This window comes from Clarias gariepinus, chromosome 25, assembly GCF_024256425.1.
Source record: "Clarias gariepinus isolate MV-2021 ecotype Netherlands chromosome 25, CGAR_prim_01v2, whole genome shotgun sequence".
In the NCBI taxonomy this organism is placed as follows: Eukaryota; Metazoa; Chordata; class Actinopteri; order Siluriformes; family Clariidae; genus Clarias; species Clarias gariepinus.
Window position 1 is genome coordinate 24,784,044 of NC_071124.1, and position 118,914 is coordinate 24,902,957.

At 40.9% G+C, this 118,914-nt stretch overlaps 6 protein-coding genes across 12 annotated transcripts in view; 3 read left to right on the top strand and 3 right to left on the bottom strand.

The window, feature by feature from the left end:
- elovl1a (ELOVL fatty acid elongase 1a) overlaps positions 1 to 1,100 on the top strand; it is a 9,569-nt gene extending 8,469 nt beyond the window's left edge. For both annotated transcript variants that reach the window (XM_053487016.1, XM_053487017.1), the window contains exon 8: positions 372 to 1,100. In XM_053487016.1, the coding sequence (XP_053342991.1) occupies positions 372 to 683 (312 nt within the window). In that variant the 3' untranslated portion in view covers positions 684 to 1,100. The remainder of the gene's footprint in view (positions 1 to 371) is intronic.
- Positions 1,101 to 6,079: 4,979 nt separating this feature from the next.
- cdc20 (cell division cycle 20 homolog) lies at positions 6,080 to 10,257 on the bottom strand. 2 transcript variants are annotated; one of them, XM_053487015.1, is made up of 11 exons: positions 10,118 to 10,257; positions 9,365 to 9,583; positions 9,137 to 9,282; positions 8,950 to 9,046; positions 8,730 to 8,855; positions 8,444 to 8,640; positions 8,250 to 8,344; positions 7,935 to 8,160; positions 6,768 to 6,893; positions 6,426 to 6,543; positions 6,080 to 6,333 (listed from the first exon to the last, which is right to left on the bottom strand). In XM_053487015.1, exons 2-11 carry the CDS (start codon positions 9,552 to 9,554, stop codon positions 6,170 to 6,172), a joined length of 1,485 nt encoding a protein of 494 aa, XP_053342990.1. In that variant the 5' UTR covers positions 9,555 to 9,583; positions 10,118 to 10,257; the 3' UTR covers positions 6,080 to 6,169. The 2 variants fall into 2 exon arrangements, with proteins under 2 accessions (XP_053342990.1, XP_053342989.1); XM_053487014.1 differs by having other exon boundaries at positions 8,950 to 9,049.
- A 764-nt stretch (positions 10,258 to 11,021) lies between these two features.
- cc2d1b (coiled-coil and C2 domain containing 1B) lies at positions 11,022 to 26,782 on the top strand. Of its 4 annotated transcripts, none has more exons than XM_053486220.1 (25): positions 11,022 to 11,049; positions 11,308 to 11,424; positions 12,335 to 12,463; positions 12,656 to 12,797; positions 14,779 to 14,885; positions 15,017 to 15,121; positions 15,484 to 15,651; positions 15,756 to 15,959; positions 16,307 to 16,495; positions 17,825 to 17,903; positions 18,204 to 18,263; positions 18,875 to 19,029; positions 19,105 to 19,177; positions 19,273 to 19,421; positions 20,533 to 20,668; positions 20,758 to 20,930; positions 21,462 to 21,587; positions 21,683 to 21,741; positions 21,838 to 21,954; positions 22,829 to 22,902; positions 23,095 to 23,153; positions 23,422 to 23,473; positions 24,233 to 24,332; positions 24,464 to 24,554; positions 25,463 to 25,624. In XM_053486220.1, the coding sequence occupies exons 3-25, from the start codon at positions 12,398 to 12,400 to the stop codon at positions 25,607 to 25,609; spliced, it is 2,631 nt and encodes an 876-aa protein (XP_053342195.1). In that variant the 5' UTR covers positions 11,022 to 11,049; positions 11,308 to 11,424; positions 12,335 to 12,397; the 3' UTR covers positions 25,610 to 25,624. The 4 variants fall into 4 exon arrangements, with proteins under 4 accessions (XP_053342195.1, XP_053342196.1, XP_053342198.1 ...); XM_053486221.1 differs by having other exon boundaries at positions 12,338 to 12,463; XM_053486223.1 differs by adding an exon at positions 25,742 to 26,782 and having other exon boundaries at positions 11,024 to 11,424; positions 15,017 to 15,130; positions 25,463 to 25,585.
- A 3,683-nt stretch (positions 26,783 to 30,465) lies between these two features.
- On the bottom strand, positions 30,466 to 52,642 carry zfyve9a (zinc finger, FYVE domain containing 9a). 2 transcript variants are annotated; one of them, XM_053486219.1, is made up of 19 exons: positions 52,489 to 52,642; positions 49,278 to 49,372; positions 48,771 to 48,878; positions 46,277 to 47,733; positions 43,525 to 43,624; positions 42,224 to 42,400; positions 41,817 to 41,983; positions 41,607 to 41,703; positions 39,903 to 40,025; positions 39,537 to 39,692; positions 38,988 to 39,212; positions 38,641 to 38,723; positions 38,426 to 38,530; positions 38,070 to 38,220; positions 37,840 to 37,920; positions 35,895 to 36,057; positions 34,916 to 35,021; positions 34,526 to 34,696; positions 30,466 to 33,655 (listed from the first exon to the last, which is right to left on the bottom strand). In XM_053486219.1, the coding sequence occupies exons 3-19, from the start codon at positions 48,838 to 48,840 to the stop codon at positions 33,494 to 33,496; spliced, it is 3,594 nt and encodes a 1,197-aa protein (XP_053342194.1). In that variant the 5' UTR covers positions 48,841 to 48,878; positions 49,278 to 49,372; positions 52,489 to 52,642; the 3' UTR covers positions 30,466 to 33,493. The 2 variants fall into 2 exon arrangements, with proteins under 2 accessions (XP_053342194.1, XP_053342193.1); XM_053486218.1 differs by having other exon boundaries at positions 41,586 to 41,703.
- A 2,089-nt stretch (positions 52,643 to 54,731) lies between these two features.
- thpo (thrombopoietin) lies at positions 54,732 to 63,747 on the bottom strand. Its single transcript, XM_053487035.1, has 5 exons — positions 63,610 to 63,747; positions 59,672 to 59,802; positions 57,968 to 58,051; positions 57,676 to 57,840; positions 54,732 to 55,169 (listed from the first exon to the last, which is right to left on the bottom strand). Exons 1-5 carry the CDS (start codon positions 63,671 to 63,673, stop codon positions 55,020 to 55,022), a joined length of 594 nt encoding a protein of 197 aa, XP_053343010.1. The 5' UTR covers positions 63,674 to 63,747; the 3' UTR covers positions 54,732 to 55,019.
- A 23,911-nt stretch (positions 63,748 to 87,658) lies between these two features.
- clcn2a (chloride channel, voltage-sensitive 2a) lies at positions 87,659 to 113,751 on the top strand. Its single transcript, XM_053486630.1, has 23 exons — positions 87,659 to 87,791; positions 92,135 to 92,266; positions 96,462 to 96,590; positions 96,796 to 96,929; positions 98,227 to 98,304; positions 100,339 to 100,362; positions 102,153 to 102,231; positions 102,619 to 102,744; positions 103,236 to 103,320; positions 103,422 to 103,523; positions 103,687 to 103,771; positions 104,666 to 104,821; positions 105,612 to 105,681; positions 107,567 to 107,677; positions 108,631 to 108,841; positions 109,214 to 109,347; positions 109,687 to 109,868; positions 109,981 to 110,089; positions 110,203 to 110,249; positions 110,782 to 110,820; positions 111,418 to 111,522; positions 112,068 to 112,154; positions 112,864 to 113,751. The coding sequence occupies exons 1-23, from the start codon at positions 87,659 to 87,661 to the stop codon at positions 113,272 to 113,274; spliced, it is 2,769 nt and encodes a 922-aa protein (XP_053342605.1). The 3' UTR covers positions 113,275 to 113,751.
- The last annotated feature ends 5,163 nt before the right edge of the window (positions 113,752 to 118,914 follow it).

The following is a 118,914-nucleotide window of genomic DNA, read 5'->3' on the forward strand; positions in this document are numbered from 1 at the left end:
AGACACTACAACATAAAAGAGCATGACGTTGTATTTAGATTTACATATTATTGTATTTCTTTTTATCTAAATATAAATGTTTATGCATATTTACAAAAAAATCACTTGGGTGAGACACTTTAGCACCGATACCATGTTTTCGCTGCAAGCATCACGAATTGTGATTTATTTTTAAGTGCTTTTATCCATGGCAACATTTTACTGTTAAACATCTGAGAACCAAACTGTTCACCTTTTAACAGCTCAAAGCCAATGTTTCCTCACAACAGAGTATATATATATATATAATTTTTTTTTTTTTTTTTTTTTTTTTTTTCGAAAGCGTGCTCTTATAGAAAACCTTTATTTTATTTTTTCCTGTTTTTCCACAGATACAGTTCATCGTGGTTTCCGTCCACATCTCTCAGTATTATTTCATGGAAAACTGTGAATACCAGGTGCCCATTTTCATCCACCTCATCTGGATGTACGGCATGTTCTTCTTCGTCCTCTTCTCCAACTTCTGGATCCAGGCTTACATCAGGGGCAAGCGGCTGCCGGCCGTCAACGAAGACAAACCCAAGCAGAACGGCCACGCTAACGGCACCGAGGAGACCACGATACCCAACGGCACGCGCCTAGAGAACAGCGCTGTGCACTACACCAACGGGTTCGCTGTGAACGGGAAAGTAAAGGAGGTATAAAGGAAGCGTGGGTGCAGCTAGCAGCAGCGGAGCTAGCTAGCACCAAGGACTCTGCGAGACGAGCAGGATGATGATCAAAGTTCCTGGGTTTGAGGATGTTGGTTGGTTTGTTTTTGTTTGTTTTTTCGTGAGATCACACGGGAGATGACGAAGCACGTGTCTGTTCACCTGCTTCGTGTGTGTGTGTGTTTCTTGTGCATATTTATTTGTCCACGGTGGATGAAGATGTCCAGCTTCACAGACGTCACATTGACTTTTGTGTTTTCAGCACGTATGATTCTCCCGTTTCTCGACACCATGCATCTGAATCGGGTACGACTACTGTAAATAAATATTTGTGCAAAGTTAAACGGTATGGATGGAATGACTTTTTCTATGATGTGTATAACTTAAAAAATAAACCACTTTTATATTAAATGTTGCATATTCGTGTGAAGCCTGCCGACTGGGAATGTTGGACTGTTACTGCTCGTAATGTGATGTTATTTTTAGAGAGAAAAATCTAATATAAACTAAAAGCACCGAGATTTTGTCAAAGGTTTAGCGAAAGCACGGTCAGATCTGACCTGCAACATGATTGACAGCTGAGTGTCGTCTTCTACTTCTTTGGTCTGATTGGTTGGATTCTGCTGGTCCACATCACAATATCATCATCACAACTCCTCAGGTCATGTATTAGATGTTTAACCATTTTGACTTGAGATTTTAAAGTTCTCAGCTCATCTTCCCGGGGTTTCACGATGACGTGTGGAAAAGCCACAAGAGTTTGTTCCAGTTGTCATTTACTGTTTGTTAGAGCAGCTGTAAACACTCATCACCTCACCAGCATCAGTAGCCAGTTGGGTGAGATTTCCAGATGAAGATCTCGTCATGGGTGAAACATTAACCAGAAATCGGCTCCATGTAATCCGGTGCAAACACAAGAGAGGAGACGTGAACTGGCGGAACAGATTATAACAAACTAATAAGTTGTAAACTTCAGTCCTGAAGGTGTCAATAACATCCGGTAGCTCGGATCCAGTTGACCTCTGATTGTTAAAGTGCCGACACTCGAGACTCCTTCCACTAACTCAAATCTACTAGTGTGTGTTTACATGGTTCTAACCCTTAGACCATCACCAACATCTGAAGATGTTCCGCATGTCACCAGATCATCGACTGTCTTACGTAAACAAATGATGTCATGTGGGTTTTCTAATACTCTGTTGGTTACAGGTGTGTATCCAGATGTTATGTTTACTGAAAGTGTTATGTGTTTGTTTCCGTAGAGGTAAATGTTTACCTGCAGCTGAAGTATTAAATGAGATATTGTGTGTTTTGGACTGGGATTACGCCTCAGAGGCGAGTGAGAGCGAGTCAGAGTCGGACTCGGGTGAGGATGGCGGGAGCAGAATCTAAAGTGAAAGTGTGACATCAACATCAATACACAAGCTGTCGTGATTTAGATAAAAATAGCCGATGTTTGGATTCTGTACTTTTTAAAACACAAGACAGTCTAAGGGTTAATGTGTGTGTGTGTGTGTGTGTGTGGGTGTGTGTGTCCCAGTGCGGTTCTCTCCACATGTGGTGGTTCTGATGCAACAGTGTGTAACTCCATCTTTTTGACCCACAGCCGCACCGCGATGCTGTGATCGCTCTGCAGTGCCGGAGGGTGTTACATAAATGCAGCATGTTTCAGGCTTCTCTCCCTGCTGAAGTGTCAGGTGTGTGTGATCAGGTGTGTGAGATCAGGTGTGTGAGATCAGGAGCAGACTCGGACAAATCTGTTACTCGTGTTAGCTTGTCTGCGGACGTGGCCGAACATTCTGTCATCTTTGTCCCCTAGACATGTGAACTCCTGCTGAACCTGGTATGGTCTGGGTAATAAATCTCTATCGCCACCAACTGGACAGGTGTGTGAATGACATAAAGCCGCTATAGCTCACACTCGGTGTTCTAATCTCTCAGGATTACAGACGCCTTCAGATTTAAACATAAACTCAGTGAATGACGGCGAAGCTTCAGTTAACACAAACTTTTAAACTCATCCTCATTTAGGAAATAATTAGGAACGATCGGGGGATGAACCTCATCACCACGAGTATATAAATGCAGTATTGGTGCTGATTACATTTTTTAAGTTATCCTGTACATATAATACAAAATATGTGTGCTAAAGGAAGCTACTTCTGAAGTTCATATGCAACATGGAAGTGACTGATCTCACTTCCCTAAAAATCCAGAGTTGCTAATTTTAACCATTTTGTAGAAATGATTTTATATGTTCCGCAAAAATGGCCATTTTTCAGTGTTGTACTGTCTCGCTTCAAACAATCTTCTTCTTCTTTGTCCTTGGGCTGTTCCCTTTCAGGGGTCGCCACAGTGAATCATCTGCCTCCATCTAACCCTATCCTCTGCATCCTCTTCTCTCACACCAACTAACTTCATGTCCTCTCTCACTGCATCCATAAATCTCCTCTTTGGTCTTCCTCTAGACCTCCTGCCTGGCAGTTCCAACCTCAGCATCCTTCTACCGATATATTCACCATCTCTCCTCTGAACATGTCCAAACCACCTCAATCTGGCCTCTCTGACTTTATCTCCAAAACATCTAATGTGGGTTGTCCCTCTGATGAACTCATTCTTCATGATTCTTGTCTCGCTTCAAACAATAATCATTTAAAATGCAAATCATTCATATTTCTTTATGATTGATTATATGAAAATTGTTGCTTAACTTTGTTTTTGGTAAAAGCTAAAAATCTGTAGTGTCTGTAACCATGTCCCATTCATGTTGCAATATCTTAACAATTTAGCATTTTATAATAATACACTTTATCAGGTTGATGTCTTTTCATGTAAAAATCTAAAATGTCCAAGTTTCATCTGAATGACGATTAAGATCATTTGAAAATTTTGAATTAAAAAAGGTTACAGTTTTACAGACATAAAGGGGCATAAAACTTAAGCAAATGTGTTGCATATTTCCAAAAACTGAAGCATTGATGGGAAAATAAGAAGCGTGAGGTATTATAAAAAATGGTGTTGTATGATCCAGTCTGAAGATTGACTTTTTCCTCCATCCGTTAGCTGATGGTCTTCTCTTGAATGAAACTAATAATAAAGTGAATTAGCCTCTTGCAGTTCCATACACAGAAATGTTAGTCTTGATTTTCTTAATTCATTAAACTGTAAAGAGGAAATCTGAATTTCAGACACACAGCGGACCTCGTGAGCGTTCATGAATTTGCGCGACACGTCTCCGCTAATCTAGTTTAAGCTCTGGCGCTTATCTTTCCTCTGAACAGTTAATCTTGTTTTCATTGTTGACAAAAGCGACGTGTCTTATCTTGCTTTCCTCACTAAAGGACTAAATGCTCCTGTCGTCCTTAGTTTATTTTCAAGGAGAAACTTTGAGGCTGTTGCCTCTTCATGGTCACATCACATAGCACACATGGAAATTTAGCCATCTTATTATCATTAACTGAGACTCTGGACCGTGTGGGTCCCTTCCTTCAGGACTTTTAGAAGGCTCTTTTCCTAAAATATTAACAGTCCTGTTTCTAATTTCTTCCACTTTTTCATTCATTATGCCATGAATGAGTGATGCAAGTGATGCAATTTTGGTCCTACTTTTACAGTAGGAGTAGGACTAAGAGCAATTTCCTGAGAATCTTAAAATAGGAAATCACTCCTACCTCCACCAAAATATAGGAGCGCTCCGGAGGTGCCTTACCTCTGAGGTTAGGAGTAGCGAGGAAATGGCGTTCAGGCAGTGATGTGACACGGAGCTCATAAGAGATATGCTTCGATAAAAATGAAATACTTTTTGGGACGGATTGCGTCCAACTGGTCCATCGAAGAACAATTTGTAAGTTCTACAGAAACTAACCTTGTTGCTACTTTACATTATTACTTTACAGCGAAGATGCAACTTTGATACAGTAATGATTCGGGTTTGTTGGCAACAATAAGTCAAACTTTGCTCTTACAGCATCACAGTGTGAAATCATCCATGGCGCACACTTTCAAATGAGCATCGTGTGTTATGAATGCAACATGATCATCGATTAAGTTTATATATTTCTTCCCCGTTTTTCACACGCCAGCAAACTGACAGGTGGCACCGATGCTTTTACAAACTGCCTCCACTTACGTTTTTATCTTCAGAGGGAAAAGTGGGGCAGAATCCTCCTTAAATTAATTCTTCACAAGCTGAACTCTCTCATCCTCTCTACAGTTTCACGTTCTTTTTGATGACAGTCCTACACAGCTCTATTATAGGGGCTTTAAACAGTTATGATTAAGGCCGCCTGATGATCACGTCATGCAGCAAGTCACACGTCTATAAGTTTTGTCTAATCCAGGGGTCGGCAATCCGCGGCTCCGGAGCTGCACGTGTCTCCCTGTGGCTTTAGGAAATATCTATATTTTAAGAGTATTTAATTTATAAGCATTTTACTTTTTTCATGTAATTCAAAAATTTGAAGATTATGGTGATCTTGTAACATTAAAATAAAATATTTAATTTTTCAGTTTCCATAAATGGTCTTTTATTCAGGTTGACGGCTGACTGCACGCTCCAGTACACACCATTAAAGGATGGCGAAACAAAAGTAGACGGCATTTTTGGTTTTCTGCAGGTGGATAATTTAAGTTCAGCTTTTTATTTCATAAATAAAATAACTTTTTTTACTTAAAGTAACTTTTAACCCAGCAACTTTTGTTTCCAATTCCAAAACATGTTTAAAACTTTTTCATGCAGAAATAAAATTCTGTACAAGTTCATTAATTTTATAAATGGAACACTAGTTTATACACATACTGTAGCATGCAGGTAAAATATGCATTGTTTTAGAGGTTAAAGGTTTTGTGGCTTCTGCTGTCTTTTTTTGTGGGAAATGTTTCTTTGAGTGTTTAAGGTCGACCCCTGGTCCAAGCTTTCACTCAACTGCAGCTGATTTCACTTTTCCACTATTTAAAGCTATAAAAGTAGGAAGCGTCCTAAAAACTTGGTTCTACTCTGAGCTAGGAATATTTTCAGTCCTAAATGAACTTTGAGGCCGTTTCCTACAGATTATTGAAATACTTTGCTTATAAAAGGCTCAGGACTTAAGTCCAGGCTGAACAGTCGCCTCCTCACAACAAAATGGAAACTAAATGTTTAACCTCTAACCCAAGAGTGGCATCTTTACACTGCAAAAATGCAAATAAAATTTTTACTGAACTCATTTTTCAAAACTGTCCATTCATTAATTTAGGCAAAGAGTCTATTTATTCATAAACCCAAGGCAGTAATAACTTTAAAGCATTTCCATAAAATTATGAACATTAAATATTGCAACATATGTATTAAATTATTAAAAACAAATTCCCTTTTACAAAATGATACATTTGGAAACCCATTTCACAAAGAATGGGGAAAAAATGAAAACTTTATTTCAAAAAAATTTACAAGAACTCATTTGTACATAAACTTAGTGGTAAATATGATTTAAAAACGCTGATTATCGGATGTGCTGCTGAATGATGCTGCTGGACACAGGCTTGGCTTTCTTGGTGGGATCCTTCTCGAAACACTTCCACAGGCGGATGGTTTCATCAGAGCTGATGGACCCCAGGACGGAGCCGTCTGGACTGAGGGCCATGTTTAGGATGCGGCCTTCATGACCTGGGAAGACAAAGGAAGAACTGTTAAAGGTGTATTCTTACATAAACCAGAGGCAAGTAGCAACCCTAATCTTTCGAAACAACAGCGCGGACCTTCTAGCTCGGCCACTTTAGTGAGTGAGGGATATTTCCAGATGAAGATCTTGTCGTGGGCGAAACCATGACCAGAGACGAGCTCCTTATAGTTCGGCGCAAACACGAGAGAAGAGACCTGAAATGACAGAACAGATTATTAGCAACTTTCTCTCCATTGTACACTGAGCATGTTGCTATGGAAACAATAAAGTTCAAGCAAGTGCATCAGTATAAACCTGTGCACCGTCACAGCTTTATTAGTTTAAAAAGAATTCTAACCAATCAGAAGCCAGAACTCACTCCTGAAGCCAGTCAGAAGCCAGAACTCACTCCATACATCTAGAAATTAGTTTTATTAACCTGAGACTGTGAGTCAAAAGAGCTGACACAAGAGCCGCTGTTGACGTTCCAGATGCGAATGTGGCGGTCGCTGGTTCCTCCTCCTGATGCCAGGATGCTCGACTGCCACGGGCACCAGGCCAGCGCCTGCAAATGGGACGGGACAGAAAGTTAACAAATTATCTGCATGCACAGCACCATCCACATGTCAAATCCACATTTTAAGGGCAACCATTATGCCAAGTTTACTTTATTGCTGGTTTCCAGCATGTTGATATGAATATATCCAAAGTATTTAATTTTTCTTCCTTTGCATAAACATGTTCAGACTTTCCATTTGAAGATTAATAAAAAAAAAAATAAATGAATAAAAAAAAAAGGTAAAGACCGCTGGGCTTTTGAGGAACTAAGATAGGGGCTCAGGAGTGGATTTATCCAGAAATGTTTAGAGCCTTTCTACTTTTAAACTTTTAGCAAGTTGGTTCGTGACACTGAGGCCAGCATTGACAAAAATAACTTTACACGGTGAAGCTGAAGTCGATCACGTAATTTTGAAAGAAAGACTTATGCAAAACTTGGCAATTTTTTTTTTTTTTTACAGAGAATTATTAAAAAGTGACAGTAACTACTCTGAAGTTTGATGGGGAACATTTTATTTACAGATTTACTTTTGTGGATAAAACTACTTTAATTCACAATGCCATTCTTAATTCTTAACTCATTTAACAACTTAATCAAAATAAAACCAGTATGGAGCCAAATCTTGAGCAAGCTAGTTAGACCAACACATTATACATCATGCATGAAAGACAAGATCCCTTTTTTTTTTTTTTTTTTTTTTAAACACGTTTCAATTTTTTTTTCCAGCAAAGGAAAGGTAAACTTCACCGCATGTACGTCAGCTTAAACTTACCAACTCATTAGACTGTTAGCATGCCAGCCAAGTAGCTTGCTTATACAACTAGCCTAAAACACTTTAGCTTCATTTTAGCTCTTAATCAGATCGAGGAGATTAAACTCCATATATGGTCATTTTTTAAACTTTATGTCTCTGAATAGATCGCTATTAAAATCTCACTGAAATTCCACTTTAGACTGAATATTGTGGCATTTGCCTTCTGTTTTACTTCTTTAACACAAGAGCACAACACATCCCCTTAAAGTGTCCCTACTGTAGGCCACACCCACCTTCACGGCTCCCTGGTGTTCGTTGAACGAGTGCAGGGTTGTTTGCACTCCGCCCTGCGTGCTTGGCCAGATGTTCACCAGGTTGTCGTTTCCACCGCTGGCTAAATAACGACCGTCAGGAGACCAGGTGAGACCGCACACCTCCTGCGTGTGACCTCGGAGGGTGCACAGGTGATGATCGGCCACACGGACATCATGCTGGTGGATCAAACCGGATCTGGAGCCACTGGGGTGGACATTAGAGGACGTGTGAATGAAACGTGAGCGCTCGTATTTAACAGTTGAACATGAGCCCCTGATCTGGTCGGATCCTACCTGGACAGGACGTGATCATTCCAGGCCAGACAGCTGACTCGGGCGCGATGGCCCTCCATACTGCGCAGACGCTTCTGAGCCTGGACATCCCACAGCTATGGGGGAGAAGGAGGAAGTTAACACCTTCGTCCCATACAATAAAGTATTCATGCAGGACGTAGACCTCGGAATTTTATGCAAACTAAACTCATTACCTCCACTTTGCAGTCGCTCAAGCCAATGGCCAAGAAGTTTCCGTCTTTGCTCCAGGAGACGGAGGAGATGTAGCCGTTCTCCTCCTCCATCTTTTTTAGCATCACGATCTGCCCCACCGCAGCGTCCCACAGGTACACGTACTCCGAAAGAGCCACGGCCAGAACGTTCAGTCTGCCCCAGTCCATTAGATTCAGATCTGAGCAAACAAATCCAATTAACATCAGCCATCTAGACTGAAACATCTTATGGACAGAACCAGACCCAGCGCTGGAGTTAACTACTTACAGAAGTCGTTCCTGAGCTCGGGGGCGTCTAGGATCCTCTCTGGGACTGAAGCGATGTAGCGGCTCTTCTTTACAGAGACGGGTGTTTGAACCTGGCTGTACAGGACCTTCAGGTTGTTCTGATAACCTGTGAGCACAAAGACCGTATCTCAAATCCTGCTCGGTTAAAACATCCCTTTTGTATTTTTTTTGTGTGCGTGATTGACACTAATCACACCGACCTTCGGGCGCATTAATAGGCTTGCCTCCTAGGTGCAGGATTTTGGCCTCTTCCAAGTCAAATCCATTCAGGGTCACAGACCAGGCCTTCTGAGACGTCTGCTAAGATGTTTTAAAATGAGTCAGTTCACATCCATACTTCAGGAGTAGATATTTGGGAAGGGGGGCAAACAAAAACACTAGACTCACTGTGGACGAAGACGCTGCCTCCTCAACCGGCTCGTTTTCCTTTGCGATGAGGAAACTCGCCACGTCCATCTGTTTGCTGTTTCTGACAGGGATGTACCGGTCTCCTCCAATTTTAGAGGGTGTGTTTTGGGTCTTCCCCTTCTTCCCTGCTTAGACAATGACATTTATTTAGTTTTTAGAATCCCCGAGAAGAGATAAGGAACCAGAGAACCTGAATCAAGCTCGTACCTGGGGTTTTGCTCGGCGTCTTCGACGTGCTCAGAGACAGATTTCCAGCCTTGCTGGGCGACAGGACGCTGGTGTTGGCCGAGGTGGACGTGCTGGCTTTCCTCTGCCACCTGGCCATCGGGGCGTTGGTGATGGGCATGTCCAGCTTCAACACACTCTGGATGTCGTTATCGAAACCGAAGTGAGCCATGATGATGAGTAAAGGCCAAGCCTGAGGCACTGAAGGAGGAAAAGAAACACTTGTTTATACCAGTTTCACTTATTTATGATGATTGTGGGGGGGAAAATAATTACAGTGTGTAGAAAAATTGTGCACCAACTGCTTGAACAGAGAGCTGGTATGTGTGAAGAGTGTGTGACGTCATCATTGTCAGAATTAAAAGTAAACACTTAAAGAAATAAGCATATGAGGATTTAAGATCCAGTGTGTTTACACAAAAAAAAAACTAACAAAACAATTTGTTTTCTATTTGTAACAGAAAACAACAATTTCTATGACATGGCTCGCGCGCAGCAAGTAAACACCAAGGTGTAATTATTGAGAGTTTTTCCTTTGGTGTTAGTAAATTCTTACAAATCGTAATTAAAATCGCTTAGCGTCGTATCCGCTAACAAAAAAATATTATTTTAAGTGACAAAAATTTGAAAGAAATATACATTTAGTTTGATTTAACAGCACGTGAGAGAGCTCGCGACACCAGAAGGGACGGATAACTTAAAGCAATACAGGAACATTTTAGGCATAAAACTCACCCGATACTCCACAAAACCTTCACAGCAATCCAATAAAAAGCAACTTAGGATAAAACTTTTTTAAAAACAGATTAAAACAGATCGCTTATCCTGTGCGGTTTGGGTTCGTTTAGAGCTCGAGCGCGAGGTGCGACTGAAAAGTCCAGTAGCCTGAGAGAGCCGTTTAAATGACTGAACGCGCGCTTCTGATTGGCCCGTTTAAATCGTAACGTACTTGTTACCAAGGCAGCCGCATTCACTGTCTCGATTCTGATAGGCTGAAATCGTTTTATGGGGCGTGGCCTAAGGGATGGGCGCTCATTCGTTCCTGAAGCATACAGTATTTAAAGATAATTACAATAATTTTACATTAATGCGTTTTATAAGTTTAAGTTTTTTTAAATAAACTTATTCACTAAAATATGTAATGTAATCTATTATTTATTAATTCTAACGGTATTCATTTTGGATAAAGTTAATATTCAGCAGGATATTTTTGTTTTACATTAATTAAAGATAGAATTCACATTTATTTCTTATTATTTACTTATTTGCTATGTATTTTATAATCGTTTACATAACAGTTGTTTAATGTTCTGTAGATTCATTGTATTGATGGACTGACGCGCGGGTGGTTATGGGAAATGTATTTTCACACGGTTGTTATACAGCGTTAAATATTGTTAAACCCGGGTGTGTTCGTATATAACATTTACTACAACAAAATAGCAGAACAGAAAAACGACTTTTTTCGGTTTGTGTTAGAATTTAGCCGGGTAGTTTAAAGTGAGTAAATTGTAAAATAAAATAAAAACTATTGTGACAACTTCACTTCCGGGATGAGTGTGACGTTCACAGTCGTAGCCAATAGGAATGAGTATCTATGTGTCTCCAAGAAGCAGGAAGTGGTAATGTTTGTGTTGGGAGGAGTGTGACCAGAAACCTGACCAGAAGTAGGAACGAAACTAACCTAATTACTGCTTTGTGTTTATTTCACATTCTTAACGTATTTAATCCAGTTTTACTTACAGACGCGGAAAATAAACTCTGCTGAATTTTTAGAGTCTTGTTATTTAGTTTTTCCTGCTTTAATTCCTGTACAACACGTTTTTTTCCCCCGTGTGCCCTGTTGTCATGTGAATTAGTTTACCTCAGAAGCTCGTGTTTTTTCTCCTGACAGAAATAAAGTCATATTTTAATCGTGTTTACAGAGCGACGCTCATGTTTATCTGGATAATGGTGCGCTTTAAGCTCGCTGGCTGATTAAATCTCTGCCTTTATTCGCTTTACCTGCTGGACTCGACCTGAAGTCATCATCCGCCTCACAGGTGAGAAGCGTTTGCGCAGATTATTAACTGAAACAATCAGTTCAGATTAAACACAAGTCAGGCGGATTCTCAGGTTTATAGTTAATACTTAATCGACGTGTTTTTTAAATAATAGATTAGGCATAGTAAATAAAAAAAGATCAATATCCATTTAATGCTAATAATTTTTTAGTGTATGCGCAAAAGGCGCGCAGCCTTGACGCCCACATGTCTGTCTCTTAAAGAAGCTCAGTGTTCATGTCACAGTTTATTTCTCTGTCAATTTGCACCTTAAGGATGCGGGTTTGAGTCCCACCTTGGGGTCTGTGTGTGACCACAGTGTTGCCCGTAGTGTGTGTGTGTGTGTGTGTGTGTCCTGTGATGGCTTGGCACCCTGTCCAGTGTGTCCCCCGCCTCGAACCCTAAGTCTCCTGAGACAGGCCCTGATGCTCCTGTAGAGGAAAAGTGCAATAGAGTGAGAGAGTGAGTGAGAGTGAAACACACAGACGATACAGACGGAAATAATGGACGTTGGTTCTGTAGAATAAGGAAACATTTCACCTCGTTTGAATAGAGCTAACAGTGTGAGAGATCAGTCGGCCTCAGCTGTGTGGAAACGCCACCTAATTTATTCTCAGATACATAAAGCACATCCTAATTTATGCTGGTGTTACAACAGCGAGTCAGTAAATTAATATCTCTATCTATCTATTGTGTCTATAAATACTCATATTCACTTTAATAATTCACATTTAACATCCGATCTTTCTCTGAGAACACGAGAATTATTATTGGCATGTTCATCAGTAAATAGTTTGTGTAAGTGTAGTCGTCTCCGCGGCGTTACAGACCTGGGTGTGTGTAGTTTAAATGTAATTAAGTGTAAGATGATTAAGAATAATGTCACATCAGGGTTCTTGTGGTCTTTCAGCAGATCTTTGTCCTGTTCGACTGCGGAGTCCCCCGAGTCGGGTGGATCTGAGGGAGATTTAAGATGTTTGCCAGGAAAAATAAACGTCCAGCGCCTCCCAAAGGCCAAGGAGCTGCTGCAGCCAAACAGGTGAGTGTGATCAGGTTTCATTTTCATTCTCAGAGATATTGTTTGGATGCGGTTCGTTCTCCTTTTCATCTGGATTTTATACTGCGAAGGTACATTCTCTCACACACAGGTCGGGTTACTCTTGTAAAACGGATGCAGGTGTGTGTGTGTGTGTGTGTGTGTGTAAGTAAATCCCTGTCTCTCTTGTTGTAGATGGGTTTATTTCTGGACTTTAACCCCGAGGACATGATGGAAGTGAGTGGAAATGTGGACGATCCGGATCTGGAGGCTGAATTCGCTGCCATGGTGGGGAAGAAAACGAGCGCTGCTGCTAAAGCGAAAAAAAACGCTAAAGGTAGGAGAAGGATGTTGGAGGTCAGAAACACATTAAACACACCTGAGGGAATTCACTTTAGTAAAACATGAACTGGTGTTTTCGTGTGTTATTTTTGTGATTTAACTAATTTTAAATTAAACTAAATTTCTCATGTCAGTATCAGAGCAGGGGGCGTGGCCTAAGTGAAGTTTCGTTCTAATGAAGGAGTGTGGCCTTTGTCAGTTTTAACCAAAGAGGCGTGACCTCAGTGTCAGTTATAGTAAAGTGGGCGGGGTCTAAGTGACAGTTAAACCTGGTGAAGGTGGTGTCTGTCCTAAAAGAGGAGGTGTGGCCTAAGTCTCATTTATGGCAAAGTGGGTGTGGTCTAAGTGATAGTTAGACCTAGACTCCGTCCACACGAAGCCGGTGCGTTCCCTATCCGATCATTTTTTTGCGTGAACACGGGTCGTCCCAAGAAATATCTGCGTACACACGAAACCACTAAAACCGTTTTGTATATATACACACTATACACGGAGAAGAAGACTTTGAGCATGCGCATAACCTTCGCGCTGTATACGAACCAAGATGGTGTTGTCCATTATCGCTTGTTGCTCATAACAGTTGCATAGAAACAATAGATTTTGCTGTAATAAAGCTAGTAGGCTTTGTAGCAACACGAACACAATCATGTAGTCCGCCATTATTGTTGTTGCTGTTACGTGTGACGCAGCCGACACGTGATGTGATGACATCATCGTTTCACAAAATATACGGATTGGCCGTACACACGAAGACGCCAGGGTGTCGTTTTTAGATTTATCCCCTTTGGGACCCGGTTTAAAAAAATAGCGCTTTCAGTCTCCTAAAACGCCGGATCCGTGTGGACAAAACGCCAATACGATAAAAAATTTATACGTATACAGCGAAACGCGTCTCCGTGTGGACAGGCCCCTAGTAAAGGTGGTGTCTGTCCTAAAAAAGTAGGTGTGGCCTAGGTTGCATTAATAGTAAAGTGGGTGTGGTTTAAGTGACGGTTAAACATAGTCAAGGAGGTGTCTGTCCTAAAAGAGAAGGTGTGGCCTAAGCAGTGGCGGTTTTAGGCATGGGCGAACGCCTGGGGTGGGGGGATAATAATCTGTGCCGCTAAGCAGTTTTCCATTATCTATGATAGCTGTGCCGCCCCTGCTGCTAAAGGAGCTGCACAGAAGCTGAGCGCGAGCGGAGAGGGAAGGGAGCGGGGGGGTCGTGAGTGACAGCGTTGGGGGAAATCTGTTGATTGTCGAATCGTCGATTACAAAGTAAACACAGCAATGAAGAGAAAAAGTCCAAAGCTGTCAGGTGCCCAATTTAGGAAAAAATAAAAGAAGATGAGGAGAAACGGGTAAAAGATAAAGATATACAACAATGTTCTCTCTGTATGATTAAGGAATTCATGTCATTATGTTAATTAATGGTATAACGTTAACTCTTAGTTATTTTAGTTTCAGTTTGTGTTTTCTGTTCTGCAGTGAAATACATAATAAAATTTTCTTTCATGTGATTTATTCTATATTTATTCTATATTTTATTTGCATATTATTCTTGATAATTTAAAATATTTTAACTAATATTGGTACTAATTTGTACAGAGTATTAATTTAAGTTATGACTAGTTTATTTATTTTTTGCAAAAATTAGTCTGTTACGGAACGACATGTAGTATTACTACAATAGAACGTGTGGTGTGTACAAAATGTGAAGTTTTGTCATGTTTTTTTTTTTTTTTTTGGGGGGGGATTCAACTCAGTGTAGAACCACCACTGGGCCTCAGTCTCATTGATAGTGAAGTGTGCGCTCTCTAAGTGACAGTAAGACCTAGTAAAGGAGGTGTTGGTCCCAAAAGAGGAGACGTGGCTTAATTCTCATTTCTAATAAAGTGGGCGTGGTCTAAGCGAAGTTTCTACTAAGAAGCTGTAGTCTTAGTGGCTTTAAGTCACCTTAAAGAGGTGTGGCTTAAATATCTGCTGCTTTTTTTCAGCTCCGTTACCGATGGAGGATATCGCGAGGATGACTGAGGCGTGCATGAAGGACCTCGACGACGATGACGATGATGACACTGACCTGGAGGGTGATGAAGATCTCCTGGTATTTTCATTGTTTTTCTTGCTAGGTTTTGCTTTGGAGTTGTGTGTGTGTGTGTGTGTGTGTGTGCGCGCGTGTGTGCACATGTGCGTGGTGTGCACGTATAAGCAGTGTGTATGCTTTGTCTGTTGTAGGCGGAGCTACAGGAAGTGGTGGGTGAAGAGGAAACTGATTCTGGGGCAGAAACTGCCACCTCGCCTGGTACTGAGGAAACCGGGACAGTGGAGCTGGAACCACAGGTACCACAGGTACCAAAACAGTCCTTCTGAAAACCTGCGGAATGACACACACAGAATAACCCACATGCATTGTGGGTTAGAGTTACATTTTTTGTTTTAAAATAATATATTTGTATTAAATATGCAGATGGAAAAGATAAAGTAGCTTGTAAATATTTATTTTATTCTTAAATTTTTTTTTACTTAAGTTGCGTTTATAAAAGTATTATAACAGTATTATAATATAAACATGTATTATTAATTGCTACAATGTTACTGCTAATAACACTTCACTAGAATCACTCTGAGGTCAAACACAAAATTCAAGGCAATGAACCAATGTCGTGTAAACACTGATGTCACTGTTGTTGCCCCGCCCACAGGAAATGAAGGCACCATCTACTCCCTCCACCACTGCACCAGCAACAGTAGCAGCAGTTGGTCTGGAACACACACTTCAGGAGAGGATCGTCATGTACAACACAGCTCTAAAGAATGCTAAAGCTGCGGGAGAGTCGGCGAAAGTTCGCCGCTTCGACAGGGGGCTCAAGGTGCTGAAAATCTGCCATCTGAGTATCATCACTTTTTGTGTTATTTTGTTTACTATTATTAATAATATTAATAATGATAAGAATGTTTTTTTTTCTTCCCCCAGACACTCCAGAGCATGCTCGCAACCATGCGTAAGGGAGGAAAGATAAACGAAGCAGAGATCCCGCCTCCGGTAGCGTCTGGTAGCCGTAACGATGCTGTTCCTCCCTCAACTCCTCCTGCAGCTGCACCGTCTCCATCTGAGTCGGACAGCGCCGTGGAGACCTCACCCGTGTCCCCAGAGACCGCCTCTGTACCCACGCTGCCGGTCTGGATGAGCACTTATCTGAAATGTTCTCGAATTTTTAATGCTGCACGCTTAAGCTCATGATTAACTTGATTTATTGTGAAGATGAGATTTTAACATAAAAAATTGTACATTAGGAAAAAAGCTGAGCATCAGGTTAAAGACGTGTTATTGCAAAGTAAAATATAAGGGGAAATTACTTCCCACATAGGACATAAGGACATTCAGAACTGGTTAACCAGGAAAATGGGCGTGGCCTATTGGGTTGGGAGAAACGTAAATAAATCAGTGATTTACATAAAATTTTATCTAAATAAAAACAGATTTGTGAAAAAATCACGTTGTTATTGTTTCTGCCCTGCCCACAGAAAGTGAAAGTGTCCCCACCAGAGACCTCGTCTATTTCCATGAAGACATCCACGCCACCTGCCAGCAGCGACAGTCCGGCTTGTAAGGAGACGCTGTTGGAGAGACAGAAGGAGTACAGGATCGCCGCTCTGAGGGCGAAACAAGCCGGAGACCTGGAGCAGGCCAAAACACACATGAGGAGCAGCAAGGTGAGTGGAGTGTCTGCGCCCGTCTGTCTGCGCCCGTCTGTCTGCGCCCGTCTGTCCGCGCCCGTCTGTCTCTACCCATCTCTCTGCCTGACCGTTCCTCTGTTCTCTAACTACACCCTGTTTGTGTTTCTGTATCTGTCTCCCTCTGTCTTTTTTCTGCTCTGTCTCTCTGTACCTGTCTGTCTCTCTGCCTGTGTCTTTATTCTTATACAGGTTACACACTCGACTTCCTGTCTGTCTAGTGTCTATCTACTTGATTTTTATTGATCTCTCCGTCTCTTTAACTGTCTCCCTGTTTGCCTATACATCTCTCACGCTTACTTTGTTTCTCACTTCTCATCGTCTGTCTGTCTGCATGTCTACTCAGTCTGTCCAACTCTGTCTCTCTGTTTGATTGACTTCCTAGTTCTTTATTCTCATACTTTAAGTATATTTTATATATTTGTCTCTTTTTTCTCTGTTTAGCACATTTCCCCCTCTTTCTCTCCCTCTCTCTTTCTCTCCCTCTCTCTCTCTTTCTCTCTCCCTCTCCCTCTCTCTTTCTTTCCCTCTCTTTCTCTCCCTCTCTCTTTCTTTTTCTCTCTCTCTCTCCCTCTCCCTCTCTCTCCCTCTCTCTTTCTTTCCCTCTCTCTCTCTTTCTCTCTCTCTCTCTCTCTCTTTTTCTCTCTCTCTCCCTCTCCCCCTCTCTCTCTCTCTTTCTCTTTCTCCCTCTCACTCTTTCTCCCTCTCCCTCTCTCTCTCTCTTTCTCTCCCTCTCCCTCTCTCTCTCTCTTTCTCTCCCTCTCCCTCTCTCTCTCTCTTTCTCTCCCGCTCCCTCTCTCTCTCTTTCTCTCCCTCTCTCTCTCTCTCTCTCTCTCACTATATATACTCTATATAAACCTGACCCTGTTGTGGCCTTGTGGTTTCCCAGCACTCTTCTTTTTGTGCAGATCAAGATGTGTCTAATTCTGCACTTTAAAGGCACATGTTTCTAGATGTGGATGTGAAGTCGTGTGTATTATTGTCAAGTGTTTATTAAAAAACAAAAACAATATTTCTCAGTCTTTGACATAGCAAGATGTTGAAGATAGAAAATAAAATCTGCACAGAATTTAGAAATGATACGGAGTCTCCTTCCTCCAGCAATTGTGATGCTAATATTATAGCTCACCTGCACTTCTGTCCCAGTAGTAAAAGTTTGTGCACCCCCAGCTTTAATCTTCTGTCTGTCAGACATGCTGCTTTCTGCTCGTCTCAGCACGAACACACTAACCGCTCTTCAGTCAGGAATGAGAGTCACAAGGGGAAGTTACCGAGCGTTGCTCCTCTCTCTCTTTCTCTCTGCTGCAGAGTTTTGATGCTGCTCTCGCGGCGCTGGAGAAAGGAGAGAGCGTGGACTTTCATCAACTTCCTCCTTCCCTGTCTGGAGGTGAGTCGAATCCATTCCCTAAATCATCTGCATATAAATGGTTTATGGTTCAACTTCCTGTTTTGGTCAGAGGTAAAAGGTCAGTTGTGAGTTGTTGAGCTAGAGAAAGTGCCAGAATAATGCAAAACTTCTAGCTATGAGATTTGTTAAATTGGTAGCTTCATAGCTAAAGAATAATAATACAGAATTATCTGTACATAATTAAGTGAAATTTGTTTAGTTTATTAATAATGTCTATATGTATATTTATTTTTTTTCTTCTCTTCTTCTTCTTTTTCTCTTTCTTTTCTTTTACCACAGAGACGGAAACTGCTCCAAAGCCGACTGTAAAGATTTCCCAGTCGACCCCGAACATGCAGGGTCAGCACTGTTCAATATACTTTCATAAAAAAAATATTAGCCAGCATGCTAGCGCAGGTTAACTAGCATGTGGTTGAGGAGAAAACTGTTTCCTTACGCCATGACAGTGTGACCTAGCATGTGACCTCAACGTTTGTTGAGGAACTTAATTAAAAAATAATGTCGGACATTTTTTACAGCCATTATAACTTGGTAAGTTTTACAGAAAACACTGACTGGAAATGTTTGCTATAAATTTAAGAACCTGAAGTAGCGCTGTAGCTAGCTTACGATTGAAAAAAAATGTTTGTGGAATAACTGAAAAGTGTAATTAGCATGCTAACATGGAAAAGTGTTTGGCTAAGACTAGCATGAAGTCATTACTAGATAATATTTATTGAGAAAACTGACAATGTTAGTTTATAGTTATTTTTACTGTGTGTGTGTGTGTGTGTGTGTGTGTGTGCGCGCGTGTGTCTGAATAATTACATTATGTGTATACGTATTAATAGTGTAATAAATATGTTTATAGTGCAAAGAGACATGGTTTTGCAGTGCATTATGGGTAATACACACGACTCTTACACCTCAGAAAACAGTTTTATCTCGCTTTTGTTATTTTATCCGCGCAGCGCCCGAGGCCGCGGTGAGTCCGTCCGGCCCGGTTCCGCCCAAAACCGTTTTAGAAGCTCTGGAGCAGAGGATGGCCAAATACAAAGAGACATGCGATCAGGCTAAAGCCAACGGCGACGACCGCAAAGCGCGCATGTATGATCGCATCGTCAAGGTAACCGATCACATGACCCATTCATCAGTAAACACAGTGTGTAGCGGGTTTATTAAACTTTCCTGCCGTCCGCAGCAATATCAAAGTGCCATCCGGTCACACAAAGCAGGACGAGCTGTTAACTACGAAGAGCTGCCAGTACCGCCAGGTCTGTCTCACACACACATACACACACACACACACACACACACACACACCCGCACACGTTTCTGTTAATGCTTATTTGTTTGTTACTGCGATCAGGATTTCCACCAATCCCAGGACAGGAGGCGGTTAAACCCGAGGAAGGATTGGCTGCTGCTTTGGAGTCGGCCAATAAGCTCACCTCTAACGAGGCAGAGGGTGGAGATAAAGATGAGGAGGGGGAAGAACCAGAGAAAAAAATCAAACAGGTGTGCGTCTTTAATTTAAAAGCATTCTTTATAAGGAAGGAAAAAAATGTATTTGCAAGAAACGATGAGTGGGCCCAAGCACCTTGCGCCATTGCCCTCAACCTTTCCAGGCACACCTAATAGACAGTGGACACAGTGGGCACACGCATTTAAAGGGGACATACCAATACCGTTATGACATAATGACAGCAGAAGGTTAGGGCCGATATCGTCACGACTTAGATATCAAAATTCCCTCCATTATTTTGCATCCTCAGTGTTTTGAGATCACGTTCCACTGGGTGCGTTTTGCAAACAACCGGGTTTGTACCGGGTTTCGCATGTATACGTGCATGTGTGTATGAGCTCTGCAGCAAAATCTCGTGTGAGCACTTTCAGACATCAGCACTATCATAGCAATGGTGATGACGTAATAGCCATTATGTCATAGTGCTTGGGCCCTAACCATGGAGATGGTTAACCAAGTAGAAAAACAAGACAGGATGTGATAGAAGGATGGAAAGATAAACATGGTTGGTTCAGGCATGGAGAAAGGGAGAAAAATTAAACAGATGGACAAATAAGTGGAGAAAAAGATGAATACTTGGGTTAAAAAGTTGGATAGATGGGTGAATGCTTTAAGGGAAAGACAGATTCATACTTAAGTGTAGATAGATGATGGGATGAATGTAGGAGGAATGCATGCATGAATACGAAATTGTTTGGAAGAAAAGGTGCATGAATGGATGAATTCTTATAGAAAAAACAGATGGAGAGATTGTTGTATAGATAAATGTATGTATGTTTATGTAAAGATGGATAGAAGAAATGGATGGATGCATAGACAGCAGGAAGAGAAAGCTGCTGAGACATTGATGGATGTCCAAATTAGAAATAACGAAATAAAAACTTGGAGAAAGGTGGACAGATAGTGGATGCTTAACTATCCAGAAAGATAGAGCTGGGTTTAAGAAGACACAAATATAAAAAGATGGATGGACAAGTGGAAGATACAAATGCATAATAAACTTGGATGGATAGATAAAGTCACATATGTGATTATGTGATATAGACAACACATTCCTTTATGTAATGAGCGTATAAAAGCGATGATGTTCTCTCTGATGTTCAGCCCAAAGCTCCAGCAGCCGCAGTGGAGAAACAGAAGAAGCCGACCATCGCAGTTCCTCCGATGGTCCAGCATCCTAAAAGATCTCCTTCACCATCGCCTGACAGAAGCACCAAGAAAGAGAACATGTCTTCCACAGGTCAGTAGGTCTCCTTCACTATGTTCTTCATCCTCAGCAGTACAGGAGCCGTAACTCTGCTCTCCTTCTCTGCCGTTTCTCTTCCTCAGTGACGGAGCAGGTGGAGATGTTGGAGGCTCGGAGGAAGCAGTACATGAAGGCGGCGCTGCAGGCCAAGCAGAAGAACGATCTGGAGCAGGCCAAGGGTTACTTACGTACGGCCAAGAGCTTAGAGCCTCTGATCAGTGCAGCACGCAGCGGCAAACCACTCAACCTCAGCAAGGTGAGAGAGCAACAACCCGCAGATACAGCAGTGTGTAGGAGTGTGTCTCATGGAGGTACGGAGGGATGATTAGATAGGATGATGGAGGGATAAAATGTGGATTGCTAGGTAGATGAATGGATGTATGAAAAGTTTGATAAAATTTCATGGATGGATAAATAAAACAGAGATAGATACAGTAGGTGGGTGGATTAAATGAACAGTATAATATATGGAAAAATAGATAAATGGATGGATATTTTAACAGGTGGAGGATTGATGGCTAGACGAATGGATAAAGAGACAGAGGTATAAATGATTAGATAAACAAATGGATAGATTGTTGGATTAGATGGATAGTCTTGGATCTGTGGACAATTTGGACATAAGTAGATGAATAGATAGAAAGATGAAGAGTTGGATGGACAGATGGTTTAATTGTGATCATAACATGGAGAAAGGGCGAGTGATTAACAAATACGAATGTGGTAGTAATAATAATAATAATACAGAGGGTGTGTGTGTGTGTGTGTGTGTGTGTGTGTGTGTCAGATCCCATCTCCCCTGGTGGATGAGGACGAGGACTTCATCATGGTAAATCGCAGCGAGTTGGAGCTGTCTGAGAAAGACGAGGAGGTCTACGCTCAGCTCAACACCATGCTGAAGGAGCAGTACGAGGTGACATCATCGTGCTGTGACATCATCATTGAGGTCATTACAGGTCAAATCTGGGTCTGGAATCTGATGCCACATGTTTATTCTTTCTGTTTTAGAAATGTATGAACTACTCCAAGCAGTTTAGTCACATGGGGAACGTCTCTGAAACAACCAAGTAAGAACACACACACACACACACACACACACACACACACACACACACACACCACAATGAGAGGGTTCAGCTCTGATTTTGTGCTTCTGCTCCTAGGTTTGAGAACATGGCGGCGAGATGTAAGAAGAGTATGGAGATCCTGAAGCTGGCTCAGACCCGAGGACTCGAGCCTCCGAAGCACCACTTTGAGAAGAGAACGTATAACACCGTCAGGTCTGTACGCACATGGCCACGTCAGCTTCTCATATCCTCACACACACTGTTTTACAGACAGGTGGTTTTTTTTTTTTTTGTTTTTTTTTTACTAAAAGTCACCTTTTCTGGAAAATATTTGTGATGAGGAAAATTGTGTTTGGATCGCTCTGCTTTTTTATTTTTTATTTTGTCATGTTACCTTATAATCTAAAAATAATCTTACAATTAAATTATTATACATCTCAAAACAAAAAAAAAAAGTTTGCAATTAGTAGTAAATGTAAAAGTAGTAGTTAATATAAATCATATAATTTTTTTGTCTTTTTTATTTGCTTTTATATAGTCATATTTTTTATTTCTGCATTATATATGATATTTGTTTGAAAAAAAAACATTCACAGTTAAAAATGAGAAATCACTTTTTCACTTCACTCACTCACCCGCCGTCTTTTTCACTGAAAAAATAATCGATCAAATAAATAAATAAATAAATGTTTCCAATCCATCTGCAGATAAATCTAAAAATATTTTATAAAAACAAGCAAATACATTTATAAATTGCATATAAATAGAAATCAATACATTTTACACATTTCAAAAAATGGAAAACTTACATTTACAAATTTTTTGACTAGAGAATATGGCTTGAGATCGCATTAACTGTCATAATTTAGTTTCTATTTATTTCTCTATGTTTATAAAACTCTGAGAGTCTTTCTTTTTTTTAAAGAATATCTTATAAATGGATTTAAAAATTAAAAATGTTAATCTGGTTGAGATTAAGGCTGTGGTGTTACATTAGGAAGAAGTTAAAGGGTCTGAATACAACATGAATAAATCTAATGTAAAAGTGTGTGTGTGCGTGTGTGTGTGTGTGTGTGTGTTTTTGAAGGATATTTCCCGAGCTCAGCAGCACTGACATGGTGGTGATGATCGTTAAAGGAATGAACCTTCCCGCTCCTCACGGTGCGTCTGATCCGTGTGTGTTTACGTCTTTAAACTGACGGAGTTGAAGGAGGAAGTTGTGCAGTAATAAAGTCATGTGATGGATAACGAACTCTCACGTCACCCAGTGTGACTCTTAAAGCTCTGTCTGTCCAAAAGCGTGACTGTAATGTCCTTTTAATTCCCTTGTTTTTTTCATTTTGTGTCCACAAGGCGTCGCATCGAATGACCTGGACGCGTACGTGAAGTTTGAGTTCCCCTACCCCAGCTCAGTGAGTGTCCCTGAACCACGCTCGCTGTGGCTGCATCACACTCTGACCTCATTAGCCTTATAGCAACAAATAACATTAATAATATAATAACATGGCCACAAAACAAGTAGTTTTATCTTTTTTTAATAAACAAGAAATATCCTTTTTTTCTCCACACTATAGATCTTAAACTTGCTTTACATCATACGGATTAATCTTTACAGTCACTGATCTTTCTAGCAGTTTATTATCGAACACACTTTAATCCATGTTATGTGGTCTGTTCCAGGATCAGCCTCAGAAACACAAAACTGCAGTGATTAAAAACACCAACAGCCCTGGTGAGTGTCTCCGAGTTCATCACCTTATACAGAAAACTAAAATGAGTTATATTACAAACTTTAATTTAATTCGATTCTCTTCCTTCTGTTTATAAACTTCTTAAATTCTCTACAATAGATTTTATGGTAAATCTTAAACTGACTCAATTTGGATTTATTAATTAACATTGTTGGGTGTAATGTGTTACAAAGTAACTTTTTTGATGTAACGAGTAATTTAACGCATTAGGTCGCCATTTAACTTCTCAGGTATTTATTAATATTTTAAAAAATTTAATCCGTTCTTCAGACAATTTATGTAATCCATGAGCCAGACAGCAGTCAATCTGTAATGTGTGTGTGTGTTAGAGAGAAAGTCGTCCTACAAGCCCCGCCCCTGATAACCCGCCCTCCTCTGTTATTCCAGCTGTCAGTAGTTAACAGATTATGGGCCGAAGTGATGATGGTAGAATAATTATAAAGGTCTTGACTAAAACAACATGCATGAGGAATCACAAAGGAGTTTTCATTTGCTGCCATGGAAAAGTACTCGAACTAGTTACTTTGATCAGAAAGTAACGCTGTAATGTATCTAATTTTAATGACAGTGTAACTTTGTAATGTAATTAGTTACTTTAAAAAGTAACGTCTCCCAACACTGTTAGTTAAATAGTTAAATCATCCTTCTTCATTTTCAGTTGCACACACATGACTCATGATGTCACTCTCTGCTTGTTAATGTGAATTATTTGACCTCGCTTCTCATCTTTGACGCTGTAGAGTACAACCAGAGCTTTACCATAAACATTAACCGCAACCACCGCGGCTTCAGGAGAGTGGTTCAGTCCAAAGGCATCAAACTGGAAGTGTTTCATAAAGGGTGAGACGCCGAGACACTGAAACACATAAAGCTCCAGCTGTCTGCTGAATGTAGATTTATTCAAATAAAATACATGTTGTCTGTCTGTGTGTCTGTGTGTCTGTGTGTGTGTGTGTGTGTGTGTGAAACAGTGGTTTCTTGAGGAGTGATAAACCTGTAGGCACTGCACACGTTAAACTGGAAAAACTGGAGACAGAGAGCGAAGTGCGCGAGATAGTGGAGGTGAGCTATGACTGATTCACTCACTGATTCACTCATAGACTGATTCATTGACTCATTGATTCATTCACTCAGATTCACTGACGGACTACAAGACTGATTCACTTAATAATCTTAAAATTAGACCTATTACCAGGTAACGGATTCACTGACTCTGACTCACTCATTTACTGACTGACTCACACTTTTACTGACTGATTCACTGACTCACTCTTTTACTGACTGATTCACTGACTCACTCTTTTACTGACTGATTCACTGACTCACTCATTTACTGACTGATTCACTGACTCACTTTTACTGACTGATTCACTGACTCTTACTCACTCCTTTATTGACTGATTTACTGACTGACTCACACTTCTACTGACTGATTTACTGACTCACAATTTTACTGACTGGTTTACTGACACTCTGACTCATTCTTTTTCCCGACTGATTCACTGACTTACACTTTTACTGACTGATTCACTGACACTCTGACTCACACTTTTACTGACTGATTCACTGACTCACTCATTTACTGACTGACTCACTCATTTACTGACTGATTCACTGACTCACTTATTTACTGACTGATTCACTGACTCACACTTTTACTGACTGATTCACTGACTTACTTTTTTACTGACTGATTCACTGACACTCTAACTCACTCATTTACTGACTGATTCACTGACTCAATGATTACATCACTGACTGTCTGACCCACTTAACCTATGAACTTAATTGATTCAGTTTAATTGATTGATTGATACCTATCACTCACTAACTCCATAACAGACTCACTGACCCATCCACTGACTCATCAACTCATTAAGTGACTTACTGATTGATTCACTAAATACCCACAGCGTTGATGTTCTCTCTCTCTCTCTCTTTGTGTGTGTGTGTGTGTGTGCGCAATTTAGGTGATGGATGGCCGGAAGCCCACAGGAGGTCGTTTAGAGGTCAGAGTTCGTCTCCGAGAGCCCTTAAGCGGGCAGGACGCGCAGACGGTCACTGAGCGCTGGCTGGTGCTCGACCAATCACACGTCAGTGTCACACACCTCTCGTAACACACTCTGTACTTATCATACATACTGTAAATAAACCGTTGATGATACATTTGGATAACGAACGATGCCGGCGGTTAGAGATCAGAGTGAAGGTGTTGTTGAGGTCGTGTTCTCTGTCTCTTCTCTCCTCAGTAGGTCTGATCTTCACACTGACTGATGCACCGTGACCTCACACTCCGACACGCTGCTGTTACAGAGTTTGGGAGAAAACGTCACACTTTCACACCAGAACCACACTGGTGGACCACACAGTCCACCATCCGGAGGAAAAACACACACACACACACCTGTTACACAAAGGGATTAAATGAATGAATGAAGTCACATGCTGTAAATTGTGTCGCACTTCTGCATCGATACCAAAGCGACGCGTGGAGCTGGAGCGCGCGGCGGTGCGCGCGGCGGTGCGCGCGGCTCTGCGAGTTCGCGGTTCTTTATCCTGCTGTTTAATAGCACAAAGTCTGCTGTAACTCTGACGCTCAAATGACTCGCCTATGCAAAAACGCTTTTCTGTCCGCTGCTGGTTTTATAAACTCGTTTGTACGTCCTAACGCCGATTTGCTGCACGGAAAGACACGGGTTCAACCGCACGCCAAAGCCGTAATCCGCGTTCACGCAAACACAAATGATTACAACACACACACACACACACACACACAAAGCTTGAAAGCACTGCTGCATTCGCATTTAATACTGCGCAATCTCTTCTTCCTGAACCGGTTCCTAAACACCCACGTCCACTTCCACTGGTCCACACCCTCAGAGCTCTTCATCCTCAGACGACCTCCGGTTAGTGGAGGTCAACCAGACACAGTGGATCAAAAAGTCCTCGAGCAGAAATATCGCTCACTGAATTTTCTGTCCTAGATTGTCTTAGAGCGCCACCCGCAGGACTGGAGCACCTGTACGTGACGGCTACATAAACTCGTAAAGGTTCTTTCTTTTTCCTGCAAAAACACTCCCAGGTGTCGTCTTCTCACGAAGTACGCTGAAGTGTTAAGTTGTGTAAGTTTAAGTTTGTTACTGTGTGTGTTTTCACACTTTAGCAGAGTTTAAACCTTTTGATTTAATCATCGTTTTTTATCAAAAACTTTAAGCAATAAATTGTTTGCTAATGTGAGCGGGCGGTTCTGTAATTCAATTAGAAAGTAATTGTCGTTGTTGTTGGCCGTCAGATCTTTTTTTTATAATATTAAAAGTGTTTTTTTTTCTCGTTTAAAAAAAAATCTCCGTAATGACACAATTTTTATTATTTTTTTTCTAACGTAGGTAAGGTGCAGATTTCAAGCTGTAAAATTTGATGAAATTGAATGAGGGTGTGTTATAAACATCAGGATGACCCACACACACACACACACACACACACACTTCTCAGCTGCTCTTCTTGCACTTTGATGTCACGTTGGGGTCCTGTCGCTCTTCCGGCTGTTAGCCAAGTTTACACACACTGCTCTGCAGGAGACTTTTATTGTTGTCGTCGTCATTATTATTATTATTATTATAGTTATTATCAGTGTGAGTTTTTTCATTTTAGATAATTTATTATATCGACTAAGTCTTGCCAAGCTAACTGGTTGCCATGGAAATATAGTCTAATAGCTTTTATTCGTCACCCGTCAGCCGCGTTAGCTGATAGTCGGTCATACACGAACACGTCGCAAATATTTAACACGCAATATTAACATAAGCACTTTCGAATCGCAGAGCGAAACTGAGACCAAACTTCAGAAATCGCTTTACGAATATTTATGCTTTAGTCTGTAGTTCCACTGAGTCGAGCAAAAAAAAAAAATTTTGCTAATAATTCATTAGCGTCACTCAAACACACACACACACACGAATCATCACATGTTAAACTAGTTCGTTCATAAAGTTAATTGTAAGTGGGCGGGGCCTAGATGCAGGCGGAGTCATGTTGATCAATGCTGACTGGGAAAGTCCTAAAAGATTTCATCGCTCAGTTATGCAGCGATTCGCCAAAAAATTATTTCACTACTTTATCGTTCTTCCATTTCACACGTTTTAATGTCTTGTGATTTTATTTTATTTTTCCCCAAACAATGTTTGTGCCATTCCAAAGTTATTAATTGTGTCTCTGATTCACGATCGCCGACTCTAATCAACACCAAGTCTAACTCGGTCTCTTACTTTGGACATGACATTTCCTTCTAAAAAGGCAATCCCAAAATTCTGACACACACACACACACAAACAGGTGGAATTACATAAGTCTGTGTATGTGTGTGTGAAAACGTAGCAGATAAACATGATGTTGTGTTTCTCTGAAAACTTGATGAAGGAGCCGAGACTGTTTTCAGACTGTTGTAGATGATTTGTGAATAAAAACCTCTTTTAAAGATTAAAGACGTCTTTTTATTTCTTTTTAATGTTTGTTATAGAAAATTAACCTTTAATGCTGCTTTCCAATCATCATCAAATTTATTAAAGTATGAATAACATTTATTAAATAATCCTGGATGCTGAGATTTCCGTTTGTCTTCCTGATGTAAACGCTGTAAGCCCCGCCCACACCACATGGTTCTGTCAGAAAACTCGGCAGCGAAAATTAAAACTTTTTCTTTTTTTCCCCCTCATTAAAGTTAGATTTTTGGTTTTCAACTTTTTTTAATTCACTTTTAAATTGCCTGAAAGTCAGATCCTCAGATCTCGGCCTCAGGTCGTGACGTGAAGCTCAAATTTGGATTCCTGTCCTGGTCTCGACCTCCTTAACGTGTGCTGTGAGTTTGGGTTTATTTTGCAAAAGTCGGATTTTTTTACCAAAAACACAAAGACTAACCCCTTACTGGTTTTTCTTTTTGGGTGAAAAATCCGACTTTTTCCGATTTTCTCCAAATTCACACCACAGATTAAGGAGGTCGAGACCGGGACAGGAATCAGAGTTTGACGTTCCCACGACACTCCAGAGCCGAGATCCGAGAATCTGATGTTCAGTGTGTTCCGGTCATTCTCGAGACATTGAACCAAAATAAATAAACATGAATAAAATTAAAAATCTTTTTTAAACATCAATAAACATTTTCATTTTACTGCTGAGTTTCTGTTTTTTCCTTCTGATGCAAACATATTATGTGGGCGGGGCTTCCTATAAATCTGTTCTAATGAGAGTGAAAAATCAGTGGCTTTGTTTACAGAATTGTCCTGAAGAACTTTGGGCCGCATACGACTAGATTGACCTGAGGAAAAGTTTTTTACTAACTGATGGTGTCACAGAAACTCAAAATATATTGTAACTGTAACTTTAGCGATTCTCCGAGTCTGAGGTTTAGGATTCAGAGGAACGTGCGGAACATCAGAGCCTCGGATCTCGGCGTCATAGGAATGTCCTAAGCGTGATAGGAACGTCAAACTGGGATCCCTTCGATGTGTGCTGTGAGTTTGGGTCGATTTTGAGGAAGTCAGATTCTTCACCAAAAAACACAAAGACGAAGTTACTGGATTTTCTTTTTGGGTGAAAAATCTGACTTTCTCTGATTTTCCCCAAATTCGCACCACAGATTAAGGAGGTTGAGACTAGATGAGGAATCAGAGTTTGACGCTCCTGTCACACTCCATATCTGAGATCTGAGGTTCTGATATTCTGTGTGTTCTGGTCATTCCAAAAAGATTAAACAAAAACAAATACATTAAAAGTGAATAAAAATACATGTAATAAAACCAAAAAAGTAACATCAGGTGGTGTAGTGGTTAGCACTGTCGCATTGCACCTCCAGGGTCCGGGTTCGAGTCCCATCTCTGTGTGTGTGGAGTTTGCATGTTCTCCGTGCTTGGTGGGTTTCCTCCTGGTTCTCCGGTTTCCTCCCACAGTCCAAAGATATGCAAAATAGGCTAATTGGCGTTCCCAAATTGCCTGTAGCATGTGAATGAATGTGTGTGTGTGTGTGTGTGTGTGTGTGTGAGCCCTGCGATGGATTGGCACCCTGTCCAGGGTGTACCCTCCCTCGTGCCCCAAGTTTCCTAGGATAGGCTCCGCCCCCACGACCCTGAATACAGGATAAAGCGGTTATAGACGATGAGTGAAATGAAAATCTTTTTAGACAGAACTCCCGTTCCATATTTGTTGGAATGACAGAGCACATCAGAGCCTCGGATCTCGGCTCCAGAATTCTGGCTTAGTCTCAAACTCCTTAATCTGTGGTGCGAATTTAATAAAAAAAAAATTTAAAGTCAGATTTTTGCCCAAAAAAATCATAAGGAGGGGGTTAGTCTTTATGTTTGGGTGAAAAATATCAACATTACTACCAAATTCCAAGACTATAATTATATTTTTGCATATAAAACATTCAAAACATTTAGAAAAAAAAAAACATGTAAATAAAGTAAAATATGAAAAAAATAGACATTAAATCTCACTTAACCTTAATTTATGATTCCTTTCGACACTGGCTGCTTTAAAAACCAAACTGAAAGCGACTCCTTTTCTTTTCGCTACCGTCCTTGATAACATTCTCGGGACCCGCGGTGCTACTGTACGTCTTCAATAAATCTTGCACAAAATGCAGAAACCCACAAAATACATGTAACCTTGCTTCGCTTGCCTTTCTGCTGACGCAAATGAGTTTTAAACGGCTCCTGGACGTACGTGCAACTTACAGGAGCAGATGTTCAGTTCAGTTCGTTTACTCATATGCCAAAATCGAGGCAAATTTTTGTTTTTAAGGCAAAAATGTCCATATGTTGTAATAATTCATATTGAAATGATTTAGAATCTCAATCTTTTAACGTAAATGATTCAAGATTATTTTAAAAGGCATTTTTCAGCCCTTTATTTCCACAAGCAAAAAATTCTTTTAAATGAAGTGAAGAATCATAGACCTCACTTTCTCTCTCACACACACAGCAGTTCAGACGGCTTTTTTTTGACATATAATACCAGCTTTTTCATAAAGTCTCACTTTTATTAACAAAAAAAAAAAAAAAAAAAAACATCAGATCAAAGCTTCTTTTTGGCTTCTCAGTTTTTACACATGAAAATATTTGACCCACGTCAGAGTTTAACATCACTTCGTTTGCTCTCAGAACATTTTCTCATCCCTTGTTTGTACGTCGGTCAACTGCCTAACGTCGTCTCAGACTTTCTGTAATCGTCACACATGCAGTTTAACACAAAGGAAAAAGAGGAAAAAAAAAATACACACTGCATAAACATTCTTATAGAGGAAATAATTAATGAAAAAGAAGATCTGAACAGTAACAGTGTTGCTTTGAGCTGCATCAAGAGAAAGAAGACGAACGCGGTCAAAGTTTGTATGTCAAGCGCCGCTCTAAGAAGAATAAACTCATCACCACATGGTTGTGTAACAGAGCTGCAAACTCAGGTCACCCAGGGAGGTTTTTAAAAACAAACACACAAATCCAGACCATGTAAAACAAACAAACAAACAAACAAACAAACAAATGAAACCTTGACGATAAAGTGAGCACAATCTTAAATAACTGCTTTGCTTTTTGGGAATTTTCCCGAAGCGCAGTTCAGTCTCAGTTTTACATGAACACAGCGTCGGATTCGAATCCTCAATTCTGATTGGTCGGCTGTATCTCACCCGTGACCTTTAAGGCTTCTCGTGATCCACTCAAACCCCTCGAATTCCCAAATCCGTTTATTTTTTCACCTTTCATCACTTTTCAGTCCAACTGCATTGTAAAACTTGTCACGTTTCTCTAAGGGAAAATAATAAAAAAAATAAAAAAAAGACGTCCATTGTGTTAAGACATTTTCCACAGTCGCTCTCTAAACGTGTTGCAGCTGATCAAAGCGACGTAATCCGCATTAATGCGTGCTTTGAGTCAAAGTTATTCTGATGGTCACATGATTAGGGCGCTTTCTTCCGTACGATGGCTTTAATCCCAGTGCAGTTCTCTTTCTCTACAAATTAAAAGTCTTTTTCCTCTGATGACAGACGACTGAATCTGCGTTCTGATCATGTGATCACCTCGTTTGCGTTCGTACTTTTATTCACTCAGTCCCGGGTTGTAAAGCGCCCCCCGTTTCGTTACTGCCGAGCTAACGGTCATGATCTGCATGAGACATGAGCCAGATACAACACTGGAGAACTAGCTGGGTTAGCAAGGGAGCTAATTATAGCTGCACATTATATGATTTAAGGGCGCAGAGAATGTCTGATTAGCAAACAACGGCGCAGTAAAGGGTTTGGGCTTCGATTCGCTAAACCCTTCTGCTTCTGTTTCTATCAGCGTCTCTGTAACAGACATCCACTCGCATCGCCGTTCACGCTCTGGCGCTTCAGCTACATCGCTTCGGCTTGGGAGGAGTTTCAGTTACAGACAAACAAACAACAAAAACAAAGTCCAGACTGTTGAAATAAAGCATCCGGTGATTAAAGCTAACTGTAAATGCGTCACTCCACGCAGGACGTCCTGCTCTCGTTAAAGTCTTGTGCGACTTTAACCCCGCCCCCAGCACACAGCTCTCTGTTTGGCTTAGGTGCAAGAACCAATGAAAGGAGACGGATTTGAGACAATTATTAATTGAGCAAGACTTTCAAAAACCTGCTAAAGCTAAGGTTTTTCTGCGACTCTCACGCAATTCTGCATCGATAGGGGGCGGAGCTTAAGCTATGAGCAGCCTATTTGATCAGCTTGCTTACATGACAGCTACAAGCTACTGGATTTCATTTTACAATGTAACAGCTACATAACGTCAGCAAGCTGGCTTGTAAAGAAACATGCTAACTGTACGTGCTAAATGCTAAACGCTAATGCTGGTATGTCGTGTAATCAAAACTGGTAGCCAAAACTGGTAGCCAAACGCTAGCCAAAAAGCTACGTCGGGATGAAACAACAAAACAATTACAGAAGTTTAACAAAAGGTTAAAGAAGGGCCTAAGATAAAGTCACATGACCTTGCTTCCAATCGAGTCGCTATGTTTAACTTAAGCTCCGCCCACCGGAAATATTAAGTCACAACTGCTAAAATATATAAAGTTAAATAGTTTAATATTTTTAAAAAAAGCAGCAATTTAACATGATAGCATTAAGTTAAAGGTGCAGTTTGTCGCCCCCTGCTGTCTGTAAAGTGGTGTGCGATTACAATATCATTGAAATGAGACGTTTTCATTAAACCTTTTATGTACCAAACCCACAACACACACACGCCCATACACACACACACACCGCAAACAAAGGGTCCAGGGCAAGATGTGTTCCAATGTGGGGGCGGAGCCAACACACAAGCCAGAAAAATGTAAACAAAAGCCAAACAAGAAAAAAAAAAAAAAAAAAAACACAAAATTACAAACTGCTCCTTTAAAAAGTTGCTAGCAGGTAGCATTTTAGCTAGCTGGAAATCTTGTATAATTCTGTACTGAATTTATATACAAACATTTTTAGTGTTAAATACTTATTCAGGTTGAAATAAAGTTTTGGATGCTCCTGATATTTTAAATCCCAAATCCTCTCAGTTTCATTAGTTATCAAAAGAAACGTAACGTAACATTTCTTTCTTCTTTTTTTTTTTTTTTTACTTTCTGTACACGCCTCCTCGCAGGGTTCCTCCGAGAACCCGAACGCTCCGAGAACTCCATCTTCCATCCATTAAGATCAAAGACCTCCAGAGATCTCTCTCTCTTTCCTGTTCCCAGCAGTGTTTCCCAGAGATTTCCACAGTGGAGAGAAAAAAAGCACCAAAACTCTGAGACTGGTGGAACCCGTGGCTCCCGTGGAGATGTTTGGAGATGGTTCATGTGTAAAAATGGTGCATAGGTGATCTGCTGGAACGCCGCTCCTTTGAAGTGCAAATGAAAAAAAGAAAGATAGAGAGAAAGAGATAAAGAGAGACAGAGAGAGAGAGACAGAGAGAGAGGAGGAGAGATGAGGTTGATGTTCATTTCAGGAGGAGAACCTCCACTAGGAGATGATCTCCAGGATGTAGAAGATGAGCTCCATGACCACGGGACCCTCGGTCAGCTGACACGCCCCGCTGTGGATGACTGGGATCAGGGCGCTGTCCAAATCGCTCAGGTACTGAGGGAGCAAGGGCTGACCGTTACTGCCCGCCAGGTAGCCCACCTGAGAGAGAGAGGGACAGAGAGAAAAAAAAAAAGAGAGAGAGAGAGAGAGAGAGAGAGAGAGGGGGAGAGAGAGAGGGGGAGAGAGAGAGATGGAGAGAGGGAGAAAGAGGGAGGGAGAAAGAGAGATAGAGAGAGCAGGGTGAGGAGACAACACCTGAACCTAAAAAGCTTGGGGAGATTTCTTTAAAATTTTAAATTGAAATTTTTTTTTAAATACACATTTTTGCAAATAAAGTATTTTCAATAAGTGAAAATCTAAATAATAAAACAAGCTCCCGGAAGCTCAGGCCTCAATTTAACCTTGAACTTAAAAGAAAAATGTAACTTTACGAATTATTTTTATTACAAATAAAATAAAAAATTAAGTATACAAAATAAAATCAATTCTTAAACTACGAATCTACTGCCAGCGTTATCCAGACAAATCGTCATTTTAATTTTAGATTTTATCTCAAACATTTCAATGACAAACGTATAAAAACACGGAGCCTCGGATCTCGACTTTGAGCGCGATAGGGACGTCACACTCGGATTCCTGTCTTAGTCTCGTCCTTCTTAATCTTTGCTGTGAGTTTAAATAAAATCTGAGAAAGCTGTTTAAAAAAAACCACAAAAGACCTTTAAGGTTCTTATTATTTTTTTTTTATATATATATTTAAGAAAAAAAAGTATTTTTTCTCAAATTCCCACCACAGATTCAGGAGGTCGAGACTGAGACAGAAACCCGAGTTTGACGTTCCTCTGATAGTGTTCCTCTGAACCCTAACCCCAGACTCTGAGAATCGCCCAAGTTTCAGTTACGATATATTTCGAGTTTCTGTCCGACGCTCAGATCCACTCGGTTATTTACGCTTCGTGTGTTACGGACCTGATCCGAGTCCAGCGTGACGCGGAGCCCGAGCTTGGCCATGCCGTCCTCCTTCAGGAGCTTCAGGTGAGGACACAGAGCCATGCAGAAAGCTCTCGCGACGTTCTCCGTCAGGCGGCTGTGATCCGCGGGGTCCCCGTTAGGCTGGTCCTCACTCTGGAGGAAAAACACCTGCACACACAAACAAACAGTGAAATGTCCACAGCGTTCACTTTAGCTCTAATAGAAGCTCAAAGCCTTAGAGCATAATAATATATATTTTTTAAATTTAAAAATAAAATGTATAAATAAACACTTCAGACAAAAAAAATATATAAATTCTTAGCTGCTTTAGTGAATTTGGGGACGTTTTTATGCAGCGTTAAATGTGGGTTAAAATGAGAAACGCACCTCGGTCCAGCGGATGACCTTCCCGTTGGCTTTGTACTCAGATCCATGGAAAATCTTTACGCTCGTTATAGACTCCATGGATTTTCCATCGATCGGACTGATCACTCTGCACACGAACGCGAACACACACACACACACAGTAACAGAGTGTTAACAGGGGACGAACTGGTTAAAAGTAGGAATACAAAACAGGCCGCTATAATACTTAAAATAATAATTTACAGATGGTTATTTTTATTTATTAAGTTCCCCTTTTGGGTAAACAAACAATTCTTATTGTAAAAAACGACGAACTGTTTTAACCTCTTTAAGCCCTGAATCACAAGATCTCTGAACGAACACAAATTTAAATGTACAATTTTCTAAAACAACCGTTAAAATAATCAACTTGCATGTGAAAAATGTGTTTTGTTACTAATAACAGTTTTAAAAGCTTTACTTACTCAGTAAGAAGAATTCAGGACTTAAATAAACAAATTGTGTAAAATATAATTCTTTAAATTCAAATCCATTACTGTTGTACCGCCTCATGAATCGTTACTGAAACAAGTCATAAAAACTGCAAACTTTCCATACTTTGTCTCTGGCGCCATCTATGGAATCTTTCCTGAAACTGCAGCTGGATATTCATGCTACACATTACAGTTCTTACTTACAGACTACAGCATATTTTTAAACAGTTTCTACTTTACTGATTAATATTATGTGATTTCATTTTCATGTTTGTAATTAATTTAATAATAAACAACCACATCGAGGTGTAAACTCCTCCGTCCTACAACTAAATGTTAGAGCTTTATCTCTGACTGTTACAAAGTGCTGACACTGGAGACTCCTTCCACACGTCTTACAGAAACCCTCGTCTCTGCTGACTGTCTGTAAATGAGTTGTTACTATGGAAACCATAACACACCAGAGCGTTAATATAAACCTGCGCTCTCTAGAGAATTAATCGACCACTTCTGATATGGTGTCTCACCCCTTGTTGAAGTTCAGGTCGTCCTCTGTCCACTGGATGTAGACGTTCTCCTGCGTCTCCTCCTGATCGGCTTTTCCACACACGATGGTAAAATCCTTCATCTCTCTTAGAGACTGACGCAGCGCCTCCATCATCTCTGCTGTGATCTGCACCATCACGCCGTCTGGAAGGGGAAACGCTGTTACTGACGACATCATCATCATTACCACCACGCCCTAGAAGACGTCCTAATGTCTCAGTGATTTAAAGTAGTGCATAAAGATTAACTGCTATGACTTTGGACCAAATGAAGAGAAGGATATAATCCCATAATTCTTATATTATCAGTAGGGTCGGGTACCAAAACCCAGTGCTGATATGGTACCCATGTGTAACTGGCAGTGTGTGTGTGTCCGCCCACAGTCACACCGACAGTGGCAAAGTCATGAGGAGTTAGGTACTGTTTTTTCAATTCAAACACCAATAATTATTATATTTAATTAAAATATACTCGTATGTCGGTAAGTAAAATCATCAACCACTACTTCTGACTTCTACACTTTGGCTTCTACACTACTGCAACCAGACACACACACACACTCGGTGCAGTGTGCATGTCACAAGACTTAATGAAACACCACCATGTTCCACTTGCTCTGTTAAGTCATTTACACTCACTGTGTCTTTATAATGAAGTGTGTATTAAATTTCCACATGATGCTCTAGATGATCTTCATGAGGTCATACAATAACTTCAGCTTTTAGTTTTTTACATTTAAACATCACGCTCCACTTGTCATGTAACGATCTGCTGTGTGTGATGTGATAAGAACGTCTTTCTGGCCTCAAGCGCGACTGCCAGGTTGCCTCAATACCGCTATCGCTCGGACATTCCATGTGATTCCTGCAGCGCCCCCTGGGGTCCGTTCTTCGTACGTCGCTTGACACATCCGAGATGAATTGACAAGTCTAAGATGAAATCATCGTGCTAATTACGATCTGGCTAATTCGGTTCTTCAAGCTCACCTGTTGTTGATGATTAGTAGAGCTGGATTGAGTTGTCTAGGATTATTGCGCGTTCGTGCGTTGGTTTAAAAGGCGATATGATCGACAGGAGAAACACTGATCACAAGCCCTTTAATTGCTTGACGAAATGGAAAAAGAGCGGCTCCACTTTTTTTTGTAACACGTGTTATGCGCTGAAATGCCCCCCTGCCCCTGTAATAAATGTGTTACAAAATAAACATTATACAAGAATTTGTATTAATGGTCTTGACGGCTGTCTCGTGCCGAGGGTTTATTATAATAGTAATATCATATTTGATAATAATAAACCTATGAATTTATGTTCATATGTAATATTTGATAGCGATTATGTGGGGATGGGGGGGTCGGTAGTCCATGGCAGGGGGGCATATACTTTTCTTTTTTTCACGTGAGTCAGTCGTGCTCTTTAACCAATCAGATGTGACCTCGCCATTTTAACCAATCATAACCCGCCAGAAGCCTAAATCCTGTTTACATAAAATAAGGCTGCTCCCGAGCAGGTTCAAGCTTACGGATATGTTGCTATGACAACAAATACTAGAAGCGCATCGAAGAATGAAACAATCCAAGATCAGGACAAATCCACAACAATTAAATCCAGCTAACTTAGTTAGCTACGTACGAAGAACCGAGCCCTGGAGCTAAAAACCGAGTAAACAGTTTTCACTGCAGCACTTTTAAGTGTGTGTGTGGTCAAAATTATGTTTTGCAGTTTCTTATAACTTAATCAGCAACACACAGCTCCCCTGAGTACTGTTAGTTCCTACTGGTGCTAATTATTTGTAAAAATGGATGATCAATGCTGGCAAAAACCATGAAAAAAAGACTGTGTGTGTGTGTCTGTGTGCACACGCGAGTTAAGTGTCTTGCTTTATATTACACAGCAACACGCTGACCCACAACTCAGACCATGATGTACCTTCAACGATGCTGGTCTTGGCCAAAAACCCAGACGAGGCTTTCAGAGCTCCACTGAAGACGAAGAAACTCGCTCCCGTTACTATAGCAACACACACACACACACACGAGAATAGGAAACAAGCTTAAGTTATTTATTTATTTATGTACTTTTCATATGAAACCCAAACACCAACCCGTGTGTGTGTGTGTGTGTGTGTGTGAGAGAACAAACCCCTCCTGATACTCCACCTTTGCGAGGTTGGTGGTGGATGCTGATGGCCTGCGTCTGGTAGTTCCCGTCGTCATTCTGCACACACACCAGGTGCGAGTCGGCCCGCTCGTTAAAACACGCCCCCATCGCCAGCACGTGCTCGTTCGACTTGTTCATGGCCTTCATGAGCTGAGTAATAAAATAAATAAAATAAACAAATAACCAAAACACACACACACGCTCATTTTTATGGAAATTGTGACACGCGAATATTTGCATATATTAAAGTCTGATGGTTAAAACCCCGGCTGCAGGAGGAGGAGACAAACACTCCTTAGCAGTGTTCAGAGGTGTGTGTGTGTGTGTGTGTGTGTGTGTGTGTGTGTGTGCTCACCTCGTTATAGCGGTTGCTGGGGATTTTGATGCAGGTTTTTCTCACTTCCATGTCCACCACCAGACCTCGGACCACAGGCAGGGTGTACTGATAGTTCCTGAAGTCCTGTGCACACACACACACACACACACACACACACGATATCAACTACACCAAAACAAAACAAAACAAAACGACTTCCTAAGACGGACGGATGACCGGAGTGATGTCCTCACCGCCAGCAGGTTGATGATGGTGTGACCGGTTTCTCCAAACAGAGGCTTCCTGAAGCGCACGCTGAACAGCGGACACGGATAAACTGTAACACACAAACAAACAAATAATTAATTAAACGAATAAACCAACAAACAAACAAATAAATTGAATTACATTTAAACCATCTTTATTTCATCTTTAATATCATCCACCTTCTATTGAAACCTGTTAAATACAGTCCTACTCTTACTGATTGAACTATTTCATGACATCACAAACTAAAACCCCGCCCACTACAGGGAACAACAAAGGAAGCAGTGGGACAACATGAACAGGTCCAGAGTGAGCGTTGTATCTCCAGACTCACAGCGGTACTCGGCCCCGAGCCGCAGCATGAGGCGGATGGGGAACACCTTCGCCCACGGCGTCTCCCACTTCTGCACCAGGATCCCGAACAGGAAGGGCGGGTTGGGCAGCAGGAGGTCCTGGAGCGACTGGAAGGTCGGGGTGATGTAGAGGAACCCGCCGTGCTCCTTACTGCCCAGGAAACTCTGCGTGAAGAACGAGTGGCTCAGGTGGCTCAGCACGTTTCCTGTTTTTAGGGAAATAAAAAGTGGGCGGAGTTAAAAAAAAAAAAATATTACACCTTCTTACATTTAAATAAAATACTCCACATAATAAAGCGCTAACGGACAGGCGGCTCAGCGGGGTTTAATCCGTTTCCTTCCTCACAAACTACGTCCTTGTCAGGAATCTAATTTCCTTCGAATGTTCGGTGTATAATTATCGGCACCCTGCCGGGACGACACAGCAGCGGGGAGATTGTGTTAGCGAAATGTAAATGTGATTGGGTTTAATTCCGGCCTCCTGCTGCTTCTCGCTCCTGTTTATGGGTTTATTTGGTTTTGAGGTTTACCTGCCAGAGCTTCCTGATAAAGCTGCACAAAATGGCTGAAGATGTCTTTCGGGATGCTCTTCTCGTCGGGGAGGCACTGCAGCAGCACCACCACCTCGGCCTGGCCCACCGCGTGCATGCCCTTCGACATCACATACCAGCACTTCCTGTTTACGTCTGTGCAGAGACAGGGAGAGGAAACGCAGGCGTCAGGAACGCCTCGGGAAAGATAAACACGCGTTTACTTCCTTGCAAAATTTCAAATTCAGCCTCCATCATGGGGATGAAGTGCGAGAGACGAGTGTGAGATATGAGATTTCACTGCATGTACACGTGGTGGTATAGATAAAACTCCAATCCCCCTGAAAGTGGTGCGTTGGGGCTTACAGTTGACGAGCTTCACCATGGCGAGCAGGTTAGCGTTCAGCACAAACACCAGCGGCTCGGGACCTCCTTCCTCAAGCTGCTGAAGGAGCAGGACCTCCGAGGGCTTTTCCTCCACCGCGTAATCTAGAGAGAATATCGAGAAACCATGCTGCATTAACACAAACACACACAAACCACAACCTGCTTGATGAAAAGAGGTGGGGTTTATGATAAAGTCACATGTCGTTCTGATGATGTAACCATGAGCTGACTACACCACTTTACACATCCATATAACCATCCGTGTGTGTGTGTGTGTACTGTGTGTATATATAAATATATTACCATCTGAGTCTCTGTTTATTTTCCTGTTGGTAGCTCTCCACACATTTATTCATCTGTGCATCCTTTCACTGATTTGTACAGGTATCCCTCCATCCAATCATGCATCTGTTCATCTACCCACTAGTGCTCTTATAACCCAACTGCGCATGTTTAAATCCATATCAGTCTTTCAGTGCACTTATTTATTCATCCGCACTTCTGTCCATCCATCTGTCCATGCAAAGAAAAAACTTTCTCTCTTTTTTTCCTTCTCTTTATTTGTTGACAACACGCCAGCTTCTATGGTTATATACATGTCGAGAATCAGTTAAATTTATTTAAAATTAAAACTATATAAGATGTTTAAGATAAATTTTTCTTAAGAACTTTAAACCTACATTTAGCTTGTACTTTTGAAATTTAAAAACTTTTTCAAAAGCTGCCAACAAGCTGCTAACAAGTTGCTAACAAGTTCCTCGCAAGGATAAAAGATTTACAGGGTTTTTACTCGATGGACCACTTGGTGAATGTTCTCTCAATTTTGAGTGTCCTGTCCTGAATCTTATACAAATTACTTGAACCTAATGATTATTAAAAGGAGAAATGTATGTTTTGTTTCAACGTCAGGATTTATTTTATATGTAGTTTGTCGTTTATTTTTGATGTATACATTTAAAATCGGTCTTAGATGTGTAAAAGTTACAATTTGTTTTAGATAATGCTTCTTTGGCGGTTAAATGTTGTCTGCCTGCTTATTACCGGAGATTCCTGAACGCCCAGGTAACCACCAGAAAAGTATATTAAAACTATTAGATATAATTTATGCCTACAAATCTCTCCATTCATGAATTCATCCATCTGTGCATCTATTCATCCACCCATTCTTTTTGTACATGTATCCATCAATCAATCCATTCTACCCTATGGTGATGCGTCTACACCATCCATTTCTCCAGCACTGCACCCATTCATCCACGTATCTATTCACATATCTATCTATCCACCATGTTCATCTATCCATTGAGGGTGATGTCATGGTGGTGGTGTTGATGATGATGAGGGTGAGGACGATGATCATGATGTTGATGATGAGGATGATGATGTGATGTTGATAATGCTGGTGGTGATGAAGCTGGTGATGATTATGATGTGGATGATGTCAGAGTGGGTGACGATGCTGTTGATGGTGGTGATGATGTTGAGTGTGTAGAAGATTACGGTGAAGGTGATGATTATGGTGATGATGAGGCTGATAACAGTAATGACGATATCAATGGTGAAGGTGAAAGGTCTGCAAAGTGCCTAAATGTAATGATGATGATGATGATGATGTGCGCATGCAGGCAAGATGAAGGTGAATGGTGAAGATGAGCAAAGCACCTGCGATGTGGCCTCCCGTACCTCCTTTAACTCCAGTGGAGATGAGGATGGGAGGAAGTCCGTCCTCTGGGATCAGACTGACCGAGCTTCCCACTGGAGCTCCGGGGGCGCGGGCCGCCTACGGCGTGAGAAAAGGGACAAAAAAAAAAAAAAAAACGACCCAGATTCAATCACAACGAGAAGCACTACAGCGTGATGATCGAGCCGTACGCCTAATGAAGCTTCACCCACCTCACGAGTGCTGGTTGTGGATTTGTTGGAGACCTGGGACACGGTCGGGGGTTGGGACGGGGATGCATTCGGGTTCGGAGCAGGTTCTTTGGAGGAGTCTGTGGTTTCTCCATTGGGTAAAAGACCATCAGCGAACCAGACTCTTCTCTGCTCACGAGACAGTGAACCTACAAGATCCCAAAGATCCATCATCAGGAAGTGTTTCTGTTTACAGCAGTACGAGCACAGACTGATAAACCTAAATGTGTGTATTCTTTACCACATGACACCAGGAGAAGAATAAATAAGAATAGATTGACTCCGGTTTTAGAGGTTTCTCCAAATGTGAGATAAACATAATTAACCACCCCCCACCCCATTTCATCAAGGGAGCCAGCAGTAGGAGTATGAGGAGCGTGGTGCTTTACCCTCATTGCCCGGCTGTTTGAGGACCCCGACGGGCACCATGACGGTGGGAGGCGGAGAGCTGAGGGCGCCGGATGCCTGGGCCTGCTGCAGAGGGGGGATGGTGGAGCAGTACTCCGCCGGATTGTTGGGGTTCGGACTCTGACCGGAGCCGTTCCCCGCGCTCTCCCACGCCTGAGCTGGAGACAGAATCAATACACAGAAATTCAGGAAGGCTTAGCCGGGGATGAAGTGATTTTGGGACGAAATGGGTCACGTGTTCGGACTGAAACAAGATAAAGTACTCAGCTAAAAACTGTGTGATTTTTTTCATTTTATTTTTATTTATTTTTTTTTTTCACAGAAATATACAAACTAAAACCTGTGTTAGAGCCATCAAATTAAACAGACACCCTGCTGGTTTATCACTTACTATTTAACCGAGACAAGCTGCTCTTCTTGATGAACATCACAACATTATTATTTATATAATTATTAGTGATGGGCGACACCAGCCACTGCCCAATACGATATTATTATTACGATACCTCTGTGTCGATTCGATTAATACTGTGATCCTGTAATTATGGCAATTTTACAAATAGTATGTTAGATCTTGTCCTACACATTTTCTCACATTTTCAAAATTTGTCTCTGATTGTGTAAAGCTGCTTTGTGACAACAACCACTGTTAAAACCTTTATACAAATAAAATGTAATTAAAATAAAGTTTTATAGCTTTATTATGCAGTTTTACAACCTAACTGAACGAGTAATTAAATGTAGCCCATGTCTTATAAGAGTAATTAATTAATAACAGCTAATTAGTTGTCTCAGTTAGCTAGTTAGCGCTAGTAAGCTTCTGTACATTTATGTTAACTTTATGTTATTTATGTTTAAGGTAAGATACTTTAGTTTTTTGTACATTTATAGTGTAAATCTGTTTCGTCTCAGCTGGTCAGCTAATTAGGTGTCTAAGTTCCTGTTAATTTATGTTGTAAATTTATGTTGAGTTCCTGGGACCATAAAGCAGGGAGTTCGATCATGGCTCCGGTGTACTGTGAAGAACACCTCCAGTTCCAGTTATTTATTTAGATTTTCTTTTCATAATCTAAGAAGTTTTCTGTCTTGCAAGATTCAAAAGAGAGACTTTCCAAAACAATAATCTCAAAAATATCAGAACAATAATCTGCTTAAAAAGAACACGGAAAATCCATGTTTCTGATCCTGTGCACATTTATACAACATGTTGTCTTTACAGTTCTGAGTATAAAAACTCGTTTATAAATATAATATAAATATAATTACACTTCCGGGTTCTCACCGTTGGTTAAGGTGTGATGACACGTCACACAGACGCGCGCCTCCTTCCTGTCCATGTACATCAGCCTGCACTTTAGACTGCAGCATGCGGCACAGAAGACCTACACACACACACACACACACACACACACACACACACACACACACACACACACACACACAGTTTAAATTACAGGACGTACCAATGGAGGTGCTGATAATTTCCTTATTCGCTCTAGTTACATAAAAACAGTTTGGTGTTGATTGAAAAATGTAAAGTTTTTAACCACTAACAAGCCACATTATACCATAAAGAGTTTCAACAATAAAACAGCTGACTTTCTGCCTTCACTAGTTCCTCATCATCATCACATGATTCAACTCTGAGTGGACTAAAACACACAAAAATATTGCACGAAAATGGATTTATGTGTCTGGTGATAAACAGGGAAGAGAAACTGAAAGGCTTTGGCTTCCCAAAAATAAATTAATAAATAGGTGGAGTGTATTCAGGCTTTAACCCCGGTCTGCACTGACCCTTACACTAAACCTTTCCCAAAGCAGATGTCCTTAATCTCACTACTCTATTGGACTAAACCTGTTACCGGAGGATTATTCTAATCAGACGTGACCACATGTCATGTATTCTAGTGCCCGTCCTTCTCCTTCCCCGTCTGTCAGCCGTGTCACTTGTCCTGGACACCACACCTCACTCCATCCCATTTTCACTTTTTGCTCGCTGGCTTGCGTTTGTCATCACCAGCGCTAGTGTGTTTATCACCAGGGGAAATTACGGCGTGTCGCCAGCAGGCTATGGGCTATTTTAAACCGCAGCATCAGCAGGACCGTCCCGATCAAGGCTCTGGACGAGTTCTCAAGTCCTACACAACCCAGTATGAGGTGTTCCGGGTGTGGCATAAATAAAACGACTGGCTACACAACGTACCTACACACTGCACCGCAGTGTACACTTTTTGTAGATTACACTTCAGTTAGTCGTGGCAGCTGTGTTACTCTGAATAAGGACTAAGGTCAGTTAAGTCCAACTGTTAAAATTAATATGGTATAAAATACAGCTTAAATACCAGCATTGAATAACACCATATGAGATGTGTTATAATGGGCGGAGCTTAATATTCTAATGAGCAGAATAATAACGGAAAAAAAAGGTTTGATTCCTCGTGCACAGATCGTTGCGTGCACTCCGAGCTCACCAGGGTTGCCAGATCACCCAGAAAATCCTGCATAGACTGTGCCAAAACCCGGCCCAAACCAATTTAAAAAACGGCACAATTAACATCATCAGTACTAGGGGTAGGAATCACCAACAGCTGACTTTCTGCCTTCACTAGTTCCTCATCATCATCACATGACTCAACTCTGAGCTGCTGTGCGAATCGTTTACACTGCAGGATTACACTAACATTTTACACAATCCAAACATATACAGTGAAACCTTAGATTGCAAGTTACGCGGTTTGCGAGTGTTCCATAAGACGAGCTAAGATTGTTTTATAAATTTTGACTTGGAAAACGAACAAGTCTTGGTTTACGAGTACCGAGTATCATGCATCACGCATGCGCTTCTTGTTTTGACACCGAGCGTCACGTGATCATTACTGAGCGCGTCTCTTACTGGTATAATCAACATCCGTGCACGCGTGTACTGTTTACTATAACACTGTGACCATGTGTGTGTGTGTGTGTGTGTTTAAAACATATATTATTGTGTGTCTGTATCAACCTGCTCTTTGTACCCGCGTGCTCGCGTCATTGGATACCATTTAAAAAATTTTTTTTTTTAAGGTAAAGTGCAAGTTAATAAGTTTTATTTTTACTTAATATTTTTTGTTATTTTTATGTATTTCTTTTTTTGGGCTGTGGAATGAATAATTTGAGTTTCCATTATTTCTTATGGGAAAATTTAATTTGATTTACGAGTGTTTTCAAATATGAGCCTGCTTCCGGAACGAATTATGCTTGTAATCCAAGGTTCCACTCTATACTTTTTTCTTTATTAATAAATAAATAAATTAATAATATTTATTATAATAATTATATTTATTTATTTATTTAAAAGTCATTATGGCAATATATGAATCACCATATACACGCATGCACTTTGTTTCACATAAATTGAAAAAAAAAAAATGTTATTACCTGCTTGACACACTTTTCAGCCCAATATACTAAAAAATAGACTAACTTAAATTATTATATTCACTAGAATTATTATTTCAGTTATTGTGATTGCACTTCAATTTAATTTGCATTCACACTTTTTTTTTTTTTTTTAAAGATTTCATTAAAACATTGGACGTCATGAATACTTTCATTTAAAACCATGTGCAAAAAGACCTTGCTGTAATAAACGTAAAATTTATTTCATAAAATATTTTAATAAAAAGATGGAAAATTACATTTGTCTCCATTCCCTGATCCAATCCGTGATCTGAACAGCAATTAATTACAGGATCAGAATATTAAGAGTAGACTAGCTAGACTAGCTTTCACTCTAATACATTTAATTTTGCTTTTATTTTCACTTACTACATAAGCGTACACAGATTCATTAGCTATGTCAGCTTTTATTGTCATTCACTAGCTGACAAGCAAACATTCACTGAGGCTCCCTGGGAAAGAGGAAGTATGGTACTTTTCCACTTCACAGTCATTAATTCAGCCTTGAAATCTAGAACCCTTAACACTAAAGTACCCAAACTGCCCAAATAAGCAACAAAGGAAACGGAGCTCTTATGTACAGAAAACCTCACCTTGCCACAGGCCCGACAGTGGTGCCGTCTCTTCGTAAACGTGAACTTGACCTCGCATTTCATGCAGATGGGTGCTTGAGAGTCTGGCACCCACACTGGAGCCACTTCCCCGAGCGAGCTGAAGGGTTTCCTCGCAAGCGTGCCCTGCTGTCCTGCCTGGAGATCGTTGTCAGGGTTCTCAGAGGGCGTGTGCAAGCCTGTGGAACCATCTCCGCTCTCTCCATTGATTTGAGCAACCCTAGATTCCGTTCCCCCACACGTCGACTCGAGGCCGCCTGACCTGCACTGGGCCTCCAGGTTCTTATTCCTGCCAGTGGGGCCAAGTTCGTTTTGGACTTGATCTGGGAAAGATCGAGGGATCTGCAGCTTTAGGTTGACGGGCTGTTTGGGTCTTGCACCACCGTAAGGAACGCTGACCAGTTGTACTCGACCGTTGTTGAGTTTGGAGCTCGACTCGGGGCCTCGGCTGGACTCTGAGCATTCCTGTTTGCTCTCCTCCATCTCCTTCTCCTCGGTTATTGAGTCTTCCTTTAAAAGGGATGGAGGGGGATGGCTTGGTTGTTCTCCTTCGCCTTCTTCAACCAGGCCATTGGAATGAGATCTCCCATCCTGTGGGGATGCAACATCCAAATTCTGTCTCTTTGTTTCTTTTTCTTTTGAGAACAAGTTGTCGTGTTCAAGGCTTTTGATCTTGACGGTACCATTTGGAACAGTGCTTGTAGGGTCACACTCTTGGTTGACTGCAAGTTCCTGAGTGCCACTACCAAGACCTTCCAGAACATACTCTCCTTTCTCAGAACTGTCCCCCTTTGGTAAAGCAAGATGATAGTCCGTTCCACCAATTTCCTCGATGCCCTCAGACGCCATTTCACCCGACAACGCACCATTGTTCAAGCCCGACTCTGCTCGATCAAGGCCTTCCTGGGGATTCAAACAACAAATATCCTTCAAGCATGAATCGACCTGATCAGGAACATCAATGCGCTGTTGGCTTTGTTCTCCAGCACTCAAGTCTGGGATACTAGATAAATCCGTTGAGGGAGGACTCAGATCATGCTCCGACTCAGGAACCTCACTTACTCCACTGCAGTCTAGTTTGGACGGACATCCGTTCTCAATCGTCGGCCTAGAGGAGTAGGCAGAAGGAGAGTCCAGGGCTTGACCGTCAGTGCTGACCAGCTTCCCGATGTTGGGCTGGAGCAAAGGAGGACTGTGGATATCCACTGGCCTCTCCTCGCTCCACGATTCTGGTTCTTGTTTCACATCAGGCACTGTTACCTCTACCACAGAAGAGCTCCCACTACTCAAAGGTTCTAGAAGAGGCTTGAAGCTGAGTTGGCTGTCACGTGGACTGAGCTCGGCGTGAGTCAAGGCAGGGTTCAGGGACAAAAGGTGAGCTGGTGGAGCGAGAATCTGCGTCCACTTGGCGTCGCTGAGTGCAGGGGTGTCCGTCTCATCTGTCAGCGACACCAACAAACAAGAAACACATTAGCACAAGGAATGAGAACTGGTTCTAAGGGGCAGGTAAAAGAACTGGCAGATAAATATGGAAATGAGGTCAGAACAGAAGTGGGTCAATTAAGTCCTTACTAAGACCTGATTTTCAATTTGACATGGAACGTTGACACGTGCTCTCTCATTTAACAGAAAAATTGCTTTCATTTTAACACAGCACTAAACCTTCACTTTCTCTGAGGTGTTTGAGAGTTATCCTTTTTAATCTTCAGAGGACTACAGATAACACAGGACCTTAACCTGCATTCCAGTGTTTATAAATATCATTTAATTATTTTTTTAAGGGTAAACAAACTACACATGAGCCGCTTCCATTAATCAAAAAGGTAAAGCTACAAGCGAGTCTCTTTGACCTTAGCCTGGTAAACTACATGTACTTGGCTCTATGACATCAATTAAATCTCCAAAAAAAAAAAAAAAAAAAAAAAAAAAACAGACAGTGAAGGGGCCTTCGGGAAATGTTAATTCCCATTTAATTAGCCTCATTTAGCATGCGAGACCGCTTTTATCTCTGCATCAGCAAGCTGCACCATGCTACACACAGGAAGAGGTTCCTTTGCGCCTTCCATAAATTATGATGAACAGAATTACAGGATTGCTTTCTCTTAAGAAGATGTACATAGAACTTGTTCAAAATAAAAATAAATGTTTAGATATTGTTAACAAAATATTAAACTCACTGAAAACTGATAAACAAAAAAAAAAAAAATGATGCGCCATTCTTTAATAGGTAGCAACTGTAATTAGTTACAAATTATTAGGGATGAAACACAAGGGATGTCCTGTTACGAAAACAAAATGATCACAGTCATAGATTACGTATTATAGTTCATTACATATACTATACCAGCGTATTAAAATGTTCATGCATTTATATACATGTTGTTTGCCCACTTTCTAAGGTCAAAAACATCAAAACTTAAAAATGTTAATAACTGCGTGTCCTGCAGGATGTAACTGAGTAATAGAGGCGACCGACCTTCGTTCTGCTCGAACTCGTCCAGCACTTTGTCCAGGTTAAAGGCCTCAGCCTGGAAGTAATTCTCCATGGGTGAGGAAGCTCCACTCTGTCGAGTGCGGTGTGAACCTGCGAGAGAACAGCGTTAGTGTTATCAATCACTTGTTTAAACCAGGCGTTGAGTGTTTGTTCCGCGTGTCATGTGACCGTCCTGACCAGGTGGTTTTATTCGCATTTATTTTGATGAATTGCACTGCGTTCATGAATCACCCTTCTTTAGATTTCACTGCGTACTCTGATGTTTATGTACAGATTTGTATTTGTTCATATTAAATAAAAGCAAAAATAGTATAAACTATTAATAAATTAGTTTTAGTTAAAGTTTGTTTTAAAAAAAAATGTACATCATGTATGGTATCGTGATATGATACTATATTCATTTCGCCCAGCCCTAATAAGCATATTAAACAGAAACACTAGAACGCTATTTTATCCAAATGATGTAGCTTTCATAATCCTGAGTCTCACCTGGGCCACAGGTCCTCTTCAGCGATACTCCAGAAAAGCGTTCACTGGGTCTGATCTCAGGCTCATCCGGTCTGGCCCACGCCAGACGGCCAAACCTAAACCCAAACACAAGCACTCAGTGACAAAGGCAAATGAAACAATAATAATAAATAAATAAACCTCTTTGGATTTGGTTCAAGATTTGGTTCTCGACTCTGATTCTCAGTGACGCCCTCGATAAAAACACACATGACGATGTTAAAATGGTGGTTTGGCAAGCGGCGCAGTCACACGACGTTGCACAGTGTGTCACAGAGAGAGTGGGATTTAGAGAATGCAGCTCAGACAGGAGGAGAAGTGAGAAGTGGTGTGACTGATTACTCTGGAGACGCTGTGAGATTCTGCCGGCAGCAACTTTACAAACCAGCAGCGTCGACACATTTTCCAGTTAGTTAAAGATTCGGGCTGTGACTCGCTGGACACACTAATCAGAGAGACTTGCAATAAAAGAGATAAGGGATCTACAATCGGGACTAACCATACACTTAAGTTAGGGGGTGTGTACTGTCACACCAAACCGTTTAGCTTTTGGGGTACACCTTGAGAAGGTGAGGAGAGAACCGGAAAGTGGATGACACACAGCGTTTGGTCAAATGATTAAAATTATGGCTGGCCTGTTGAGTCGAACCATTTATAATGTGGGTGAACAAACCATTCATGAGATCAGTGAGACGTCAAGAAAAATATTTACCAAGTGGGTGCAGTGTTGGGCCAACGTACTTAGGAAGTAAATGTGAAGTTGGGCCAAGCCATGAAAAAAGTGGGTGCAGGCCTGGGCCAAGCCATTCACAAAATAGATGCACAACTGGCCCAAACTACAGACAAAGTAGGTGTACAGTTGAGCCAAACCATTAAAAAAATAATAATAATAAATAAAAAAAACAGGTGCAGTGCTGAGCTAAATCATTTAAAAAGTAGGTCCGGGGATGGACCAAACCGTTTAAAAAGCAAGTGCAGCATTGCCCTGACAAAGAAGGTGTACAGTTGTGCCAAACCATTCAAAAAGTGTGCACAAATGGACAAAACCATTTACAAATTATCTGCACTATTGTCCTAAACCATTAACATAACTGAACCTAACCCTTCCCTCTGTGAGTGGCACAGTTGGCCCAAACCACTTCCGGCTGGGAGGGCATTTACATGTCTATGACCAGTTGCACATTTGCGTCACATTTTGTGATTCTCCAGCAATTAAATAAATATGGATTCAGTAGACGGCCAGCACAACACACTTCTCACAGACAGATCACCTTAACTTCGAGCCATATATTTGCGCCCCACGACTGGAGCGCAACAACCGGTATGGCCTCGCTTCCTGTTATTGTTCATTACCCCGAGTAATTTGGGAGAACTGACAGGAAGCACAGTTTCACTGCCTCCATCATCTAGGAATTTAAACAAACTTCTACTTCCCAAGCTGTGAGGGTTAGGACACACAAAAAAACACACTCCTTCCGTCCCGCACTCTTTTAGGTAGGCAGACAAATTAAAGGAGTGTTTTTAGGCAAAAAAACTAAACAAACAAAAAGGGTTGGAAAAATACATTAAAAACAAAGCTGAGCAAATCTGGATAAAAGTATAAATTACTGTAGTATTATCAGACACTGAGAACACACGATCTCAATGTGACGCATAATATTCTTTAACAAATGCTGAGACTGTATCATGTTAAACCAGATTTTTGTTTGTACAATGTTAACACTTCATTTTATTACTGTAACACATCTTAATTTTTTTTAATTATCCACGTTATGTCATGGGGCATTGGTGGCTTAGTGGTAGTGTTCCGCCCGGCACGCGTAAGGCCCGGGTTTGATTCTTGTCTGCCGCTGGATGCAGTGCCGGTCCCAAGGCCGGACATAATAGGAGGGCCGTGTCAGGAAGGGCATCCGATGTAAAATCTGTGCCATGTTGATAGCCCACTGGAGTAATGCCTTGACGGGAGCAGCCGAAAGACTAACGACATCTACGTTATGACCCAAGTGCTATGACATGATGGCACTGATAATCCTAATGCCATGAAAAGTGCACTACTGTTTTTCTAAAAAAAAAAAAAAAAAAAATTGTTCCAGCATACGGGGGCTTTTTTTGGAGGGGGTGGGAGGGGTCTTTACATGCTCAAAAAGTCATGAACATCAGCGCACATGTTGGAATCTGGTGAAATTAGGATGAATGAGTGGCTTCACAAGAGATTTTTCTGCATAGCTCATTCACACTTGCACATATACATGTGAAACCCGGTATACATTTAAATCTCATTTATCTGAACCACTTTTACATTGCATGTCAGGAGCTCTACGCAACAAGGGTAGTTACGTACCCAATGGAATTTGATATACTCCTCCTAGGCGATTTATACAATCGCAACCAAACCGGGTCAACACGGTCTCCAGACATCGACGATGAAAAATTGCGAAGAGATTTTTGATATCTCAAACGGTTCAGCTGTTGTGATGTCTTAAACTTATGTCAGAAAGCGGCGGAAAGTCCTTAGTTATATCAAAGCTAGTAATGATGCTTCCTACTATTGCAGTGGGCACGGACTGCCTGAGACGCCGCGTGCTCACCATGCAGGTGCCCTCTGTGCCCACTGTGCCCACCGGGGTGGCGATGGCGCAGGTGCTTGGGCCCGATCATCGCTGCTGTGCAATTCTATTTGTATTTTGCTGTGAACTTAACTTATGGCCTCAACTTGCAAGACTTAATACCATCCTTCATGTCGTAAAATCACGATACAAACAGTAAACTTCTCGAAGTATCGCGATATAGGTTTTAAAGGAATATCGATCAGGGACACGTTAAACAAAAAGTCTCGTCCAAACTGACATTTCTCAAACTTACAGGACATTAAATACCGCTTTTAACCCGTGAAGCAGATATACATAGTGATGTTTATACGAAGATAAAGAAACTACAGGCACTGTTAGCTGCATGCTAACAGCGCGAGGTGTTGTGTTGCAGCGAGTTAGCAATAGCCAGTTAGCAAAACAACACAAACAACTTTAACAGGTCCAGACCCGTAGCGGTGTGTGAGACAGCGGGGTGTGTGTGAGTGTGAGGTGGAGTTTTACATTAATAATAAAGCTTCGGAAATGTGCTGTAACAGCGCTCTAACAGTTACGGGCTTGTTAAAGCAGAACACACACACACACACACACACACACACACTTACCGTCAGGATTCCCATTTTACTCTGCTTTCATTTCCATCCGAGTGTGAATCAGCGTGTGTGTGACATCTTTAAAGCGAGCTCCTGACTGAAACACACACACACACACACACACACACATACACACCTCAGTGGCCGTCAGAAAGTCAGAAACACAAGTGTTTGCCGTAATATGTCGTGATATCCCCCTCTCCTCCCACCTCCCCCTCCCGCTCGCGAGGCTTCTACATGGGGAAGGTTACTGTGTAACTGCAGCGCCAGGCGCCGCCATTGTGGCTCTGACGGAGCGCGGAATTCCCCAGGCCTTGATACGGACTCGAGCCAAAATGGCGGCCGTTTCGTAACCTTGTGGGGTTTTGGATTTCCTGAGCACGGGGAGGGGGGCGTGGCGGCACCGCGCGCGGCACGGGTGACGAGATCACGTGATCATGTCACCCGTGGGCAATGAAACAATAATAATAACGACTTTTATTATTATTATTATTATTGTGGTTGTCGTTTTCTTGACGTCATGAAACCGCGCGTAAAATATGTTGCGGTTTTTTTTTGGGGGGGAGGGGCGGAGTCTATTCCTCCATCTTGTTCCTGAGTTTGCCATGTGTACATACTATATCATATAATAATGTATATAGTAAATAAAATACCTAATTTTATACACTATATACATTATTATATAATCTATATATTTTATTTAAAATATATTTTATAATATAATCCATCATTGAATAACATATAAAATCCACTAATATCTCCATCCATCCATCCAGCAGCCTGTGTAGTCTCACTGGGGACCGTAGATGCCAGTGGTGACCGCTGTATTCCTATTATTATGATTTGTAGGGCCTAAGTTCAACATTCACACACCACGGGCAATTTGAGAAGGCAAATCAGCCTAACCTGTATGTCTTTGGACTTTAGGAGGAAACCCACCAAGCACATGCAGACCAAGATGGGAATCGAACCCTTTACCGTGGAGGTGCAGGGCCACAGTGCTAACCACTAAGGCACCGTGCCACCCTTAAAATAACTGAATCTATATTAAAATATTTGATGACACACCAAACATAGATAAAATAACATAAAAATTAAATCAAAAGTAATGTAATTCTATAAGCTTAGAGCTAATACAGGGCAGAGGAGGAAGAAACTCATAATGATTGCAATTCATTACAGGGCACACACACACACACACACTCACACGCTCATCCACACACTTTGGGAACAGCAAATAGATTAATAATTTGCATGTCTTTGGACTGTAGGAGGTAACCAGATGACCCGGAGGAAACCCACCAAGCACAGGGAGATCACCCAAACTCCAGGCAGACAGACACCAAGGTGTGAATCGAACCCTCGACCCTGGAGATGTGAGGCCACAGTGCTAGCGTGCTGCAGCAAAAACATAGACAAAAATTTATATAATAACAATTATATATGTTTTTAAAATATTCCAATAAATGCACAATAAATTGTGTAAATGTTTAAGCATTTAAATAAATAGAAACTTCAAAAGGAAAATTTATAAAGTCAATTTCATAGCAACAAGTTGTCTTTCCTCCCACACTGACATTTCCCACAGTTTTATGTCAGAAATGAAATACAGGAACATAAAAAAAAATGAAAACTGTACACATCATAAAACAACAACTTTAATCCAAAGTTTTCCAAAGCAAATCCAAAAAAGTCTGACGTAGCGACGGGGAACCCTTTACACACACGACGCATCGCTGTTACTTCAGCTGAACTCTGCAAAACATGTCGAACAAATCTGTATGTATGCCATGATTTTATTTATTAAATAACCATATAATTTAGCATTAATAAAATCTATATGTTATTTATTACATGGAACCTTTTTGGCTTTAAGCTTTGATGTTAATATTAGCATTAAGTGCTACCGGGTCTGAATAACAAACCGTTGTGATATTCACACAACTTTACACTAGACCTCCCACGTAACAATAAAAGATAAAGACCTTCATAACTGTGTGTAAAACATTTTTAATTCTTACACACACACAAAAAAATAATAATAATAAAATTAAGGGAAAGTCCAGCCAAACTGTACATTTTGCTGACGCACATTGTTCACTTGTTTTGTCAGAATGAGACTAAAGCCACGCTACATTTTCGGGTGGTATCTGTCTATTTTTGGCTGAACTAATTCTCTTAATTAAATTGACCTATGCAAAAAAAAAAAAACACTTAAATAGTCACAGCAGGGAAAAAGTGTCAACAGATTCATGTTATTACAAAGGAGTGTTTTAATGACGTTAAAGAAAATACAAACTCTCTGTATAAAAATAAAATGCTTTTGATATTTAGATTATATTTAAGGTCCAGAAGAAGGTGGTTCGCTCAGGTCCATTTAAAGTCTTCTATGTGTCCTCGTAACATCCGCCTGGACTCAGTAAGTGCCCAAGGAAAGAGTGGAATCTTTCACCAGTAGATGGCGCTCCATCTCCAGATTTCCACACACCCTCAGTAGGCGTCCTATCAAGTGTCTGACCTTCTGTGTTCCTGTCCCTGGTGTCTCACTTTGTCTCACACTCCGCTGCCATTTCACTAACAAGCCATTCCAGCTTTCTGGAGATCAGACGGTCGAAGTGTTGAAGAACCGTGCTTAGATTCTGCGAGATGGGCTGAGCAGAAGAGTCCGGACGTTTTGACTCATCCGATCCACTCTGGAAAAAACACACATGCTTAATAAAATAATTGACTTTATACAGTTCATTCATTAATATGGAATGTTAGAAGAAATGGGATTAACAATATAAACACAATGCTGTTGAGTTCTGGATTGTGATTGGTCAGAAGGTGTTGATTAATGATGTAATCTGTAAGAACTGTCGAGTCTCCAGTGTCAGCACTTTGTAACAGCTGGAGGTAAACCTTTAAGTTAAATTTTTAATAACTAACTGTTGTTTTTTTTTTAAGTTCCACAACATTAAATGGATAAAAAGTCTGATGTGTTATTCTTTATTAATAATAATAATAATAATAATAATAATACAATGGTATCTCTGCATACAAATGCCCAACCTCATAGATATTTCCAGGAGCCGTTCAAAACCTGTTTACGTCAATAGAAAGCCAAGTAAAGAGAGTTAACATATTGTGTATATGTATGTGTATATAGTGCTTTTTATTTTTGGATTTTATGTAAGATTTAGTCAAGACGTAGCACATGGCCACTTTCAGTTTGGTTTTTAAAGCAGTCGGTGCCAAGAGGAATCATAAATTAAGGTGAGGTTTATATTATAGGTTTGTATTATAATCAGTGTTGCGTGTTACAAAGTAACGCATTAGAGTACTAGGATTACTCTCTGGACGAACGCGTTACTTAGTTTTTTTTTTTTTTTTTACGTAATCCATTATTCAGACACTTTATGTAATCCGTGAGCCAGACAGCAGTCATTCCCAATCCATGTGTGTTCCAAACGTTCCAATTCCAAACGTTATTCCTGCTGTTAGTAGGTAACAGATTATGGGCCGAACTTCACTGAGTGATGATGGTAGAATAATTAAAAAGGTCTCGACTAAAACAACATGCACGAGGAATCACAAAGGAGTTTTCATTTTCTTTGTAATGTAATTAGTTACTTTAAAAAGTAACGTCCCCCAACACTGGGTATAATAATATTTAATTATTTGTCAGTGAAATGATTTTTTTTGCATTTGCCCAATTAGGAAGGTGGGGTCAGAGCGCAGGGTCAGCTAGGATACAGCGCCCCCTGGAGCAGATAGGGTGACCTGAACCCCTGACCTTTTTGATCAGTAACTCAGTAACACGCTGCTCTAAATTTAAATTTTTATAATTGAAATAATTTTATATATATATATATATATTACTTAATTAACATGTCTTTTCGAAATTCTTTGATTGTTTTTATATGCAAAAATAGGATTATCGTGTTGAAAATTGGTAATATTTTAGGTGGCTGGAACTGATTATCTGCATGGACTTTATTTCCTATGGGACAATACGTTTCACAATATGAAATCTCGCCTTTAGAACTCAACTCCGGAACGGATTAAACTTGTATACCGTGGTACTGCTGTAGTGATAATAATAACAATAATAATAACAATAATAATAATAATACTCATTTAGTTAGTAATTTGCCCTGATCTAAGAAAGAAACAGAGGTTTCCTTAAGGATGTGATGTTATAGGGAGATATCAGCCCACAATTTCCAGCTTCCTGAGGGATTCCCAGATGTTTCCAAACTAACTGTGAGATACAATATCTGGGCTGCACCGTGTCCACTGGAGATCTGGAGCCTGTCCCAGGGGACAGGGGACGGGGGACACCCTGCGCAATCCATCACAGCGCACGACCGCATTCATTCACACGGTATAGGCCATTTGTGAACTCCAGTGACTCTGATCTCCATGACTCTAATCTCCATGACTCTGATCTCCAGTGACTCTGATCTCCAGTGACTCTGATCTCCAGTGACTCTGATCTCCATGCCTGCTCGATCCCGCAGCCGTCTGTGTCCTGGAGACCTGAGGTTCAAAACTGGCCGAGATCTCGGCGTAGGAGAGACACGACTCGTTCTTTTCATTACCGCACGAGCAGCTCTGAGCTCTGACAGGTGGAAGTGGGCGGATAGCGCTTTACCCCGCAGCAGTTTTATCACGTGTAGTCGGCTGGCTTCACACGCTTTTGAGGAACATAAATAAGGGGCGGGGAAGCTGTCTGACAGGTTGGAATAAATCACTAGATTGGAAGGAAAAATTAGATGGAATTTTGGAATGTGACAGGCTGCATTTTTCTTTTTGAAAACAGCGACTCTGTATAGTACCTCTAGTTTTCTTTACATTCCTTTACGTTTGATCAGAGTAAAGTGACAGTGAAGTGAAGGGGATGAGTGAGAGAGAGAGAGAGAGAGAGAGAGAGAAATCTTCCCTGGGAAAGGAAGTCAATCTCGCACGACATGCTGTATCTGCAGAGATTACAGAAGGCCAGGAAATATTTGTTGAGACGTCTAATCACTGGAATCCAGAATCCCACCAAATTGCTGTGGTCAGAAGATTTAAAGAACCAGAACCAGGCTTGTGATACGAGCATCCGAAGGGCAGTTTAGTGAACGTAAAGTGTAAACCGCGTGTGTGTGTGTGTGTGTGTGTGTGTGTGTGTGTGTGCATGGTAATGCTCAGTTTTGTGTTCATCTCTGTGTGTACCTGGTTGTGGAGCTGTGTGAGTGTGTGTATGTAGTTGTTGATGTTGTGCTCGAAGTGGCTCAGCAGCTCGAGAGCACATTCGACTTGGCTTCCGTTCCTGGCGTGCTGAATATCCTGCGCTAACATCCGCAAAGACTGCAGGATCTCAGCTCTGCGCTCTGGGATCTGGAACACACACACACACACACACACACAAACACCAGCACATACCGGGTTTATTCCTCTTGTACCACAGAAAGAAAGGCGGCGTTGGAGAGCGTCAGGTTTAACTGGAGGACGTTTACTGACTCACAGGTTTACTTTTCCAGCTCATGTTCACCCTGATGGAGGAAATACGGACTGGAGCAGGGAGAAGTGCTGCAGTGCTACACTGGACCTGTTAGAGACACCACACACACACACACACACACACACACACACACATATTGGTATTACTGACCTTGTAAAGGCTTTGCACAAACAAGATTATTAATACATTAAGTTATTCTGCTGCCAAAAAGCCGATCCAAGAAACTAATCCAAAAAATGATGGTAGATGTTTAACGTGATGGTACAGTAGATGTTTAACGTGATGGTACAGTAGATGTTTAACGTGATGGTACAGTAGATGTTTAACGTGATGGTACAGTAGATGTTTAACGTCTCGTAGCTCTTATAGGTCAGAGCATTTTAGATATTAATCATTCTGCTGTTTTTTAATAAGGTTTAGAATTGTGCAGTACAGAGTGCAAACTCAACAACATGATGAACGGAATTTTATTTCCTTTTTTTATTTTTTTGCTCAGTCATGTTTGAAACCGACTATACAAACATGACCAAGTAAAACATTAAAAAAGTCCACATGATGACATGTTTTTATTGTTGCTTTTGGTTGTGTCTATGACTTAAATAAAATAAATAAATAAATAAATAAATAATAATATGCTCATTTTGAGAGATCTACATTTTTGTGACATCATTCCCATATTCCAGTAGCTGTTTAATTATACATTTATCCTTTATAAAGTAATGATAACTTTTGTTCTACCTGACACACACCGGCAAAGCTTCCATATGTGTATATTTATTTATTACCGAGTCTCGACCTGAGTAACTATAATAATAATAATAATAATAATAACTGATCAACCCCAGATCATAACACTGTCTCCAGACGCTTGTACAGTGGACACTATGCATGATGGGAGCATCGCTTCATGTCCTTCCCTTCTCACCCTGACACGCCCATCACTCTGGGATAGGATCAGTCTGGACTCATCAGGTCACATGACCTTTCTCCATCGCTCCAAAGTCCAGTCTTTATGATCCCGAACAAACTGAAGCCTTTATTCTGATGAGTCTCAATAACAAGTGGTTTTATTGTGGACTGTTTAGTCCCAACGCTGTGAGCTCTCATCACACTGTGTGTGCGTGCATGTGTGTGTGTGTGTGTGTGTGTGTGTGTGTGCACGGAAATGCTCTTACTTTCACTATTAACCTCAGGTCCTCACTAAGTGATCTCCCAGCAGAGATCAGCTCTTAACACGACTCCCCAAAATAACTCCCTAATTTAAAGTTTGAGCTAAACAGCCCGTACCCCTGCGTGTCATAAAGCACTGACCCTGCAGGCTCCTTCACACACTTCAGACACTTGAATAAAGGCAGAGCAGGAAGCTGTATTGTGTCATGCAAGTGAACAAGACCTTTAAAAGCAAGTGAAAGGATTCAAGCTGTGATGCAGAGAAGGAATTCCTCAACAGTTCAGCTCCGATCCTGAACTGAAACGCCTGAGTGTGTAAAAGTTCATGCTGAGAAGAAATGAGTGCACAGTACATGCACCAACCAAACTCCAAACATCAGGAAATGATTTATACGCTCACAGACATGGAGGCTCAATAAAACAGAAATAATAATAATAATAATAAATTCTCAAGCAGCTGCTATGAAATTAGAGAGAATCTAGTGCAGAGACTCGAGAGCTTTAAAGAGAAAAAAATGCACGTGTTCAGCGTCTCACCAGCTCGTCCTGCAGATCCTTGACCCTGTTCATGACCTTCCTCGCCTCGCTGACGCACACAAAGTCGACAGGTTTGGCTTCAGGGTGAGATAGTTCGGACAAAACCACACTCAGGAGGAGAAACAGGGCTTCTGCAGACACCGACATGGTGAAAGAGAGAGACAAAGAGAGGAACGAGAAGAACGAGACAAACGAGATACACCAGGCATGAATAACTCGATCAAACGTCAGGTAAATGGCAACTGTATAGTATTAATGAAATGAGCAGGTAAACATCGGACATAAATCAACTGAGTAAATCGAGATAAGGGAAGACTTCATGAAGCATGGAGAAATAAAGGCAAAAAAACCCGAAAAAGTTATTTTTATGGTGTCATGGTGCTGATTAACATGGTGGGATACACCAGTCAGGTCCATTTTCATCCTTTTTATCTTTTTTTTTTATATACACACTAATCAGCCATAACATTATGACCACTTGCCTAATTTTGGGTAACCCCCCCCCCCCCCCCCGCACCTCCACCTCCATTGTGCCACCAAAATAATGCCTTCATTAAATACCTTTATCTCAGACCCAACATCAACTTTGTCATCAATTTGATCTACACACACTAGCGGGTCTACGCGGTCCAGCCTTCACTCCCCCTGACCCCTACAGACGATTTACATTTAGGCGTTTGGCCGACACCCTCATCCAGAGCACCGTACATTTTTATCTCATTATACATCTGAGCAGTTGAGGCTTACGGGCCGCGCTGAAGAGCTCAACAGGGACAATCTGACAAGCATGGCTAGGAAAAGAATCTAAAAGCTTTATAATGTTAATCACTAAAAGCACATTATATTATAAATCACATAGGCTAAAATAATAATAATACTTTAAAGTACACAAACATATTGTAGTTTATTTTACTTTAATACAAATAAAAAACATCTTATAATAAATTATTCTATTTAAACATTTAAAAAACATAATTGTATAATTAATCAATTGACCAACTGATTTTAAATTAATTTTGGTACTAGGTGATTGATTAATTGATTAATTAATATAGATATCTAATCACTCCACCGTAAACCCTCGCTTTAAAGGGCCCCTATTGTGCCAGTTTAAAGGTTGCTAATATTGCTTAATGAGTCTCTTAAAACAGGCTTCTGTGTATGCAAGGTTAAAAAACACTTTAGTTTTCCCCAAAAATAGATTTATTGTATGTTTCTAAATAATTCATAAACGACTCGTGTGAAGCAGTTGGAAGATTCAGTCAGTCTAAACCCCGCCTTTCCGGGAGCCCTCGCGCTGTGATTGGTCAGATGGCGCGGTGATTTATGATTGGTCTACGGCTACAGCGTGTGTCGGAAAACGAAACGCCAAAAATCTTTAAAAGAAAATGATCTACAGCAATCTCTCCTTCTCTCATCCAAACAAATAACGCCAGAACGCCACCATTACTACCCCCTAAAACTCCATTTATCCTGCACTGTCAGGGTCACAGATAGTGCAGACAGTTTATGTTCCCGTATAACTACATGACACACTGCATGAAAGAAGATATTTAAAAAAAGCATAATAGAGGCACTTTAACACAACACTGCAGCTCACACACACACACACACACACACACACACTTCTCACGCTGATGCACTACACACCACATGTCACATACACTGTACATCACTGCACCAGGAAAGTCTTTCCTTCACACATGCCATTGTTAGAAAGCCGGGGTCAGAGGTCAGAGTCAGCCGTGATCCGCCACCCCCTGGAGCAGACAGGGTTAAGAGCACTACATACAGTGGCAGCTTAGTCGTGCTGGGGTTTTGAACCCCCAACCTTCTGATCTGCAGAAGTAACACAGATAAAGTCTGTGAAACTGAAACTTTCTGCTAACACACTCTATAACGCTCCTGTACACGCCACCAAAGGCCACAGTTCTCACAAACGCACTAAAGTCACAGAGACACGAGACAGACACCGATCGGCCATGACGTGACTTCACATTAACGCTAACATTAACCCCGAGTTCCCCAGATCTCATTTCGAGCACCGAGCACCTATAAGATAGACCAGACAAACACCTCTAATCCGCGGCCAGCCCACCTTGAGCTCACAGCCCTTAAAGGATCTGCTGCTGGCGTCCCCGTGCCCTCAGACTCCTCAGCACACCTTCAGAGGTCTCATGCCTATTACAGCTGTTTTGGTGGCACAAAGGGAACCTGTTCACGTGCTGATGACACGTCAGTTTTCTCACGGAAATAGTATAGAAATACATAATTCAATACAGGACACCATCCACACACACAATGGAAACACATTAGTCAATAAACTGGACCAAATCCTCTACGCTCTCCTTCAACACAATGGAACTTTTTGAAGCTTTAAGCACCGACTTTACGGCGTCATTGATCCGAGTGTCGAAATCTTCACCGAGCTGTCAAACCTACATAAACTCAATTTTAACAAATTATTGAACACCACAGATAACACTGTATTACCCATCTCCCCTCCTTCCCCCCAACGGCAGAACAGAATCCATAATAACGACGATGCTACCCGAAATACACGAGTTATATATTCAATGATCATTTCCGTACCGAGTCGATATCACGATGAACATCTTTCCAGTTTTCTCCAACTCAGATCCATTATCCGTTCACTCATCAATATCAGAACTTCTGAATATCGCATCAGCAGCTTTCCAACATATATAAATAATATACAGTATACTCAAAAATCTGCATAATATGTTAAAAAAAAGTGAGATATCACAGGTAGCAGGAGTTTTAGCCACAACGCCGCGTGCTAGAGCTGATAGCATTAACCTGTTACAGGACCGCGGGTCACGGGATGTTCAAACCAGACTACGGGAATCCGACATATGCACAAACACACACCAGATGATTACATAAATGCCGTATGAGGCTGAACACCAGCTGCACACAACAGCACTTGATTAAGGAACAAATGATGAAGGAGATTATCTCATTTCTGACATCACACCCTCCCGCTAACATCAGCTAGGACACCTCTCTGACAAAATGGAAAATAACATTAACATTACAGGTACTAAGCCGGGTGTTCAAGTCAAAGCGGGACTTTTAAATGTACAGAAAAACTAAATACACTATAATAAATAAAAACTCCCTTTATTTCTCTATATAATCAATACCAATAGATAGATAGATAGATAGATAGATAGATAGATAGATCCTGAAGGAAATTACAGATAACAAGCAGCAATAGAGACAGTGAAGAGATTAATAATCTAGGATGACACTTACATTCTTATTTAAAATATAATCATTGATAATAATAAGCCATAATTATTAATATAATTCATATTAATATATTTTAAAATATACATGTTTAAAATCTTTAAATGATAATAACAATAGTAATCCTATTTTAAAACCTTAATTATTATTATTATTATTATTATTATTAATAATAATAATAATAATAATACAATTGTAACCCCCTAATTAATAATAACAATACTACTACGACTACTACTACTGATAATAATAATAATAATAATAAAATCAAATACTAATCACATTTAAAATATTTAAATAATAATAATAATAAAAATCCTATTTTAAATCCTTAATTATTATTATTATTATTATTATTATTAATCCAATTTAAAACCCTTATTTAATAATAGCAATACTATTACTACTACTACTCCTAATAATAATAATAAAATCAAATACTAATCCTATTTAAAATATTTAAATAATAATAATAATAATAATAATAATAATAAACTTTATTCTATAATTAAAAAAGTACAATTAAATAAGAAACTCCAGTAAAAATAATCATTTAAATTATTTTTTAAAGTTTTAAATAAGTATACATTAATCTGTCCTGCAAGTCTCCACTTTAAGTGTTTGTATTTAGACGTGAGTGTGAGCTGCATGATAACGTTACTCACGTGTGAAAGTGTGAGCGCGACACACTCCCTGATCATCATCCATTCCATTGAAGAAAGTCTGCATTAAAGTTGAGACTGAGCCACCAGAACGTGTGTGTGTGCGTCCACCATTTGTATAATGTGACGCACTACACACTCACACACACACACACACTCTCTCTCTCTCTCTCTGTCTGTCTCTCGCCCCTACTTGCTTTGAACTGTTCCTGTGTATCTGTCACCCCTTCCTTCCCAACACACACACACACACACACACACACACATAGTTTAGCCTTATCAGATCCTTTATGTCCTTTCACTTTAAGATAAAAACTCGTTCCCACGTGTATACCTTAACCTACAACCTCCTGGAACTTTTGGTCAACTTCCGACGTACAAAAACCAACAAGAGGCCAATTTTGTTATGTTAATTCTGTAAGTTAATGTTTAACAGAACAAACAGCACCGACGTGGCCTTGCATCAGAAGAACGATCCATTTCTAATCATTTTAAAACAAAATATTTTTTATCATTGTGAAGCTCAGAAAAAGTGTTTTTATATCGCAAGTAAGGGCCAGATGAAACTCGACACGGGCCTTTGTTAGGTTTATTAAATCAGCCGTAGCAAATGTCAATGAACGTACGTGTGTGCGTGCATGTGTGCGTGTGCGTGTGTGTGTGTGTGTGGGTGTGTTTGATCGCCTGAATCTGGTAAATGTCTCTGTGTAAATGTTTAAGCTTCCACGCAAAGGGCAAAGACCATCACAGCTACCGGCGCTCTGAGCTCAGCCTTGTTTAAATTTCTCTTCCTGTAAAAAAACAATCATTTTAAGTAAAATAAAGACTCACTTTTCTTTACTAAAATCTCCACTCATCTATCCGACCAAAAATGGATTTCCTGCCAGTTTTCCTTCATTCCGAATGTAGCCGATATGCAGCTGAGACGTGTTTGTATCAATATCTGGACATGTTGAGTTTAAAGGAGCAGTGCGTAAAGTTCGGCGCCCCCTGCTGCCTCTGAGATGAACTGCAAACGCAATTCACCTTAGCTACCTTTACACGAACACTAATATTATACTAACAATAACCTGAATAAAAAGAGCACCACTTAAGTCTCGAGGGTCTGATCCGATCTCGCCCGGCCGAAATGAATTAAAGAGACGATTAGCTTTCGACCCGTCAGCCCGCTGTCTCCTGGTCGCTTGAAAAGCAGTGATTGGCTGGAATTTCTGTCTCAAATTGATGTGGTACAGCATCTAACCAATCACGGAGGAAAGTGAAACCATTCATAATGCAGAGAGACGACTTTTCTTTCTTCTATTTTGAGCGTGTAAACACATCTTATCAGATCGGCCTCCATGTAAACAGTATGTTGTAATCTTTAAATGGAACGATTTCAGTCAGGATGATGACATTCTTTATATAAACACAAAGAAGGAATTATCTTTCTCTTCCTTCTAACTGCCCTCCGGGGGTGAAGATTACATGAAGTAGCTGCATTTTTGTTCTATTTTTTCCTCTTTTTTCAGTTGTTTTATTTTTACCTTATAAAGTGTATAACCCTTAGGGGGAAAAAATTCAGTTATATAGAATTGCTAAAGAAAAAATCAAAAGGAAAATCTAAAGGAAACCATGTCGAATTTCAGTAGCCGAGTCCAGTAGAAGAGAGGGAGCAGTGTGACAGCAAAATGAGATTCCATGAGAACTCCACTTCTGCAGGATTGAGAAAAACTTGTTCATCTCACATGCAGCATTGCAGCGTTGCAAAATGACAGAGAATATTTAGTGTGTTGTTTCTCCAAATCAAAGAAAAGCGTTTGTTTAAAGGCACAGGTGCATGCTATTATGTCAAAACTTGCTGTTATTTTGCAAAACGCTGTAACTCCACCTCTCACACATTTATCACAAATTAGTTCAAGGAAAAAATATGAAGTTTTGTTGCACACAAAATCTTTTTACTTCCAAACACATTACATTATCGTCATCCTCTAGCAGATTTACTTTTACTTTGGTATTTAAAGACATTAATGAGCACATTATTACACTGCAGGTATGCAGAGTTTAACATCCGCCCTGTCCTTCTACTAACTCTTAATAGTTTATAACGTTATTGTAACAGCAGATCAAACCAGACAACACACACACACACACACACACACACACATACACACACACACAGGGGATTAGTCCAAGTACTGTAGAAACAGAGTATTTCAAAACACTCAGAGTCAGGGTGAACTCCTTCTGAACCATTTTCAACAAAATCACGTGATAAAGACAAACAAAAAGTAAACAGCACAGCTGGAAAGAAATAGAATAGAAAGAACTCACTGGGACAGAAGAAAAAACTTCATCATCAATCATGTGGCTCGAAGCAGAAGTTCTATTTAATAGAAAATGAGTAAAATCTGTTTAATAGAAATGAGTAAAACTAATACAGAACATGCAGTTCAGAATTTCCATAGAGATTTATTGCTCGTCTATAAAAGTTCTATAGAAAGTAAGTAAAGACAATTCCACAGAACACACACCTGTAGTGGAACTCCATAGAGTCTGATTGCATGTTTATAAAGTTCTATAGAACAAAGTAACAAAAACCAATAGATATTTAGATAGAGTACTTTATTAACCCCAAAGGGAAATTGTTCTCATAATATAGACATTTTTAATAGAAGAATTGCAATGAGGGGGAAAAAAACAATTAAGTGTTAATGAACACTGTGAACAATTTAATGTGCATTTAAATAAACAGAAACTACATACTGTAGAGTTGTGTTGCAGGTCTATAAACTTTTATTAAACTGTGTAAATATTCAGCTTGAGGCGGAACATCTGAGGACTTTTTCCGACTGCGATTGAAAAGAGGAAATGTAAGAGTCCAGTAGAGTTCTATTGAAGCTCTTAACAGCTCTGTAGAACTGAGTAAAATTCTACAGAACACACACACACACACACACACCAAGGCCCATGATTTAGTCACATTCTTTAATAAATAATTTTTTTTTTTTTAAACTTAATTGCTGTGAAAATGCTGCAGAATAAATAAATAAATAAATAAACATCTTGGGGAAGTGGAAACATACGTGTGATTTAATGACGTCACACGTGCACACCTTTCAATTAACATTCGAAGTGCTTGATTGGGAACTGCAGTGTGTGTACTGCACACCTGTTAGCTGGATACTGGGGTCATGCAACAGTGTGTGTGTGTGTGTGTTATTTAATATATTGGATATATCGGACGCTCTAATTGCCATGTCACGTGGAATTTCGGTGGGAACCGGTGACGGAAGCCGCATTGCATCACATCATCAGTAGTCTGGATCCACACACACACACACACACACTCTGCCGGTGTTTCGCCCATCAGCAAGCTCTCGGTGTCGGCGCGCGCGATGGCGGACGTTTGTTTTTGCTGCTTTATTGATTAATGATCGATCAGTTGGTTTCGCGTCGCGTGGCGTCGCGCGCGCTCTGAATCCGGACCCCGGCGCGCGCGAGCAGATCCGAAGTTGGACGTCGTGACGCTTTTTTCTGTCTCCCTCTGATCATCATGAGGCTTTAGGAGGAAGCGGGATGTTTGTGTGACTCGGGGATGAGATGAAGCTGCGCAGGTGACCAGGGCGGGAAAAGAGATAAAGAAGGAGATCAAAGAGAATAAAATCCGCAGAGAGAGAGAGAGAGAGAGAGAGAGAGAGAGGTGAGTGGCCGGGGCTTTAATGTGCAACCTGTTACTGATGGCTGCATCTTCTGGCTTTTTGCAACAGGCTGCTGAGGAGAAGATCCGGAAAGAAAGAAAGAAAGAAAGTGAACGAATGCATCATCATCACCATCATCATCATCATCATCACACACTCCTCCATTATCCATCCTTCATTAGCATCACTCACTCTTTTCTTCTCCTTCACGTCCACTCTGAAGGTCGGCTTGGAGAACCGGAGCTCAAGGACACGATCATTAATCATTAACTCTATCCTGAAAAAAAAGAGTAAAAATGAGATAAAAAGCTGCTTTTATTTCCAGGTATCATAAGCGGAGCGGTGAAGGTGCCGTAACATGGTTAACGTTTTCACTTCCAGCTCTCTCTCCTCCTCTCACCGGAGAAATAAATGCGCGGCTCCATGAATCACTGCTCAGAAAAACTTCACATGGTGGCGACTCCGTGTCTGTTTGTCCATCTGAAGTCAGGGATCTTTATCTCATGACATAAACTTGCACTCACGATTGGAGATGAATTTAGGACAATGTGTGTATGTGTGTGTGTGTGTGTGTCCACTTTGCCCTAATTATGCATAAAGCTTGGCTTATTTTGTCCTCCTTAATCTAGAGCGAGGGCCGAGTCCATCATGAGGTCAGCTCAGAGTGGGTGTGATGGTTTTAACAGGTAATAGACGAAATGTGTGTGTGTGTGTGTGTGTGTGTGTGTGTGTGAATCAAAAGCAACCTAGTTTTAATAATTTCGACATCCTGAACGTGTGATGACGTGTGAGTGGAGGGTCAGTGATGGTTGTTAACAAGAGAAAAAATACACAATTTTAAACCATCCAGTCAGCACTGCGTTAACAAAGTTCTTTACGTTATTTGCTTGTTTTTGAGCTTCACGCTCGGGCTAGAAGGCGACAAGTCGCTCGAGGTTGTTGCATGACCGCGTGGTCCGTCCAGGCTGCGATTATGTCTGGTTAGAAGTCTGTGTAAACAAAATCCACATTTTAAATGTACTGTACAGATTACAGACGACACCGTTAATACACATCTCTGTTGTTGCTTGACTTTTTTGTACCAATTTTTTTGTTGTCCAGATTTAAATAATAATAAAAAAAAACATGCTAACTGTTATAGCTACGCATGTACAGTGTGTTCACTAGAGGCACTAATGATCTCTGCTACAGCTGAAGCAGCAGAGATCATTAAAGTCTCTGTACACATTTTAATCCCTAAGTCAGGAAATCGGAACTAACTGCAGGAAGGAACTGAAGAAACGTCGCACCAGGTGTGCTACAGGACTGGTCAGACAACCTATCTTTCGGATTTGTTGCAACTTTACAATGATAATCTTTAAGCCGAGACGAGAAAATCACAGCGCAAACGTGGCTTTGTCTTCAAAGTATCAGCTCATACTATTATAAAACACTAACTAGTACACCTATCGCTAACGTGGACTTTGGGTAGTTTAGCTAGCTAGCGCGGGTCTTCAGTTTAGCATCATGGTCCAGTCATGTAAACCGCTAGGAAAAAAAAGAACCATGGTGAACAGTTAGTATGTTGTTTATCGTTTCTTGTTAGCTTCCCCAGGAATGGGTAGGGTGAGTGACTTTCCTGGTTTAAACTTAATTTTTGTTTGATTGATGTTTATGAGGTCACACCCCTCCTATTTTATCCTTGCTTGGGACCGGCACCCCGTCCAGGTGTTGGTGGGGTTTTGAAATCGGGTGCCTTGCACATGGCGGGCGAGAAACCTACCAGTGAGCCACCCAGTGCCCATTGGTAGAATACAAGCTAACGAAAGGTTTTCATATCAAAGATTATTCACCTCTTATTCGCATTTTATTCTTTTATTTTATTGTGGTAAATATCTGGGAAACTAGCAACAGCTGTAATTCGAATGGGAATCGAACCTGGACCCTGGAGGTGCGAGGCCACAGTGCTAACCACAACACCACCGTGCCACCTCTAAAAGAAATTAATTGCTAAAAAATCTGAATGCAAACATCAACAGTGTTTTGGTGTGTGTTTATTTAGTCATATTCAGACATTAACATAATGGTGCTGATCAAAATCCTTTTATTGCAGTTATCAGGCGTTTCAGCAACAGGATGCTAATGCGCTAATCACAATCACTAGAGAGAGAGAGAGAGACGTCCTCAGTCTCAGAGACTCTTCCCAAAGCAGTGTTTATTCGAAGTGACAAAATGAAGCACGCTATTTCTATTACATAATCCTATTTCATAAAAAAGAATATTTGGTGGAAAAAAAAGTCCCACCAGGTGCTTTGTTTTTCATCTGCATAAAATATAGCGCTTATCAGATTCAACCTCCTTTGCTTTACTAATAAAAGCCAGCCGGGGTTTAATGGCGTAACGCGCACCACTCGATCGTAGCAATCATCTCGCTCTGTTTCAGCATTTAAGTCCTTATGATGTATAAATAATGAGATCAAATTATTTTAACCCCGGCACAGAGGGGCATCTGTTTCCCCTCCTGCGTGAGTCGGTAATATCCGAGCGTAATGAGGCTTTACTCCGACCTCCAGGTGAGCGAGCCGGCGGCAGATAAAGAACAGAGACGCTCTGAACTCGTTCAGACGAGCACGCTGGATTATTAAGAGAACATAAGAGAAAGTTCCGTGGTGAATTGGGTCAGTGTGTTAGCGCTCAGGGCTTCAGAGCACCTCATTCCGACGCTACAGGGCTGTTTGGGCGTCTGTCCCGTGTGCCTCAAGGACGCTGTCGGAGCCGCGGGTGGTAATGAACGCCGAGGAGGTGACTTCACTATCGAGGGACTGCAAAAGAGCACGATGCATAATAGTACAAATAAAAATGTAAAAAATTCTCTTAAATGAGGGAAATGAATCAAACTGGAAGGAGGTTGTTAAAGAGAGACGTGTTTGCATTACACACCCGAACCGTCATCCTGTAGGGGATAAATGAGAGCCATTACAACCATCAGTCATGATGATATATTTTAATGTTCTTTCTATCCTGTAAACTTATTACATGCATTTTATATAAAACAGAGGAACATAAATCCTCTAGAAAAATGTGGCTGAGAAATTGCTGGATAAAGTTGTATTTGTTTGCTGTGAGCAGGAACTGGGCTCTGATTGGGTGGGTTGTGAGCAGACACCGTGCTCTGATTGGTTAGATTGTCACCTAAAGGGTTGTAACTGTACAGCATGCATCGAAAAACAATTTATTATCATGGAAAAAGTTTTTTTCGGATGTAATCAGGGATCCTATCCCAGGAAACGTAGGGCACGAGGCGGGGTCCACCCTGAACAGAGTGCCAATCCACGACAGGGCATGTTTTGGGGCTGTGGGAGGAAACCAGAGTGTCTGGAGGAAACCCAACAAGTACAGGGAGAACAGGCACACTTCACACATGCAGAGACCCAAGGCAGGAATCAAACCTGGCTGAGAATTGAACCCAGACCCTGCAGGTGCAAGGTGACGGTGCTAAGCACTGAGCCGCCGCCACATAATCATTGAAATTAAAGGCTTGATGAAATATTTCAGTTTTTCCATTAATTTAGTATATATGAGTTAAAATTTTAAAATTAAATTATGAAAAAAAAAGCGTTTCCATGATATTCTAATAGTTTGAGATGCACCTGTATGCTGTGATTGATTAAGTTGACAGTTTATGGGTGGGGTCTGGGCTCTGATTGGCTACAGAAGCAGTTAATTAATGCATTTTTCTTGCTCATGTAAAGATCACACCATTTTATTCAGAATCTTTTGCTTGCGTTTGTGAGTGTAGATTATTTTGAGTGAAAGGGTGACGTGTGTGTCCTTCATGTTTGTCCTGGGGAAAAGACACAAGCAAAGCTGTTTATCTAAAAATAAAGCTTCCTAGAGGACAGCTGGTGTTTGCGAATGAAGGTATTTCAAAGTGTCCATGGTAACGGCGTTCTGCGTGTTAAACGTTGTGTTGTAGATGTGTGTATCAGATATCATGTCCCCATGTCTTTCTGCTTGCTTGACGTGTCCTCACTCTGACCCTCACAAAGCTGAAATGTGCCTTCGTGCAAAAACCCGTCAACTTGGGATCAGAAACAGGACAAGACTCTGAGCGTCCGCTGTATGACATCACGCCTCTCTCTCTCTCTCTCTTTCTCTCTCTCTCTCTTCTAAGGGTTTGATTTATGTAAAGTGCTCATGTCGTTCACTAGCCACTAATAGGACGATTGAATAATTAAACCGCAGTTTATGATTTAGTTAGTAAATGGAGTGGGATGGAGCGGACTCGGCTGTTCTGCCTCCTAATGTTACAATATATTTGTTTCTTTGATTGATTGATTGTTTTTGCTAATTCGAGTCGAGTCCAGTCGGCTTTTCTTGTCCTTCCAACCATATCCAGTTCAGTACACAGTGAAACGGAACCACGTTCCTCCAGGAGCACCAGGAGAGCTACAACACGACACAACCGGAGCCAGCTCGCTGACTAAGAGACCTCACTGGCTGACCGGCTCAGATATGACAGATTTACATTTTTTATTTTTAAGTTAACCTAAAACTACTTCTATACAACAAAGAGACAACAATAGACGACAGACAACCAAGTGGACGTGTACAAACGAAGAGCTACAGCGTGACGAACACAACAACGTGACACGTTTCAGTACTTCTGTAGTAATGAGGTTGTGGAGGAGAAACAGGGGACATTTGACCTTCTTGAGCAGCAGCAAGGATTTAAAAATACTTTGTGCAAAAAAATAGCAAGAAAATAAATATTGTGCAAAGATCAGGTGGGTCGGGATGAACAAACTGAGAGATGGTTGTAGATCAGAGTGTTTGTGCACGTGTGTGTTTATCAGTTCAGTCCTGATGTTATTTAGATCGTATGAGTGGTGTGTGTGTGTGTGTGTGTGTGTGTTTATCAGTCCAGTCCCTGTGTATTGAGGAGACGGATGGCTTGTGGGTAAAAACTGTTACACAGTCTGGATGTGAGGCCCGAATGCTTCTGTACCTTTTTCCAGATGGCAGGAGGGTGAAGAGTGTGTGTGAGTGGTGTGTGTGTGTGAGTGGTGTGTGTGTGTGAGGGGTGTGTGTGAGAGGGTGTGTCTGATCAGCTACGATGCTGGTGTCTTTGCGGATGCAGCGGGTGGTGTAGATGTCTTCAATAGAGGGGAGAGAGACCCCGATGGTCTTCTCCGATGGTCCTCACTATCCGCTGTAGGGTCTTGCGGTCCGATATGACCCGATTCCCAAACCGGACGGTGATGCAGCCGCTCAGGTTGCTCTCGATTGTAGCATTTAATCTGAACCTTGACGTCTCACAAACCTTCTGAAAGCGTCTGTAGTTTTATTCACACACGGCTCCTCACTCCCTCTGACCTCAGTGACAACGGGGAAAAATCCTTCTCTGAGAAAAATGAGAGTCGCCATAAACCCATCGATCGGCGTTTACACACCGAGGAGACGTGCAGCAGATTCATCACCTTTACCTCTGAAGCATCACGTAAGGATCCTCATACGAGACCCGCAGCAGCAGCAGCAGCACGCTACAGGCAGAACGCCGAGGATACGCAGAGAGAGAGAGAAAGAAAGAGAGGTGATAAACGGGCACGGAAAAATAATGAAAGGAAAAACGGATAAAAAAACTAATAAAAGCACATAAGAAAAAACTAGATCAACCAGAAGAAAGAAAGAAATTCATGCAAGAAAAAAGAAAAAATAAGGAGACAGAAACTAAAATAGTGACAGGATGGAGGGATAAATAAGTAAAAGATTAGAAAGAAAAAATGGAAAGAAAACACAAATTAAGGAAAGAGAAAATGAAGAAGAAAAAAAATCTAAAATTAAGAGAATGAAAAATTGATAGATAAAAAAGGAAAGAAGAAAAAGAAAAAAGACAAGAAAATCAAAAGAAAGAAAGAAATGATGGATAAAAAAACAGAGTAAAAATTTTAAATTCAATTAAATTGAATAAATTAAATGAAAATCGAAAAAAAACAACTGGAAAAAAATGTCTATATAATGTTTGGGGGAAAAAGCAGGAAACAAAGAATGGACAGATGAGAAAGAAGAAAGAATGAGGTGAAGAGTGAGGAAGAAATAAAATGAACATAACAAATAAAGCAAAAAGTCAAAAACACAGAAAGACTTGAAAAGTGAAAAACGACGCTGCTGATTGGTCAGCTGGGGTACCGCCCACAATGACATCATCACCCGGCAAATTTAAATCCACACATTGTATCAGTTAGTGTAAAAACATGCTTTACTTTGAAACAGTTTTTTATAATTAACAGTTATTTTGTTAAGAAAACATAAAATATATAATAACAAAAATGATAATAAAAAAGCTGTCGTTAAGTGTTAGTATTAATCACGTCACACACGTGACCTCACGTGGAGGAAAAACAGATAATGGAGAAGTGTACTGTATATAGGGAATACGTTTCAGTGTGTGTGTGTGTGTGTGTGTGTTGTTTACACTACGACCATGTGAGAGGAAAAGTACAAGAAAAATAAACAAAACAAACAAAAGTGTAAAAATCCTGGCACCCTGTTGCTCGGTCGGTGCTAGCGTGTTGTTAGCGTGTTGTTAGCATGTTGTTAGCGCGTTGTTAGCTCCTTCGGCTCTTTTTAACGTGATGGAAATAAACGTCAGGTTACGCCGTATAAACCTCCTCGCGCTGAATCATCATCGGCTCCTCACTAATTTATAAAAAGGCATTCGATATAGATTTTTTTCCTTAGCTGTATTTTTTCACACATTTAACACTAACGTCCTCCCACGTGTTGAAATTCGGGATATGAGGACGGATTTCTCGGGCAGTCGTAGTGCCCTGATTAAAGCTGCAGCGCTGCCGAGCCTTTACAGGATGGCGTAACGTCTGGGGAGCGCCGGTGACGGAACCTGCCGAACTCCGCCGGGCGCGGAAGCGGAGCGGGATCTCATTCTCATCGCTTTTGGAATCCCGTGGGCGGGGGCTGGGGGGGGTCGCGGATGAGGTTATTAGAGCTGCTCTCTCGATCTACACTGCAGTAGTGACTCAGCTCAAGTAGTTGTGTTCACTTGTGTACGCGCACACACGCGTGTGTGTGTGTGTGTGTGTGTAGGAGAAGCAGAGTAATAAATATAGAAATGAAGCAGCCCACAGAGCGAGGCTGCAGTGCTGCACTCGGTCGTGACGGATAAAAGCAGCTTTAGAGGAGTTAGAGGAGCTGATGAAGGTGCGAACGGCCTGGTAACCTCACACACAGGTGGAGGAACCGCGCTTCGGTCTGGAGCCGGGGACCTGGACATCATCCAGCTCAGACTCGACGACGGAATGCAGGTCGTCTCTGGCTATAAAAACAAACCAGACGGGCGTCTGTCATCGAGTCTGCAGTGAAGACTCTCCAGAACCAACAGCATCCTGATTTCAGCGCATTAATCAGCCTGGAGCGTTTCCAAACACCAAACTAAACAAACATCCTACTGATGTAGAAGGACTTCTTCTTTACGCTCTGACGGATTCTTTGTGAGGACTCTGTCACGCTCCGACGGAGACCATGAAGTTCCCACGGCGTCTTAAAAATATCAGAGAATGCAGCAGGATGAGATGAAAAAATGTCCATATATCAAACTCACACCACTTCCTAGTCGCGTCCCCGTCAGGTTCCCAACACGTCCATCAGGTTGGCACTAATTTCCTCTCACACACCTGATCGCACACTGAGTTTGAGCCAAGTGGTGATGTGAGGAATTAAATCCAGGGTTTATATTTAAATGCTCTGAGCGTGACTGTGCCGATAACCAAAGTGGCGTGGACGGACCCACCATGGTCCTGGCACGAGCCTGTAGAGGGCACACTGCAGTGGCGTCTCAGTGACGTCCGGTCTGTCCCAGTGGAGACACTAAGACGGGTCAGTTACGCCGTTAGCTGGTCCGTGTCGTCGTTACTGCGTCCTTAATAAATTATATTATATAAAGTTAACACGTTTAAAAACCTGTTGAGGGAGACGACGCTTACGGGTTTCTACTGCGCTCCTGTCGAGCTGCTCGTCTTCTTACTGTGTTTACATTATTAGTTTGTAAACACGGTGGAAAAGTGACTCAGTGTGACGGCGTTTAAATAAAACAAATAATAATCATTTAGTTATTTCAACATATTTATTATATTTATTAAACAATTTTGTGTTTATTTATTGATGCACTGTGTGTGTGTGTATTTTCCCCCTCACTACAGCATTATTTATTTGTTTATTTTAATTTGAAGGTGTTATCTGTCTATTTATTCACGTCACATACGCCAATATTCATCGGCTTTCTTTCTCCCTTTCTTTACTCCTTCATTCATTTGCTTGTTTACATATTTACATGTTAAAGTAAATATTACATTTTTTGCTTATTTGTTTATTTAATTATCTATCTGTCTTTGCAGAATTTTGTATGAATGAACTTCTTGCTGTATGTTAAGTTATAAAACAAGCTTCGTTAATATCAACAACCAACAACAACACCACAAACACGTTACAGCTGAGGACAAAAATTTCGCACCACTTTAACTGCAGTTGTTTACTGAACACGTGTATCGTGAAAAGTTTGTTTACGGTAAATAAAAACCGAATTACTGACTCCTCAGTCTTAATAAACACGTTCGTAAAGAGTGTAATAGAATGAAGCGAAGTAAACTGTAATTATAATCATCTAAACACTTTCTAATAAACACTCTCCGCCTCTAAACTTTAGGCCACGCCCCTAACCCTCAAACACCGAACCTCATCCCCCCCCCCGGGTCTGATCCTGATGGATGATGATTTTCACTGTATTTGTTCACACTTGGTGATTTTGGTTTGAGTTTATAGACATCAGTGAGACATACAGCTCCAGGAAACACATCAACCTGTCCCCGATTTATCTCCTGTCTCTTTTCTTTACGTTTGTGGACTGAATGCGGACACGGCGGGAGGATTTACCAACTCTCACGTGACTTCTGTCAGACTGTGATGCACAGCTGCACACTCGCGCGTCCAGTTCAGAAGAGAGGCAGGAAATGGGAAAGGAATGAAAGTGTTCTGCAGCAGTACGTCTCTCACCTTCTCTGTCTCTCTCTCTCCGTCTGTCTCTCGTCTCTCATCTCTCTCCGTCTCTGTCTTGTTATCACTAGTGAAACGTTTCTTCTACACTACATTAGCATATTTCTGGTTGTTTTTTTAGTGCTTCTTTCTGCTCTGTGTGTGTGTGTGTGTGTGTGTGTGTGAGATCGGCGTACTCGATGTGGCAGTGTGTTGGAGTGTGATGGATTAAAAACGAGGACATTTCTCTCGAGCCGCGTCCCTATCGGTGTGAGGATCAATACGGTGTTTCACAAAATGGTGGCGAGTCAGCGAGCGTCAGATCGACCAGCGGCTTCTGTTCACTCCATGTGGCCTGGTCACTTCATTATAGAGCCTACAACGTGTGTGTGTGTGTGTGTGTGTGTGTGTGTGCACCAGTCGAGCCACAGCATGTGATATCCTCTGTAGATCTGTACAAACCTGATATATTCGACGAACAGGTAACTAGAGAAGCTAAAATGTGAGCATAAACCCAGAGTGTTGGATTAACACCGTACGGTGTTTCTGTACATCCAGCTGGACCCGAATCAACTGTTAAAGGCGTTAAATCAACACCGGGGGTTTGTACCGTGTGGCACCGTCACCGTGAGGCGCCACGTTTGCCTGATTCTCACTTTAACTCAGTGCGAAGAGAACGTGTTTAATTGGTATGATGTCATCGCTTTGAGGACTGATGAACTCCGCTGTGATTCTCTAAAAAAACGTGCCAGATTCCTGAAGATGAAGAGCCACGAGCTGAGGTGAAGACTGACCTTCCTGATCATCCATCACTTATACAGGTGTTCCCCAAAATGTTCTCAGAACAGCTGAGGAGCACAACTTTCTCCAGGATCTCCTCCATGGCATCACCATAGGCTCAACGTGGGCGGAGCTTTTTCGAGGACATGAAGCACCATGGTCTGGTCACCTGGACGTCCGCGTCACCGTTCATCAGAACCAAAACGAAATGCTGAGCAAGCAAGTTCCCCTGGACAAAACTCACTTTCTGTGTTTTGGCAGAACATCAAAGATTTCATGGCTCTAATCTAATGATGATGATCCTCCTGAGAACGTGAAGAAGAGAGAGCAGGAGTGCAACCAAAGCCAGGCCTGTGGAGCCAGCGTGCCAGTCCGACTCCCAGAAGTATCACAAATAACTCTACTGTTCATGAGTATGCTAGTTTTCTCCAGTTACTTTTAAAATTCATAAAAATAAATGATTGTAATTCCGAAAAAAAAAAAAACCATGGTAACTCCCCTTGACCTAAAACGACACTTCAGTCACATCTTGATCGCTTTATCTCAAAGCCGTGGTGTTGGATTAGAGAGGCACGGAACTGCTGTCCGAATACTTCTGGCCCTGACTGTCATAATAACGTAATGCGAAACAGTAGCGGTAAGGGCGGCTAAGGCTTAACAGGTGGATGAGGACTGGAGAGGATAACAACTTTTACACACACACACACACACACAATCCCAGATGGTGTAATGACTCGTGCTGTAATGTCGAGGAGCCTCTTGAGTTCTTTTTCTTCTTCCTCCTTTTCTAAGAGGAGAGCTCGGCGTTCAGTGTGTGTGTGCGCGCGCGTGTGTGTGTGCGCGTGTGTTTTGACAGCGCAGTGCCGCAGTGTCGAGGAGAACATGAACATGACCCCTGCGGTGACAGCGAGGTGAGCTACAGGCCCGCCGCTGAGTCTCTCTCGCTTTATAATAAATGAAGACTGGGTGAGTCACGCTGTAGCAGAACAACAGAAACCTGCCGGGTCTAATCCACTTCTTTAAGACAATCAGGAGAAATGTATCTCTCACATCTCGAGTCACGTCTCTTCGCGGCCCAGGATGGAGCAGCATCGGGCAGGAAAATAATAAACCCCGTCCGGGCAAAACATAACGTCACCGTTTAGGCTCAATAACGTGAAGAGGTTGTGACTGCAGGGATTAATGTTTATTCGGCTGAATTTTATTGCCCCATAACGTTACTGAGTCTAGACCTGAGTAACTGATCAACCCCAGATCATAACACTGTCTCCAGAGGCTTGTACAGTGGACACTATGCATGATGGGAGCATCGCTTCATGTCCTTCCCTTCTCACCCTGACACGCCCATCACTCTGGAATAGGATCAGTCTGGACTCATCAGGTCACATGACCTTTCTTCATCACTCCAAAGTCCAGTCTTTATGCTCTCTAGTAAACTGAAGCCTTTTTTCTGATGAGTCTCAATAACAAGTGGTTTTATTGTGGACACATAAGACATACAGTATAGATTTGTCACTATTTAACTTTCTTTTTTCTACACAAAATATGCAGAAATATAAAAAACTTAAATTTTATTTAATTTAAACCGACTATACAAACATGACAGTGCAATAAAATTAGGAAGTGCGTCACATAGGGAAGGAAATAGCACGGATACACATGATCATGTGTTTTTATGGTTGTTTTCGGTTGTATCTGTGACCAAACATAAATAAATAAGGATTAAGCAAAAAAAAATTTGTGATATCATTCAAATATTCCATATTAATTATAAAAGTGCTTTATAAAAGTAATGATAATGTTTGTTCTACCTGATCTACGCGAAAAACATAAATACACAGTTTGAAGTTGGAGGCTTCAAGACTTCCATGTACACACATATACACAGGTAACACTCGGAAAATTAGAATATCGTGCAAAAGTTCATTTATTTCAGTACTGCAACTTAAAAGGGGAAACTAATACATAAGATAGACTCATTACATGCAAAGCAAGATAGTTCAAGTCGTGATTTGTCATAATTGAGATGATTATGGCTTACAGCTCATGAAAACCCCAAATCCACAATCTCAGGAAATTAAAATATTGTGAAAAGGTTGAATATTCTCGGCTCAAAATGTCCCACTCTAATCAGCTAATTAAGCCCTAACACCTGCAAAGCGTTCCTGAGCCTTTAAATGGTCTCTCAGTCTGGTTCAGTAGGAAGCACAATCATGGAGAAGACTGCTGACCGGACAGTTGTGGAGAAAACCATCATTGACATCCTTCATAAGGAGGGAAAGCCTCAAAAGGTAATTGCAAAAGAAGTTGGATGTTCCCAAAGAGGCTGGAGTCAGTGCATCAAGAGCCACCACATACAGACAGATCCTGGACATGGGCTTTAAATGTGGTATTCCTCTTGTCAAGCCGCTCCTGAACAACAAACAACATCAGAAGCGTCTTAACTGGGCTAAAGAAAAAAAGTGGTCTGCTGCTCAGTGGTCCAAAGTCCTCTCATCTCATTTGGAAACAAAGGACCCGGAGTCTGGAGGAAGATGGAGAGGCACACACTGCAAGATGCTTGAAGTCCAGTGTGAAGTTTCCAGTCTGTGTTTATTTAAGGAGCCATGTCATCTGCTGGTGTTGGTCCACCGTGCTTCCTTAAGTCCAGGGTCAACGCAGCCTACCAGTCTACCAGGAGATTTTGGAGCACTTCATGCTTCCTTCCACAGACGAGCTTTATGGGGATGCTGACTTCATTTTCCAGCAGGATTTGCCCACACTGCCAAAAGCATCAAAACCTGGTTAAATGACCGTGGGATTACTTTGCTTGATTGGCCAGCAAACTTGCCTGACCTGAACCCCATGTAGAATCTATGAAGCATTGCCAAGAAAAAGATGAAAGACATGAGACCGAACAATGCAGAAGAGCTAAAGGCCGCTATTAAAGCATCCTGGTCTTCCATAAACACCTTAGCAGTGCCACAGGCTGATAGCCTTCCATGCTGCGCCGCATTGAGGCACTAATTACTGCAAAAGGGCCCAAACCAAGTACTGAGTACATGTGAATACTTCTACTTTTCAGAGGTCCGATATGTTCTATGTACAATTCTTGTTTTATTGATTGCATGTAATATTTTAATTTCCTGAGATTGTGGATTTGGGGTTTTCATGAGCTGTAAGCTATAATCATCTCAATTATGACAAATAAAGACTTAAACTATCTTGTTTTGCATGTAACGAGTCTATCTCACTCCACCAGTTAGCGGTAAAAGAATCGTAGCAGCAGAAACACATTAATCACTGCAGTAATGACCTCATCACAGCCGCTTAATTATTTGCTTATTTAAATCCAGGAATATTTTCATACTAGATATTTTTTGATAGCGCTTTGTTCAGCTACATGGTTATGAAATGGGGTTCTTGTGATGTCTTTGCCTGTCGCTCTGCTTTTTTTTATCACCAAAGACGGAAAGTTTTCAGTTTTTGGTTGTTCTTTTTTTTCTTTTTGAGGAGTATTATCATTACCTCCAGAAATCACATCCTCAATTTAGCTCTCTCTAGCAGAGCGGGATCCTCCTTTGAGCTAATGGTGTGCAAGCGCAAATGTGCTAGCAAACAGCGACTTAATCTCGCACCAGCGTTTAGCACCATATCGACCTCTGTGAGATATCAGCATGTACATCCGTATCGCTTTACAGCTTCCGCTTAGGACATTACCGGAATATTCTTCACGCCGGCTGTGTGTCAAATCATCCTCACGCCACCACCAGGAGACTCGGATATTAGACTAATGGGATTAGAGTGTTAAGGTCTTTTTTTTTTTCTTCGTGTCAGAGAGAAGATGAGAGGAAATGCTGACGTCTCCGGAGCTCCTAAGCGCTAAGCTAATCCACGCGGCACAATGCATTAGACTTATTGATGGATGCAGACGATGGAGTGAAAGCTGCTTTTTAAAGAAAATGCGAATTTCTTTGGTGATTAAATAGCCTCTGAAATGCTGTGTGTGTGTATGTGAGTGTGTGTGTGTTTTTGGAACGTTGTAAAAATTTCATGCCACATTAGAAAATAAGTCTGGAAGGAACGTGAAGGTTTAGGACAATTAAACCCCAACGCTCCGGGCCCGATGTCTGTCTGGTTAAAGTTTCCGGAAGAAGAAAAAAGTTCTGCTTGGGTGCGTCGTAGCTTTAAATAAAAACTCTGGAGTTGGCAGGCTGACTTCCCCGTGGTGGAGAACACATTAGAGTGATAAAGTGAGTAATGTCGCACGCTGCGTTGATCACTTATGAGTAATATTCCAGGGAAATAAAACAACAACTTTAATTTATAAAGCACTTTCAAACATGTTGTAGTGTAAATGATGATAGAGTGCAGAGGAATAAAATCAACGGTAATGTAAAAATTAAAAATGCAAAAATAAGCATAAAAAGAGGTTTCTCTTCACTTTTCGAGGGATTTTCAGCATACGAGCGACTTTACACTAGCATTTTGTGCACAATTTAGACGTAGACGTAAAAAAGACGTAGCACCATGGGCCAGTAGCAAGAAGAAAAGGGATCCACTTTCAGTTTGGTTTTTAAAGCAGTCGGTGCCGAGAGGAATCATAAATTAAGGTTATGTGAGGTTTAATGTCTAAATATTTCATATTTTACTTCATTTACATGTCTTTTCTAAATGTTTTGATTAGATAGATAGATAGATAGATAGATAGATAGATAGATACTTTATTCATCCCCATGGGGAAACTTACGTTATTTTTATATGGAACAATATGATTATAGTGTTGGAAATTGGTAATATTGGTAATAATTTTAGGTGGCTAGAACGGATTATCTGCATTTACATTATTTTTTATGGGACAATGTGTTTTACAATACAAAATTTCACTTTAAGAACGGATTAAACTCGTATGCAGAGGTACTGCTGTATTTATTATTTTCATTTACAATAGCTATAAAGCTATAAATAAGCTATAAAATATATTTAAGCAAATAAACATTTAAAAAGACACGAAAACACAAATATATATACAACTAGAATATAAAAAACAAAATAAAAGCAATTCTTTTAAATAAAAAAATACAGTTTTTGCATGCAGGTGAAATTCAACCTGATGTACTGAGTTTAAAGTTCTTGAGGTTCTGCTTCATACAAAGTGGCCTTAAAAAAATGATGAATGGAATCTTTAGGAAATGTAAAGTACAAAGAGTGTTTGATTCAAACCAGGACTTGATTGAAGGTGTGCAAAAGTGATTGAGATTTACAGAAGACTTCAAGCACAGTACGGTGCTGAGACTCTGAGACGCAGTAAAACATGTGAACGGTGCAAACGCTTAAAGATTAATTGAATATGTCTGTGGTTCCCGGCTGAGGTGGCTCGGAGCCTGACCGCCATCGTTCCTGTGAACATTCAGTGAGTGGAACGTCTGATCACTGAAAATCAACATCATGTGTGTGTGTGAACTGTACACACAATCGTTCACCAGCACCACTCGCAAGTTACAGGAACCCGGCTGGGAGTTATCGTCACGTCCCCCGTACAGTCCTGACCTCGCTTCAAGCCACTTCCACATGTTTGGAAACGCATTAAATGAGTTCCTGGGAGGCCGACGTTTCAGACATGAGTGAAGCAGGCAGTCCTATCATGTCCCCTTTAATACCTTGATGGTGTCCAGCACCAGTGAGACACTGGGATAAGTGCATTAGTGTATCAGGGGATTATAGAGAGAAATAAAGGGAGTGTTTACTCTCAGGACTGAGTTCTGTTATTCTGTACAACCAAAAGTCCCACTTTGACTTGAACACCTATTATATACTGTATATGTTGTCTTATGTTATAATGTCTCGGACAGCTCTTAACCCAATTTTACTGTTTTCAGCTTTAGATCACTAGTTGTTGTCTTTGCTTGATGCAGGACAGTAACGTGACTCCTCTGAAACACAGTAACGTCTTTGTCCTGACCGCAGGTTGTCTATAGACGCGGGTGTGTAAGAAATGAGAAGCTCCTCACTGCAGCGGTTAGCGTTAAAAGAATCGTAGCAGCAGAGACACATGGATCACTGCAGTAATGACCTCATCATACGATGTCTTTGTCTGTCGCTGTGCTTTTCCATCAGCAAAGTCTGAGAGTTTTCAGGTTTTTAAAATAAACATAAATAAATAAATATCCTGAAGTTCAGTTCACTGGAGGTGGAACCCTCAGAGCTTCGTCTCGACACCTGAGCGAGATGAATATCATGTTCACTAAAAACTCATTTATGGGCCGCGACTGGGTCGTGTAGCTTTCTGTGCGTTTGGGAGTTCACGTGTAAGAGAAATATAATTAAAGCTGAATATCTGGACTGAACCAGTGGCGGAAAATAAATGCACGATATACTGTATATTACACAGACTGTATTGAAGCTATTATTTATATTTATTATTATTATCATTAGGGATCTGAGCGTGTTGATTAGTTTTCTCTGACGTATGTACTCTACTGTATATCTACGGTGGTATCGTTTCTTTAGTAACAGCTCAACCGCATACAGCAGAAAGTTTATTTAACGTCTAGGGAAGGAGTCTCCAGTGTCAGTGCGGTTCAGTCACATGACAAGCTGTGATTTTTAGTCTGATTAACTTTAAGAGAGAGAATAAAAGCGAGAGACGCTGGTGAGCGAACGAGTGTTTAAAGCTGATGGAACAAGAACTCTCTTGTTTGATGGAGCAGTAAATATAAACACATAAACAGTACGATGTGATTATAAATTAGCTGTCAGTTTATCGTGGTGTAAAAGGAATAAAGCGCTTGAGGATGTATTTATAGGACAATAACGGATAATGCAGGAACTCAAGCTTTATAACAGGCACAAAGCTGGAATGTTGTGGAGTATAAAGCCGAGGTCCGAGTGGGCGTTTAGGGTGAGTGGGCCGAGGTTGCGTAAAAATGAAGAGGAGGAGGAGGAGTGTGGATCGATCTGAACTGATCTGATCCGAGCTGCTTTTCTTTCTCTTCAGTGTGCAAGGTGTATCTGCTCATGCAGGACCGAGAGAGAGAGAGAGAGAGAGAGAGAGAGGAGTCTGCGGGAATCGTGATGCACATCTCAATGTAGTACTGGTGGCAGCTTTTCACATCAGAGAGAGAGAGAGAGAGAGAGAGAGTGATGCAGAATTGGAAATGAGCGAGATCAGAAAAGAGGACGAGAGAAAGACGAGGAGATGGAGTGATGCAAGAGAAGTAAAGAAACTGTGAGACATGAAGAGCTATCGAGAGAGAAACGAATACACAAATACGGAGGGAAATTGAGGGAAAGAAACTGAAAACGGAGTGACAAGAGATGAAGAATGAGATAGAAAGAGGACAACTGAGTGAAGGACAGGAACCCTGATCAAGAGAGGTGACGGGAAAGTGAAAGGGAGAGATGAGGACTGCAGGGAAAGAGGGAAGACTGATCTGAAAGAGGAGAGGGAGAGAAGAAACTGTAATGCAGAGAGAGAGAGAGGGGGGGGAAGGGGGGTAGAGTCAGTTTGGGGTTCATAGGGTGCCAATAATTATGGCAAAATAGGAGGTTTTGTCCTTTTCACAAAATGTCGTTTTAAAAAGAGAGAGAGAGAGAGAGACAAAACAAACTCGGAGAGAAAAGATAGAGTCAAAGAGGCAGAAAGAGAGAAAAACAGAGATAGAGAGAAAGAGAGACACACACACACACACACACACACATAGAAAGACAAAGATAGAGAAACAGAGCCAGAGAGGGAGAGACTGAGAAAGAAACAGAAAGACAGAGAGAGAGAGACAGAGAGAGACAGAGAGAGACACAAACACACAGAGAAGGAGAAAGAGAGAGAGGGACACAGAGACAGAGAGAGACACACAAACACACACATAGAGAGGAAAACAGAGAGAGAGACAGAGAGAGGGAGAGAGAGAGGGAGAGTAGTCTTTACTCCACAGTAGTCACTTGGCAGCTGTCAGAACGGTGGAAATGAAAATAACAGCACGTCATTGCAGCACACACACACACACACACACACTGCTCTGAATTGAATTACAGAGACAAACACACACCAAATACACTCGTCAGTTCTGCCTCGGACCCTGTGCACCTCTCTAACTCCGGATCCTTTAGAGTCAGCGGTCTGTTTATTTATTTGTTTATTTGTTTGTTTGTCTTTCTGATTAAATCACTCAGACACAATTGGGCTTCTAATTAATCAAAAATAATGAATGAATCTGTTCAGTCAGACTTACGGAAACTAATGACTATTTGACAACAGCGACGTCTCAGCACTGCTGTAAATGTGTGTGTGTGTGTGTGTGTGTGTGTGTCAAAATGACAGAATAATTTAGTGCTAATTAATGCATTTCCTTTCAGGATAAAGTGTGTAGTGATTTAAAATGTCCCGCGTGTCCCAGAGCACGTCCTGCGCGTGTGGAAATACCACGAGGTTTTTAAAGTTAAAATATTTCTTTAATAAATTTAAATAAAAACAGTCTTTTTTTTAAAAAATTTTAAGAGACAGAGAAGAATCCAGAGTTTATTCGGTTAACGTTATTAAACCGCCTTTCTGTGCTTTAGGAATGTGAGTGAAGGTTTATTAGCTCCAGGGATTCCCGGGTTCGATCCTGAGCACTCGGGCTGCGGGCGGTCGGGTTTCCTCTGGGTCCTAAAGTTTCCTCCCTCCTCCCAAGAACATGCTCATCCCCAGCATCCCCAGGATCCCCCGCGACCCGGATGCACTCGGGTGTCCCTGCTGCTCCGGCGGCTCTGGTCTTTAATTTCCCAGTTTAGGAGCTCTGAGATTAAACCGCGCATTCACTTGTCGTCTGAGCTCATTAACTGTAACGCCGTGGAACAGAGCATTCACACCTCAGTGCAGTCTGAGTGAAAACGCTCTGTGTGTATGGTGTGTGTCGTGGTTATAGCAGACGGAGATTTCTGACGCTCCACGGGTCGCTCCTGACATCCTGCTGCCGCGACCTTTAACCCTATGATGTAATTAGTGGTTTATACACTTATTTTATCATCACATTCGTTCTAAATAATAATAATAATAATAATAATAATAATATAGCCTCAGTATATGTACTGCCCCCACTACACACACACACACACACACACACACACACACTTCAGGTTTCCCGTGTGTGAGGTGTTTCACTCTCGGGTCACGTTATTACTATACTCGGTGGTTTAAATGAGGCAGAAACCCTGATTACATCCGTATAATTTTTTGACACCGTTTGGATTTGAATAAGCAGATACTAAAGCGTTTGATTTGATAATTACTGCAGTGATTAATGTGTTTCTGCTGCAACTCTAACTAATGCAGTGAGGAGCTTCTCATTTAGTCAGAACAGACGTTACTGTGTTGCAGAAGTACATTATTGTTCTGCATCAAGCAAAGACAACAACTAAGGAGAATTGACTAAGCTGAACTGAGTTTTGTGTTCTACAGAGCGCCACAGGAGGTCTTTTCTCCCAGTGGCCGTTAAGTTATATAACTCATCTCTGTAAGGTTTACACTCCGGGACAGGGACCGTCAGTGGTTACTGTTCAATAATACTTCATGACACTACTGTTCCCACAACCCACGATGAGTCCCACGTGCTGATTATCTGATTACCAGTACATTTCTGCAATATTCTTTCTAGTGCAGTATCGGTATATTAATTATTTTCAGTGCAATATGTAACTATGTGCTATATTTCATTTTATTTTTGATTTTATTTCTTGAATTTTATTTTTTTCTTGTCTACTATTTTTTTTCCTTTCTTCCCGGTAAATTAATCAATGCAACTGTATGACCAAGACAAAGCAATTTCCCTCTGGGGTTAATAAAGTTATTTGAATCTTGAATCGATCAGAAAAACATCCATAAGAACATAATGGGAGATCACTGAAACACCTGGAAAAATCTGAGCTATGTTTAATAGTGACAGTAAGAGCTTTCCATAAATAATGAGAACTCACAGGACTGGGACTAAACAGCCGTGTGTCCACAATAAAACCTCATCAGACTCATCAGAATAAAGTCTTCAGTTTGTTAGGGATCATAAAGACTGGACTTTGGAGTGATGGAGAAAGGTCATGTGACCTGATGAGTCCAGACTGATCCTATTCCAGAGTGATGGGCGTGTCAGGGTGAGAAGGGAAGGACATGAAGCGATGCTCCCATCATGCATAGTGTCCACTGTACAAGCCTCTGGAGACAGTGTTATGATCTGGGGTTGATCAGTTACTCAGGTCTAGACTCAGTAACGTTATGGGGCAATAAAATGAAGTCAGCTGACCATCTGAATGTACTGAATCACCAGAGGATCACATCTATGGAGGGTTTCCAATGAAATATGAGTGTGTTTATAGTTTAATACTTTTACACCAACATGCCGTTGAATTCCGAACTGTAATTTTTCTAAATATTTTTATTTTGATTAATTAGTGCAGCAACAAATCACAGCTTCATATTAATTGTGTAACGAGTTCAACAGATGTACATTTAGTAAAAAGCTGACGGCTGTATGTTTCTACCACTTGTTAGCAGAATTCGCCGTGAAACTTCAGGGCAGAACTGAAGCACACTGTCTGTGGTTTTCTCTGCGTTACAGATGTACGGCCGATACACTCAGGAGATCGGCGCCTACGCCAAGGAGGAAGCGGCTCGCTTCCGGGGGGCCGGGATCCGAAACCAGACTCCGGATCAAGTGGAATATGAAAAGGACCCCTGTGCCAAGTGCCAGCGTGAGTCAGAGAACACTGCACCATCACCTGCTCATGCCAAGGACAGACCCCATAACCATGGCAGACGAGGAGCGTGAGCAGGAACCTGAGAGCATGTGACCCGAGTGTTTATGTTTATAAACAGTATACGCATTTAACCGCCTTCAGGTCACTGAAAAGTACTTTATAAATACAAAAACACAATGAAGTACTATACAGACTACAGGCGTTATGAAACAGAGTCGACAGCGGAGGACAGGATTTATGTTGAGGCGAGAACAGATGTGAGCACCACATGCGTTTTGTTTTTTCACAGCCGTCTCACTCGCTCTCAAAATAGCAGCAGCACTGTTGCGCATCGTGTCGTGGATGTATGAGTGTGAAACTGTCGGAGGAATTTGTTACGTTTACTTTAAATGCATCGAATCTATTCGGAGGAAAACACTAGAACTCACACGCTACATTTTATTTGTGTTTGTTAATGTGTATGCAAAGTCCTTTATTTATTTATTTATTTATTTTAATATTTTGAATTTTTCCCTAATTTAGGCGTGTCCAATTCCTCCCCGTCACTAGGGGGCTCCACATTAAGGCTACTACTTTCACTCAGTTGGGCCGAAGGGCCGAAGACTATGATGCGTGTCCGAACCACATGACGACAGCCAACCGAATTTTTTCGAACTTGCATCTTTTCACGCACCGTTGGGGGCGGAGTCACACACTCGTCGGACCGCTCCTTCCGCTTGCGTGAGCTCACAGACGCCCCTGATTGGCTGTAGAGTCGTGATTAATGTGGGAGCACTGAGTACCTCTCATCCCTCCCCTCTGAGAGAGCTCTGTCTAGACTCTGTCTAGATCAGCTCTGTCTAGACCTCCGGCTGCGAGAGGTTACAGCATCACCCGGGAATCGAACCAGCGATCTCCGGATGATAGGGCGAGCGCTTTACCACTGCGCCACATCCAGAGTGATGTGTTAGGAGGAGCTACGTTATGACTTAGTGCATCGTGAGGGGTTATGTTCCGATTTAAGGCGTTTTGAGGGGTTACGTCACACCAAAATGCGTTAGGAGGAGTTACATTACAACATGATGCGTTTGGAAGGGTTAAGGTATGAAGTAATGTTTTGGGACGAGAAGTTCACAATATGAAGTGATGATTACGATGTAATGAATTTAATAAGTGTTAAAGAGTGGTTCAGGGAGCGTGAGGAATCACATGGATCCAGCATGGAGTCCAGACCTTAACCCCAGTGAGGATCTTTGGGATGTGTTGGAGAAGGCTTTACACATCGGTCCGACTCTCACATCATCAGTACGCGATTCTGGAGAGGAATTAACGCGACTCTGGACGGAAATAAACCTTGTGTCATTGCATTAGCCTATCTAAACGCCGCTGCCGTCATAATCACAGCAAAAGGCGGAACAATGAAATATTAGAGTGTGTATTAGAGAGGTTTTTGGCCAGAAAGTGTAGAGTATACTGTATATAATATAATCCTAATCATCCTTATACGCTGTAGAATATAAATGAAGCCCTTTCCTTTTCCTTCTAATTGCTCATATAAAAGAACCTGACACATTATGGGAGTAATCTCGGTGTAGTGCTGGGTTTATGGCCTCCGCTGATGGAGGGGTAGATGGGGGCTGATGTACTGTATTATGACGCATCGTAAAGGTGAGTGTGTTTGATGTTGGGTAAAATGATGTGAATTTAACACTCGCTTGTCTCTCCGCCCCAGATCAGCAGTGTGTAGCGGTAGGGAGGTGTGAGGACGCAGGCGCTGCAGATAACGTTGCCTCGATTAGCCTGGTGTTGATAGATCGCCCTCTACTGGACACTAATTACCATCGATCCGCTCGCTTGGACCCGTTCTGCCCTCGCGTGTCTCATTGAGATTCCACAGGTGTTGCAGCCGTGGAGCCAAAAGGCTGCAGAGAAGACACTGGATGAGTGTGTGTGTGTGTGTGTGTGTGTGTGAGAGAGAGACAGAGATTGTGATAAATCACGAGACAAATCTTTCCAGCGGTGACTCGATGACAATAATGACAAGAGATGACAATAAAGATGGCGGTTTAGATGATGAATATTGACTCGGTCACTGATAGGTCGGGCAGGAAGGGAGGGAAAAAATGGCTCGTTGTCGTGTGTGTTTGCCAGCAGGGAGCGCAATCAGTCTGTTATTATTAGAGAATGACAAATGCTCTATCATTAGCATAGCTGCTGTGTGTGTGTGTGTGTGTGTGTGTGTGTGAGAGAGAGAGAGCTGTCATGTGTATCTACAAGGACAAACCTACACAAATCATCAATCAAACCGTGCATCTCTGTTTACAAACACGCTTCTTCCACTCTTCAGCTTTAATTGATCTGCTCACGTTCAATAACAGTGTGTGAATTAATGAAGAAATGGGAAAAAAACAAAAAGAAAAATCCGATATTGGAATCTGGATGGTGTCGCTGTGGTTTTCTTGGCACGCAGCTCGTTCCCTCGGGAGCGTTTATTAATTAATTAATTGTTTATTAAATGAAGACGAGGTTTGGCCTCCGCTAGGCGAATCTCCAAAGACCCACACACCTTCTGTATGAGTATCGTCGCCTCCTTAGGCAGCCTGTTGAGTGTGAACTGCTCTGTGTGAAGAAGCATGAAAAATCGCCTGCTGGCGCTGTGTGTGTGTGTGTGTGTGTGTGTGTGTGTGTGTGTGTGTGTGTGGCTCCTCTGAACCTCCATGACAGGATTTCAGGGATTTGGATGATCATCAAGTTGCCACCTACACACACACACACACACACACACACAGACAGAACAGGAGCCGGAGTGAGCAGGGAGTCATCATGTTCACTCACCCTATCTGTCATTTTCTCTCTTTATGTTTCTCTCTTTCCCACTGGCAGTGTGTACATAACACACACACACACACACTTCTTTTATCAATGCATTTAATATATGCATAGAGTAAGAAAAAGATGTTGCGCATTAACTGTGTAAACACCAGCTTTTATTTATGGCAGCATGTAAGCCGTGTTTTGGTCACGATGCCACGCTGTAGGAGACGTTCCAGTGATGAATGAGAATTTTGAGCACTTTTGCTGATGCATTAAGAAATGTCGAAGTGATGACTGATAAACCAGGAGGGACCCAAGGAATAGTTTTCACGCCTCTGATCGAGACCCGGCTGCTGGGTAAGAAGTCGAAATTAGATAGGATTAGATCAGACTAAAATAAGAAAGTGCTTCCCAGAACAGTAAATAAATAAATACACTGGAGCCGGGCCTCCGTGGCACTGCAGCAGCGAGAGAACCAGCATAAGAGGGAAAAAAATAAAAAGAATATTCCTGCAGTGATGTAAAAGAAGAGCGCAGAGGACGCTGATGCCCAGAGGCTCAGCGTTAACAGCTTGACATTGCTCGTCATGTCAGGCACAGAGAGCAGATCTCGCCGCCTCCTACGTTCCACTCTCCTCCGTTTCTCCTCCTGCAGATATAAATACCCCGTCGTTCCCCCGACATGTTGCGCTTTGCTGCATTATGCATGAGTTCTGCACGCTGTCACCGCCGTCCACGCTAAGGGGAAATCTCATGCCTGGTGCTTTTCCCACAGCACTCTGTCTCTCCCGCTCACACACACTCTCAACAAGGACTTAAAATACACCACCTGTCTACTTTCATAGCACGACGACTTCAAGGTTTACAATATTATGGCATTGTGGTTAAACTAAAGCACGAGAGAAAGCGATTTTCATTTCTGTTTAGGTGGAGTGATGGTTTTTATGCCTGACCTCCCAAACCCTCACCGTCCTGTAAACGCTGCCTATGTAGGCGGCCTCCTCCTAAACGAAACTCGCCTCGGTAATTTGAAATGTCTACAATAATAAGAAAATATATCGTGTGCTGAAGAGAAGAGCTACGAAAGTACATTTCATACTGATATCTGGAGGGTGTTACATTAACACGTTACTGTGTTACCGCACGCCGGCAGGGTCGAAATTGGTAAATGCTTGAGGTGCCAATAAATGTTGCAAGTTTATTTTATTCTACTTGAATTCATTATAAACTGGCCATCTTTAGTGCGGGTGCCAATAATTTTGTTGATACTAATGCATCTCTACATCAATGCATCCCATAGAGAACTTAACTATTTCTTAATTTGCATTCGGAAACCAGTTTGCACATTATATAAGCTTCTCTTGCTGCAGAATTACTCTCTACACACACACACACACACACACACACACACTAATTATAATGATCAATCCCGAGATGAAGAGAGGAAGGCCTAGAAGAAGCGTGTTGGTGCTGAGGTTCCTGAACCGCACTGTGAGTAGTCGAGTTCAGAAGTCTCCACACTGACCCTGTTTTTGCGTCCACAGTTTGCACGTCGCGGTGTCAGAGGTTCCTGATCTCCCGTGTGGGTGAAGACTGGATTTTCCTCATCCTCCTGGGACTGGTGATGGCGCTGGTGAGCTGGGTCATGGACTACACCATCGCCTTCTGTCAGCAAGGTGAGAGAGGATGAACATGAGGATGAGGTTACAAGGGATGAACATATATAACGTTAGCAGCAGTGTGATTATATTATTAGGTTTACGAGTACAAGATGTGCAACCAAGGAAGTGCGCACAAAAACATAGAGTGGGGTTGGGTTTGAAAAAAAAGTTAGCCCCCCCAAAAGAGTCGAATATTTTATTGTTCCACCTTTTGCTGCGATTACGGCTGCGGCATCTTTTTCGATGAGCTAATGCAACCTCAGAACATTCATTTCCACCCTGAGCCGCATAAATTTCTCTCCAAAATCTTCTACTGATGTTGTGAGAGTTGGACCGCTGTGTAAAGCCTTCTCCAACACATCCCAAACATTCTCACTGGGGTTTAGGTCTGGACTCTGTGGTGGCCGAGCCATGTGTGAAAATGATTCCTCGTGCTCCCTGAACCATTCTTTTAGAATTTCATCCCGATGAAACCTGGCATCGTCATCTTGGAGTACGACCGATCCATCAGGGAAGAAGAAAAGATAACCTGGTGTGATGACCTGGTGATTCAGTACATCCAGGTGGTCAGCTGACTTCATTTTATTGCCCCATAACGTTACTGAGTCTAGACCTGAGTAACTGATCAACCCCAGATCATAACACTGTCTCCAGAGGCTTGTACAGTGGACACTATGCATGATGGGAGCATCGCTTCATGTCCTTCCCTTCTCACCCTGACACGCCCATCACTCTGGAATAGGGTCGGTCTGGACTCATCAGGTCACATGACCTTTTTCCATGGCTCCAATGTCCAGTCTTTAATCTTTCTAGCAAACTGAAGCCTTTTTTCTGATGAGTCTCAATACAAGTGGTTTTCTGTTGAGTACCAATCCTCATTGCTGTTCTCATTGCATTCTGGGTGTGGAAATGCCCTCAATCAGTTAAGGCTCTGGGTTACCGATCAAAAGGTTGAGTGTGGAATGTGGTCAAGTTGCAGCAGCGCCGAGCTGCCGCTGTAGAGCTGGCTGACCCTGCACTCTGACCCCAGCTTCTTAACTGCAAGTTAACGTAACTGGAAGCAATCTCCTGGGTTGTTCTCTTTGCTTGACCAGGACATTAATTTGCCCCCTCTGAAACAGAGTAACCCCTTTGCCGTGCCTACAGGTGAAGTCTTCTGACATGGTTGTTTAAGAAAGAAGTTCCTCACTGAATCATTTAGGGTTAAATAATTTGTTGCAGCTGAATCATATTAATCATTGCAGTAATGATCCAATGGAAGACTCTTACCTGCTTAGATACTTCCAGTTGGTGAGGGTTTTTTTTTTGGCCAGCAGTATAAATATAGTTATATTAAAAGGAATGTAGTGGCAGTGTGGGGGTTGTGTGAGCAAGTCTGAGGGATTAGTCCTTGGTGCCGTCTGTGATAAGGATCTGGATGCCCTGCAGTTTGAAACCTCCTCCTCATACTCTTGGTGTTGGACTTCCAGGAGCAGGAAAGCTTCCCTGACCACAACAGAGTAGAAAATATTTATATTTACATTATAGACATTTGGCAGATGCTCTTATCCAGAGTGACTTTCAGCTTTGAAGTTTCCATCATTCTTACCCTGAGTAACTAGGTTATAACTCTACATACCTTCAGTCAAACACTGTTTGGAAGAAGTTAACCCAAATATTGGTCTTTGGTCATCACTTAAAGATTGCCAGGGACTCAGCTGTACAGACATGTAGGGGAAGTTCATTCCACCACTTAGGAGTCAGGAAATACATTCCTAGATGCATTTCTTCTTCGGTTCCTGAGAGATGGCGGGACCAGCCGAACAGTGCTGGAGGATTGGAGGGAACGTGGTGCAGTGTGTGTGGTGTGTGATTAGAGCTGAGAGGTAAGTGGGTGCTGGGCCATTTTTAGCTTTGTAGGCGAGCATCAGTATTTTGAATTTGATGCATCAGCTACAGGAAGCCAGTGCAGAGAGCGGAGGAGTTAGGTGGTGTGGGAGAACTTGGGAAGGTTGAAAATGGAACGTGCAGCTGCGTTGTGGATCAGCTGCAGAGGACAAACGGTGCACAGAGGCAGACCTGCCAGGAGTGAGGTCCAGTAGTCCAGTCTCAAAATAACAGGGTGTAAAGATGAAATCGACAAGGGCGAGTAACGTTAGCAATGTGAGGGGAAAAGAACAGATGATTGTCAGAGTTACCTTATGGGCAGTGACTGAAGGTCCAGGGAGATCATAAGATCTTGACAGGGGGATGAAGCACTTGGGATGAACAGCAGTTCAGTTTTACTGAGATTAAGCTTCAGTTGATGAGCTTCCATCCAGGTTGAGATGTCTGCCAGATATGCTGAGAAAAGTGTGTGTTGTTTAGCTGGTTGAGGTCCTTCACTATCTTCCTGGCCTTGGTCCAGCACCACCTGCTGCAGACAGAGAGCAAGTCATGAAGCTCAGTGTGGATGATGCACACACCTGGTCACACCGCTCTCTGGAGTGCTCGTCTGTCTTGCCTGAAGCTGTTCCTGCCAGGATGCTCTCTATGGAGCGAGTATAGACCTTCCTTAGCACTTTGGGCAGAACTGTAGAGAATCAATGGTGACACCTGTGTCACAAAACCATTTAAATGTTATCCAGCTTTATCCTTGCCTTTAACTCATGACTTCTATTAATGACATCTAATGAACATTCTGGTGCAGTCATGTGACACTATGAATTTCTGACATAATTTCCAAAATGGCGGTGTGCCTGGGGAGCACATGTTGCAGGACTATCTCATTTTTAAAAAGCTTGTTCTTTTTGTTACTGAAAGTATGTTTTATCCTATTTAACAATTCTAATGATTTTATAATATTTAAAATTTTATATTTAACTTATTATGACTGCATTTATTGAACAAATTGATAAAAAAAGAACATATGTAATATAATGCGTTTAACCCTAACGTTATCAGGGAAAATGCCATGTACTGTGGTGCCTTTAAAAATGTGTTCCACGGGGTCTGTGTAGTCTGTGTTTTATCCTCCAAAATGTCCCTTATACTGTAGGGTAAATTGTCCTATAGGTCCTATAAGTCCTTCAGGTGTCTAAGGTTATAAAGAGCATGACATATTTTGAGCACCACAGTATTGGAGACTGTTAGGGGGGTCAAGGGGGTGTTAGCTCCTCTCCTGCCTCAGCACCAGTATGAGAGTCCCACCATCATCATGAGACCAGTTTGATCATCCATACTGCTTGTGGTCCCAGGTCCCTGGACCTCCAACATGGTAGTAAGTCTGGAAGGAGTTGCTGTTTAGTACTGTATGCTGAAGTGACCAGATGGCTCTGTGTGGAGGAGGTGTGTGATGGTGTCATCTGTTGATTGATGTGGATGGTATGTGAACTGTAGTGGGTCCAGTGTGTCAGGTAATGAAGAGGTGATGAAGTCTCTGACCGAAGCTATTCATCACAGCTGAGGTCAGGGTTACAGCGCATTAGGCATCGAGGCGGGCAGGTTGGGGTTTCATCAGGACAGAAACGATAATAGTTGAATATCTCAGTGCTAGCTGGTCCTGTGGAGGCTCCAGGGACCTGACCTGAGGTGCTGCTTGGTTCTGCTGTCTTCCTGGTCTTTACTCTGCCAAAGGATGTCTTCATGTTGTGTTCAGATGTGCTGATGTAAGCATTTGGTTCGATTGGCCAGAAGAGAAGGTGTTGATTAATTCATTAGTACAGTAGCTCTCATGTTTCCTGTTGTGTTAATTGATAAAATAGTTTTTACAACCATTACTCAGATTGATGCTGTATTATAAACGTGCAGTGTTGGAATAGAGGAATGTATAATGAGCTGGTTAGAGACGACACATTATGCAGTTTTATAATATCTCAAACATTACCACTTAACAAATGTTAAATTAAAATCTCTGGAATCGGACCGGCGCTGCGTGCAGTGGGCGGGGTCGTACCCACCCACAACCCAGATCCTTACCCACCCGAGCCACCGCTCCCAATGCTTACATTTAACGTATTCCTGTAAAAATAGTTCTCCTTAAAGGTCGCTCGAGTACAATACTTTGGTTTTATCCCAAATGTGGCTTGTCTGAAAGTAAAAAAGTGAGACATGATGCTTGCTTTAACAAATAAACAGCAATATATTTGATGAGTAAAACAATTGGTTGTAGGAAAACGTTCCTTTTCAGGGTGGTAACCGCGCTCGTGTGTCGGAGTATGACGAGTGTCCGTGTGTATGGTTGTGTCTGTAGCACAGAAGTGGATGTACGGAGGACTGGACAGTAACATGCTCCTGCAGTACCTGGCCTGGGTTGCGTACCCGGTGGTCCTCATTACCTTCTCCGCAGGGTTTACACAAATTCTTGCACCTCAAGCAGTGGGTAAGACACACACACACACACACACACACACACACACACATGTTTAAATCGTTCCAAAAAGTTTATCATGAAGGTGGTATTACATTTTCCCTACATTATCACAAGCACTGTATTATACTATTATTTTATACAATATTATCCTTATTATGACTCCATGTTAACTCACTTGTCTCTGTGTCGGCTCCTCTTCCCTCTCCTCGCTCAGGGTCTGGGATTCCAGAGATGAAGACGATCCTTCGTGGTGTGGTGCTGAAAGAATACCTGACTTTTAAAACCTTCGTGGCTAAAGTTATTGGTCTGACTTGTGCCCTGGGTAGCGGCATGCCACTGGGCAAGGAGGTGAGGTGGCTTTGAATAAACTGAACAATTAACACAAATAGAAGTTTAAGCCATGCATGTGGTAGAAGAAGTCTAGGAATATACACTCAGTGGCCACTTCATTAGGTACACCTTGCTCGTACTGGGTTGGATCACTTTTGCCCTCAGAACTGGAAACACGCCTTTCAGTCCATATTGACATGATGTCATCACGCAGTCCTGCAGATTTGTCAGGTGCCTGTCCATGATGCAACTTTCCCCTTCCACCGCGTCCGAGTCAGAATAGGACGGACACGCTCAGCAACAATACTCAGGCTTATATTTAATATTTACTCTATGCTCAATTGGTACCAAGGGGCCCAAAGTGTGCTGGGAAAATCTGCTGCACACCATCACGCCACCACCACCAGTCAGAACCGCTGATACACAGCAGGATGGATCCACGCTTTCATGTCGTTTACGCCAAATCCCGACCCGACCATCTGAACATCGCAGCAGAAATCGAGGATTATCAGACCAGACAATGTTTTTATTGATCTTCTGGTCGTCTGATGTTGGTGAGACCATGTGACCTGTAGCCTCAGTTTCTGACACCCGGTGTGGTCTTCTGCTGCTGTAGCACATCTGCCTCATGTTCCGACGTGGCCTGTGTTCAGAGTTGCAGACCTCCAGTGTAATGAGACATTATTTGAATCACTGTCGACTTTTTATTATTCTCCTCTGACCTCTGACCTCAACAAGGCATTTTCACTCAGAGAACCGCCCTCACTGCATTGAGTTGCCGCTGCGGGATTGGTTCATTAGATTATCGTGTACCTAATGAAGTGTCCAGTCAGTGTATATAAAATTCATCTAAAAAAAAAATTTATATCATGGAAAATTCTTAGAATTTAATTCCAAAAGTGATAAATAACATGTAAAGTGAAATATTTCAAGCCTTAAATATTTTTTTAATATAATTATGGCTCACAATTCATAGTTTAATTTTCCTGATCATGTGACAGAAAGAAGCGATGTGATTGGCTTTTCTGGAGATCTCCAGTTTTGCTCAAACATCTGGCAGCTTCCTGTCATGGTTTGTCTAAACGTAAAAGTTAAATAGCGTTTTTTAAACTAAACATTTTGTTGTAGACAACCTCGTGTGCAAGAAAGTGTTAATTTGCCAAAATGAGTTAAAGCCCAAAAATGCTGTTTATTCAGTTCCGTTGTCAATCTGCTGATATTCCAGTGAATGCATATAAAAGAGAACCTTGGAATAAAAGTATATTTGATGTAACTGATGGCCGAAGCGTCTGCGTTGGTCCGTGTGTATCCGCAGGGTCCGTTTGTCCATGTTGCAAGTCTGTGTGCTGCACTTCTGAGTAAATTCATGGCCCTGTTTGGAGGAATCTACATGGTGAGAGGCGTTTTTCCTTTTATACAAAGAGCTCCAATCAGTATTTCCTTTGCGTGTGAAGGTTTTAAGTCACTCTAAATCAGGGTAAAGTGTGGAGCAGTCTTAACCTCGCATGACTGGACTTGTGTTTATTATTAATAACGACGTTTTATTGCTCAGCAGTGGGCAGCACCATAATATCATGGCATGAGAATGCTTCAGTTCAGTCTGCTCCTGTATACGACTGATTTAGAACTTTCTAAATTCTTTCCTTTTCATGTTATAACATCATACTGCAGTGTTACACCATAACATTTGATCTATTATTACTACACCTGTCATGAAACTTTCACACTAGAGCCTTAACAGAATTCCTTTTCATATAGTATGCACCAGATTTATTTAAAAAAAAAAAGCCCATAGATCACAAATAAGAATTAAAGCTATATGTATTTATTTATTTCTCTATGGAGACAGTAATGAAAAACTATGCATAAAATAACTTAAGCATGCATGCAGTGAATAAACTGTGCATAAAGGGAATACTGTTATGTGTATAGTAAATAAAGCATGCAAATCTAGGCATATAGTGAATGATCTGTGTATATAGTGAATAAAGGCAAGCAAGTAGTAAATAAGCAATACATAGAGTGAAAAGAGCCATGCATACTGTAGGGTGACTTTTATGCAAATAGTAAATAAAAATAGATTAAAAGAAGCATACATATAGTGAATAAAACATGGAAACATTGAATAAAGCCTTGCCGATATTAAATAAAGTATGCATATAGTAATAAAAAAACATTCATACAGTGGGTAAAGAATGCACCTAGTCATTTAAGCATGCACAAAGTGAATAAAGTTCACTCTATCCAAATAGAGAATAAAATAATGCATATAGTAAATAAAAAAATGCATGTAGTGAAAGGTGTCACGCATATAGTAAATGAAGCATACTTATTGTAAATAACTCATGCATTTCATATATTGCTTTCATGCATAATATAAATGATATCATGCACACACTGAATAAAGCATACTTGAATAAAAAAATAATAATTACACATGGCATATATCTATAGAGCTTTGACTTTTATGCTTTTCATACATGGCTTTCATGCATATAGTAAATAAAGTCATGCATAATATGATAAGAAAAGCATGCATACAATGGAAGTCATACATATATTGAGGGAAGAATGCATATAGTAAACAGTGTCATGCATTTAGGACATAAAGCATACTTACTGTAAATAAACTTAAGCATTTAGTGAATAGAGCTAAGCACATGGTGACTTACATGAATTTCAAATATGACTTTTTGCATAATATGAATGATGTCATGTATACAGTAAATAAAGCATGCATCTAATGAATAAATCATACATATAATAATTTAACAGTACACATACTGATACAGTAAAACTAAAACCCTACATATTGCATATTGTAAAAAAAATGCTTAAGGCTACTAATGGCATGTGATAAACCTTTCTATAGCATTTTAACAGCAGAACATTAACAGAATCCCTTCCTCATCTACTCTGAACAGTATTTATTAAAACAATTGATTGCTTGTTTAAATTCAGAAGCTAAAGTGTGTACTAATTATTTATCTGACACTCGTATGCCTGCGGGTGTTACTCTTGATTACAGTAAAGTGTAATGTTAATTAGCCCGACGATATAATGGATGCTGAAGACACGGGGCGAGGCCCGGCTCCTGACATCAGCATGAGTTTGTTTTGACATGGGATCTGTCCTGATTTGCAGACGAACATTAAAGTCAGCAAGAAAAGGTACAGTTTAAAAATGTTGTGTCAGATGGTAATTGCCTCGAAGCCCCAGAGGATCATCCACTCGCGGGTGTAGAAATTTTAGCTTCAGTGCAGTGTTTAAAATAAGACCAGTCAAGTGCTGGGAATTTTTTTAGCACATGTGAAAAAGCAATCAATGCGCTGCTGTGAATGAATTATCCAGTTTTATTAGTTACTGCGGAAGTTAACGTGCAGGTATTCACTTCTATCCTTGTGTTTTTTACTTCCTAATGCTGAAGGAAGAACCGTTCGAGGGAACCAAGGTAAGAATCAAATGTACATTTCATCCCTTTTAATCCCAGTAAAGTAAAGTAGTCGATGTTCAGGGTGTGAAGTCTGGAACAGTTAAGAACACTTAACCTATTAAATAACCTCTGGAATAATCCTGTTTGAGAAAAACATCACTGCTAAAAGATCACCGAGCACCGAACACATCATATCTGACACATCAGGGCAAAATTGCATAAAATAAAACCACATTCAGACTAGATCCCTAAAATGCTCTTTATTTTGTCACTTTGTGAGAACGCCTAAACCCTTTGATTTTGGACAAAATTAAAATTCTGTATCAGAACTGCTGTAGGTCGCTGTTAGAGCTTTAATAATTTATTCCAGAAGTGTTTAGAGTTCAGGGTCTGGTTTGACTTGGACTGTGATATTTGTTACGTTATGATGTGATATTAGTCGTACTGCATGAAAAAGCACATATTTATAGTATTTTCTTTTTAATGCTTACACAAATGTGACTTTAACTTCATTGTTTTTTTAAATCATTATACTGGACAGATGAAGGACCAAATTGGGTAGCGTCACTGACCTTAATTTGCACAACATAAAAATACAACAATGAAAGATTTTTAAAAAAAATTATAAAAGTAAAAAAAAAAAAATGCAGTGTTTCTTACCTTGGAAAAATTTCCACGTAGTTCATCCAAAGGTTAAGATTCTTACAGGATTCCATCTGTGTTAAAAATCTTAATTATTTAATTAACATTTTCTCCCCAATTAGTTTAATGGCATAAAGCAAAAATCAGTATCATAAAATAGGTGTCATAAGAGCGGTCATGAAATAATGTTGGTAAAAAAATAACTTTTTTTTTTAAAGGAACCATTGATCCTTAAGTACAAAGTTAATCTTTTGAAGAACTATTAAAGATTGATTTTTTGTCTAAGGATTTATGGCATGGCAAAAATAAACATGTGATCTGCACCGCCAGGGCATAATAGTGATAAGAAAAATAAATCTAGAACCTTCATGGGTTCTTCTGTCTGTTACTGCAAGAGAACCCTTAAAGAACCAACAAAGAACCCTACGTTACTGTACATTATTTACTTTCCTTTTCATTTTAATCAGAAGTCATGCAGGATAATGAGAACTCTATATTAATTTATTTATTTATAGTTTTATTCCTACTTTCAACCATTTTAACCTTTTAGGATGCTAAGAACATTTAATTAAATTCAATTGAATTTTATTTGTATAGTGATTTTAACAATTGACATTGTCCCAACGCAGCTTCACACAATCATAAGAATTAAGTTTGTATGAGATGTGAATGTGTGTAAATCAAAATGATGAGATCATCCCTGATGAGCAAGCCAAGGACGACGGTGCTGAGGGAAAAACTCCCTGAGATGGTAATAGGAAGAAACCTAGAGAGGAACCAGACTCAACATGGAACCCATCCTCATCTGGGTGATAGTATGAGTGCAGATCAATCCCTGCTATCTGTTGTGTGTTAGGAGGCTGGAAGTTCAGTAGAACAGGAGATGTGAAGAAGTTCATATGGAGTCCAGTTGGTTATTGGAGGCTCAGGTAGACTGTAGGAAACTCCAGTCCTGAACTATGGAGTGACTGCAGTCACGAGTCCTCAGAGGACAGCTGTCTGTATCAGCCGAGGACAGGACCGTCTCTCTAAGAGCCCCGTCCTCTTAGCTCTGTCCTGCTCGTGTTTCAGTTCAATGCGTCGCTTTAGATGATGAAAAGCTTGGTGGTGAGTGTTTGTTGAAGAAAATGTGTGTGTGTGTGTGTGTGTGTGTGTGTGTTCAGCAGAATGAGTTGAGGAACACAGAAATGCTCTCTGCGGCGTGTGCTGTCGGAGTCGGCTGCTGCTTTGCTGCTCCCATCGGAGGTAAAGTGCACCGCATTGGCACGAGGATCATCTCATCGCTGTGACAGAATCGATCAGGACGTCCTGTAACGAACTGCTGCAAAAATCCACATGGCTGTAAAGCAGTGTCCCAAAGTCTTTAAGTTCCATATGATGACATTTTAAAGGTTATAAATGACACTGCGGGCTTCAGGACGATGTGTTTGTTTCACTTGAACTTATATTTAATAATGTTTAATAGTATCAGGTTTTAAAAAGCTGACATTTTTATTTATCTAGAAAATAAGGAAATGAAAGGTGACGTATTCAAGTTGGACTAAAAGGAAAATTTCACAGGTTTTAAAATAGAATATTTACATGTTTGTTTGTTTGTTTGTTTGTTTGTTTTTTTCCCTACATTTCGGACAGGTGTGTTGTTTAGCATTGAAGTGACGTCGACATTTTTCGCCGTGAGGAATTACTGGAGAGGATTTTTCGCAGCAACGTTCAGCGCCTTCATCTTCAGAGTGCTGGCCGTCTGGAACAAAGATGAAGGTGATGATGATGATGATGATGACGATGTCACTACAGACAGCCATTCTGACCTTTTAACCCTTTAACTGTCGCCACACTTGTGTAGTTTATTTGAATGTTTCAGTACACTTCCTGTTCTCACTTCTGTTAAACTGTAGCAGCTACAGACACTCGTTTATCATCAGCCGAAGAATCAAAAATGCAGCTTGTCATGTTGAGAAACAGCAAAGTACTGTAGCACAAACTCCTCCTGGGGGTGTCAGTGAACAGGTAACCTGTGACTGTTCCAAAGCTCTGGCACTGGAGACTCCTTCCGTACACATTAATAAAATAAACGACTCCTTATTTTTAGGAAACTCCACCACATGGAGGGTTATTTTTCAGATGTGTGTATGTGGAGTGTGTTCTGTACATGGACTCAGCGGCGGTGTAGTAGACATGGTGTTTAATGTAAAAACAAACCCTGAGGCACGCTGATCTAATGCAGGGAATCTTTCTGCTCTTTCACACAGAGACGATCACGGCGCTGTTTAAAACACGGTTTCGTCTGGATTTTCCGTTCGACCTGCAGGAACTCCCGGCCTTCGCCGTGCTGGGGTACTCGCCTCACGCCTCACGCCTCACACTGCGGCGTATGGATTTTACTCTAACCTGACTCATGATTCTGTTGTGTAACTGTGTGTATGTGTTTCGCTCAGTATCGCGAGTGGATTCGGGGGGGCGCTGTACGTCTACCTGAACCGGCTGATCGTCGAGTCGATGAGGAAACAGAAAACCATCAACAAGTTTTTCCTAAAAAAGTTCGTCTTCTTACGAAATGCAAAGTACAGTATACACAAAAAGTCGAGATGTCTTTAAACTGTGTCGTCTTTTGAATATTTTTTTGCTTAACTTCAAATACACTCCCTCTTCCCAGTGAGTTGATATTGATATTTATTTTTGATTACGTTCCCTCTCCTGTAGGCGGTTAGTGTATCCCGCTGTGGTCACGCTCCTCATATCCACTCTCACTTTCCCTCCAGGATTCGGGCAGTTCATGGCCGGCCAGGTCTGAGATTTTCTTTTCTGCCACAAAAATGCTGATCTTTAAAGCTACAAAGTCATCTGTTATATCATCCATATATATATATATATATATACACACACACTCAGCAAAAAAAGAAACGTCCCTTTTTCAGGACTGTGTATTCCAACAATAATGTTGTAAAAATCCAAATAACTTTACAGATCGTCATTGTAAAGGGTTTAAACAATGTTTTTCATGCATGTTCAATTAACCATAATCAATTAATTAACATGCACCTGTGGAATGGTCGTTAAGACCTTAACAGCTTATAGAAAGTAGGCGTTTAAGGTCACAGTTCTACAAACGCAGGACATTAAAGAGACTTGTCTACCGACTGTGAAAAACACCCAAAGAAAGATGCCCAGGGTCCCTGCTCATCTGCGTGAACGTGCATTAGGCATGCTGCAGGGAGGCATGAGGACCGCTGATGTGGCTAGGGCCATAAATCGCCATGTGAGACGCCTAAGACGACGCTACAGGGAGACGGGAAGGACGGCCGATCATCCTCGCCGTGGAAGACTACGTGTAACGACACCCGCACAGGATGGGTACATCTGAATATCACACCTGCGTGACAGATACAGGATGGCCACAACAACTGCCCGAGTCACACCAGGAACACACAATCCCTCCATCAGTGCTCAGACTGTCCGCAATAGGCAGTCCATGAGGAGGAGATGCACTCGACAGTTGAAAGTCAGAGGACGTTTCTTTTTTGCTGAGTATATATATATATATATATGAATAAATGATTTAATGAATTAAATATGTGATATTTCACATAAACAGGATTTATTTTTCGTGCTAATCGTGTAAATTTGAAATAACTCCTGATTTGAGCAAATGACAATCTGACGAGTGTGTTTCGACATTAAGCTCACTCAGCACGAGTCGTTAGTGGCGTTGTTCGACAATCAGACCTGGTACAAGCAGGGTGTGTCCGAGGAGTTTGTCTACTCGAGTCAACCTCAGGCCTGGAAACACCCACAGGTCAGCGTCTTCATCACCCTCCTCCTCTTCATCATCATGAAGGTAAAGTCCTTCTCTCTTTACATAAACATATACAGGCATGTAAAAAATGTTCAAGTCAAACCGGGACTTCTCATTAATGAAGGCATAAAAGCAATTGACATTTACAGAAGACTTCGAGCACAGCACAGTGATGAGACTCTTAGTTGAAGTAAAACATGTGAACAGTGCAAACGTTTTAAAGAAGTCCGCACGTCTGTAATTGACGATCCCAGCCGAAGTGGCTCTGAGCTCACTCCAGTCGTTCCTGTGAACATTCAGCGAGTGGAACGCTCTTCTTTTTAAATTGACAGACTTGTCGAGGACCTGCGGAAGAGACGCATCTGTCTGTGTGAACTGTACACACACTCATACACCAACACCACTGCCATGTTACAGGAACTCGGCTGGGAGTTATCGCCACGTCCTCCATACAGTCCTGACCTCGCTCCAAGACATTTCCACATGAATGGAAACGCCATTAAAGGAGTTCCTGGAGGGCCGGCGTTTCAGACGTGAAGCAGACAGTCTGATCATGTCTCTAGTGTACTGAGAAAACATTCTCCCTTGGTGGTGTCCAAGCTCTAGTGCATTAGTGTATCGGGGGATTATAGAGAGACATAAAGGGAGTTTTTACTCTCAGGACTGAGTTCTGTTATTCTGTACAATCAACACAAGTCCCACTTTGACTTGAACGCTGTAGAAATATGCAATTCTCAATGTAAACATAAAAAAAGTTTCTTCTTAGATTAATTCTGTCTTTGCAAACTGTACAAGTGATAAGGATTTCTTTTTTTTTTTTTTTTTTGCACAGTTCTGGATGTCAGCCGTTGCCACGACGATGCCAGTGCCATGCGGCGCCTTCATGCCAGTTTTCCTCATAGGTATGAGATCCAGCCCTGAGTCCTAAACCTGACCCTGATGCACACGCATAAGTACACTACCCCTGTGGTTTATCTCAACACTTATCACGCCTTTTGTATTTAACAACAACAGTTTTAACAGTAAATTCTTCTTGCAAAATTTTATATTTCTGTCACTCAATTCCTACTACAAAATTATAAAACATTTTAAACAGCAACAGCGATTTAGCCAAACTCAGTTCCTAAGCTGTATTAATATTTTTTTTCCATAAAACAATCAAAGACTAAATTTTACACTTAATAAACACGCACACAGCTAATCGTCATCGTTATTAAACATCCATTAGGCTAAAATTGAACTACTAAATACTATTAAATTGTACAATGTAAAATGTAGGTAATGTTACACATTACCTTGTGTTATAAACAAATGTTTTGTTTATCTGTTTATAAATACTAATGTAAAAAAACAAGCCAATAAAACACTTTAATGAAAACTTTGATGAAGATTCACTTCACTGTTGGGATTGGCTCACCAGAGGAACTTGATAAAGATGTGATATCCAAACGTTTTGTCATTTTCACGTGTTTGGATCACTGTATCATTTTTATTATGTCTATACAATCAGTGTTTCATGACTCATCTCACTCATTTGATCAGTTGCTTATATTTTTTGTTAGCTCAGTGTTTGTGTTTCTCTTCTCCAACGCCATCCTCATCCTCATTGTCAAGCAACCATCACTGTCTGACGAGTCCAGTGTGTACGTGTAAGTATCAGCTACACTCCGTTATATCCCGTACAATTCCACTTTCACTTCTGTTCTCCTCAGCTTTCCTGAAAAAAAAAACAAGTCATAATTAAACAATTATGCTCAGCTAAAGTTTAGCTTTATAATTCAGTTACATTTAGAATAAAATCCTTTAAAACTTTAGGAAAACTTTTATAAACCAGTTAAGCTTAATGAAAAAAGTTCACAGTTGACTTTTAGTGACAGCTAAACATACAGACAGAGCAGAGTAGTTGTTTACCTATCGATGCTGAATTATAGCATTAATAAACAAACAAACAAAAAGGGCTTAAGTTTAAAGTTCTTTTTGATTTTACTTCCACAATCAAGAATCAAATTTAGCCAATTAATTTAAAACTTAATCAGTTAATAAACATGCACTTGCCGTAAGTGCAGCTACTAAATATTAGTAATTACGTAAGTGAGCCGTTTGTTGTTGAAATATGGACAAATGATCACAGAGCAAACATTTAGCTAGTAAATGCTACTACATTTGAACATTAATAAACAATTGTTAGCTGCTAATTAGTAAATAAATGCTACAAAAAAGAAATTTAAACATTAATAAATGATCATTTTTAGCTGAAAAATTCTGCTATATGACTAGCTAGCTAAAGTTTACAAGTTTAACCAAACTGTTTTATACAAAAATGAAAAGAAAAAACAATGATTCAGATAAAGTTTATGTAGTAAAATAATAATAATAATAATAATAATAATAATAATACAATAATAATTGTACAATGTATATAATATAATTTAAATAACTGAACATCTGCATTGTGTAGATACTGTATTGTACTACAGCGAGTGCGGAAAGTATTCAGACCCCCTTAAATTCTTCACTCTTTGTTATATTGCAGCCATTTAATAAAATCATTTAAGTAAATTTTCTTTCCTCATTAATGTACACACAGCACCCCATATTGACAGAAAAACATAGAATTGTTGACATTTTTGCAGATTTAAAAAAAACTGAAATATCACATGGGCCAAGTATTCAGACCCCTTGCTGTGACAGTGTGCCCACTGTATATAATATTAGAACGTTATTGATGTTTTCGTACATGTTAAACATTTTTAATGTTAGGTATAATAATGTGAATTTCTTACCCAGGTGCTGCGTTTGGTCGTCTGGTGGGTGAAAGCATGGCGGCCATGTTCCCCGACGGCATTCACACCGACAGCACTGTATATCCCATAGTTCCCGGCGGCTACGCTGTTGTAGGTAAGGTTCAGGTTGTATGATATCAGTATATATTTTTTAAGGTGTGGATTTACTTACGTTTGTTTGAGGCAGATAATAGCTTCAAACCTTACTGTATAACAGATTTTTTCTAACTAAGAAAAAATAAATGCGTAAATGCGGACAGCTTCACAATAGAGCTAGCACACGCGGTTAAGCAAAGGGAAACGAACACTGCAGTGCTTTAATATTGTGTCGTTGTGACGTATTTTATTTTGATACATAATGATTAAAATGGCAGTAAATACTGTATATGTTTTGCATGAAAATGTTATCTCTTTAATGCCAAATTGTACAAAATTTTCCACTTAATAGACAGCATTTTATGAAGGCTAAAATATACAATATATATGTATATACATATACATATATATATACATCAATAAAATTATATTTGGTAATGATTAAACCAAAGTTAATGGTTCTAAATGTGACTTGATTGTAGTTCATAATAAAGTTAGTTTAATAAATTAAATAAAATAAATAGGGCAGCACTTTATATATATTTATTATATACTCTACATATACTCTACATGTACACACTGTATATATAAACTCATTAACCAGTAAGATCCATACAAACTTTATAGGTTTGGATAAAAAGGCATGATTCCAACAGTTATCTAATGGTCTAATGGCTAGAAGGTTAATGTGACACGCTCGAATTGAAGGTTTATTCTATTCATTCTGTAATGTATTTTTAAATAGTGTAACAGTGCAGTTTTAGGGTAAATGGTGTGTGTTTTATGTTGGCTGCATCACCTTGAGGCTAATTTCAGTAGAGTTGCTAGAATACGCTCAATGGCGTGCAACATGTGGCACAAACATGACAGGAAATCAAACAGCTGTCGGGTTACTGGTTGTTCTTTCAATGTGTGTGTGCGTGCGTGTGCGTGCGTGTGTGTGCGTGTGTGTGTGTGTGTGTGTGTTTTCAGGTGCTGCAGCACTTTCCGGGGCGGTCACACACACCGTGTCCACAGCGGTGATCGTGTTTGAGCTGACCGGTCAGATCTCACACATCCTGCCGGTGATGATCGCGGTGATTCTGGCCAACGCCGTGGCTCAGAGCCTCCAGCCGTCGCTCTACGACTCCATCATCAGGATCCAGAAACTTCCGTACCTGCCAGAACTGGGCTGGGGACAGGAGTGAGTGCACCTTCTCTCTCTTAGTTAGAATACAAAATTTAGTTTTCCGAAATAGCAGTGTTCTATTTCTGGTTATATATATTATATCTGGTTATAATTAACATACATAATATGTTAAAGATACAAGTTTTAGCTCCTTATTTAGAAGATAAACTTAAAATTACAGCTTCATATCAGGATAGTATAAAGCACTGACACTGGAGACTCCTTCCAGAGATAAATATCTTCAACATGTCAATGAGCTGCTCCTGTCATCAGTATAAACCTGTGATAACACCCTGTCCTCTAAACAATCACAATCCAGAACCCTACAGTGCTGTGGTGGTTCTAGGAAGCTTTCTAATTCCCGCTTGTGCGCTCGCTCTTCTGTAGAAAGTATAACATCCGAGTGGAGGACATTATGGTGCGAGACGTACGTTTCATCACGCTGTCCTCTACGTACCGCGATGTGCAGGAGGCTCTGGTGAGCGGCCAGCTGAAAACTCTCGCACTCGTAGAGTCTAAAGGTGAGATTGCACTAACAAACTCATATTCCACCCTGTACGAGCAGACACGATAAGATTAAAAGGACAAAGCATTGAATACAGATTTAAATCATTGTTAAAATATGATGTAATAAAACGTGTGCACTATTGCATCTTTTTTGTCCTTCTATATTTATATCAAAAAACTTCAGGACAGCTCTTTTTTGGGTTTCTAACCACATGTCTATGAATTATTTCTTTCAACAAGATGTTGAAAATAAACATTTCAAATACTATTTAAAAAATCTTTAATATTGTAAAAAAAAAAGCATCACCTTAAATTCACCTCTCCATATTTCTTTCTTTCCTCCTTACGTTCAGAGTCAATGATCCTGCTCGGCTCTATCGAGCGTTCTCAGCTCCAGTTCTTGCTCTCGGAGCAGCTCGGGCGAGGCCGATGGTTGGAGTACTTGAGAGAACGAGCACAGGACAACGGTGCCCACATCCCCTCATCGTTTTCCCAGAATTCCTCACCCAAAGCTGGTCGTGGTGTCCGCTTTCTGGTAAGATGCTGAGCGTAAAAAGAGATAAAGCTGGGAATTTATCAAATGAATGGTAGCTAGTTGCGTTAATGCTAACGACTTTAATCCGTTTACACTTTTTATTCTTCTGTAGATTTCTACAGAGGAATCGTCGTACAGTCCAACCCTCACCAACTCCCAGCTTCCCCTCAAGTCCGCTCTGAAGACCGTCACGTCCATCAGCAACACCGACACCGTAAACAGTACGGACACAACTCACATCCTGAAGCTGATTAGTTCCCTATAACAGAAGATACCCAAGAGTTTTTGTCATTGTTATTACCTCTCTGACTCTTTAGTACTTTTGTTGATTCAGGTTCTCCGAGTCCATCCTGTGGAGAACCAGTGAAGGAGCAGGTGGAGGTAAGGTTATCTTCTAGTAAAAGCTGCTAATGATGTACCTTCAGTTAGAGCAAATATGAATCATTTTTGTATTTATATAATATACTGCGGCCTTGCACTGTCAAGGTCCAGGGTTCGAGTGTGTGTTGAGTTTGCATTTTCTCTCCGTGCTTTAGGTAGGTTTCCTCCAGGTACTCCAGTTTCCTCCCACACTCTAAAGACATGCAGAATAGGCTAATTGATGTTTTCAGATTGCCCACAGTGTGTGAGAGTGTGTGTGCTTGTGTGCACTGTGATGGATTGGCACCATAGCAAGCTAATGTTAGCATAGGCTTCAGTAAGTAAATTCACTGAGTAATCAAAAGCTAGTTTAAAATCTACAAAGCTCAGTTATAAGTTGCACAAACACTGTATTAGCTGCAGTGTACATTGACATGCTAATATCGTCTGTGTTTATCTCGCTAGTTCATGATCGTTTGTAAAGGAAGTGGTGTTATATTTGGGAGGGGGGGTATTATTTATGGTAATGTTGTTTTTTGTAATATGATTACAGGAAGCTCCTAACATCGATGATGACATGTCCACAGCAGAGGTTAGCGTCTCATGCTAACATAAACATTACAGCACAAGCTACTGCCATGTTTATTTATTTATTTGATTGTTGTACAAGCATTTAGCAAATCTCCGTTCTCACAACCTGCTCTTCTGTTTACAACAAGTCAGTTGTTACAGTCAGATTCTCCGATGGACATCAAGCGAATAGATACAGTTCATAAGAGATTAATTATTTGCTAATGAAAAGAATGAACAGAGCCAAAAAGCTCACAGTTTGTCAGAAGAATTAGCTGACTAGCGAGCTAACTAGCCTATCTAACCTAGCAAACCAAGTGTGACCTGTAGGTACAAACTTAAAAAAAAGTTATTAATCAGTGCAGTTACCTAAAACCAAGCATTTAAAAACTACCCTATTATAAATGGAAGCTAATGAAGGAAAGATAACCTAGTTGGTGAAAGCTAGCAAAAAAAAAGTGAATCACTAAGTAGCTAAGGGCAAGCTAACTCAGAAACTGATATCTTAATCACAAAAATTAATCACACCTTTAATGATAGAAGAGCAATTTCTGCATGAAAGCTGACTCTCTTTCTTAATTAGCTCACTTTTTTTACCATAAAAATGTCTTTACTTCAGATATCTGAGTGGGAGGAGCAACAGCTGGAAGAACCCGTCTGCTTTAACAACTGCAAAATAGACCCCGCCCCCTTCCAGCTCGTCGAGCGCACGTCTTTACACAAAGTAAGCTCATCTGCATTAGCGCATCATAAACACAATGATGACATCATCACATTACAAATCTGCAAAATCTGGGACTGAAAGTAAAACTTCATAAAGACAGTCGTACAGTTTAACAACCAATATTAGCTTCATGCTGCAACAACTAAAAACATCATTTGAGAAGGCGGAGCTAAGTTGTGACACACCTAGGGCTAAGTGGGCGGGGCTACAACAAATGCAAATTGTACAGCCTGATTGAACTCGGAGAATTAACATGTAACATTTCAATAAAATAATGAATTGTTTGCAAAAAAAATTTACAATTAATTTATTTTTATTTAAATTGTACAATTCATCAAGTTAGCATTTTTTATCATTGCGTTGCTGACAGGAAGGTAAGGCCATGATTTTTGTTTTATTGTTGTTTTTCAATGTTTTGCAGTTATGTACACGAGTCATAAATATAGGTTTAAGTTTTGTTTGCGTTTATTGTTTGAAAATTTTAATAAAGTTAACAGTCTTTCTGTTTCTGTGAGCATTTTCTAAATTGTGTCTGTAAACCACAGACACACACTATCTTCTCGCTGCTTGGTCTGGATCACGCTTACGTCACGAGCACGGGGAGACTGGTTGGAGTCGTCTCGCTAAAAGAGGTTTGTGTTGTTTTAACCATTATTGACCCTAAGCCTACGTTTACATCACCAGCCTGAAGTCACTCAGTCCCGTTTAAGTTTTTTCCCCTAATGTGACATGGATGTGATTTTTAGGGCGGTCTGAATGCACAAATCTGACGCTTTTAAGATCGGATCATGTGACTTGAATGAGAATAGGCAGATCAGAATTCATGTGACTGTGTGTCTCTGCACAGGCGTAGTGTGTGATGTCATCAGTCAGCTCCAGCATTGAAGGGATTTCATAGCTGTGCTACAGTAGCAGCAGCTGCCAAAAAAACTAAAGCAGGGTGTCTGGCTTTCTTCCTTTTCCTGAACCTGAACAAATACAGACGACTAATTGATCGCCGTCATCCAGAGCAAAACCCCAGGCATAGTTTTGCAGAAATCGATCCATTGTTCAAAATTAATGAGTGGCTGCACAAACTCATGATGTGTTTTAACTCAAACATTGTGAGCAAAGACGTATCGATGTGCGTATGTGTGCCGTTACAAACGCATCCACATTACAGTCGGATAAAAGTTACTGGTAATCATTAATATGAACCGTAATGACATACAAATACGATCTGACATAAAAACTGGAAATTGACCAACATGGCTATTTTAATTGGCGTCATGTTAATGCTAACTAATCCGTCTGATCTGATATAAAATTAAAGTGTATTAATACAATTTTCCATTTCTGTAGCTACGCAAAGCCATTGAGGGCTCTGTAACGGTCACCGGGGTGAAGGTCCGCCCCCCTCTGGCCAGTTTCCGTGACAGCGGCACCAGCAGCAACGTTTCTGAGGTAACCGAGCTCCACAAGCTCTGGAGTCGCCACAGGAGCCTGCCGTTGCCGCAGGAACCCAAAACAGCCGCGGAGCTCTGCGAGGAGCTAGAGCCTCCGTCTGAAAGCAGCATGCTGAACGAGACGGACTGCACAGAGGTCTTACCCAGCGAGGACCAGTCGCAAGCATCGGTGATGGAGGAGACCCAGTCGGAGCTCGAGAACTTTTCAGAAAACTTTTCCGAACCAGTCGAGGAAACCGGCTCAGGCCAAAGCGAGGAACTGGTGTGCGAGATTAACCCGTTAAATACGGAGGACCAGCCGGAATGACAGCTGCTGTTTGTTAGTTAACACACAGTAATGAATCTAACATACTGGGACATCCATGTACATGACCCTGCCTTCATACTAGCAAGCAACAAAATGGCAACGTAACAAAATTTCTTAGTCTCGATGCAGTAAATTTAAACAATTAACACCACTAACATCCAGTCTAAACATGTAGGTGGTGTGATTTCGGATTTCGTTGTTGGCCAGAAAGCTAGCCGACATCAATGTTACTAATAGAAGCAACTGAGAAAGAAATAACTACCAACTTACTGTGTTTTAAAAAAAGCACATGATTAATATTCAATACTGATCACTAGCTGTGTGGCATTATTGCTACCAGGGTGAAGGCTAACATGTAAAGGAATGCTAATGCTAACATGGCCTGATGTTAGCCGTATATGCACAAAACTGCTTAGCGTCACCGCAGACTAAATGAATTGGCATTTCTTACACGCTTGAGTATAACCAATATTAAAATAAACACACATTGTTGCTTTGCAGTGTGAATGCTGGGTGAATTCAGGGTCGAGGTAGGAGCGAGGCACGCTCGACACGCCGATTCCGCTCGCATCCAAGTACGAATCGACTGTACAGGCGCCATAGCATAAACGATAATTAGTAGGCATGTGCCGATGTTATCGAATATTATCACAGCATCGTACTGGAGAGGCAGCTGATAAACAGGGTTATGGGTTTGCTACGTTTCAGCTGTCCTTCAGTTGGACACTCTTCATTTCAGGAGCACAAACGCTGGCCAAAATAATTTTTTAAAAAGCAGCCTACCCAGGCAGGGTGCCAATAGTATTAAGCAGCTACGGTAAAAAATACTGCTATAGACTGGACGTTGGATTATCTGCGCATGGCTATGTGTATGCGTCAGAATGAATGTCGGATTATGAAAAGAGGAGCGCGCGCGCATGCGTGTGTGTGTGTGTGTGTGTGCGTGTGTGTGTGCGCGTGCGTGTGTGTCTTTGCATAACTGAAGTGTGTGACTCAGACGCACACCGAACCCACGTCCCCCATCTGGAGCCGACACTTTTCATCTGTCTCCAAGAGCTAAGCTACAATTTGGCTCTAAATTTAGCCCGTTAATCGCCGCAATGACGGTTGGAGAGAAGAAAAGACACAACAGAAAAAGGATAGAGAGACAAAGAATGGTGAAGAAGAACGGGGCAAAGAGGAAGAGGAGAGGTGGAACGCAAAAGAAACAAAGAGCAAGCGACGCGAGGGGCAGAAATGTTTCAGCAAGTTGTAATTAGTTTGTGGCGAACAGTACACACGCTAGCTGATAGCGAAGCGTAAATCGAGTGGCTCAATGAGGCATGACTAACACACACGCACACACGCGCACACACACACACACACACACACACACTCATACACAATGCATGTTTTCCTACAAGGACTGGCCCAAACAGAAACCAACAGATGTTGGGAACAGAGTTGTTTCTCACTGTTACCATGGCAACTGTGTTACCATTACAAGGTACATAAGAGACACATTTACATTAGCATTGTTCCGTCTGACTGGAGCGACCCTTTGGTTCGTCAGCTCAAATCGGCAGAAGAAATACGAGACAAATAAATTTTACACCACAGCATGACCACAAATCAACATCATGACATAAACACAATTTCAGTTACAACCTGATGGGGTTAGCGAGCTAGCTGTGCTCTTCTGTGTACATAAGACACCACATGATTAAAGATCAAATAGAGTATGTTTAGGTTAGCAAACAATAACCTCTGAACGCAACTAGGAACGCCACTTATTCCTATTGATGGGACACCTATTGAAGTACACTGTGGAGCGAAACTGTGTCTGTACAATAGTGAGGACTGGTTCGCCTTCAAAAACACTGTACTTCTACTTTGATATGTAGTCTTTGTAAAGTTAATGTATTCATATATATTGTGGCGTAATACTGAATGAAACACAATGAGCATAAGAACGATTGCCCTGTGCGCTAAACCGATAAATCCTAAATTGTTTTACTCAAACCCATGATGGAATGGTTACCGACTCACATCACAGTTATTACCCACAACTGCTGGCTAACAAAAATACAATATGAAAATCAATTTAAACACCATTGTAACACGTTAACATTCGCAAAGACGACAATCCTACAAAATATTATGTAAAAGTGTTTTGGAGATCCTACTGTGAGCTAAGTTTAGATAACTTAATCTCCCTAGCTAACAATCTTCCAGATATCATTAAGTTAATGGTAACTAAAGGCAACGTGATTAAATGAGAAGAACTTCACAAAAACCTTATCTATAACATGCTATAAACTTACTCGTACGTGCACATAATATGAAAAATGTTTTCATCTCTTACTAGACCAGCTACATAATAAGCAATAACGTCCGGTTATATCTTTAGGCTACACAATTTTAGACCAAAATATTACAATAAGAAAATAATGTTACTCACTCTCACTCATCTTCTATACTGCTATTCAGGGTCGCGGGGACCTGGAGCCCATCCCAGGAGACTTAGGGCACGAGGGAGGGTACACTCTGGGCAGGGTGCCAATCCTAATGTTGTTACTATTATCCATTAATATAAAGTATTAAATGTTTTAATAGCAATAACCTTTTGAAGAAACCATAGCCAGTTAGCAATAGCCTCCAGTGGTAACTGTACCTTAAAGAAAAGTATCTTACTAGATTTAACTTTACAAAAGTTTTTTGCTTGTTTGTTGGTATTTTTTACTAACACACGTGTGCATGTTGAGAAATGAAACAGATCAGCAGCATACTGTGCAGGACTGATAGCTCCGCCCCCTAATGCCATTTATTGGCTGCCGTTCCTGTCGATCTCGAGCTGGATCCGAGAACTGTTGCTGGGTCTTTCAGGAGTTGGAACAATGGCTAACTAGAAAAGCACAGTTTTATATAAACAGATCTTTCTGCAAAAGTTTTTACACCCTCATACGCACACTTTTACATGCAATGTGGCAACATTTTGGATTTAAGATTCTGGATGTTTTAAAAGGCTGGGTTAAAAAAAAAAAGCAGGACCAGAGAGATTCCTTATCACTTGCATGCAGGCGCCCAAATCACACGGCGTCCACTTCTTTACAACTACCTTAACGTTGAGACAACATCTGCAAGTTTTATGTGGAGACAAAAACCACATTTATGAAAGTGCAAGCTTATATACTGTCTGCAGTTTCATCTCGGCTGTGGTGTATGAGAGCTCCAGTACAGCAGGTGGCGCTGTTGAGATTTCATGAAAATGTCCACAACTACAGTAAGAAGAGATCGCCACCTGTCACAATTTTGGAATAAATCAGGTTGGACACACTTCAACCTTTAGTCAACCTTTTGTAAAGATTTTAGCACTGCCCCCTACAGCACTGGAGCACTTATACCAACCCATAAAGTGAACTCGTAGCAGCCGTCGCAGATGTCGTCTCCTCGTCATGTATTCTGAGGTTTTAAGTTGGATTAAAATTGCTACCTAACTTTATTTACATGCAAAAGCTCTTCATCAGGTACTTGAAGTAATACCGTGACTTTTTTACCTCTGAGGCCGAATTCGGTCAAAGCTGCAATGTTTCAGTTCCTTTAAAATAGTATAGTGTGTATTTAACAGCAATCATAGTGACACTGTAAATTGCACCGTACAGTACAGTAGGCATGTGCCGATCATCATGTATATGTAATTATAATATTCAAAATGCATGATGTTGTAACTGTTGATAATGAGATCTCATAGCTAGCATGTTTTCTTGATGTTCTATGTTTTAAGAGCCATATTTGTGTTTGTATATTACCAAAAGCTGTTTCTCTGGTTACATAGCTAGCTAACACGATAAAACCTGACGTCGTCTCCATCTTCATACTCAAGTAAAGTTCTAGTACTGAAGAAATCCGAAAGCTGCTAAGTGATTTTGATCCGGTTGTCAATGAATCGGCGAGTTACTATAAATTGCGTAAAAAAAGGTTGTAAACATGTACCTGCTAATTCTGCTAAAATACAAGTTTGTTCAAGATTCAAGATTCAAATAACTTTATTAATCCTAGAGGGAAATTGCTTAATATGCTGATCTAAAATGCTGATCTAAATAGCTAGCGATAACCTCATATGAGAACTTTATGCTAGCAAAAAACTGTGGTAATTAGTTAGCAATCATGAACCTCATGGGGTAAAGTTAGCTAGCTAATAATAATAATGTTAAAATTTAGATTTAGCTTGCTAGCCATGCCCTTATATGATAACCTTATTTAGCTAGCAAAAACCTTCTGTGATATCTTTAGCTAACTAGCCATAACCTCCTGAGGTATCATTACTTACATAGCAATATTCTCCCTTAATTCTACAGGTCAAAATGTTGATTTTTTTAAAAATAACTCAACAAACCCATTCTTCCCAGAAACACAAGTGTGTTCTTTACATTCTTCCCATACAGTGTTTGTTGCTAGCTAGAGGTAATGAGCTGTGTAGGAGTTTTGGCTAAAAAGAGGAACTTAGGAAGTTAATAAAGACAGGCAACATTAGATTCCAAAAGTATAGAATAGTAAACTAGCTAGTAATAAGCTTCTGTGGTAACTTTAGCTAGCAATAATTACCTGTGATAACATTAGCTAGCTTAACTTGAAGCTGCTAGCACTAAACGTGCTTCTGCAGCACATTTCAAACTCAGGAGCATTTCCGTTGTTTCGTGTCCTCGTCCGGTTGTTTTTTTACAAGCTGACTACACAAAATCATTTCTCAAATGAGCTGAAGTTTTTTTGTATTTTTGTTTTTGTTTTGAAAAACAGTTAGCTAACGCTACGTAGCCTTGTTGAAAAACTAACCAGCATGATAAAAAAGGTAAATGGGATTAAGACGAGATATCGGCACATGTCTACAGTGCACTAGTGGCTCTAGTGTTTTTTGGCCATATTCCACTCTGCTGCTAAGGTTTTTGGTTAAACGCCTCACCTGTATTGTACATCTCAGCTGGGGCGCGTCATATTTAATCGTATATTACCTGCCTTCATATGCACTTTGATTGCAACCTGCAGATTAGAGCTAAATTTCAGCTGCAAAGCTTTTTATTATAATTTTTCATTATTTTATTTTTCTTAAACCAACTGTGCAATAATCGTTTATATTCTTGCAACTAATGCTTGCCAAATAAGATTATTAAGTCTTCGAATGTTGTTTTTTGTTGTGCTTTGAAAATAATGTATGCTTTACGTTTCTGTGTATTTGTGACGCATGGATGGGTAACAATTTGCCAAAAGTCTAATATTTCATTCTTAATATTTAATTTCATCTCCTGTGACAACAATGCCTAGCTAGTGATGTCCTCATTAATAAGTTATAACTTACTAATATCTAAATACTGGTAGAAATAATCCTCCTGGGAGAACTTTAGCTAGCTATGATCAACTTCAGTGGAATTCTCTGACAATTTCATCTAGCTACAACTAACGTTCTGAACTATTCCTTCGTGTTATACATTTAGCTAAGTAGCTTGCTAACGATGCCCTAACATTATCATTTTATCTAGCTATTATTAGCCTTAAATTTTAAGAAAATATCACAAAAATTTAACTAACCTGATTAAGGTCTTCCCAGGGTTCTATGTTCCCTATTTAATTTTCCCTGTTAACACACATAGGTCCTCTTATTCCATT

What these genes read in the sequence shown, in the direction of transcription:
- cdc20 (XM_053487014.1), bottom strand. Translation starts at nt 9,554, where the DNA reads ATGGCTCACTTCGGTTTCGATAACGACATCCAGAGTGTGTTGAAGCTG. An exon ending in AACACCAGGGAGCCGTGAAG is followed by an intron (nt 6,894 to 7,934) that starts GTGGGTGTGGCC and finishes TCCCATTTGCAG; the next exon opens with GCGCTGGCCTGGTGCCCGTG. An exon ending in TAAAGTGGCCGAGCTAGAAG is followed by an intron (nt 6,334 to 6,425) that starts GTCCGCGCTGTT and finishes TTGTCTTCCCAG; the next exon opens with GTCATGAAGGCCGCATCCTA.
- cc2d1b (XM_053486220.1), top strand. Translation starts at nt 12,398, where the DNA reads ATGTTTGCCAGGAAAAATAAACGTCCAGCGCCTCCCAAAGGCCAAGGA. An exon ending in GTCGACCCCGAACATGCAGG is followed by an intron (nt 18,264 to 18,874) that starts GTCAGCACTGTT and finishes TTATCCGCGCAG; the next exon opens with CGCCCGAGGCCGCGGTGAGT. An exon ending in AACGTCTCTGAAACAACCAA is followed by an intron (nt 21,742 to 21,837) that starts GTAAGAACACAC and finishes TTCTGCTCCTAG; the next exon opens with GTTTGAGAACATGGCGGCGA.
- zfyve9a (XM_053486218.1), bottom strand. Translation starts at nt 48,840, where the DNA reads ATGGAGAATTACTTCCAGGCTGAGGCCTTTAACCTGGACAAAGTGCTG. An exon ending in ACTGTCGGGCCTGTGGCAAG is followed by an intron (nt 43,625 to 46,276) that starts GTGAGGTTTTCT and finishes GTGTGTGTGTAG; the next exon opens with GTCTTCTGTGCCGCATGCTG. An exon ending in CCAGCAACCGCTATAACGAG is followed by an intron (nt 38,221 to 38,425) that starts GTGAGCACACAC and finishes TTTATTACTCAG; the next exon opens with CTCATGAAGGCCATGAACAA.
- thpo (XM_053487035.1), bottom strand. Translation starts at nt 63,673, where the DNA reads ATGCAGACTTTCTTCAATGGAATGGATGATGATCAGGGAGTGTGTCGC. An exon ending in AGGATCTGCAGGACGAGCTG is followed by an intron (nt 58,052 to 59,671) that starts GTGAGACGCTGA and finishes TGTCTCTAACAG; the next exon opens with GTCCAGTGTAGCACTGCAGC. An exon ending in TGAGCTGGAAAAGTAAACCT is followed by an intron (nt 57,841 to 57,967) that starts GTGAGTCAGTAA and finishes TGTGTGTTCCAG; the next exon opens with ATCCCAGAGCGCAGAGCTGA.
- clcn2a (XM_053486630.1), top strand. Translation starts at nt 87,659, where the DNA reads ATGTACGGCCGATACACTCAGGAGATCGGCGCCTACGCCAAGGAGGAA. An exon ending in CATCGCCTTCTGTCAGCAAG is followed by an intron (nt 92,267 to 96,461) that starts GTGAGAGAGGAT and finishes TTGTGTCTGTAG; the next exon opens with CACAGAAGTGGATGTACGGA. An exon ending in CAGTGAAGGAGCAGGTGGAG is followed by an intron (nt 110,250 to 110,781) that starts GTAAGGTTATCT and finishes ATATGATTACAG; the next exon opens with GAAGCTCCTAACATCGATGA.